Source organism: Oncorhynchus gorbuscha, linkage group LG07 (assembly GCF_021184085.1).
Source record: "Oncorhynchus gorbuscha isolate QuinsamMale2020 ecotype Even-year linkage group LG07, OgorEven_v1.0, whole genome shotgun sequence".
Lineage (NCBI taxonomy): Eukaryota > Metazoa > Chordata > Actinopteri > Salmoniformes > Salmonidae > Oncorhynchus > Oncorhynchus gorbuscha.
Window position 1 is genome coordinate 58,283,426 of NC_060179.1, and position 143,533 is coordinate 58,426,958.

At 43.4% G+C, this 143,533-nt stretch overlaps 7 protein-coding genes across 15 annotated transcripts; 5 read left to right on the forward strand and 2 right to left on the reverse strand.

Moving 5' to 3' along the window:
* The first annotated feature begins 23,364 nt into the window (after positions 1–23,364).
* Positions 23,365–24,536, forward strand: LOC124039283 (urotensin-2 receptor). The gene has a single exon (XM_046355218.1). The coding sequence runs from the start codon at positions 23,409–23,411 to the stop codon at positions 24,501–24,503; it is 1,095 nt and encodes a 364-aa protein (XP_046211174.1). The 5' UTR covers positions 23,365–23,408; the 3' UTR covers positions 24,504–24,536.
* Positions 24,537–29,108: 4,572 nt separating this feature from the next.
* On the reverse strand, positions 29,109–69,210 carry uts2r2 (urotensin-2 receptor 2). The gene is made up of 9 exons (XM_046356907.1): positions 68,650–69,210; positions 67,994–68,217; positions 67,457–67,532; positions 67,316–67,358; positions 64,473–64,537; positions 62,879–62,935; positions 59,059–59,212; positions 54,562–54,685; positions 29,109–30,246 (listed from the first exon to the last, which is right to left on the reverse strand). The coding sequence occupies exons 1-9, from the start codon at positions 68,715–68,717 to the stop codon at positions 30,098–30,100; spliced, it is 960 nt and encodes a 319-aa protein (XP_046212863.1). The 5' UTR covers positions 68,718–69,210; the 3' UTR covers positions 29,109–30,097.
* Positions 68,955–77,929, forward strand: hexdc (hexosaminidase (glycosyl hydrolase family 20, catalytic domain) containing). 5 transcript variants are annotated; one of them, XM_046356904.1, is made up of 14 exons: positions 68,955–69,097; positions 69,199–69,319; positions 74,394–74,495; positions 74,580–74,695; positions 74,847–74,934; positions 75,096–75,299; positions 75,474–75,657; positions 75,795–75,866; positions 75,967–76,165; positions 76,343–76,425; positions 76,520–76,598; positions 76,685–76,801; positions 76,982–77,071; positions 77,237–77,929. In XM_046356904.1, exons 3-14 carry the CDS (start codon positions 74,406–74,408, stop codon positions 77,436–77,438), a joined length of 1,524 nt encoding a protein of 507 aa, XP_046212860.1. In that variant the 5' UTR covers positions 68,955–69,097; positions 69,199–69,319; positions 74,394–74,405; the 3' UTR covers positions 77,439–77,929. The 5 variants fall into 5 exon arrangements, with proteins under 5 accessions (XP_046212860.1, XP_046212859.1, XP_046212861.1 ...); XM_046356903.1 differs by having other exon boundaries at positions 68,961–69,319; XM_046356905.1 differs by lacking the exons at positions 68,955–69,097; positions 69,199–69,319 and adding an exon at positions 72,281–72,382.
* On the reverse strand, positions 77,514–81,078 carry LOC124040094 (cytochrome b-245 chaperone 1 homolog). 3 transcript variants are annotated; one of them, XM_046356909.1, is made up of 5 exons: positions 80,780–80,846; positions 80,615–80,648; positions 79,792–79,879; positions 78,949–79,689; positions 77,514–78,712 (listed from the first exon to the last, which is right to left on the reverse strand). In XM_046356909.1, the coding sequence occupies exons 4-5, from the start codon at positions 79,263–79,265 to the stop codon at positions 78,562–78,564; spliced, it is 468 nt and encodes a 155-aa protein (XP_046212865.1). In that variant the 5' UTR covers positions 79,266–79,689; positions 79,792–79,879; positions 80,615–80,648; positions 80,780–80,846; the 3' UTR covers positions 77,514–78,561. The 3 variants fall into 3 exon arrangements, with proteins under 3 accessions (XP_046212865.1, XP_046212864.1, XP_046212867.1); XM_046356908.1 differs by having other exon boundaries at positions 79,792–81,078; XM_046356911.1 differs by having other exon boundaries at positions 78,949–79,093; positions 79,345–81,078.
* Positions 81,079–81,218: 140 nt separating this feature from the next.
* Positions 81,219–94,205, forward strand: LOC124040095 (nuclear prelamin A recognition factor-like). Of its 2 annotated transcripts, XM_046356912.1 has the most exons (11): positions 81,219–81,660; positions 83,091–83,174; positions 83,374–83,583; positions 84,172–84,304; positions 84,469–84,603; positions 85,107–85,225; positions 85,385–85,514; positions 89,717–89,789; positions 91,688–91,825; positions 92,005–92,162; positions 92,497–94,205. In XM_046356912.1, exons 2-11 carry the CDS (start codon positions 83,118–83,120, stop codon positions 92,754–92,756), a joined length of 1,413 nt encoding a protein of 470 aa, XP_046212868.1. In that variant the 5' UTR covers positions 81,219–81,660; positions 83,091–83,117; the 3' UTR covers positions 92,757–94,205. The 2 variants fall into 2 exon arrangements, with proteins under 2 accessions (XP_046212868.1, XP_046212869.1); XM_046356913.1 differs by lacking the exon at positions 81,219–81,660 and having other exon boundaries at positions 81,685–83,174.
* A 10,469-nt stretch (positions 94,206–104,674) lies between these two features.
* LOC124039284 lies at positions 104,675–107,476 on the forward strand. Its single transcript, XM_046355219.1, has 4 exons — positions 104,675–104,860; positions 105,001–105,372; positions 105,844–105,974; positions 106,476–107,476. The coding sequence occupies exons 1-4, from the start codon at positions 104,794–104,796 to the stop codon at positions 106,626–106,628; spliced, it is 723 nt and encodes a 240-aa protein (XP_046211175.1). The 5' UTR covers positions 104,675–104,793; the 3' UTR covers positions 106,629–107,476.
* A 2,094-nt stretch (positions 107,477–109,570) lies between these two features.
* Positions 109,571–134,305, forward strand: fdxr (ferredoxin reductase). 2 transcript variants are annotated; one of them, XM_046356915.1, is made up of 13 exons: positions 109,571–109,675; positions 110,146–110,355; positions 110,587–110,687; positions 119,333–119,428; positions 119,557–119,679; positions 119,785–119,898; positions 121,551–121,652; positions 124,135–124,242; positions 125,005–125,089; positions 125,684–125,883; positions 126,079–126,250; positions 126,685–126,858; positions 132,357–134,305. In XM_046356915.1, the coding sequence occupies exons 2-13, from the start codon at positions 110,265–110,267 to the stop codon at positions 132,485–132,487; spliced, it is 1,497 nt and encodes a 498-aa protein (XP_046212871.1). In that variant the 5' UTR covers positions 109,571–109,675; positions 110,146–110,264; the 3' UTR covers positions 132,488–134,305. The 2 variants fall into 2 exon arrangements, with proteins under 2 accessions (XP_046212871.1, XP_046212872.1); XM_046356916.1 differs by having other exon boundaries at positions 109,620–109,675; positions 110,183–110,355.
* The last annotated feature ends 9,228 nt before the right edge of the window (positions 134,306–143,533 follow it).

Consider the following 143,533-nt stretch of genomic DNA (forward strand, 5'->3'; position numbering starts at 1 on the left):
CTGTATCTTTGTAGTGAATGGGTGTATTGATACACCATCCAAAGTGTAATTAATAATGTCACCATACTCAAAGAGAAATTCAATGTCTGCTTTTACATTTTTACCCATCTACCAATAGGTGCCCTTCGTTGCAAGACATTGAAAAACCCTGCTGATCTTTGTGGTTGAATCTATGTTTGCAATTCACTGCTTGACTGATAGACCTTACAGATAATTGTATTTGTGGGCTACAGAGATGAGGTAGTCATTCAAAATCATGTTACTGTAGCATAAAGTAATGAAAATGCTATTGTGTATTTGAAAGAATACATTTTAGGGATTCTAATTATACCCTCCGCTCTCTCCACTGGCTTCCAGTTGAAGCTCGCATCCGCTACAAGACCATGGTGCTTGCCTACGGAGCTGTGAGGGGAACGGCACCTCAGTACCTCCAGGCTCTGATCAGGCCCTACACCCAAACAAGGGCACTGCGTTCATCCACCTCTGGCCTGCTCGCCTTCCTACCACTGAGTAAGTACAGTTCCCGCTCAGCCCAGTCAAAACTGTTCGCTGCTCTGGCCCCCCAATGGTGGAACAAACTCCCTCACGACGCCAGGACAGCGGAGTCAATCACCACCTTCCGGAGACACCTGAAACCCCACCTCTTTAAGGAATACCTAGGATAGGATAAAGTAATCCTTCTCACCCCCCCCCCTTAAAAGATTTAGTTGCACTATTGTAAAGTGGCTGTTCCACTGGATGTCATAAGGTGAATGCACCAATTTGTAAGTCGCTCTGGATAAGAGCGTCTGCTAAATGACTTAAATGTAAATGTAAACCCTAGACCTTCATAAACATAAAGGATAATTTTTTCAATAATATGTATTATATATATATATATATATATTAGACTGTTAAAATGTTGGAGTCAAATGTTTGGGTCCAACGCGGCCAGGCCATCCTAGTGTTAAGGGGGTAAATGCAAAACTAACCATAGATCAGTCCATAGGGGCAGCTCCATCCTAAAGTATGATGCAAATAGCTGTGCAAACTGCCTCCAGCCTCCCTGTGAGGAGAATATAATTAGCAGTGGTGTTAATGTGATTGATGTATCCCTGCGAACAGACTGTTCCCCCGGTGTGGACTGTTAAAGTGATTACCTAATACACCTGCTGACCAGGAAGAACATCACCAAGGAGACAGGACCCCACATGACTCGGGATATAGGGATGGAGAGAGGGAGGGAGGGCTGAGAAGAGAGAGGAGAGAGAGAGTTGACAAGGAGGAATATGAGGTAGATGGTAAGAGAAAGAACTAAAGTAGATGAAGAAGAGGAGGAAGTGATAGTGGGAAACAGATTAAGAAAGAGGAACACGTTATTTGTATGATGAACTTCACAAAGTACAAAAGGAATATTTCCAACCCACTGCAGAGCAAATTCATACACACAGAGTACAGTAGAGAAGGATGAAGGCATTTAAACCAACAGCTCATCCACTGTTCAGCAACCACTGCTCGCCGCTATTAAAAGAATCGCCTTCATTCCATCTCCAATTGCATTCATTCCATCTCCATATGTAAGCATTTGAAAAATATAAAATATACATGCCGTACTTGTACTGCTTCACAATGTGGAGCACTTTGAAGCCGGACCTTGTTTGAAGCCGGACCTTGTTTGAAGCCTGACCTTGTTTGAAGCCTGACCTTGTTTGAAGCCGGACCTTGTTTGAAGCCGGACCTTGTTTGAAGCCTGACCTTGTTTGAAGCCTGACCTTGTTTGAAGCCTGACCTTGTTTGAAGTCTGACCTTGTTTGAAGCCTGACCTTGTTTGAAGCCTGACCTTGTTTGAAGCCTGACCTTGTTTGAAGCCTGACCTTGTTTGAAGTCTGACCTTGTTTAGTGTAGTGTTAGCTAGCTACATAGCTGTCTTTGCTGTCTTCGTATCTTCGTTCCAAGATAATTGTGTTGTTTAGGTTTAGAGTGTGTAGTCTTAGAGTGATTATCTTAATTTACCGAGGTTAGCTAGCCAGCTATTTGTCGTCCTTAACGTAGGAGACTCTGCTAGCTAGCCAACAGCTAGCCAACGCTAGCCAACGTCTTCTGAATAGAACTCAACAACCCGGTCGCATTCACAGGTAGTATCACATTTTCATTTCATTTCATTACAGTACAACGGTTTGATTTGTTTGATCGTAGCTAGCTACATAGCTAGCTACATAGCCGTCTTTGTATCAAAGATAATTGTGTAGTCTAGAGCGATTTTCTAGGTTAGCTAGCCAGCTATTGTCGTTCTTTTAACGCAACGTAACGTAAACAACACTACTAGCTAGCCAGCTAGCCCCCGAATAGCAGCACTGTAGAAACTATTACACTCAACGGAACGACTTGATTAGTGTAGTGTCAACAACGCACCCACTGCCAGCTAGCCTACTTCAGCAGTACTGTATCATTTTAATAATTTTAGTCAATAAGATTCTTGCTACGTAGCTTAACTTTCTGAACATCCGAGACGTGTAGTCCACTTGTCATTCCAATCTCCTTTGCATTAGCGTAGCCTCTTCTGTAGCCTGTCAACTATGTGTCTGTTTATCCCTGTTCTCTCCTCTCTGCACAGACCATACAAACGCTCCACACCGCGTGGCCGCGGCCACCCTAATCTGGTGGTCCCAGCGCGCACGACCCACGTGGAGTTCCAGGTCTCCGGTAGCCTCTGGAACTGCCGATCTGCGGCCAACAAGGCAGAGTTCATCTCAGCCTATGCCTCCCTCCAGTCCCTCGACTTCTTGGCACTAACGGAAACATGGATCCAGACAACACTGCTACTCCTACTGCTCTCTCTTCGTCCGCCCACGTGTTCTCGCACACCCCGAGAGCTTCTGGTCAGCGGGGTGGTGGCACCTGGATCCTCATCTCTCCCAAGTGGTCATTCTCTCTTTCTCCCCTTACCCATCTGTCTATCGCCTCCTTTGAATTCCATGCTGTCACAGTTACCAGCCCTTTCAAGCTTAACATCCTTATCATTTATCGCCCTCCAGGTTCCTCGGAGAGTTCATCAATGAGCTTGATGCCTTGATAAGCTCCTTTCCTGAGGACGGCTCACCTCTCACAGTTCTGGGCGACTTTAACCTCCCCACGTCTACCTTTGACTCATTCCTCTCTGCCTCCTTCTTTCTACTCCTCTCCTCTTTTGACCTCACCCTCTCACCTTACCCCCCTACTCACAAGGCAGGCAATACGCTCGACCTCATCTTTACTAGATGCTGTTCTTCCACTAACCTCATTGCAACTCCCCTCCAAGTCTCCGACCACTACCTTGTATCCTTTTCCCTCTCGCTCTCATCCAACACCTCCCACACTGCCCCTACTCGGATGGTATCGCGCCGTCCCAACCTTCGCTCTCTCTCCCCCGCTACTCTCTCCTCTTCCATCCTATCATCTCTTCCCTCCGCTCAAACCTTCTCCAACCTATCTCCTGACTCTGCCTCCTCAACCCTCCTCTCCTCCCTCTCTGCATCCTTTGACTCTCTATGTCCCCTATCCTCCAGGCCGGCTCGGTCCTCCCCTCCCGCTCCGTGGCTCGATGACTCATTGCGAGCTCACAGAACAGGGCTCCGGGCAGCCGAGCGGAAATGGAGGAAAACTCGCCTCCCTGCGGACCTGGCATCCTTTCACTCCCTCCTCTCTACATTTTCCTCCTCTGTCTCTGCTGCTAAAGCCACTTTCTACCACGCTAAATTCCAAGCATCTGCCTCTAACCCTAGGAAGCTCTTTGTCACCTTCTCCTCCCTCCTGAATCCTCCTCCCCCTCCCCCCCTCCTCCCTCTCTGCAGACGACTTCGTCAACCATTTTGAAAAGAAGGTCGATGACATCCGATCCTCGTTTGCTAAGTCAAACGACACCGCTGGTTCTGCTCACACTGCCCTACCCTGTGCTCTGACCTCTTTCTCCCCTCTCTCTCCAGATGAAATCTCGCGTCTTCTGACGGCCGGCCGCCCAACAACCTGCCCGCTTGACCCTATCCCCTCCCTCTTCTCCAGACCATTTCCGGAGACCTTCTCCCTTACCTCACCTCACTCATCAACTCATCACTGACCGCTGGCTACGTCCCTTCCGTCTTCAAGAGAGCGAGAGTTGCACCCCTTCTGAAAAAACCTACACTCGATCCCTCCGATGTCAACAATTACAGACCAGTATCCCTTCTTTCTTTTCTCTCCAAAACTCTTGAACGTGCCGTCCTTGGCCAGCTCTCCCGCTATCTCTCTCTGAATGACCTTCTTGATCCAAATCAGTCAGGTTTCAAGACTAGTCATTCAACTGAGACTGCTCTCCTCTGTATCACGGAGGCGCTCCGCACTGCTAAAGCTAACTCTCTCTCCTCTGCTCTCATCCTTCTAGATCTATCGGCTGCCTTCGATACTGTGAACCATCAGATCCTCCTCTCCACCCTCTCCGAGTTGGGCATCTCCGGCGCGGCCCACGCTTGGATTGCGTCCTACCTGACAGGTCGCTCCTACCAGGTGGCGTGGCGAGAATCTGTCTCCTCACCACGCGCTCTCACCACTGGTGTCCCCCAGGGCTCTGTTCTAGGCCCTCTCCTATTCTCGCTATACACCAAGTCACTTGGCTCTGTCATAACCTCACATGGTCTCTCCTATCATTGCTATGCAGACGACACACAACTAATCTTCTCCTTTCCCCCTTCTGATGACCAGGTGGTGAATAGCATCTCTGCATGTCTGGCAGACATATCAGTGTGGATGACGGATCACCACCTCAAGCTGAACCTCGGCAAGACGGAGCTGCTCTTCCTCCCGGGGAAGGACTGCCCGTTCCATGATCTCGCCATCACGGTTGACAACTCTATTGTGTCCTCCTCCCAGAGCGCTAAGAACCTTGGTGTGATCCTGGACAACACCCTGTCGTTCTCAACCAACATCAAGGCGGTGGCCCGTTCCTGTAGGTTCATGCTCTACAACATCCGCAGAGTACGACCCTGCCTCACACAGGAAGCGGCGCAGGTCCTAATCCAGGCACTTGTCATCTCCCGTCTGAATTACTGCAACTCGCTGTTGGCTGGGCTCCCTGCCTGTGCCATTAAACCCCTTCAACTCATCCAGAACGCCGCAGCCCGTCTGGTGTTCAACCTTCCCAAGTTCTCTCACGTCACCCCGCTCCTCCGTTCTCTCCACTGGCTTCTCGCATCCACCATGGTGCTTGCCACGGAGCTGTGAGGGGAAGCACCTCAGTACCTCCAGGCTCTGATCAGGCCCTACACCCAAACAAGGGCACTGCGTTCATCCACCTCTGGCCTGCTCGCCTCCCTACCACTGAGGAAGTACAGTTCCCGCTCAGCCCAGTCAAAACTGTTCGCTGCTCTGGCCCCCAATGGTGGTCACGACGCCAGGACAGCGGAGTCAAACCCCGGAGACACCTGCCTACTCTTTGAATACCTATGGGACCCACAAGATCAGGCCCTACACCCAAACAAGGGCACTGCGTTCATCCACCTCTGGCCTGCTCGCCTCCCTACCACTGAGGAAGTACAGTTCCCGCTCAGCCCAGTCAAAACTGTTCGCTGCTCTGGCCCCCAATGGTGGAACAAACTCCCTCACGACGCCAGGACAGCGGAGTCAATCACCACCTTCCGGAGACACCTGAAACCCCACCTCTTTAAGGAATACCTAGGATAGGATAAGTATTCCCCCCTTTAAGATTTAGATGCACTATTGTAAAGTGACTGTTCCACTGGATGTCATAAGGTGAATGCACCAATTTGTAAGTCGCTCTGGATAAGAGCGTCTGCTAAATGACTTAAATGTAATGTAAATGTAAATGTTTGAAGCCTGACCTTGTTTGAAGCCTGACCTTTTTTGAAGCCTGACCTTGCTCAGTCCTTATCCTCCTCTCCTCCTTCCCAAGCTAAAAGTTTAGTCATTAAATGTCAGTTGGTTATTTCAACGCATGGCAGAAACTACTCATTACCCATTGAGACAAGTCTCATGTGGAGCGATTATGCAAAAAATAATCTCACAACTTCCGTTTGTAGAGCTCCCATTATAGGCCCCGACTTGTTTTCGGACTCACAATAGTTTTCTTATGTTTAAACTTTTCAAAGCCAGCAGCAGCAAATAATACATACTGAGTTTCTAAAAAAAGAGGCAAAAAAGTCACTACCTCCCATTGATTTGCTGCCCGAAGCAAAGTGTTCACACGATGTGAAAGGTTGAGTCCTTGTTCTAATCGTCCACTGGAAAGAGATGAATGGTCACCTTAATCATCCAGGCGAATATAACACTTTGTGTGACAGTGATAGTGCCATTGAAAGTTGACAGGCATAATGATTAGATCTAGTCAATTTCACATTAGTTCCAACAGACTCCTAAACAGCTTCTATCCGCTGGCCATAAGACAGTTAAATGGCTAACAACTACAGCTTTCCCTCTCCCACAGTCTATTCACACTGACATACCCATCCACAGGTCTCTACCCACTCTGACACACACACACACACACACAAACCTCCACTGTCACTCTTACTCACAGACACACACATACTCACATACACACTCATTACTGATGCTACACACTTACACCCACAAACACACACCCTAATGATTATTGATTAGATGTATTACTACCATTATGCTGCTGTTCACTGACTATTGATTACCATCACCATTACTGTCTATTTATCCTGCTACTGGTCACCATTACTCCTGTTCACATGAATATATTACATTAGTATATTACCATAAGTATTTATATATTCCTGCTACCAGTCATTATCAGCCCTGTTTACATGTATATCCTACTACCTGCACATTGAATAAGGTAATGGCACTGACCTGTATTGTAGCGTATACGCTTGGAGTCAGAAAGCAGGTGCAGAAGGTACTTTTAATGATAAGAAAAGGCAGATAAACAAAACAGGAGAAGTGTACTGAACGTGAACAAAATCAATGCTGCCTGATGACCGACGCCACTGAGGGCTAAATAAGGAGAGAGTAATCAAGGTGATAATGAGGTCCAGGTGTGCGTAATGAAGATTGCCAGGACCGGTGGTTAGTAAACTGGCGACATGGAACGCAGAGCGGGGGAGGTTGATGAGCGGGCTGGTCCGGACGGCTGGGATGGAAATCCTGGAAGATGTTGGGGTCCAGGATGTCGGCCGCCGGGACTCAACAGCGCTCCTCTGGGCACATACGGAGCAGGAATTGACATAGCAGGCAACGTCCTGCTCCAAGGTGGGCCACCAGAACTTTGCGGTTATTGATTGAATGGTGCGGGTGATACCTGGGTGTCCAGTGGCAAGGGATGTGTGCGCCCAGGTCAACAACCGATCCCTCACGTCTGTGGGGATGTAGGTGCGCTCCGGAGGGTAGGTAGCAGGTGTGGGTATCCTCCAGAGCCTGGCCGGTGTCTACGTCCCAAAGCACGGGGGCAATGATTCGGGAGGGCGGAATAATGGTGCACTCAGGACAGGATCCTCTCCCGAATTGTGAAGCGGGACAGGGCATCGGCTGTGATATCCTTTGAAACTGGGCGATTTGATTCGGTGAAGTTGAATCTGGTGAAGAAATGGGCCCTGTCCGTATGTACTCCAGTTTCCGATCGTCAGTGAAGATGAGAAAGGGATCCTTGGCACCCTCCAGCCAGTGTCTCCACTCCTCTAATGCCAAATTCACCACCAGGAGCTCCCAGTCACCAACGTCATAGTTCCTCTCTGCAGGATACAGTTTCTTAGAGTAGTATGCACATGGATATCATTTATGTGGGTTACCTTGGTGTTGGGACAGGACGGCCCCCATGCCCACTTCTGAGGCGTCCACCTCCACCATGAAGTGCAGCGGAGGATCTTGGTGTTTCAGCATCAAGGCGGAGGTGAAATGTCCCTTCAGTAGGCGGAAGGAGCAAAGTACAGAGAGATCCTTGATGAAAACCTGCTCCAGAACACTCGGGACCTCAGATTGGGACAAAGTTAATCTTCCAACAGGACAACGACCCTGAGCACACCGCCAAGACAACACAGGAGTGGCTTCGGGAACAGGTCTCTGAATGTCCTTGAGTAGCCCAGCCAAAACCCAGACTTGAACCCCATCTAATATCTCTGGAGAGACCTGAAAATAGCTGTGCAGTGACGCTCCCCATCCAAACTGACAGAGCTTCAGAGGATCGGCAGAGAAATGGGATAAACTCTCCTAAATAAAGATGTGCCAAGCTTGTAGCGTCATACCCAAGAAGACTTGATGCTGTAATCGTTGCAAAAGGTGCTTCAACAAAGTACTGAGGGAAGGGTCTGAATAAACTCAGCAAAAAATAAACATTCTCTCACTGTCAACTGCATTTACTTTCAGAAAATGTAACGTGTGAATATTTATATGAACAACACAAGACTCAACCACTGAGATGTAAACTGAACAAGTTCCACAGACATGTGACGAACAGAAATGGAACAATGTGTCCCTGAACAAAGGGGAGGTGTCAAAATCAAAAGTAACAGTGTGGCCACCAGCTGCATTAAGTACTGCAGTGCATCTCCTCCTTATGGACTGCACCAGATTTGCCAGTTCTTGCTGTAAGATGTTACCTCACTCATCCACCAAGGTACCTGCAAGTTCCTGGACTTTTCTGGGGGGAATGGCCCTAGCCCTCACCCTCCAATCCAACCGGTTCCAGACGTGATCAATGGGATTGAGATCCGGGCTCTTCGCTGGCAATGGCAGAACACTGACATTCCTGTCTTGCAGGAAATCACCCACAGAACAAACAGTATGGCTGGTGGCATGGTCATGCTGGAGGGTCATGTCAGGATGAGTCTGCAGGAAGGGTACCACATGAGGGAGGGGGATGTCTTCCCTGTAACACACAGCGTTGAGATTGCCTGTAATGACAAAAAGCTTAGTCCTATGATGCTGTGACACACTGCCCCAGAACATGACGGACCCTCCACCTCCAAATTGAACCCACTCTAGAGTACAGGCCTCGGTGTGATGCTCATTACTTCGACGAGAAACGCAAATCCGACCATCCCCCCTGGTGAGACAAAACTGCGACTCGTCAGTGAAGAGCACTTTTTGCCAGTCCTGTCTGGTCCAGCGAGAGTTGGTTTGTGCACATAGGTGACGTTGTTGTCGGTGATGTCTGGTGAGGACCTGCCTTACAACAGGCCTACAAGCCCTCAGTCCAGCCTCTCAGCCTATTGCGGACAGTCTGAGCACTGATGGAGGGATTGTGCGTTCCTGGTATAACTCGGGCAGCTGTTGTTGCCATCCTGTACCTGTCCCGCAGGTGTGATGTTCGGATGTACCGATCCTGTTCAGGTGTTGTTACACGTGGTCTGCCACTGCGAGGATGATCAGCTGTCCGTTCTGTCTCCCTGTAGCGCTGTCTTAGGCATCTCACAGTACGGACATTGCAATTTATTTCCCTGGCCACATCTGCAGTCCTCATGCCTCCTTGCAGCATGCCTAAGGCACATTCACGCAGGTGAGCAGGGACCCTGGGCATCTTTGTTTTGGTGTTTTTCAGAGTCAGTAGAAAGGCCTCTTTAGTGTCCTAAATTTTCATAACTGTGACCTTAATTGCCTACCATCTGTAAGCTATTAGTGTCTTAACGACCGTTCCACAGGTGCATGTTCATTAATTGTTTATGGTTCATTGAACAAGCATGGGAAACAGTGTTTAAACCCTTTACAATGAAGATCTGTGAAGTTATTTGGATTTTTACGAATTATCTTTGAAAGACAAAAGGAACATTTATTTTTTTGCTGAGTTTACTTATGTAAATGTGATATTGTAATGCATTTGCAAAAATTTCTAAAAATCAGTTTTTGCTTTGTCATTATGCGGTATTGTGTGCAGATTGATGACGGAAAAAAACGATTGAACCTATTTTAGAATAAGGCTGTAATGTAACAAAATGTGGAAAAAGTGAAGGGGTCTGAATACTTTCTGAATATTTTCTGAATGCTCTGATTAGTTGATAGGACAGGGATCAATGTCACAGACATCTATTACGCTCTACTGAATCTGCACAAAACAGAGGAGAAAAAAGAAAGGGGTTAAAAGGTGAGTTAGCGTGTGAACGTGGGTCAAAGAGATGGAACGGAACAAGACTAGAGAGAGGGAGTGTGGGTGTGGATTAGAGAGAGGGAGTGTGGGTGTGGATTAGAGAGAGGGAGTGTGGGTGTGGATTAGAGAGAGGGAGTGTGGGTGTGGATTAGAGGGAGGGAGTGTGGGTGTGGATTAGAGAGAGGGAGTGTGGGTGTGGATTAGAGAGAGGGAGTGTGGGTGTGGATTAGAGAGAGGGAGTGTGGGTGTGGATTAGAGAGAGGGAGAAAAAGTGTGTGATTAATCCGGTCCACAAGACTGTAAATCAACAGTTTCAAATACCACCTCATGGTCCGATCTCATATACCTTTTCAAAGTGTATCATATAATCATATAAAACATCTCAGTCTTAATTCTTAATCCCCTCCCCCCCCCAACTTCCTTATTGTGTAAACATTTACTTACCACGACTGTGATATGTGGTTGTCTCACCTAGCTGCTGTATCTTAAGAGGAATTAACTGACTGTAAGTCGCTCTTGGATAAGAGTGTCTGCTAAATGACACATTTGTAAATGTGTAGCTGATTGATGTCCAATTTCAAATAATCCGCTCCTTTCCCAATTTGGCTCTGAAAACTGAACCATGGCAAATCAATACACTCAATATTGGATTGGAGAGAAACCCATTTCTTTGAGATATACTGTATGGAATATTAATGACACATGCATAACATTCACAATCCAGTATGCCGTGCTATTTTGCTGGTTGGATAAGGGGTCTCCCAAGGCTGGGTTCCCAGTGTAGCTGTTCTCCATGGTATAAGAACGGAGAAGGAAACCCAGAAATAAATATTAGTGGAGGAATGAGAAAGAGGAAGATGGAGAGAGAGAAAGAGTTTTATCTTGTCTTCCATCACACCTGGTTCCAATTCCATCAATTACATGTTGTGTATTTAACCCTCTGTTCTCCCCCCATGTCCTTGTCTGTAATTGTTTTCTTGTAGTGCTTGTGCAACGGTATGCTGGTATTTACCGGGTTTTGTTTGACCCATTTATTGTATTGTTCTGTAGACGGTGGTTTATGGATATTAAACGACACCGTTGTAAATCAGTTTCCGCTCTCCTGCGCCTGACTGCTCTGCCACCAGTACGCACCTCACTACAAAGACATTACAAATGTCATATTATGTATATATACAGTGTTGTAGTGATGTGCAAATGGTTCAAGTACAAAAGAGAAAATAAATCAACATAAATATGGGTTGTGTTTACAATGGTGTTTGTTCTTCACTGGTTGCCCTTTTCTTGAGGCAACAGGTCACAAATCTTGCTGCTGTGATGGCACACAGCGGTATCTCTCTCTCTCTCTCTCTCTCACTCTCTCTCTAACACCAAAATGTAATTCCTTCATGCGGACAGGATAGAAGAGAGAAGGTCTTCAGGTCCTCTTCAGCTAAGCCCACTGGGCTACAGTGTATTGTATGAATCAGAAGAGAGAAGGTATTCAGGTCCTCTTCAGCTAAGCCCACTGGGCTACAGTGTATTGTATGAATCAGAAGAGGTCCTCTTCAGAGCCCACTGGGTCTTCAGGTCCTCTTCAGCTAAGCCCACTGGGCTACAGTGTATTGTATGAATCAGAAGAGAGGTCTTCAGGTCCTCTTCAGCTAAGCCCACTGGGCTACAGTGTATTGTATGAATCAGAAGAGAGGTCTTCAGGTCCTCTTCAGCTAAGCCCACTGGGCTACAGTGTATTGTCAGGTCCTCTTCAGCTAAGCCCACTGGGCTACAGTATATTGTAAGAATCAGAAGAGAGGAGGTCCTCTTCAGCTAAGCCCAGAAGAGAGGTCTTCAGGTCCTCTTCAGCTAAGCCCACTGGGCTACAGTGTATTGTATGAATCAGAAGAGAGAAGGTCTTCAGGTCCTCTTCAGCTAAGCCCACTGGGCTACAGTGTATTGTATGAATCAGAAGAGAGAAGGTCTTCAGGTCCTCTTCAGCTAAGCCCACTGGGCTACAGTATATTGTATGAATCAGAAGGGAGAAGAACGCACTTCATGCACTTGCATTTTTTTTCTTCGAAATGTCGCCTTGAAGAATAATGAAATAAATCTATAAATTGTCAGGAACAGGAGATCTTGCATGTGTATGTGTGTACAAAAACAGTGTGTTTGAAAACTATGTGGAGTATGATAAAACGTACAGCAAGCACCTCTACTCTCCTCCTTCTCGCCTGATTTCCCAAAACAGCCCTAAGCTATGTCATTGTGCTGTCCTTACATCACCCCTACTATCGGCCCTTCATGTATATCAGGGCTACTCAATTGCAGTACTGCGGTTGTCAGTCTCTGGGTTTGTACAACTCTGATTTTTCTACACCCCTAAGTAGTGGTTCCCAAAATGTTTATAGTCCCGTACACCTTCAATCAACCTCCAGCTGGGTACCCCCTCTAGCCCCAGGGTCTGTCAGGACCCGGTTACGAACCCGGGTCTCCGGAGTGAGAAACAGTCACTTAACCAACTGAGCCACGAATAGTCGGCAGAACCCAGAAGATGAGGCAGACAGCAGTACTTGAGACGGTGTATTTAATGAAGTAAAAAGTGAAGTTCTTCAGGAAAACATGTAACTCCACAACCTCAAAAGGAATTCCACAAGAACAAAGGTAATCCTCCAATACAAAAAAAGGTAAATCCACAAGGTGGAAGGTATAGCACAAAAGCCTCAAAAGATACTCAAAAACAAACAAACAAGAACAAAAAACAGAATTCCACAAGAGAGTCCACCGGGATCAACAAGAGTTCACAGAGTACTAGGGCTGGGTGCTAACATACACACACAGAGCAAAGAACTGAGGAAAACAAAGGGTTTAAATACAATCAGGGGAAACGAGGCACAGGTGCAAATAATAATGGGGATCAAGGGAAAACAAAAGGTCAAAAGGCACAATGGGGGCATCTAGTGACCAAAAACCGGAACAACCCTGGCCAAATCCTGACAGGGTCAGCTCACTCTCAAATGTTTTTTGTTTTTGCCATTGTAAGCCTGCCACACACACTATACGATACATTTATTAAACATAAGAATGAGTGTGAGATTTTGTCACAACCCGGTTCATGAGAAGTGACAAAGAGCTCTTATAGGACCAGGGCACAAATAATAACATAATAATAATCAATCATTTTGCTCTTTATTTAACCATCTCACATATAAGACCTTGTTTGTTCATCGAAGATGGTGAATAACTCACCATAGTTTAATGAGAAAGGTGTGCTTGAAAGGATGCACATAACTCTGCAACACATCTTGACCACCAAAGCCTATTTGATGTCACAAAGCTGTCCAGCACTTATCCTCTCCTGTTGTCCTGGTTTGCAGAAGAGGATGTCTTCCTTAATTGACCCCCATAAACGTAACGTACATATACCAGGAACTGTGCCAGGCCCTGCCACGTCTGTTGACTCATCCAGCTGTAAAGCATAGAATTCACTAGCTTGTAGGCGAAGCAGTAATTGTTTCAAAACATCTCCTGCCATGTCACTGATACGTCGTGAAACAGTGTTGTTTAATGAAGGAATTGTATGTATAGTTTTTCCCCCAGCATTATCCCAGCCATATCCACGGCAGCAGGAAGTCCTCCACAATAGTATGGGGCTTGCCTGTCTTAGCCATTCGGTAGCTCACCATATAAGATGCTTCTAGACCCTTCTTATTAATCGTATCTGTTGCTTTTATACATGTCTTACTACTCGAAAGTCGTCTTAATTCTCGCTCAAAAAACTCCCGTGGCTTATTTTTGAAATTGGCTTGTTTTGTTTTCTAAATGTCTCCACAAGGTTTCATTGAGTTATGAGACAGTACTTTTTCACATACATGTATAACACACTGTGGCTGAGGAAAGACACTACTCACAATATAGGTGAACCCCAAATCAATGTAGTTCTCATCATATTGGTGCCTCTCCGATGGTCCAACGTCCCTGTCTGTTGTTCGGTGCTTTCCCGGGTAAGGGGGCAGTAGCTCTTCGGCTGCATCAGATTCACAACTGTCAGTGTCCATGCTAGCTGGGCTAACAACACATGTAGAGTTACTGATGCTTGCATTGGATGTGATCGTGGAAGCAGAACAACTTGTGTAGTTGACAGGTGCAGGTGTAGTACTGCTGGTAGTTCCACTAATGGTCCATGTGTAGCCAAACGTAGCTGCTGCTCATTCCAATGATTCGAAAATGGATAAATTGTTTTAAAAAAGTAAGGCCCGCATCCATAGAAACACATACCAACTATACTGGTAGTAATGCTACCAAAAAAAGTAAGGCCCGCATCCATAGAAACACATACCAACTATACTGGTAGTAATGCTACCAGTATAGTTGGTATGTGTTTCTATGGATGCGGGCCTTACTTTTTTAAAACAATTTATCCATTTTCAAATCATTGGAATGAGCAGCAGCTACGTTTGGCTACACATGGACCATTAGTGGAATTTCCGTGATAGAGTAACAGTTAATGTGATTGGATGATAATTATTTGACCAGGCTACCTGTATTTGACTTCGCTGAAACCAAATGTATTTCGCTGAACCCAAAAGTATAGCCCTGTTGGAAAATATAAATGGACTGTTTGAAAATGTGAAGATTTGTTAAATTATTTTTAAACATGACTCACATTTTTGTCTACCTGCTGTAGAATAAAAACATTCTGAATGTTCTTTTCAATCTCTGCAACAAGCTCCCTAGGTTGAAGAGCTGTTATTTCAAAGGTCATGACTTTCAGTAAGAAGTTTAGACTTTTAAAGGCAGGTGAGAAACTTCCTGGAAAGCCTCAGGTGAGAGAACATGACATGTCCTCCAGCACAGTACAACTAACAGAGTTAAGAATGTACCATAAGCTCTCTCCACCGCTAGTTTGTAATATCGCAGTTGGAGCTTTCCAACTGGTACCTACTTGTACAACTCAATCGGTTTGCACGTTGTCAAAGAGGGCGGTCACGTGTGTTGTGAAGCAGAGGATCACGGGTTTGAGCCAGGTATGGGGACAGGGACAGTGGAGGAAGCTAAACTGTTAGCAGCACACTAACATCGGTTGCACAAGCGCCTGACATTCAGATTGTAAAAGGCAGGAAGACAGCCATGCCAGGCCTCTGCCTGTCTGGGTGTTGTGCTCCTGTAACTGGCTAAGCCTGCCTGCTCTCTGGTTTACTGATAATGATCTTCACAAAGGGTTTCCAACAGGTCGATGGAGATGCTCTCAGCCCACCTAAGAGTAGCTTGCCAAACAGCATGTATTTGTCACGTGTTCCACCACAAACTGACATAAACCAATCTCGCGGGTATCAGACAACTCAAGGTCCCGTCTACTATCCATTCAAATCCACATTGACATTATCCCACCACTAGTTGGGCACAATTGGCTTCAAACGCCAAACGTACCACAATACCTGCCATTTCATTTCCAGCAAAATTGGCACTGTATCTCTGTGTGGTAACGGCGTTTGTCTATCATTCACTTTGTGTAGCCAGTTAGCTACACACATTTGTATTTACATTTCAAAATGTTAACTTCAAAGTAGGCTTTGCTGGCAGAATTATATCATGATTATTTATCAATTAAGGTAGGCTTTGTTTAGCAAACTCTGTCATGACGGCAGCAAAAACATTGCGAGCACAAAGGAGATATTACACAAAAGAATATAAATGTTATAGATATTTTTCTTCCAGCCCTCAAAAATTGTCTTCTGATGTCATTTAAGCATTGACACAGATTCAGAACATCCAAATTCATTGTTTCTCTATGAATAATTGTAATTTAGTAAATACATTCCACAAATAAATCTGGGAAAATAAAACTGAGAACCAGATTTCGGGAAAATACAAAGAGTGCCTATTTGAAAGCTAGGGGGGGGGGGGGAGTATGAGAATTTAAAAGTAGCTCTCATGCTAGAAAAGGTTGGAGACCTCTGATCTACACCATGGCTACCTGGTGATACTGAAAAGGCATTTGCACTTAATAAAATTAGAAGGTTAGATATGAGACATTTCAGTGAATTTTAAAACTCACGCACAGTTACGCATTCCCACACATGCACACGCACACACTCTCACATTCTAGGGCTCCCGAGTGGCGCAGCGGTCTAAGGCACTGCATCTCCGTGCTATAGGCATCCCTACTACTACCCTGGTTTGATCCTGGGCTGTATCCCAACCGGCCGTGATTGGGAGTCACATAGGGCGGCGCGCACAATTGGCCCAGCGTCGTTAGGATTTGGCGGGGGTAGGCTGTCATAAATAAGAATTTGTTCTTAACTGACTTGCCTAGTTAAATAAAGGTAAAATAAAAAACACAGAACATTTATTCTGAGACTGTTATCATTAAGCTGATTTCATCTTCATATCCCCTCTCTCCCTCCCTGTCCTTTTTTCTTACCACTTTAGTAGCGAGAAACCGTGAGGACTGTGCAAATTTAAATGTAATTATCTCTATTACGAAGATCAGTAAGGTCGCTTAGTCATTTTCCATATTGCATATTAATGGAGGCAGATGTAACAGTGCATTTTGGAAAAAAATGGCATACAACCATAGAAAAAGCATCGCGTTAAAATGTAAAAACAAATCAATTAGGTAAATGTTCATTCCAGTCTGACCGCTGCATGTGGTTGATATCAGATCTCCATAACATCCACAGGCTTCATATACTGTCGGTATCACGTACCTGATATACAAAAGTATGTGGACACCCCTTCAAATTATTGGAGGCTGTTACAGCAGCAAAGGGAGACCAACTCCATAATAATGCCCATGACTTTGGAATGAGATGTTTGATGAGTGGGTATTCACGTCATATAGTAAGCCTTTTAGCTACGTCAAAAACTTCAAAGAACACAACAAAAAAACAACACTCAGGTAACCTTGACTCTCTGTCTGACTCATCTCATTTCAACATCAGGATGAATAAATACAAAACAATGCCCACAAACCATGTGTAAGCGAAATACATCTGACAACTCTAGGGGCATAGGAAGATGAAAAGAAAATGCTCGATATGCACCAATAACAACACGTGCAGACACGTGAGTAAACTAGATGAGAACACAGAGGGGGAGTGCAAAGCATGCTCTGTGCAAGTCACTGCTCCTCAATATTCCTGAACAGCCAGCTACATGCAGAACTGATAGAGAATCAGAAAATGACAGATCATATACACTGAGTGTAAAAAAAAAAAACGTTAGGAGCACCTTCCTAATATTGAGTTGTACCCCCTTTTGCCCTCAGTACCGCCTCAATTCGTCGGGGCACGGGAAACTGTTGAGCCTGAAAAACCTAGCAACATTGGAGTTCTTGACACACTCAAACCTTACCCAATTGAAGGGCACTCAAATATGTTGTCTTAATATAATATAATAATATATGCCATTTAGCAGACGCTTTTATCCAAAGCGACTTACAGTCATGTGTGCATACATTCTACGTATGGGTGGTCCCGGGGATCGAACCCACTACCCTGGCGTTACAAGCGCCATGCTCTACCAACTGAGCTACAGAAGGTCTTGCCCATTCACTCTCTGAAAGGCACACATACACAATCCATGTCTCTCTCGAATGTCTCAAGGCTTAAACGTTGTTCGTTAACTGTCCTCTTCCCCTTCATCTACACTGATTGAAGTGGATTTAACCAGTGACATCAAGAAAGGATCATAGACTTACCAGGTGAGAGCTATGTCATGGAAAGTTTTGTACACTCAGTGTATAATATGACCCAGTCAGACACAAGAGGCGGATAGTATGATTCTCAGAATATTTATTATAACAAAGGGGCCGGCAAAGGGCAGGTCGAGGGCAGGCAGAGGTTCGTAATCCAAGGGAGAGTCAATCAGGGACAGAACGGAAGGCGAGCTCAGGGTCAGGACAGGCAGAAAGAGCAAAACTGGGAAGACTAGAAAATAAAACTTGAGAACATGGAAACACACTGGTAAGACCTGACATTACTAGACGAACTGTCAACAGACAAACAGAAAACACAGGTATAAATACACAGGGGATAATGGGGAAAAATAGGAGACACCTGTTGGGGGGTGGAGACAAGCACAAGACATGTGAAACAGATCAGGGTGAGACACATAGAACTTTAATGTAATTTAACTGTTTTACAGAACACTTAATTGCTTTTTGCTTTTAACCTGATGTGTTAGTATTATGTTCTGTTTCTATTAATTTAAACTCAATAATTGATCTTGGGGTGATTTGTTTTCATGAATATGGTTTTCATATTTTCAAGGCAAACTTCCTCCCAGAGGGGAGAGGCTTTTTCAATTCAACTTTCTGTCTTTCTCAAAGAGTGTAACTTTAATAATGCATTTCATTGCCTTTTATTCCATTTTATATCCATCGGATTCATACTTGGTAAACATTGAGGATACCATTGATCAGACCAGCCAATCTGACCAACAAAAGTCAAACAGTGACTAGTAACTCTTGACTATAATAATGTTTCATCAAGTGTTGAGAACTGATCTTCCTGCCGTTAACAAATAATAATGTTTTGTTGAGCTTGGTTGAAGGAATGTGTACCTAGCGACATTTGCATGTCAAAAGCACATTGTCATCGCTCCCCGGAAGACACTCCTGATGTCATGGGACCAAGAACTAGAAGTTGGGTTCCATTAGTTGGACTGAAGACTCAAGAAGGAACTCTCTTATGGTATGGGCTGTTTCTTCCTATATTGGACACAGGCTGTCCATGTACAGCTTCTGTCCAGGGGTGGATTTGTAGGCTCAGCCCTAATTTAGGACTGACTATTGTGGAATAATGCCTTGTGAACTGGCATTGTGGTGTCGTGACAACAATCGCTCCCTCAACGTGAGCAAGAGGGCACAATAGTGTCTCTACTTCCTACGGCGGCTGATGAAATGTGTCATGCCGCCCTGAGTCCTCTCCAAATACTACCGCTGCATCATCAAGAACATCCTGACCGTTTCATTCACAGCCTGGCACGGGAAATTGCTCCGTAAACAAACGCAAGGCCCTCCAGCGGGTGGTGAAAATGTACTGGGACCGTGCACCCACCCATCTGGGACATCGCTTCGAAACGGTGCCTGAGGAAGGCACACAGCATCATCCCCACACACCCCAGCCTCTAGCGGTTCTCTCCCTTACTGTCGGGCAGACGGTATCGGAGCATGAGGTCTGATAGCAACAGGGTCAGAGAATGTTTCTATCTACAAGCTATCAGACTGCTGAAGACTTGAACTGGACTGACCACCTGCTCTGATTCTCCACAACTTAGCACACATGCACTCACTCATGCACACCCCCACAGAGACACACACACATACATATACACTCATGCTACACGCACATCACTGCTGCTACCAAACTCGTATTATACTGCTCAGTTTATACACTGCCCCCCTTCCCCAATACATGTGTAAATATTGGACTATAAATTGTGCTTTCCTGTATTATACATACGGTACATTCGGAAAATATTCAGACCCTTTGGCTTTTTCCACATTTTGTTACGTTACAGCCTTATTCTAAAATGGATTGAATAGTTTTTTCCCCTCATCAAACTACACACAATTCCCATAATGACAAAGCAAAAACAGGTTTTTAGTCATTTTTGCAAATGTATTAAAAAAATATGGAAATATTATATTTACAAATGTATTCAGACTCTTTACTTAGTACTTTGTTGAAGTACCTTTGGCAGCAATCACAGCCTCAAGTCTTCTTGGGTATGACACTACAAGCTTGACACGCCTGTATTTGGGGAGTTTCTCCTATTCTTCTCTGCAGATCCTCTCAAGCTCTGTCAGGTTGGATGAGGAGCGTTGCAGCACAGCTATTTTCAGGTCCTCTTCAGAGATGTTAGATCGAGTTCAAGTCCGGCCTCTGGCTGGGCCACTCAAGGACATTTAGAAACTTCCGAAGTCACTCCTGCGTTGTCTTGTCTGTGTGCTTAGGGTCGTTGTCCTGTTGGAAAATGAACCTTCGCCCCAGTCTGTGGTCCTGAGCGCTCTGGAGCAGGTTTTCATAAAGGATCTCTCTATACATTGCTTTGTTCATCTTTGCCTTGATCCTGACTAGTCTCCCAATCCTTGCCATTGAAAAACATCCCCACAGCATGATGCTGCCCCCTCCATGCTTCACCGTAATGATGGTGCCAGGTTTCCTCCAGACATGAAGCTTAGCATTCGGGCCAAAGAGTTCAAACTTGGTTTCATCAGACCACAGAATCCTGTTTCTCATGGTCTGAGAGTCCTTTAGGTTTCTTTTGGCAAACTCCAAGCGGGCTGTCATGTGCCTTTTACTGAGAAGTGGCTTCCGTCTGGCCACTACCATAAAGGCCTGATTAGTGGAGTGCATCAGAGATGTTTGTCCTTAATGGAAGGTTCTCGAATCTCCACAGAACTCTAGAGCTCTGTCAGAGTGGCATTCAGGTTCTTGGTCACCTCCCTGACAAAGGTCCTAATCCCTCGATTGTTCAAGACTAGGAAGAGTCTTGGTGGTTCCAAACTTATTTTGGTACCCTTTCCCAGATTTGTGCCTTGACACAGCTCTACAGACAATTCCTATGAACTCATGGCTTGGTATATGATCCGACATACACTGTCATGTCAGAGAATTGGATGTGGAACTGGAGACAAGTGGGAGTGGAGTTGCTAGGCGGGGGATAAATGACGGTCAAAGATAAAAGTACAAAATAAATTCAAAATAAACACAAAATGTTAGTTTGAATGACACTGTTGTTTCAGCTAATGCCTGCTTGCCTGAGGCTGATGCCGTGGAGGTGTTCACATGCATATACACATGTACACATGCATATACACACACTCTCAATCAAATGCAGACACGTGCTCATACACGGACACACACACACACATACACACATGTAAATAGTGCCATACTGTACATGCACTCCAACATATTCAGTTGGCCTTGCTGTTGTGATTTTTGTTGTCCTTGATGTTTTTTGTTTTGTTGTTTTCTGTTCTCCTTTGTCTTTTTTCTCTTTTGTTCATTTTGCTGGTTGTTGGTGCATTAGGGGATAGGTGCTGGGGGGGGGTCTTGGGGGTTGGGAATGGAATTATTTAATTTTATTAGGATTTGTTATTGCAAGCCTAAATATGTTCAGGAGTAAAAATGTGCTACAAGTCACAATAAATTGCTTGGACTCAATATTTGTGCAATAATAGTGTTTAGCATGATTGTTGAATGACTCTCTGTATCCTATACATACAATTATCTGTAAGGTCCCTCAGTCGAGCAGTGAATTTCAAACACAGATTCAACCACAAAGACCACGGGGGATTTCCAGTGCCTCTCAAACAAGGGCACCTACTGGCTAAAAATTATATACAGTAGACAGGTGTGTGCCTTTCCAAATCATATCCAATCGATTGAATTTACCACAGGTGGACTCCAATCAAGTTGTAGAAACATCTCAAGGATGATCAATGGAAACAGGATGCACCTGAACTCAATTTCGAGTCTCATAGCAAAGAGTCTGAATACTTATGTAAATAAGCTATTTCTGTTTTATAAAAAAATGTTTTTGCTTTGTCATTATGGGGTATTGTGTGTAGATTAATGAGAAATGTTTTTATTTAATCAATTTTAGAATAGGGCTGTAATGTAACAAAATGTAGAAAATGTTAAGGGGTCTGAATACTTTCTGAATGCACTGTATACTGTATTCTAGTCAAGGCTCATCCTATATAACTACTGCTGTACACAACTTTCCTATTCATATACTGTCCCTACTGTCTATACACATCATTATATATATGTGTGTGTATATACTGTACCAGTCAAAAGTTTGGACACACCTATTCATTCAAGGGTTTTTCTTTATTTTTACTATTGTCTATATTGTAGAATAATAGTGAAGACATCAAAACTATGAAATAACACATATGGAATCATGTAGTAACCAAAAAAAAAAGTGTTCAACAAAACCAAATATGTTTTATATTTGAAATTCTTCAAAGTAGCCACCTTTTGCCTTGATGACAGCTTTGCACACTCTGCAGACTGGCATTCTCTCAACCAGCTTCATGAGGTAGCCACCAGTTTAAACCGAATGACCATGCTTTACGAGAGAGAGAGAGAGAGAGAGAGAGAGAGAGAGAGAGAGAGAGAGAGAGAGAGAGAGAGAGAGAGAGAGAGAGAGAGAGAGAGACGGGGAAAGAGATAGAGTTCCCCAGTCCCTGCCTTGAAGTGAATTCCTCTGAAAGGGTGATGTCCTCCTCACTGTCTCTCTACTCTCTGTGACTGGGACAGACCTCATGACACTCACTACTTTTAAAAAACTCAGTCATTTTCTTTCATTTCACTTCACCAATTTAGACTATTTTGTGTATGTGCATTACATGAAATCCAATGAAAAATCTATTTAAATTACAGGTTGTAATGCAACAAAAAAGGAAAAACGCCAAGGGGATGAATAGTTTTGCAAGGCACTGTATGCTTCCTCTATTCTGTTCCCCTCCCATCTTGCAGACATCTTTTATCTCACATAACACAGTCTCTATTGGGACTGGAATAAAGATGTTACACCTGTGCTTCTTCAACGGGGCTGTATCTGCACACACCTTTTCCGTAAATTGCTCACTTAATATATTTCTCAAACCTCAACAACTTCTTTATGCACAAAATCGAGTGAATGGTATATTATTATATGGCCTGTGTAGCGTCATTAGTCCAAACGTTTTTGAGGAAATGGAAAATATATTTTCACCTCTTAGATTATACAAGGGAATTAAATCGAACGTTTTTTTTGTGCCAGAAGCAGGGACGTTTGATTTTTCCTAATACCTACGCTTGTGTAGGTCCAGGTGAGAAAGATGAATATCACAATACCCTTTTTATGCGTAAAAGTGTCCCGCTCTCTTTCCTTGAAATAATGGGAATTCTACCATTTTTAAATTAACATATTAATTTGTCGGAAATCCATACTCAATCTTTGTTCATTTTTTTGCAGGCAAAGTTTATGTAAGAAACGCACCTCCTTATTTCTCTCAGTCCCTCTTATTTGGCATGTAACTTATTTTGTCACAGCTCAAAATGAATGAGTTCATGAATAAATTCAGAATTAATTAAATATAGTGTACTATATATAGTGTTATGTTTGTATATGTTATGCAATATCCATGAGAGTGTGACTGGGGAAGAGTTCAGTGACTGACGTCAGGAGACGCGGAGAGGAGCAGCGGCAGCGCGCGCAGACAGATATCACTAAAGTCAACACACAACCTGCACTGGTGCGCTTCACTGACCAGTGACCAACTAAACCTAGCTGCATCTTTTAGAACTTCTTCACCATAAACAATACATCGGAACAAAAACGGAACGACAGCAGAGAGGCTCCACACACAGACAGTGCGATGAACCACAACAAGACTGTTAACCATAATGTCAGTCCGCCAGCTCCAAACAGCGGCTCCGGGAGCAGCGTGGACGAGCTGGTTATCACCTCCACTTTCGGGACCTTGTTGTCGGTCGTCTACATAGTCGGCGTGTCGGGGAATGTGTACACTCTAGTAGTGATGTGTCATTCTATCCGCTTCGCCACCTCCATGTACATCTCCATCATTAACCTAGCGCTAGCGGACCTCTTGTACCTCTCCACAATCCCGTTCGTGGTGTGCACCTACTTCCTCAAGGACTGGTACTTCGGAGATGTGGGCTGCCGCATCCTCCTCAGCCTGGACCTGCTCACCATGCACGCCAGTATATTTACCCTCACTGTGATGTGCACGGAGCGCTACCTGGCCGTCACCAAGCCCCTTGACACGGTACGGCGCTCCAAGAGCTACCGAAAAGCCCTGGCCTGGGGGGTATGGCTGCTCTCTCTGGTCCTCACCTTACCCATGATGGTCATGGTCACAGAGACCACTAAGAGCGCGCCCAACGGGGGGGTGAAGAGGATGTGCGCGCCCACCTGGGCGCCCCGGGCGTATAAGATCTACCTGACCGTTTTGTTTGGCACGAGCATCATGGCACCTGGGTTGATTATCGGCTATTTGTATACGAAGTTAGCCCGGACTTATTTAGAGTCCCAGAAGAACTCGGTCATCAACAAAAGGAACAAGCGCTCCCCGAAGCAGAAAGTCTTGGTAATGATTTTCACTATAGTTCTGGTGTTCTGGGCGTGTTTCCTTCCGTTCTGGATATGGCAACTGTTCCCGTTGTACCACAACAAACCGTTAAGCCTGGCATCTCACACACACACCTGTATTAACTACCTGGTGGCCTGTCTCACCTACAGCAACAGCTGCATTAACCCCTTCCTCTACACCCTCCTCACCAAGAACTACAGGGAATACCTGAAGAACAGACACAAGAGTTTCTACCGCTACACCTCGTCTTTTAAGCAGCGCGCTCCCAGCTTGTATTCCTGCGGGAAGTCGGGCTCCTCCTCGAATCAGTTTGAGTTTAACTCGGAGACGCTGGTGATGGGGACTCTGCAGGGACAGTGAGCCCGTGCAAAGAGAGAGTGAATTTGGAACTGCAACAGGTAACAGGTAATCATTATCCCTTTTACGCATCTGTCAAATGCACAAAAGTAGTTTGCTAAGATATGCATTTGTCATATGGCTGGGTATATTATACTTGTATTATCCTTCCTTCCTTCTTCCTATCCCTCAAATTAGATATGACTTGACAGTGTACAGGTCAATCAGGGCTAGTTTCAATTCATGGCAGAGCAATGAAGTGTGTGGAGGAGAAACTGGTTTTACTTCTGTTTGACTCCGAGTCTCCTGTGCTATATTCTACTACACTTGTATAATCTATCTGACTCCCACCTGCTGTCTTTCAGTGTTTAGGCATCCGTGGCTACAGTGAATGGCAGGTAGACTCTAATAACGACGTCCACTGAATACCACAGCAGGTGGGAGGAAGATTCGCCATGGAGTTGGAAAATATGGCAGACAGATGTGAAAGTTACACAGTAAAAGCATCTCTTCCCTCTGCCCTGGTTTGTCACCGTCTGGATGAGAAGAATGGGTTATCTCAATAGTCAAAAATATACTTTCCTCTCCTTCATTTGCACTGCGGTGAGGAAACTGTGTAGGCCTTCCTGTCTGTATCCTCCGAGTGCAGAGTTACTTCATTCATGGTAAGCACCTGAGTGGTCGTTATCTACTGTCATGTGGTGCTGACCGTCGGAACTTTGGAACACTAGTATGACCGCTGGCCATGGTGCTGAAATCTCTGCTATTAGCTTGGCTTGTTTACATCAGGCCTTCTACAAGTGACAGTCACCACAATTCTCATTAATCCTGATCATATATCAGTGTTTCATTGATCATTTACATTACATTTAAGTCATTTAGCAGACGCTCTTATCCAGAGCGACTTATCATTAATGGAAACCTATCGGTGCGTGATCCATAATTGATCAGACTGGATCAATATCATAGTTTGATACAGATAAAATGATCTATTTGTTATTTTGGACAGGAATGTCTGTTCCGGTTGTGCTGTCCTCTTGGCGGCTAATGAACAATCGCTAAATCAGCCCTCATGTTTTATGTAGAGTCTATAACGGTGATTAAGATGGCCTCCTGTGCTGGGCAGAAGCTTGTTTAGTCTAATCTGCTCCAACGGGAACCGTATCAGTGTCACGTCAGACCACCATCTGCCTTCACATCTCCACCTCCTCAAACTCACCTCTCACCCACGCAGATAAAACACAGCCAAATGGCAGGAAATTGGTTTTATACACTTCCTTTCACACACACGCACCCGGGCACACACCAAGTCCCAGGTGGCCTGCGCATATCCGTAACATTTACATTTGCCGGTGAAAAAGCTTAAACAGTGTACCTCGCTCTCTCTCCTAATTAGTCCCAGATAATAATAAATGACTCCAGCAGATAACACCGGAGCCTAGTTGAATATTTCACATTCTCTCTGATGTTCATCATACTCTCAGATTGCATTCTGGGTTTAAAAATGGCACACTTCTCCCGATATAATGTACTACTTTTGACCAGGGCCTGTAGGATGCCATTTGGAATGCACAGCTTGTGTGGAGCTGAGCAGAGCCGAGCGGATTCCTATCCCAATCTGGGTTTTTTTTCAAGGCGGAGGATGGTAAATCGGCAGTTTAAGGAAATTATAACGCAACGCAGCCTCTTCAAGTGTAAACACTAGGCTGCGGTTTATCAGCCAATGAAGGCTTGTATTACTCAGAGCACTCCAACAGGCGTTGGGCTATGCCCGTTACGTACGTGGAGCAGGAATGAGAGACAATTGGAGGTTTAACCGTTTGAAGCGTGTTTTAACGAGGGAGGACATGTTAGGAAAATTAGGTGAATGGCACTGGACCTTGACTTTCCATTTGCATCAAGTAACAGCAAGAAAGTCTTCATGTGCCGTTTTTAACTACGGAACTTATTTTATAGTGAGGAAGCGGAAGACAGTGTTCAGCTAAATCTACCAATTCATTTGATATTTCACAATGGGAAAATGATGTGATCAGAAGAGATCAGCAATGTGGACAACTGATATAGAAGGGTGATCGTGCTAGTAGGTGAGTGTCACTTTGGAGTTGAGACTTGGTCCTACAAGGTCCTCTTTGAATGGTCAGAACTTGTTCAAGGCACTCTTATCTAAAGGAGGTGAGAAAACAAGTTTGTTTATCAAGCCTGTATTTTCTTGGTATTGATCGGAGTCCCTGTGACACATTGAACTATTTCTGAAGAAATCTCAAATTATTTTCAATACACACAAACAAGAGTGCCTCGAATCCCACAGGTTTCCTGCGTTTCAACGGTTCTTGTTACCCAAAAGATCGGTCCAACAGCTTTGAATTAAACACTTCCCCTAGTGTGAACCAGAACTCTTATGCGCAGCACTCCACCAACACGTGTAACAGACTTTCCACCGTTTCTTGCACAGTTTATTTTACATGTGTGCTCCATCGTGTGTGTTCCATTCTGTTGTTTCTACTTCCCCTCTCCTAATTTCACACTCTTCCATCCTCCCACCCACTCCTCGTCTCATCCCTTTCTTCTCCTCCTCCTCCTCCTCCTCCTCCTCCTCATCCTTCTCTCCTCAAAGATGAAAGCTGTGCCTGAGGAGGAGATCTAGGTTAACACACTTGTACTCACATGCACTTCTGAAAAGTTCATTTCTATCCTCACTAAAGATAAGCTATTGGGCTCACTCACAACTAATATCCCCCCTCCAGACAGAACTGAAGGGAGGGATTTAGTTGTGTGTGTAACCGATACTGAAGCTAAAACAAATGAACGGAACATACACAGACTCTAACAAGACTTGTCATGCATTACAATAGCTCAAGGCATGCTGTTCTTGTCAATCATCACTTTGATGTTTTCAACATGGCTTCCTGACAACAGACTCGGTTATTAATATGCATCCGATGTCCAAAAAAAGACTGATCTGATTGAGGGTGAAATAAACTGACCGACATGGAGCTGACTGAGGCTTTAAAGATCAGGTAAAGACATAATAGGATTTCAACTCTGCCAACTCACTGGCATGGATTACAGGGCACACTGGTCCTGTGTGCCAGCCGTCTGATACCCAACCCAACAGATAAGTCCCTAGGGCTACCTCTCCTCGTGTCCTTTCCTTCGCCAGCACTGGAAAAAAATAGCACAGGTGAAAGCAATATGGCGATGCCTTATTTTGAATTGGTGTGTACAAAGGAGAAGAAGCCACTTTTGACTATTGTGATGCAACCCCTGCTCCAATATGTCATGTGGTTCCCTCCCACAACCACAGAATCTAACCAACTCAATTGTCATTCTGTGGCAAAAGTCAGTTGATAATCAATGCATTGGCAATTGAAATATACACTGAGTGTACAAAACATTATGAACACCTCTTTCCATGAGACTGACCAGGTGAAAGCTATGGTCCCTTATTGATGTCACCTGTTAAATCCACCATCAGTGTAGATGAAGGGGAGGAGACCGGTAAAAGAAGGATTCTGAAGCCTTGAGACAATTGAGACATGGATTGTGTATGTGTGACATTCAGAGGGTGAATGGGCAAGACAAAATATTGCAGTGCCTTTGAACAGGGTATGGGTAGTAGGTGACAGGTGCACCGGTTTGTGTCAAGATGTGCAACACTGCTGGGTTTTTCACACGCAACAGTTTCCTGTGTGTCAAGTTGGCTGGATGTCCTTTGGGTGGTGGACCATTCTTGATACAATGGGAAACTGTTGAACGTGAAAAACCCAGCAGCGCTGCAGTTCTTTACACACTCAAAACCGGTGACCCTGGCTCATACTACCATACCCCGTTCAAAGGCACATACTGTAAATCTTTTGTCCTGCCCCTTCACCCTCTAAATGGCACACATACACAATCCATGTCTCAATTGTCTCGGGGTTTAAAAATCCTTCTTTAACCTGTCTCCTCCCCTTCATCTAAACTTTTGTCTCGCCCATCCACCCTTTAAATGTGGTAAGCATTGGAGTTAACATGGGCCAGCATCCCTGTGAAACATTTTCAACACCTTGTAGAGTCTATGCCCCGATAAATTGAGGCTGCGCTGAGGGCAACAGGGTGCAACTCATTATGGTCCTTCTGTAGCTCAGTTGGTGCAGGCTGCGGGCTAGAATGTATGCAACATGACTGGGTGGATAAAACTAAATGGCATATATTATTATTAGGAAGGTGTTCTTAATGTTTTGCATAAAATAAACACTGTAATTGCTGCATGGGGGAACATGCTCATTCATTTTCTACCAATAATATGTTATTTAAAATTGTTTGGGAGTAAGTGGGTAGAGAGGTTAAGAATAAAAATGCATTTGTCACGGTACGGATGCCATGAGCATCCTCCGGATTTGTTTAGGGAAGCAGGCTTCATAAGCAGACGCATGGACCATGTCCTTAGCTAGAAATTGCAAACACCATGCCTTATCCTGAGTATCAGGGCGTAAAATGGCTGAAGGCTCGTACAATGACTTCCTGAGAGGCTTAGTGTGTTTCAGACAGCCAGAGGTGGTGAGGTGATGGCACAACTTTCTAAGTCATAAGCCCAATTCTGCACTCCCCCCCTTCCCCCTTCAATGATTTTTGTTGTCCAAAACTAGGTTACTTCAGGTTCTTTTATTTCTTCCAAATCCCACAGACAATCTTCAAATAATATCCCATTTGATCAAATGATAAAGCTTGACACATAAAAATACTAATTACTTTTCAACTGTGGGGTTTCTTCTCAGAAGAAAACACATTGTCACATTCCCTATGTAAGTGAGAGTGAATGGCATGGAAGTGCCCTTTGGTGCTTCGACAGGTTGATACTTTCACACGAGGGATTAGGAAAGTTGTCAAGAGGTGTACAAATACCACTACTCCACCTCTCCAAAGCCCATTTCTCTGAGACCCGTTTGTGCTTTGAGCCATTCAGTTTCTAGTGGGGCAGAAACCGTTGGCGCACAAATATTGAAAGAGAAACAAACAGAGGAATAAACAAGGCAAAGTTGAAATTAGATAGAAATAGAGGGCACAGGCATTTGACCTAGCCTAAGTACCGGTCTCTTTCGCTAACATTCCACACCTTGACACTCTGTCATTGCCAAGGAGGAGTGGCGAGGAGTGGAATGGTAGCAGAAGAGACTGGTACCCGGACTACATTTGACCCCTTCTGCAACACAATCAGTATAGAAACAACCATGGAATGGAAATGTGACAAAGAAAAGAAAAAAGGCAAAACATTGTATCAAAACAATTTACTTTTAAATCACTTAATTTATATTGTGAAGAACACACTGTGTAGTAAGTGGAATCCTATTGTCAGAAAGCAGTACACCCTGTTTACTTTGGCACTGATAAAACTGATCTTAGACCAGTGTATTATCCTTTGTCCTTCTCCTTGCCTCTACCATCAGTGATGTGATCAGCACCACATAGAAAAGTAAAAAGCATTCATTTCTGTTTAAGTATAAGATGCTGATATAGAAAATATTATTTCAGGTGTTGCTGAATTATCAGGGAAAATCACATATCTGCCCCCTCTTTTCTCTCCTCACCACCCTTTTCTCTCCCGTCTCTGGGTTGCAGGAGTCCTCCGGGCGACACTGTCACACAGAGGTCATGGGCATGGCGGGGTCTGAAATGGCGTGGGCGGGGTCACAGGTGAAGGAGACTGTGATGGCGTAGCGCGTTCCCCACGAGACCTGCTCTACGCGGTGAAGGTTTTCCGACCCTGAGGAAAAGAACGACACTCGCCCTGGAAGAGAAGAGAAAGAGGGGTCAGAAGATGGGTTGACGTCTCTCTGACCCTGGAGGGGAAGAGAGGTTAGGAATGAGGGGATCGATATGGGGTGGTGATCATCAGACCTTGGAGGGACCTTTGAGGGAGAGAAGGAAGATTGGGGGTTAAAAAGAGGGAGAGCACAGAGAATGTACAAGTGTTCAAAACCCGGTGTTGAGGTAAAAAGTGTTGATTCTAGTGGGGTTAACACCAGTGGGATTGAAATGGAAGCTATCTGCAGTGTTATTTGAATCACAGTGGAATCAACACGGCATGGTGTTGTTACTCAACTGTGTGGAGTTAATTTCCGTTAACTCCGAATGCTTTGTTTGTTGCTGGTGGATTTTCAGAATAGATTGTTTTAACATCTATGTTTCTGCATGAACATTGATTGATGAATTGATCTTATACTATACAAAGATAAATTGTTCTAAACTTATCCAATATGTAAGTGGTTGGACTCATTGCACCTATTACTGAGATGGTTTAGGTAGTCTTATTTATCAAGTTCTTTACCATAGCAGTCATTTTGAACGCAGGTTGTAGGTGATACAATGGTGATACAATTGTTGAATATCCTCCCTTTGGCTGGATTCCAATAGGAATCACAAATCACTTTGGGGCGGCAGGTAGCCTAGTGGTTGGAGCGTTGGGCCAGTAACCAGAAAGGTTGCTAGCTAGATCGAATCCCTGAGCCGACAAGTTTAAAAATAAAAAAAACGGTCGTTCTGCCCCTGAACAAGGCATTTAACCCACTGTTCCTAGGCCGTCATTGTAAATAAGAATTTGTTCTTAACTGACTTGCCTAGTTAAATAAAATAAAAATTTGAAAGCCAGCATATTGTGACTTGCAGGTCTGATGTGGCCCATGAGCCTGGACTTTAAGACCATATCATTAAGGAATACTAGGCCATTACTATTAATTCAAACACATTCACTTAGGCAGTCACTTGGTGAAGGTGTCAGCACTACAAGTTAATTAATGCACAACCATGTCACTGTCACTAACAAACACAGTCATGGGTGGATAACTAACATCCAGTCAAAAGGCACTCTGGGAAATATGCAAATATGGCTTTACACCCTATAGTGTTAAAACACCCAAACAAATTACTGTGACACTACATGGTTATTCACTGAGAAAGTGTAACAAAGTCTAATAAAAAGTGTTACTTTAAGTCAGAATTTGAAACAACCACTGTTTTAGGGACCCAACACTCTGGGGGGTGTTAGTTTAACACTTTTTTTCCCGGTGGGTCACAGACACACTAAGAAAGTGTTACATTTAACACTGTGGTTGTTAAAAATCTGATTTCAAAATTGCTGTGAGGAAAGAAGAATGGAAGAAGTAGTGAGTTATAAGGGAAGGGAGAGAAATCGAGATAAGGGTTGAGAGGACGAGGAGACATGGGCCAGGTAAAAGATGGTATAGGAAGAGAGTTAGAGAAAAACGCAGAGGCGCCAGATACATACAAAATAACCGACAAGGTGAGAGCAAGAGAGAGAATGAGAGATAGAGAAGTGAGGGGAAGAGACGAGGTGACACGGAGTAACAGAGAGGAGAGAAAACAATCAAGGGACAATAACACAGTGGCAGTATGGAGACAGAAGAGCTGGTGCAGAAGTGAGCTCCAAAGCCAACAGACAGAGATGTTATTGAGATATCGGAACAAAACAAATATTACTAGGCAGTCACACAAACTGGTTTAAACCAATGAAGTATACAAACCCTGGATTTCTGATGCTATGCATTGGCCAATAAGAGGCTTTGAAGCCACCGGGCAGCCATGTTGGCACTCCCCAGAAGGTGCAGTCCTCCATAGGAATGAATGGAGTGCAGTGGGGACAGTAACAATAGAACTTTAAATGATACTTTAAGGCTAATCTTATATATATATATATATATACAAAGATTAATGTTTAGCGCACATAATATAATTACAAAATATAATGGTGTCTGTAATCAAATAAATGTGGCAAAAACAAAATGTTGACATTAATAAATGCATTTCTATAGCTACCAAAATATTTGTTACAACAGTGGGGGTGCCAATATGGAGGTGTGGTGGCTTCAAAGCACCGCCACATAGTGTATATATGAATCATTGTTCTTTGCCTGATGACTCACCCCGAATGAAATTCCGTCGCTGCTATCGAGCGCTACATCCATTCGGTCTGAAACTGCCATCCTAGAATTCGTTTGTGTGACTTCAAAATGAGGGGCGTTGTGCAAAACAAAACTCATCAGCGATTCGATCGATAAGGATGGGTAGCCAGGCAACCAGGTTCTAGCGTCTAAGGCCAACTTTTTTACTTAGACATGACTGTTGAGATTGGCTAGGTCAGCTAAGAAAATGTCTCTGCAGGATAAAGTAAAAGGATTCAAAAGCTCCTTAAAAAAAAGTATATCCACTTCTACACCATTTCTGCTACACACTGCTGTTCCAATAAGCCTTCAGTATTATGCTCAACTGCAATAGCAACGTGTCTTTCTAGGGCAGACCCCCCCCCCCCTTATTTTTGTGAGTGTTTTGTCATACCATTTAAATATAAAGCTGGAGTTGTCTGGTTTTTTTATAGAGCATTATCTGGGAGGAAAGTTGTGTGATTTATATAAGTCCCCCTAGCTGTCTGCTAGCAGAGGATGGCAGGGGAAATCAGCGTGAGGCGGTAATAGAATTTACACTTTGAAAAACTAGACAATGGGGGGGGAGAGAGAAACAGTAAGAAGACAGCTAAACAAAAGACAGAGAGAGCGCTAGTGGAAATGACAAGAGCTATAATAGACAAAACGATTGCTTTTCCCTTCACTGAAAAGGAGGGTATTTCAGGTATTAATAAATTAATGGCATTAGTCATAGGTAACGGTAAAGAACACTTCATTGGAGAATAATTCTTCTCGAGCCTGGGAAATGTAAAATATTTGAAACGTTTGTGAAAAGGCACTATTGTTGATCGTGTGAATGTCAGCTACTACAGTGCCCGTGTTTTCAAAACCTCACAAGTATAAAGACACAGCATTTTTCTCAAATGTTTTATGAGACTGAAGAACACTTTGGGAGGGATCTTAGGCCATTCCTCCAAAAATAATCTTTCCAGATTCTTGGTTTCCTTTGTCTGAGCTTAAGGACTTCCCTCTTCAATTTAAACCATGTATTCAATGGGGTTCAAGTTCAGAGAGATGGCCATTGCAAAATAATAATTTTGTGTTTAACTAAACATTTTTTTGTGGATTTTGGGCCTCAGGACCAGCGTAAGCAAAATAACCACATAAAGACCCACCACCATATTTTACAGTAGATATGGGGTTCTCTTCCACCATCTTTCTCACCACTGGTGTGCATGGCCAAAGAGCTCTATTTTCATGTCATCTGACCATTGGTTCAAATCCAAGCACCGGTTTGAATCCAAGTGCCAATTAGGACTGTTAATGGTGACCGTATTACCACCACAGCGATGGTTACGAGTCATGACTGCATTCATATTCTACGTGACCGTTCAGTAATTAGGCTTCTCCAAAGCTCTGATGCTGTTGATGGTAACTAGGCTTCGCCAAGCTCTGATGCTGTTGATGGTAACTATGCTTCTCCAAGCTCTGATGCTGTTGATGGTAACTAGGCTTCTCCAAGCTCTGATGCTGTTGATGGTAACTAGGCTTCTCCAAGCTCTGATGCTGTTGATGGTAACTAGGCTTCTCCAAGCTCTGATGCTGTTGATGGTAACTAGGCTTCTCCAAGCTAAATAATAATAATAATAATAATAATAATAGTTGCGCAGTTGATGGTAATCAGGCTTCTCCAAGCTCTGATGCTGTTGATGGTAATCAGGCTTCTCCAAGCTCTGATGCTGTTGATGGTAACTAGGCTTCTCCAAGCTCTGATGCTGTTGATGGTAACTAGGCTTCTCCAAGCTCTGATGCTGTTGATGGTAACTAGGCTTCTCCAAGCTCTGATGCTGTTGATGGTAATCAGGCTTCTCCAAGCTCTGATTCTGTTGATGGTAATTAGTAGCCTACCAAACTTGCTAACTGCCTGGTACTCCGCTCTCTATTGTCCCTCTAATCACTCAGACATTAATGCAAATATAATCAAAAATCAAATCAAACACTGAGTGCCCATGAGCTCATGTTGCGCAACATTTCAATAGGCTATGTAATTGCGTGAGAAAGTTGAGATTGCCTGTATTACAAAGAGGATCCCATCCACTTTCTATAGGCTAGGTCTACTATATTTATTTCTCACCTTTTCTAATCGACCATTCCTTCGCTTCACACATTGCTTTACACATTGCTTCGCTTTACAACAGGAGTATAGCGTACCTGGCTAGAATGAAAATGAACCTTGGCAAAAGCATCCTCCATTCGCTATTTAACGTGAACTCACCCCATTCCGTACAAATGTGCGCAACCGCAACATTCAAACGAGGCTGTAAAGAAAACTAATGGGACTGTAGCGACTGTGTTGACATTAAAATCTGGGGTGTGAACTGCATTTCTATTCAAGCGTTGATCGACATGGTAATGGCTCTATAGTATTGGAGAAAAGTTTCAATAACGGACCCTCCGTTACATCGTGACGTGTCATGCCGTAAAATACAGCATGCATAAAGCAACTATTTCTGTCTTACAATCGCTCGCCACCAGGTGTAGCACTTCTCTCATCGTTTAAAAACAAGAAAGGGACAGGTGTAAGGGGGGGATGCAGAGTCATTTTTTGCGTCATCACTGCAAGCGATCATGACTCTCAAAGCCGCTGTTTACTTCTGAAGATCACTTTAGCCCCGCCCTAAAAACCTGATTCAAATTCAACACAAACCTTCAAATAGGTATGTAATGACACATTATATAAAACTCTTTATAGTGTTTTATTTACATTTACGAGGCGATAAGTTGGACAGATCGAATGAAAAAAAGCAGTTTCCCCACACATTTCCTCTCCTTCTCACGATCACGCATTAGTTTCACTTCCCCACCCGCCATTTATAAAAAGACCCAGCATGGATTTTGGTGGAAAGTGGAGAAAATGTGCTTTACATTGGTAATGACATTACAGTTGATCTGGAAGTATTACGTTTTTGGTGCGCTAAAATAAGGTCAATTGTACAGACCAAGGTGATGTGCAAAAGTGAGTGAGTTTACGTTAAGTGCATAGATGACATGTATTTTTCCCCTGCCCCTGTTCCGAGACAGATGCATGATAATGGTCCATTCTAAATCAAACCAATTTCACACATACAGTGCCTTGCGAAAGTATTCGGCCCCCTTGAACTTTGCGACCTTTTGCGACATTTCAGGCTTCAAAAAAAGATATAAAACTGTATTTTTTTGTGAAGAATCAACAAGTGGGACACAATCATGAAGGGGAACGACATTTATTGGATATTTCAAACTTTTCAACAAATCAAAAACTGAAAAATTGGGCGTGCAAAATTATTCAGCCCCCTTAAGTTAATACTTTGTAGCACCACCTTTTGCTGCGATTACAGCTGTAAGTCGCTTGGGGTATGTCTATCAGTTTTGCACATCGAGAGACTGAATTTTTTTCCCATTCCTCCTTGCAAAACAGCTCGAGCTCAGTGAGGTTGGATGGAGAGCATTTGTGAACATCAGTTTTCAGTTCTTTCCACAGATTCTCGATTGGATTCAGGTCTGGACTTTGACTTGGCCATTCTAACACCTGGATATGTTTATTTTTGAACCATTCCATTGTAGATTCTGCTTTATGTTTTGGATCATTGTCTTGTTGGAAGACAAATCTCCGTCCCAGTCTCAGGTCTTTTGCAGACTCCATCAGGTTTTCTTCCAGAATGGTCCTGTATTTGGCTCCATCCATCTTCCCATCAATTTTAACCATCTTCCCTGTCCCTGCTGAAGAAAAGCAGAGCCAAACCATGATGCTGCCACCACCATGTTTGACAGTGGGGATGGTGTGTTCAGTGTGATGAGCTGTGTTGCTTTTACGCCAAACATAACGTTTTGTATTGTTGCCAAAAAGTTCAATTTTGGTTTCATCTGACCAGAGCACCTTCTTCCACATGTTTGGTGTGACTCCCAGGTGGCTTGTGACAAACTTTAAACGACACTTTTTATGGATATCTTTAAGAAATGGCTTTCTTCTTGCCACTCTTCCATAAAGGCCAGATTTGTGCAATTTACGACTGATTGTTGTCCTATGGACAGAGTCTCCCACCTCAGCTGTAGATCTCTGCAGTTCATCCAGAGTGATCATGGGCCTCTTGGCTGCATCTCTGATCAGTCTTCTCCTTGTATGAGCTGAAAGTTTAGAGGGACGGCCAGGTCTTGGTAGATTTGCAGTGGTCTGATACTCCTTCCATTTCAATATTATCGCTTGCACAGTGCTCTTTAAAGCTTGGGAAATCTTTTTGTATCCAAATCCGGCTTTAAACTTCTTCACAACAGTATCTCGGACCTGCCTGGTGTTCCTTGTTCTTCATAATGCTCTCTGCGCTTTTAACGGACCTCTGAGACTATCACAGTGCAGGTGCATTTATACGGAGACTTGATTACACACAGGTGGATTGTATTTATCATCATTAGTCATTTAGGTCAACATTGGATCATTCAGAGATCCTCACTGAACTTCTGGAGAGAGTTTGCTGCACTGAAAGTAAAGGGGCTGCATAATTTTGCACGCCTACACGCCTAATTTTTCAGTTTTTGATTTGTTAAAAAGTTTGAAATATCCAATAAATGTCGTTCCACTTCCCACTTGTTGTTGATTCTTCACAAGAAAATACAGTTTTATATCTTTGTTTGAAGCCTGAAATGTGGCAAAAGGTCGCAATGTTCAAGGGGGCCGAATACTTTCGCAAGGCACTGTATAATATTTAGTACATGTACAGACAACATTAAATTAAGAATAGTCTGATGGGTGGCAATATTAGCCTATTACTTGTGAATGATGCCCGAAATGTGCAGTAAGGCAAGAAACAGCACATGCCTTTTCATTGCGCCTTTTTTAAATCATAGTCGCACACCTCACATAGACCTATATATTTTGATACGGCTTGTATCACAACTAAATTGGCCAAATCTACTCCTGTTGACCAGAAGGGGGGTTTGAGGAGGCCCAAGCGAACAGGGATGCAAGTCTACCATTTTAAGCACAGTTACTCCGGCCTGCCATCTCTGACATTCAATGCAAGTGTATTGGTGCTTGCAAAGGAGTCCTTGTCCTCAAAGTATCCGATGCTACAAAATCTCTACTGAGCCAACAACAGCTCTCCCTGACCCAGCACAATCCCAAACACTGCAGGATCTGATCACCGCCACCAACCAGACCCCAGATGGGGGGGCTTCCATACCCACCTCCCTCACTGCAGAGACACTCCTCCTGTAGTATGCCCAAGCAGTCAGCTTCCCTGAGGAGCTAAAACCTCTGAAAGCCGGTAAGGAAGTGGCTAAGGATAGCAGTCTTCTCTCACTTGCCCCAAAGTACGACCAAATACCCGGAATGATCCGAGTTGGAGGGAGGCTGCGCCAAGCATTAAGTCTTGGATCCTGATGCTATCCATCCAATTATCCGAGACTCCAGACACCCTCACACCAGCCTCCTCATAAAGAGTTACGAGAAGCTTCTCCACCGGGCCAGAGAAAGTATATGGGGAGATGAGGTGAAAGTACTAGATACTTGGAGGATGAGGAGCCCTCGCAAGCACCAATACGCCTGCACGGAATGTCAGCCGGATCAACTGTGCCCAAAATTGGGGACTTGGCCCGTGCTCGCTTGGCCTCTTACCTGACCATTTCTGGGCCCAATTCATTTGGGATTACTTACCAATCCTACAGCACAGAGGGAAATGGAGGAGGGAAATGGCCAGCCTGGACACTGGCTAAGTAGTAAAGATAATGGACCCTCTACTCCCTTGAGCCTCCTGGGTGGTGGGCCATATCACCAAGACCATGCCTGAGACCGATGGTCGTGTTCGATCAGGGGAGATCCAGGTAAAGAACCTGACGTATATCTGGCCATTTGCCCAGATAATTCCTCTCCCTGAGATGACAGAGGACATGGAGGGGTGAGCTTTATGAGGAGTGTGGAATTCAACAAGATCCCGAGGTGGCTGTGGAAAAGGCCAATGGAGTTGGTGGAATCGCCCTTTAATTCATGGCCGCTTGCGCAGCTGGGCAAGAGTTCTTTAATTAGGTCGGGTGGAAATGTCAGACAGATCTCAACTCATTAAAAGGAGGAAACGGCCACCGCCCCGACCTCGCTGCTTTCTCTCCCCCAACTCCTTCTAATCCAGACATTATGTGTGTTGACAAATCAACATAACAGATTTGGTGAATTTATCTTTCATCTGAACTATCTGTTGCGCTCGGGAGAGAGGGCCATCAGATATTTTTTATAGTTATTGCGGAGCGCAGATTGCCGAGCACGCTTCAAACCTATTGTGTTATACCAATGGACAATGATCATGGCCGTACAGATCATCACGGCACAATTAAACCATTGATATATGATCAAATGTAACGAATTGATATGTACATAAGACACATCTGGAAGTATGAAATATGAAATGAAATTATTATTTGCAAAATTGATCAGCCTGAGATCAAATTGATTAAGATTATAGATTGAGTAATTGATAGATTTATTTGCATTATGATTATGATGAACGGTTACGATCCTAAATGACTCAATCATGCTTCATATTGAACTGAATTGCTGAACTAATTCATTATGTAAATAATGAGAATGATTGTTATTATGATTTGACTTTGGGCTTATGAATTTGATACATGCTGTTCTGTTTCCTTTGTTTATGCAGCAAACAAAAAACTAACCATTAAATATACCACTTTGTGGTTAACGTAATTTCTGCTTCAGTCTCCTCAATTCCTCTCAGTCATCTGACCCGTGACCACCTGTACACCTTCACTATTGTCAGCCATCCTACCTGTCGGCTACACACACAGATTCCAATAATCTTTCAAACTTCTTCAATTTAAGCACATTAATCCACTTTACAACCGGTGTATAGCCTAACTGGCAAACATACAGTGCTGTGAAAAAGTATTTTCCCCCTTCCTCATTTCTTATTTTTCTGCACATTTGTCACACTTAAATGTTTCAGATCATCAAACAAATTGAAATATTACACAAACATAACCCAAGTAAACAAAATAATGCAGTTAAGTGATGATTTTATTTATTAAAAGGGAGAAAAAAAATCTATCCGAACCATCATGGCCCTAAAAAATAAGATATTTATATGCATTATATGCATAACATTCACGTGAAGAAATATCCTAATAATTTATCAACATTTTAAGATAAACATTCTGATCGGTTGCATCAGCCTAATTGCTTTTAAATGTTGGTTGTTTTTATGCAAGTGGTTGTATTAATTTGGGATCTATCGCATCCCACAACTGTCCCAGAGTATGTTTGGAATATTTATTTATTGCACAGAAGGACAAGTTGACCAATAAAATGTCAACTTTTGTACTATGGGGGATAGTAGATTGACAGAGGCTAGTGCTTTTGCTGTTCGTTAGTCCTATTCATCTTGTTGGCTGACAAAAAGTAGGCTAAATGTGGAGAGTTCTTCTAACAGCTTCAATATGAAACTCGGAATTCGATGAGGGACGCACGCAGCTGCTTCCCGGATGCATTTGTCTTCACTTGTAGCCTACTGCGGAACTGAGATTCCTGTGAGAGGGACCCGATCACCTGACAGGCATTTGCTAATAACAATTGAGATATCTGAGAGAACCATGTGAGTGAGAGGCGCTTCAGAACACAGCAGCCGGGAGAAGTGAATTCTGATTATTATATTCAGCCCAAGGGCCCAGCGGCCACTTTGGTCGCAAAAGGCTCCGAATTCTAAGCAAATCTTGTCTGCTAAATGAACTAGTGTAGCCCACAGCCATATGGCATAGCCATATCAGGGCCTAACATAAGAGAATGCTATTCTGTCCTTCTGAAAAATACTACATTTTCTTCATATCATGTTTATATAGACCAGTCATAAATAAATAATGAGTTTATTGTGATAGTGTAGGCTATAGTAAATGGATTTATTACACTTTTTAAATGGAATTTCAAAAGGTCTGCATCAATGGCTTGTAGGCTGTGCGTGGAAGCCAGGAGAACCCAAATGTGTTTTTATTAAATAGCAGTTATACTTGACAATCACTGGCTGACAAAAAAAAAAGACATGAAAATAGTGATTTGGCCACGCAGGCCAGTGGTGGGTTTGGCTTAGAAATCAAGGATCTGAAAATATTCTGTATGAAGAAATGGTCAAAGATCTCTCCCAATGTGTTCTCCAATCTCATAAAATATTTTTGAAAAAGGCTCGGTGGTATTGAAAACAAGGTATTGGTATTGAAAACAGGGGAGCCAATCATTTTGTCCCCTATCTTTCTGAGAGAAAATAATTTTATAAGTACACATTTTTATTAAAATCTTACTCTGAGCAATTGTATTAGTATAAAATACACTTTCCAAAAAAAAACATGTAAAATACAATATAGCTCAGTATTCGTATTATCGATTGTGTAGTTTTCTTTGCTCATCTTTATCAATGGTGCCAATAATTTTGGACCTGACTACATATCAAGCCAATGGATTAGTGATACAATAAGAGACGGTAGAAATATTATCTAATCTGAGACGGCTTTAATCAAATCAATTATAACATGGATAGTTCCAGTCTTGCCTCACAATTGGTCAATGAGTATTCTAACCATTCATGTTCTTCATGACACAGTCTCAGTTGAATGAATAGAATTCACATGCCCCTGCTCCTCCTCTAGCTTAGCGGCTTACAGATTTATGGAGCAGTGCCAACATCCAGGAGGATATACAGCAAGTTATCTTTGCATGCATAATCACGTCAGTGAAGCTCAAGCGTGGCCATGCACATTTCTCCATGAGACCAGATACAAAGCTAAGACGCTGCTAGTGAGCAAATCCAATCAGACTCCTATCAGCCAGACTCCAAACCAACCCACTGATATTGCTGTGCCCATGGCCCCACAGGCTATTGTATTTTAGAGGCTATTTAAACCTCGGCTGAGTTTCAGTTGGTAGAGGGGAAGGGAGGGAGAGAGTTAGGGTTAGTAGCTTTTGCTAGTCTGCCCTGGCTACAAAGGCAGGCCAATTGTGATCTTTTGCCAAATATTTGTCAAAGATCTGATCTGATTTGTCAAAAGACCAATAACTGGGCAAAATATTAGAATTGGGCTGCCTGTGAAAATTCAGCTATTGAACATGGAGACAAAGAACACTTATCTCTAAGTTAAAGTACATCTCAATAATGTTTGCAGCTCAATAGTGGCTGTAGTGGCATCCACTCCTTAGTCCCCTCTCCTTTATCTACACTCATATGAAAAAAACAGGATAGGAGAAAGCAGTGTGGTAGAAAAATAATGGATGAAGCTTAATCAATTCTTTGAAACAGACGTGCAGGGCTAGAACAAAAGCCTGCACACACAGTAGCTCTCCAGGATGTGAGTTGGAGACCATTGATGTAGAGAGAGACGAGGCAAGAAGGGAAGGAGGAAAGGAGGCTACCTCAGACTATTAATAGATGCAGGTGTCTGACTCATCCAACCCTGTAGACAGTAGAAGCTGCTTAGCCTACAAACTTTACACCACCCACACTCTCATCAGCAGAAAAGCATCCCTATCCTCCAGACAATTAATCTACTCCTCCCACACCACCATAATTAATGATCCACATTGTCACTTTCTTTCTCCCCAAACTGCCAGGTGTGTTATGCATGAATTAGTAATCTGATTTTAAACTGTATATCTCGGAGTCTCATAAATATATTAAAGTGCCCGGGTTGATTTATGTGCAAACCCCTAGTGTTAAAGTAACGAACTCCTGCGTTGTGGATGTAAAGAACCCTTTGTGTCTGTAAATATTCCGTTTGTACATATTGATATATCCTTGTATGATCTGCTAATAGGAGAACAATGGGGATCGTCTACAGCAGGGGTAGGCTGAATCACATCCGATAGGGCGGCGCATAATTGGCCCAGCATCGTCCGGGTTTGGCCGGGGTAGGCCGCCATTGTAAATAATAATTTGTTCTTAACCTCTTCAACCTATGGGGGCGCTATGTCATTATTGGATAAAAAGACGTGCCCGTTTTAAGCGCAATATTTTGTCACGAAAACTATGCATGGAATTGACAGCCTTGGAAAGACAAAACTCTGACGTTTCCAAAACTGCAAATATATTATCTGTGAGTGCCCCAGAACTAATGCTACAGGCAAAACCAAGATGAAGTTTCATACAGGAAATGCCCAAGATTCTGAAGGCGCTGTGTTCCAATGTCTCCTTATATGGCTGTGAATGCGCCAGGAATGAGCCTGCCCTTTCTGTCGTTTCCCCAAGGTGTCTGCAGCATTGTGACGTGTTTGTAGGCATATCATTGGAAGATTGACCATAAGAGACTACATTTACCTGGTGTCCCGCCCGGTGTCCTGTGTTGAAATTATTGCGTAATCTGTAAATCCATGCGCGTTCCATTTCTTCAAAAGAGAAAGTCAACTGCCACGATGGATTTTATCATCGATAGATATGTGAAAAACACCTTGAGGATTGATTCTAAACATCGGTTTGCCATGTTTCTGTCGATATTATGGAGTTAATTTGGAAAAAAGTTCACGTTTTAATGACTTAATATTTTATTTATTTTTTTCCCTTACCCAAACATTATGAACAAAATGGAGCGATTAGTCGACATAATATTTTTTGTAAAAACGGAACATTTGCTATCTAACTGAGAGTCTCCTCATTGAAAACATCTGAAGTTCTTCAAAGGTAAAAGATTATATTTGAATTATTTTCTGTTTTTTGTGAAAATGTTGCATGCTGAAAGAGAGGCATAATCCTATGCTAGGCTATCAATACTGTTAAACAAATGCTTGTTTAGCTATGGTTCAAAAGCATATTTTGAAAATCTGAGATGACAGTGTTAAAAGGCTAAGCTTGAGAGCAAATAGAGTAATTTCATTTCATTTGCAATTTTCATGAATAGTTAACGTTGTGTTATGCTAATGAGCTTGCGGATAGATTTACACAATCCTGGATATAGGTTTTTTTTCGTAGCTAAACGTGACGCAGAAAACGGAGCGATTTGTCCTAAACAAATCTTTCAGGAAAAACTGAACATTTGCTATCTGAGAGTCTCCTCATTGAAAACATACGAAGTTCTTCAAAGGTAAATGATTTTATTTGAATTGCTTTTCTGTTTTTTTGTGAAAATGTTGCCTGCTGAATGCTAACGCTAAATGCTACATTAGCTATCAATACTGTTACACAAATGCATGTTTTGCAATGGTTGAGAAGCATATTTTGAAAATCTGAGATGACAGTGTTGTTAACAAAAGGCTAAGCTTGAGAGCAAATAGATTCATTTAATTTCATTTGCGATTTTCATGAATAGTTAACGTTGCGTTATGGTAATGAGCTTGAGGCTGTAGTCACGATACCGGATCCGGGATGGCTCGACGCAAGAAGTTAACTGACTTGCCTAGTTAAATAAAAGGCTTAAAAAATGTTAAGATATTCACCTGGTCACCTGGGGGTCCGCAGCCCGCTTAGGGGTCCACATAGGTACTGCAGGGAGGTCCAAAAATATTTAACACAAAATTATTTAAAAGAAAAAGTTATGTTTTTAAGAATATCGCTAGAAACAACAAAATATTTTTGGATTTCATAAACTACCTACTGTAGAAAATATGAGAATATCTTCCGGCAAGTGCCGCTTGTAACCTGTCTTGACTTTGACATAGATTTTTGCCAACACATGGCTAACCTTTGTTAAACCAGCATAACAGCTGCTCTGAGCACAAATGTGTTTGGAGTTACATTCTAGCCAACAGGCTGTTAAAAATTACACTTCCTCTTCCAACTATAATGTAGAGAGGTCAAAATAATGAAAAACTATCTACCAAATCTATTAATTAATAAAAGTACAAAAAAAGATTACTTCTCCTTGCCATTATCATTCACACGAGGTTGGCTAATATATGATGGTGGTCCCTGGGTCACGGTTTGCCTGGGAGGGGGTCCCTGGGCAAGAAACAGTTGAAGACCCCCAGTTGAAGAGCCACAGAGGGATGACTGGGATTTGTGGTCTTAAAAGCATCAGTCAGACGAGCCACCTGTATAGAATCCCCCTGGTCCTACAGGCCCATTAATTCCTGACATGCCCTTTTCACCACTTCCTCCGATCCCTAGATCTGCATCTCTCCTCCTATGCCTCTGCCTCAATCTCTCCTTTCCTTCCTGATCGGTTTCTCCCCTTTCAATCTCTCTCTCCCTCCCTCCCTCCCTCTTCCTTCAAAATATTTGTCTCTCTCCCTCTCCCCACTGCTATCTCAAACAGCCCTAATTATCTCAGTGTGGGGTTCACTGCATCATTAGACCACAGAAGGGGGGTGATCTTCATTCAATGATACAGTGCACACATCTCTCCCAGTCTCCCACTTGGCTGCAACCTGGAAATAACTTCTCCTGAATAATATCATGAATTATGCCGGAGTTTCTTTCACTCAATCTTCATACTCCAAACCCCAGCGGATCAGTTTTAAGCTCTGCTCCGTCTGCTCTCTCATATAATAATGTAATGTGGCTCAGCAGAGGACTCCGAGGGCTCTGAAAATGGACATGTTATTCCCCGTTTTAAACCATTCAGGCTCACCCTCTCCTTTCTTTTTTCATCACCTGCCTCCCTGTCATATATATACAGTACCAGTCAAATGTTAGGACACACCTACTCATTCAAGGGTCATTCTTTATTTTTACTATTTTCTACATAGAAGAAATAACACATATGGAATCATGTAGTAACCAAAAAAAGCACTAAACAAATCAAAATATATTTTAAATTCTTCAAAGTAGCTACCCTTTGCCTCGATGAGAGCTTTGCACACTCTTGACATTCTCTCAACCAGCTTCATGAGGTAGTCACCTGGAATGCATTTTAATTAACAGGTGTGCCTTGTTAATTTGTGGAATTTCTTTCCTCCTCCCAGTTGCCAACTGCGCTGAGGCTAGGAAACACTGTCACCACCGATAAATCTACAATTATCGAGAATTTCAATAGGCATTTTTTCTACGGATGGCCTTGCTTTCCACCTGGTTACCCCTACCCCGGTCAACAGCTCTGCACCCCCCACAGCAGCTTGCTCAAGCCTCCCCATTTCTCCTTCACCCAAATCCAGATAGCTGATGTTATGAAAGAGCTGCAAAATCTGGACCCCTACAAAGATCAGCTGGGCTAGACAATCTGGACCCTGTCTTTCGAAATTATTCCACCAAAATTGTTGCAACCCGGATTACTAGCCTGTTCAACCTATTTCGTATTCTCTGAGATCCCTAAAGATTGGAAAGCTGCCGCGGTCATCCCCCTCTTCAAAGGGGGAGACACTCTAGACCCAAACTGTTACAGAATTATATCCATCCTACCCTGCCTTTCTAAGGTCTTAGAAAGCCAATTTAACAAACATTTCGAATCCCAACGTACCTTCTCCGCTATGCAATCTGGTTTCCGAGCTGGTCATGGGTGCACCTCAGCCATGCTCAATGCCCTTTTTATTTTTCATATTTTTTATTTCACCTTTATTTAACCAGGTAGGCTAGTTGAGAACAGGTTCTCATTTGCAACTGCGACCTGGCCAAGATAAAGCATAGCAGTGTGAACAGACAACACAGAGTTACACATGGACTAAACAATTAACAAGTCAATAACACAGTAGAGAAAAAAAAGGGGAGTCTATATACAATGTGTGCAAAAGGCATGAGGAGGTAGGCGAATAATTACAATATTGCAGATTAACACTGGAGTGATAAATGATCAGATGATCATGTACAGGTAGAGATATTGGTGTGCAAAAGAGCAGAAAAGTAAATAAATAAAAACTGTGGGGATGAGGTGGGTGAAAATGGGTGGGCTATTTACCAATAGATTATGTACAGCTGCAGCGATCGATTAGCTGCTCAGATAGCTGATGTTTGAAGTTGAGGGAGATAAAAGTCTCCAACTTCAGCGATTTTTGCAATTCGTTCCAGTCACAGGCAGCAGAGTACTGGAACGAAAGGCGGCCGAATGAGGTGTTGGCTTTAGGGATGATCAATGAGATACACCTGCTGGAGCGCGTGCTACAGATGGGTGTTGCCATCGTGACCAGTGAGCTGAGATAAGGCGGAGCTTTGCCTAGCATGGCCTTGTAGATGACCTGGAGCCAGTGGGTCTGGCGACGAATATGTAGCAAGGGCCAGCCGACTAGAGCATACAAGTCACAGTGGTGGGTAGTATAAGGTGCTTTAGTGACAAAACGGATGGCACTGTGATAAACTGCATCCAGTTTGCTGAGAAGAATGTTGGAAGCAAATTTGTAGATGACATCGCCGAAGTCGAGGATCGGTAGGATAGTCAGTTTTACTAGGGTAAGCTTGGCAGCGTGAGTGAAGGAGGCTTTGTTGCGGAATAGAAAGCCGACTCTTGATTTGATTTTCGATTGGAGATGTTTGATATGGGTCTGGAAGGAGAGTTTGCAGTCTAGCCAGACACCTAGGTACTTATAGGTGTCCACATATTCAAGGTCGGAACCATCCAGTGTGGTGATGCTAGTCGGGCAAGCGGGTGCAGGCAGCGATCGGTTGAAAAGCATGCATTTGGTTTTACTAGCGTTTAAGAGCAGTTGGAGGCCACGGAAGGAGTGTTGTATGGCATTGAAGCTCGATTGGAGGTTAGATAGCATAGTGTCCAATGACGGGCCGAAAGTGTACAGAATGGTGTCGTCTGCGTAGAGGTGGATCAGGGAATCGCCCGCAGCAAGAGCAACATCATTGATATACACAGAGAAAAGAGTCGGCCCGAGAATTGTACCCTGTGGCACCCCCATAGAGACTGCCAGAGGACCGGACAACATGCCCTCCGATTTGACACACTGAACTCTGTCTGCAAAGTAATTGGTGAACCAGACAAGGCAGTCATCCGAAAAACCGAGGCTACTGAGTCTGCCGATAAGAATATGGTGATTGACAGAGTCGAAAGCCTTGGCAAGGTCGATGAAGACGGCTGCACAGTACTGTCTTTTATCGATGGCGGTTATGATGTCGTTTAGTACCTTGAGTGTGGCTGAGGTGCACCCGTGCCCGGCTCGGAAACCAGATTGCATAGCGGAGAAGGTACGGTGGGATTCGAGATGGTCAGTGACCTGTTTGTTGACTTGGCTTTCGAAGACCTTAGATAGGCAGGGCAGAATGGATATAGGTCTGTAACAGTTTGGGTCCAGGGTGTCTCCCCCTTTGAAGAGGGGGATGACTGCGGCAGCTTTCCAATCCTTGGGGATCTCAGACGATATGAAAGAGAGGTTGAACAGGCTGGTAATAGGGGTTGCGACAATGGCGGCGGATAGTTTCAGAAATAGAGGGTCCAGATTGGCAAGCCCAGCTGATTTATACAGGTCCAGGTTTTGCAGCTCTTTCAGAACATCTGCTATCTGGATTTGGGTAAAGGAGAACCTGGAGAGGCTTGGGTGAGGAGCTGCGGGGGGGCCGGAGCTTTTGGCCGAGGTAGGAGTAGCCAGGCGGAAGGCATGGCCAGCCGTTGAGAAATGCTTGTTGAAGTTTTCGATAATCATGGATTTGTCGGTGGTGACCGTGTTCCCTAGCCTCAGTGCAGTGGACAGCTGGGAGGTGGTGCTCTTGTTCTCTATGGACTTCACAGTGTCCCAGAACTTTTTGGAGTTGGAGCTACAGGATGCAAACTTCTGCCTGAAGAAGCTGGCCTTAGCTTTCCTGACTGACTGCGTGTATTGGTTCCTGACTTCCCTGAACAGTTGCATATCGCGGGAACTGTTCGATGCTATTGCAGTCCGCCACAGGATGTTTTTGTGCTGGTCGAGGGCAGTCACGTCTGGAGTGAACCAAGGGCTGTATCTGTTCTTAGTTCTGCATTTTTTTTGAACGGAGCATGCTTATCTAATATGGTGAGGAAGTTACTCTTAAAGAATAACCAGGCATCCTCAACTGACGGGATGAGGTCAATGTCCTTCCAGGATACCCGGGCCAGGTCGATTAGAAAGGCCTGCTCACAGAAGTGTTTTAGGGAGCATTTGACAGTGATGAGGGGTGGTTGTTTGACTGCGGCACCGTAGTGGATACAGGCAATGAGGCAGTGGTCGCTGAGATCCTGGTTGAAGACAGCGGAGGTGTATTTGGAGGGCCAGTTGGTCAGGATGACGTCTTATGAGGGTGCCCTTGCTTACAGAGTTAGGGTTGTACCTGGTGGGTTCCTTGATGATTTGTGTGAGATTGAGGGCATCTAGCTTAGATTGTAGGACTGCCGGGGTGTTAAGCATATCCCAGTTTAGGTCACCTAACAGAACAAACTCAGAAGCTAGATGGGGGGCAATCAATTCACAAATGGTGTCCAGGGCACAGCTGGGAGCTGAGGGGGGTCGGTAGCAGGCGGCAACAGTGAGAGACTTATTTCTGGAGAGAGTAATTTTCAGAATTAGTAGTTCGAACTGTTTGGGTATGGACCTGGAAAGTATGACATTACTTTGCAGGCTATCTCTGCAGTAGACTGCGACTCCTCCCCCTTTGGCAGTTCTATCTTGACGGAAGATTTTATAGTTGGGTATGGAAATCTCTGAATTTTTGGTGGCCTTCCTGAGCCAGGATTCAGACGGCAAGGACATCAGGGTTAGCAGAGTGTGCTAAAGCAGTGAGTAAAACAAACTTAGGGAGGAGGCTTCTAATGTTGACATGCATGAAACCAAGGCTTTTTCGATCGCAGAAGTCAACAAATGAGGGTGCCTGGGGACATGCAGGGCCTGGGTTTACCTCCACATCACCCGCGGAACAGAGAAGGAGTAGTATGAGGGTGCGGCTAAGGGCTATCAAAACTGGTCGACTAGAGCGTTGGGAACAGAGAATAAGAGGAGCAGATTTCTGGGCATGGTAGAATATATTCAGGGCATAATGCACAGACAGGGGTATGGTGGGGTGCGGGTACGGCGGAGGTAAGCCCAGGCACTGGGTGATGATGAGAGAGGTTTTATCTCTGGACATGCTGGTTGTAAATGGGTGAGGTCACCGCATATGTGGGAGGTGGGACAAAGGAGGTATCAGGGGTATGAGGAATAGGACTAGGGGCTCCATTGTGAACTAAAACAATGATAACTAACCTGAGCAACAGTATACAAGGCATATTGACATTTGAGAGAGACATACAGCGAGGCATACAGTAAACACAGGTGTTGAATTGGGAAAGCTAGCTAAAACAGTGGGTGATACAACAGCTAATCAGCTAGCATAACAACAGCAGGTGAGATGGCATTGACTAGGCAACTCGGCCGACAGATAAAACAAACAAGCAGAATGGAGTACCGTGATTAATGGACAGTCCAGCGTGCATCAGCTATGTGGCCAAGTGATCAGAGTCCAGGGGCAGCGGTGGATGGGGCAGGGGGGCTGGGCTGGCGAGTGTTATCCAGGTTAAGAAAATTAACAATGACTAAATAGCTTGTAGCTAGCTAGCTGGTTAGCTTCTGATGGTTCTTGAGTGTGTTCTAAAAATAAAGATAATAGCGATTCCGTATCACATTGGGTGAGGCAGGTTTCCGGAAGGTATAAACCAATTTTCTTTTAAATCGGGAAGAGATAGAGTACATATGTGGCACTGCGTTTTTGGGACGCGGCGATGCAGACGGTTAGCAGGCCTGTGCTAACAAGCTAACATATTAGCAGGCCGGGGTAAACAAGGTAGTAGTTAGCGGACCTGGGCTAAACAAGCTAGCAGTTAGCATGCCGAACTAACAAGCAAGGAGATAGCGAGTTAGCCTTTGGAGGACTTTGAGATGGGGTGAGTCTGTTTATTCCTCTTCATGCAGTGACATCGATAGACCGGTCGTAGTCAAGATATTGTAGCCCAGGAGTATGCTAGGAGCTCTGGCCGGGCTAGCTTCAAGCTACGTGGGTGGAAACGCTAGCCAGGAGTAATCAACCAGGGTTGCTGTTTAGCTCGATAGCTAGTTAAGAAGATCCAGCAGAAGAATGTTCCGTTTGTGGTGGGAATCCGGGGGTAAGTTTTTTTTTTTTTTTTTTTTTTTAAATAGGTCCGTTATGCTCTGGTTAGCGTCGCGTTGTTCGAACTGGCGAGAGCTTTCCGAGCTAAAGGTTAGTTGATGACCGGTTAGCTGAAGACCGCTAGCATAGCTGGTAGTTGGCTGGCTAGCTTCAGTTGATGGGGTCCGGTTCCGAAGTAAATATAACTACTTTAGGAAAAGTAGCTACATTGGCGGGTTGCAGAAGAGTATTTGGAAGCTTAGGTTTAGCAAAATGTTTTTAAAGATATGCGAAGAAAAAAATATCTAAAACGAAAAAGAGACGATATTTACAGAGAGACGATACGAGAGGACAACTTACTGCTACGCCATCTTGGAACATGTAAACGATATCATAATCGCAATCGACCTGGCCAAGGCTTTCGACTCTGTCAATCACTGCATTCTTATCGGCAGACTCAACATCCTTGGTTTCTCAAATGACTGCCTCGCCTGGTTCACCAACTACTTCTCAGATAGAGTTCAGTGTGTCAAATCGAAGGGCCTGTTGTCCAGACCTCTGGCAGTCTTTATGGGGGTGCCACAGTGTTCAATTCTCAGGCCAACTCTTTTCTCTGTCTACATCAATGATGTCGCTCTTGCGGCTGGTGATTCTCTGATCCACCTCTACGCAGACGACACCATTCTGTATACTTCTGGCCCTTCTTTTAACATTGTGTTAACTAACCTCCAGATGAGCTTCAATGCCATACAATTCTTCCTTGGCCTCGAACTGCTCTTAAATGCAAGTAAAACTAAATGCATGCTCTTCAACCGATCGCTGCCCGCCCGCCTAGCAACACTACTCTGGACAGTTCTGACTTAGAATATGTGGACAACTACAAATGCCTAGATGTCTGGTTAGACTGTAAACTCTCCTGTAGGTGATCAGGCTGCTGTGTCGTGCCTGGCCGTGCAGTCCTGAGTGAACAGGGAGTACAGGAGGGGGCTGAGCACGCACCCCTGAGGGGCCCATGTGTTGAGGATCAGCGTCGAGGATGTGTTGTTACCTATTCTTTCCACCTGGGGGAGGAGCGTCAGGAAGTCCAGGATCCAGTCTGGTTAGACTGTAAACTCTCCTTCCAGACTCACATTAAGCATATCTAGAATCGGCTTCCTATTTCACAACAAAGCATCCTTCACTCATGCTGCCAAACATACCCTCGTAAAACTGACTATCCTACCGATCCGTGACTTCGGCGATGTCATTTACAAAATAGCATCCAAAACTCTACTCAGCAAATTGGATGCAGTCTATCACAGTGCCATCCATTTCGTCACCAAAGCCCCATATACTACCCACCACTGCGACCTGTATGCTCTCGTTGGCTGGCCCTCGCTTCATATTCGTCGACAAACCCACTGACTCCAGGTCATCTATAAGTCCTTGCTAGGTAAAGCCCCGCCTTAGCTCACTGGTCACCATAGCAGCACCCACCCGTAGCATGCGCTCCAGAAGGTAAAGTATATTTCACTGGTCATCCCCATAGCCAATTTCCCCTTTGGCCGCCTTTCCTTCCAGTTCTCTGCTGCCAATGACTGGAATGAATTGGTAGAAAAAATAATAATAATAAAAATGTTAAAAATCACTGAAGCTGGAGACTCATATCTCCCCCTTAAGCATCAGCTATCAGAGCCACCTACAAATCATTGTACCTGTACATAGCCCATCTGTAAATAGCCCATCCAACTACCGCATCCCCATATTGTTATTTATTTATTGATATATATATTTTTTTTATATACACAAACACATAATTTATTTGTATTTGTTTCGCTCTTTTGCCCCCCAGTATCTCTACTTGCACATCATCTTCTGCACATCTATCACTCCAGTGTTAATTTGTGAAATTGTAATTATTTTGCCACTACAGCCCAATTATTGCCTTACCTCCCTAATCTTACCTCATTTGCACACACTGTATATAGTCTTTTCTATTGTGTTATTGACTGTATGTTTGTTTATTTCTTGTGATTGTTTATTCCATGTGTAACTGTGTTGTTGTTTGTGTCACACTGCTTTGCTTTATCTTGGCCTGGTGGCAGTTGTAAATGAGAACTTGTTCTCAACTGGCTTACCTGGTTAAATAAAGGTGAAATAAAATTAAAACGTATTAATTAATGCATTTGAGACAATCAGTTGTGTGACAAGGTAGGGGTGGTATACAGAAGATGGTATTTTACCAAATAGGGCTGTGTCCATATTATGGCAAAACAGCTTAAATGGCAAAGAGAAATGACAGTCCATCATTACTTTGAGACATGAAGGTCAGTCAATCCGGAACATTTCAAGAACTTTGAAAGTTTCAAGTGCAGTCGCAAAAAACATCAAGCGTTATGATGACACTGGCTCTCAGGAGGACCGTCACAGGAAAGGAAGACCCAGACTTACCTCTGCTGCAGAGGATAAGTTCATTAGAGTTACTGACCTCAGAAATTGCAGCCCAAATAAAAGTAACATACACATCAACATCAACTGCTCAGAGGTGACTGTGTGAAATCAGACCTTCATGGTTGAATTGCTTCCAATGAACCACTACTAAAGGACACCAACTATATAGACTTTCTTGGGTCAAGACACATGAGCAACGGACATTAGACCGTTGGAAATCTGTCCTTTGGTCTGATAAGTCCATGTCTTCGAGAGACCCCGAGTAGGTGAAAGGATGATCTACGAATGTGTGGTTCCCACCGTGAAGCATGGAGGAGGAGGTGTGATGGTGCTTTGCTGGTGACACCGTCAGTGATGTATTTAGAATTCAAGGTACACTTAACCAGCATGGCTAGCACAGCATTCTGCAATGATACGCCATCCCATCTGGTTTGCACTTAGTGGGACTATCATTTTTCAACAGGACAACACACCTCCAGGCTGTGTAAGGGCTATTTGAACAAAAGGAGAGTGATGGAGTGCTACATCAGATGACCTGGCCTCCACAATCACCCGACATCAACTCAATTGAGATGGTTTGGGAAGAGTTGGACTGCAGAGTGAAGGAAAAGCAGCCAACAAGTGCTCAGCAAGTGGGAACTCCTTCAAGAGTGTTGAAGAAGCTGGTTGAGAGAATGCCAACAGTGTGCAAAGCGGTCGTCAAGGCTACTTTGAAGAATCTAAAATATATTTAAATTTGTTTAACACTTTTTTGGTTACTATGTGATTCCATGTGTTATTTCATAGTTTTGATGTCTTCACTATTATTCTATAATGTAAAAATTGTAAAAATAAAGAAAAAACATTGAATGAGTAGGCATGTCCAAACATTTGACAGGTACTGTATATTCCCTATTTTAAAAATAAAGGGCTTCGGTCGTGTGCCGAGAAGATTCACAGCAGTCCCTCTTCAAAAGCCTTCACGGTCTTTCCTTATTTTTTTCTTCCCCATTCTTTCTCTCAGCAGTCACATACAGTCATACGTGTCATTTGCATATCTTCGGTCATGTGTATTCTGAAGGTCTGTCAGATGAAACACTGAACTCACTGTCATGAGACCACAGAACTCAATTCCATGAGACGAGAAAGAAAAATACATAGTAGGAAGAAAGAGAGAAGGCCACAAAATAGATAGTTTCAGAAACTACAAGAGGCGGATAAATCCATAGCCAGAGAGCCAGAACAGAGAAAAAGTGAGAAAGGGTGAGAGGCCAGAGTCTCATGTGGAGAGGACTGAATATGGACGTCATACACGTCCACTCAACCAGTGGTGTCAAACACAAGGCACAGAGAGATAATATGTAATCCCACCACGTTTCTCTTGAAACTAAACAGTTTACACATAATCACCATACTTTACAATCATCTATAAATAAATGCAGACTATTAATTACCAAGAGGATAAGAGTGAGAGTTAACATGATCAACAGTGTTACCTAATACAGCGACTGACAACAGCATTAGCCGAGGCCCCCCAAGGACGATCACGGCTAATCCTGCAGCATTTACGGCCTTACTTCCACACAGTCACCCATTTACAGGGGATTAGAGCTCATTTAGACTACACATAAACACTACTTTAACCAGAAAGAGAGTGGACACTTAAAAAGCACTGCTAAACGCAGATTACAATGTACAGCCAAAAGCGATAGTGATAATGTTATAAATAATAATAAAGGGATAGTTGAAATGAATAGCATTTACAAAGAGTTTTCCACTAGATTTGGAACCGTTTTACATTGGATGGAGACGTACCTGCTCGTGGTTCCACAGTGCGGTTGCCATTGGAGTCCATGAAGATGAACCTGCCTCCGGTGAAGTCTGTTCCGTAGTCAGAAAGGTAGAGCAGAGAGGTGTAGTCAAAGGATCCGTAGGTTACCTGTTATGTTGGTAAACACACAACAGGTTTTTAAATCTCTGCAGACAAAGTATACACTCACTTGTTGGCAGTAATACCGAGTGGGATTCTTTTTTTGGTTCATACCTATATGCCTTACATTTTCTCAGCACCAGATGACAATTTGGGAAGTTTTGTCTTATTCAAGTATTTTCATCAAACAACATGTCCCGAAAAGGAATAATGCCAGCAAGGGAGATTTAAGGAGCTAAAAATCAATACAATCTAATTGGGTGATGTTTGATTAGATTATATGAAAGATTAACTGTTGCTAGTTGTCAAGTCTAAAATAGTGCTTGTTTAGCCAAGGGGTTTGATGAATAAATAAAAAAAATCATAATCAATAATAAATATATATATATATCCTTTATGTATTAACTAGGTAAGTCAGTTAAGAACAAATTCTTATTTACAATGACGGCCTACCAGGGAACAGTGGGTTAACTGCCTTGTTCAGGGGCAGAATGACTGATTTTTACCTTGCCAGCTCGGGGATTCGATGCAGCAATCTTTTGGTTACTGTCCCAACGCTCTAACCACTAGGCTAACTGCTGCCCCGAAACACAAATAAAACATCTAAAAACCATCTAAATCAAACCAAATTACATCAGGGACATAACTCAAATGTTCTTCTTCAATTTGGGAACATACTCCCACAATAGTGTTTCAGTCCTCACTGGGTGAGCATGGCCATGGCAAGGTTATTTTGCACTGTTTTACATAGCAGTTTTTCCCCTTATATGCATTTAACAGTGGCACACTAGTGCTGCAAAACAATATATAAAAAATATAAAACTTTATTTGGATAGTTCATCTGTAGATGGTCATACTATCAACAAACCAGCTGTTGATAAGCAACTGCTTGCTAAGGTTACGGTTAGGTTTAGAATATGGGTTAGGCTAAGGGTTAGGGTTAAGTTAAGGGTTAGGATAAGGGATAAGGGGCTAGCAGAAATGTTACTGGTAGTCTGTAGAGCATCTACAGATGGACTACCCAAATAAAGTTACCAAAGAATCCTAGGGGAAACTGTATTAGTTTCCCACGTCTTGATGCCAGACATTGTGCCGATTCGTCCTGGGCGGTACAGAGAACAGACACGTTGCAGCTGTGTATGAAACCATCTTAGCAGTATGATTGATGGGGTGGAAACCAACCCCAGACACTTAAAACAATTTACATTTAAATGAGGGCCTGGTTGGGCCAATTAATCCTGGTGGAGGGGGAAGGGGCAGGGTGGAGAGGACAGATGGGGGAGAGAGCTAGTGTTTTTGGATGACATTTTCCCAGCTGTCGAGGAACCGAGAGACAGAGGATAAGGTGACATTAATTTATATTGCGGAAGACTCAGAGGAGATATGATGAGCTTTTGGGGCACTGTAAAATAAATCATGATCAGAGATACCCAGAATATCTCATACACGCACAGGAACAGGGCGAACACACACACACACACACACACACACACACACACACACACACACACGATGGAGCATCAGCAAATGAGCAATGCTCAAAGATACGAGAACACACACATCTTAGCGAACAGATAAGATTCCGACATATCCTTTGGGACCTTTGTCTGTAGTGTTCAATGTGTACAAACATCTCTTACAGTCCTATCAATTGAATAACCCAATGAATTCCAAAAAGTCTGCTTTGCCGAGGTCCACAGTCGAGGCATTACAGGAAGACGGAATGGGAGGAATCATACTCTGGTATGAAATAATCACTTCATTCTATTGCCCTGCTGGCTAAACAATAATGAGATATATTCATGTGTGATCAAAGCTGCATTCAATCTCACAGAAAATACGCAACTTTCAATTAACCATTAACTTTCCCTCAAGACTATTTCAAATCACTTTTATGGAGAGAAAAAAATAAAGTTTTACTTGCCCCAAAGTACATACAATAGGTTTTCCTGTTCCATACTGTACTTTTTATGGAGTCATTGATGTATAACTACTGTACAAAAGTTTCATACTTGAATATGAAATCTGCTTCATAAATATTAAAGGGGATATTTAAACACAGATGGGAGGAAGTGTTTACAAGAAGCTTTACACAATTCTGACTACAGTCAGAGGGTCTGCTGTACTGTGAAACAGGAGAAGGGTATATTCATTGCATTTGGTAAGCTAGGAGGCTTCAAAACATCTTGACTACACCACTAAAGTGAGGTAAGACCTTTAAAAACAGGTCAACATTCACAAGGCCGCAGGGCCAGACGGATTACCAGGACGTGTACTCCGAGCGTGCGCTGACCAACTGGCAAGTGTCTTCACTGACATTTTCAACCTCTCCCTGTCTGAGTCTAACCAACATGTTTCATGCAGACCACCATAGTCCCTATGCCCAAGAACACTAAGGTAACCTGTCTAAATGACTACCATGAAATGCTTTGAAAGGATGGTCATGGTTCACATCAACACCATTATCCCAGAAACCCTAGACCCACTCCAACTTGCATACCGCCCTAACAGATCCACCAATGATGCACTCTATTGCACTCCACACTGACCTTTCCCACCCGGACAAAAGGAACACCTATGTGAGAATGATATTATTTGACTACAGCTCAGCATTCAACACCATAGTACCCTCAAAGCTCATCACTAAGCTAAGGACCCTGGGACTAAACACCTCCCTCTTCAACTGGATCCTGGACTTCCTGACGGGCAGCCCCCAGGTGGAAAGGGTAGGTAACAACAAATCCGCCACGCTGATCCTCAACACAGGGGCCCCTCAGGGGTGCGTGCTCAGCCCCCTCCTGTACTCCCTGTTCACTCATGACTGCACGGCCAGGCACGACACCATCATTAAGTTTGCCGATGACAACAGTGGTAGGCCTGATCACCGACAATGACAGCCGATAGGGAGGTCAGAAACCTGGCCGTGTGATGCAAGGACAAGGGTAGTGAGAGGGTAGTACGTATGGCCCAGTAAATCACTGGGGCTAAGCTTCCTTCCATCCAGGACCTCTATACCAGGCGGTGTAAGAGGAAGGCCCTAAAAATTGTCAAAGACTCCAGCCACCCTAGTCATAGACTTTTCTCTCTGCTACCCCATGACAAGCGGTATCGGAGTCAGTCTAGGTCCAAGAGGCTTCTAAACAGCTTCTAACCCCAAGCCATAAGACTCCTGAAGATCTAATCAAATGGCTACCCAGACTATTTGCATTTGCCACCCCCCTCCTAACCGGTGCCCCAGCACATTGATTCTGTCCCTGTACCCCCTGTATATAGTCTCGCTATTGTTATTTTACTGTTACTCTTTAATTACTTGTTACTTATTTCTTAAATGCATTATTGGTAAAGGGCTTGTAAGTAAGCATTTCACTGTAAGGTCTACACCTGTTGTACCTGTTGTATTTGGCGCATGTGACATAACATTTGATTTAATTTAAAGGTCAGGTCTCAGTGCCCCTGTAAAATGTATCACACAGGATAATGCAGAAAGAGGCAAAGTTTAAACGTTTGTGTGTGTATACTCTGTGTATATGTGTATATTTAAGGGATAATCAACGAGAGGCTATGCGTTCTATAGAAAAAAGTTAACGAGGTGAAAGGTATGTTCCGCGACGCGCTAGTGCAGTGGAACTGACCTTCCACCTAGTTGCATTATTTTCCAGCGAACGAATTGAGCCCCGAGTTGATTATCCCTTTTATGTTATGGCTATAATTTAACAGATTTGCCACTAGAAATGTGTTCATTTGCTGGTAGAAATGTGGTCAACATCCACTGAAGTAGCTAGGAAGTTTACTAGATAGATACAGTAGTTGCCGTGGTAACCACACAAACAGACTTGCTAGTTTAGCTAACCAAACCATCAGTCCTAGCTTGCTATTATGACAATTGAATTCAACAATACCAATACTGTTTTCAATTTGACTGTTGCTTTCAAAAGCAGCTGAAAACACAACATGTAAAAATGAACTATAGCCATTGAATTCAACCGTGCAAATATACCATGCGTTATAGGGAAATAATGCACGCTCTAGAATGCCCTTCAAGCCAATCAGAAAGCAGTATTCAACACCATAGCATAAAACATATGACACCTTTCTTGATGTAATATTAGAAACTGGGTGGTTCGAGCCCTGAATGCTGACTGGCTGAAAGCCGTGGTATTTCAGACAGTATACCACGGGCATGACAAAACATGTATTTTTACTGCTCTAATTACGTTGGTAACCAGTTTATAATAGCAATAAGGCAGCTTGGGGGGGTTGTGGTATATTGCTAATATACCACGGGTAAGGACTGTTTCCAGGCACTCCACGTTGTGTCGTACGTCAGGGGCCTTATTGCTTAATTATATTATGACACCTTATCTTTTATAAAATAATCTTACCTTGTCTATGTGAGGGTGCCAGTACTCATCATGCTGTGTCTTGGCCAGTGTGCTGTTGATGCGTGAGAAGAAGGTGGGCTTGGTGAGGTACAGAAGAGATGGGTCCAGGTCAAATGTCTCCGCGATCACTGCCTGAATACGAGCACGCACTTCCCTGGAGGGTGGAAGTAATCAATCAACCAATTAAACAATTCATCAATCACTCCATTATTCATGAATGAAAATTGAGTCACAGAGGGCATCTTACAAATGTGCTCAACAGTAACTTGGGCCTGTAAATATGATTCACACAGAGAGAGAGAGACGCCAAGTGAAAATCTTTTTCAACATTATCATATATATATATATAACAAGTGATAGGATTATTACACCAACATATTAACAAGATCTTCAAAATATAGTGTGCTATAAACGCAACACCAATTAATTAACAACATTATTAGATCATATTTCCTATGTTACCATTATGAGTTGTTAAATAGCCTAAGTTAATTATGTATTCAGGCAGCCATGGACTGCAAATGGAATCGGAAGCTTAGGATTGTGCAATTATGTATAGGTAGGTTCAACCCTTATTATAATTGAAATTAAAGTCAAAGTGCCTTAAAAACACAACATCTAGCCTACCGATTGCAAGGTGCAAACTGTTTCCAAAACATTGGAATCTGGTCCAGTCAATCAACGCGATGACCTTTACCACGTTTGCACCATTATCATTATGCACACTTGCTGCTCCTCATTCAGGATTTGCACTAGTTACCAGTCACAATTGAACATATCGTAAACAATTAATGGTCGTCATTTAAAGTAAGGGTTAGGTATAAAGTAAGGAGTTAAGTTTAGGGTTAAGTTTAAAAATCACATTTTAAAGAAGATAAATTGTAGAAATATGTGGGGTTTATGACTTCGTGTCTGTGGTAACTAGTGATGACCCTAGTTTCATCAGACCAGAGAATCCGGTGGCGCCGTTATGATGGTTATGTGCATAATGGTAGTACCGGCAGTACGGTACCGGTAGTACCGTCTCCTGATAACAGAGGCAGGCTCCGTCTGTGGCCTTGTACGTGGGCCAAAGCTCATCCCTGCTGCCTGCTCCAAAGTGGGCTGGTAGTGGGTCGGAGCCCTTTTTGTCTTCTCTGATGAGCACTGGACACGTGAGCCAGAGATATGCGAGTCTGACATTATGCGCCTGAAAAGGGCCGATACACCTCTGGACAGAGAGCAACCTGAGAGATCATATGTTTGTCATGGAAAAGGGTCTCCTTTGTGGAATAGGGTCTCCTCCAACAGGAGCGTGGGGAATAGAGGTAAAACTGCACAGAGTCTGTTCCCCTATCCGCTCCCCCGCGTTGTGTCAAACACGGCGTCGCAACTGGGTCAGCTGGCGGCGCAGGGGTAGCTGGGACAGCAGGAGTGTTGGTTGGAGCCTGGCGCCGGGCTCGGTAATGGACTGTAGACCCTGGTCTCTGAGATGAGGATGACAAGATGGCCGTCAATGCTGTAAGGCTGACGTCGCCAAGGGCAGATGTTTGGCCAGTTGCTTCCTCCCCTCCACCGATTTCCCAATGCGCTCCATCGCCTCCACCACAGCAGCTCCGAAAAGAGCCTTCTTGGAGATTGGTGCGGTGAGCAACTCGTTCCGCTCTAGCTCCTTCATGGCAGTGAGAGAGAGCCACAGGTGCCGGTGAGCCACAGGTGCCGCCCAGCACATATTGCAGAGACTTGAGTCAAATGAAGGACAGCGCCAGAAATCCAAGCCACTTAATCCACCTTCCCCGTGAGAGCATCCGTCCCCGTCAATGACTTAGACAGCAACGCTGCAAGGAGTGCCACATTGCTGGTCCTTTGGACTCGGTAGTGTGGGTTTTTATTATAGGGTCAGGAGCCCAGAACAAGATTAACATGGTGTCATTGAGCTTAGGAATCTCCATTGAGAGTGTCTGTTGGAGAGCGGACACTCTTGTGAATGGCAGGAACAATTACAAAAGGGCGTGTGGCGAAGCTATGACGTGTCCATCTCCATAAAAGATATACCTCCTCTCTTCAGAATGCGCTCAGCCATCTCCCGTCAATTCTTGCCCATTCCTTTTTACATTGTGTTAATCGTTTGCCCTTTGGTGGTTTCTTTTGTATGAATTCCACATTACATAGATCCCCAGTAGGCCTAGTAAATGTACCGTTAATCCCTTGTCATTTGGTTACGTAGCTTTCTGTTAATACATGTATTAATTACAGTCATTTTACCATTCTCGGAGTGGAAGAGTTGTTTGCGGAGTTCACTACCTGCTGAAATTGTGAGAAACAAGTTTTGTTTTGTTTCGTAACCATTACGAGTTGTCGATCTCTTCATTGTATTTTCTTTGGAGTGCTCCGCGAGCAATGAGCATGTGTCTGGTTTCTCGGTCTTGAAAACGTTGAGGGAACGCGTAGGCCTGAGCATGCATGGAAGTAGGCCTACCTACTGTGGCCCAAGTCCACAACTAATACACTGAGCTTCTGAGTCATCATTTCTTCCACTCGCACATTGTAAACGAAGTCTGTTTTTTTAACATCCACCGCAAACGATAGTTCCTCAGTATTTGAAAAATCTTTCCAACACTCCCGGCCTCGATAATCACCAAGCCTCTGTGTGAAATAACAAAATATCATGATCTGATGGTCCCATATATCCGGTGGAACGGTCATAAAAATAAAAAAAACAGCCGTCTGTCCCGAGCTCACTGACACGGAACACTGAGGGCCCGAACTCCCATCGTACTCATGACGAACTCCCATCGTACTCATGAAGAACTCCCATCGTACTCATGACGAACTCCCATCGTACTCATGACGGCGTAGGGTGACTTGACATACTAAGACGGTTTCATCAACTTCTTTTCTTCTATGGCTCTACAGCATCAGGTCGCACTAAAAATAACTGAGAGGCTGACTGAAGTGAAGTAGCCTCAATATACACAGAGTATATAAAACATTAAGAACACCTGCTCTTTCATGACAGACTGACCAGGTGAATCCAGGGGAATGCTAGGATCCCTTATTGGCGTCACTTGTTAAATTCACTTCAAAATCAGTGTAGATGAGAGGTTAAAGAAGGATTTTTAAGCCTCGAGACAATTGAGGCATGGATTGTGTGTACGTGCCATTCAGAGAGTGAATGGGCAAGACAAAAGATGTTATTGTCTTTGAATGGGGTCTGGTAGTAGGTGCCAGGCTCACTGGTTTGTGTCAAGAACTGCAACGCTGCTGGGCTGTTCACACAACAATTTCCTGTGTGTATCAAGAATGGTACACCACCCAAAGGACATCCAACTAGCTTGAAAACTGTGGGAAGAATTGGAGTCAACATGGGCCAGCATCCCTGTGGAACGCTTTCGACACCTTTCAGAATCCATTGGGAATGCAACTCAGTATTAGGAAGGTGTTCCTAATGTTTGCCCTACTCAGTGTATAGGGGCACAGGTACTCTCATAGTCTGAAGGTGTGTGCATAATTACATTTTCTCAGGTGATGCTGCCTTGGCAGCACGGTAAACCAATAGGGGCGGAACTCTACAATATAGAACTGTGCGCTCTAAGCAGGGACGGTTGTGATTGGCCAGTATATGCATGCCATGCAGAGTGTGATTGGTCAGCTTCCTCTGTGCATGTAGAGAATGACTGAACGGCGTCTAGCGCATCTCATTGGAAGCGGTACCATAGTGTAGTTTGTTGTATTAATGGAGTGTTAATGAAAGGAGAATATAGATATTGCACATGTCAATTTAGATCCGAAATTGACGAATCATGCAGCCCTAAAAACACGCACACAAGCACACAACTACCTGTAGAGTCGGAAGTCCTCTTCAGAGAATACATCTGTTATCTGCTCCCCAAAGTACCTGTCAGCCACACAGGCATAGAGAGCAGAACAGAACCGGGCCATTAGCATACATTACGGTCCAGCAACACACAGACAGCACAGTACACTGCACAATTACCCAAGAGGCCATGACAGAGCAGCTTTCCAAAGAGGGCAGGATAAAGAAGCAGGCGGATTGCAGGAGATGCCACAGTTTCAGAAGACTGATGGAGCGAGTGAGTGAGATTAATGGTTCAGTTAGTAGTGAATGGGCTCTCTCTGTTCGGTTGGTTTTACACTCAACCAAACTAGGACAAAACTGACACTGAAGTAATTACATTGGTAGACCTTCACATTTATTTAGCATTGTATCAAAATACCTTTATAGATGGTACATGGATCTGGTAAAGAGCTCAATGGAACTCAACCCAAAAATGTAAATGCCATGGAAACAGGTGGGAGAAAGACACCGTGGGGGAATGATACCGAATCTCCTCATTGCCCCCCAGCAAAACATTTGGGCTACTGTTTATGTGTATTTCACACTATGTTGAGGTAAAACAAGGTACAAGGCTTGTATGGATGTCAACCCCAACACATGTTCATGTCATCGTCACCAATCAGCTGCATTGCAGTTAAAAAAACACTTTGACAACCTCCACTCATTTCTGTACTCTAGCTATGCTACCAGCTTATAAGAAACGGGAGTTAGCATTTATCAGTCACTTCTTCGAAACCTGAAAAGTAACCACTTCTAAATGTTATGGAGCGAAAATAGCCAAATACTGTATATCCAAATTGGACTTTAGTGATCACATTGTGGGCCTGTTATAATACATCAATCACTACAGATTTTTACAAAGATCTACTTTGTTCAATTAGATGATTTGATTTGAATTGATTTGATTTGATCACATTGTGGGCCTGTTATTCATCAATATCAGATTTTTACATTGATCTACTTTGTTTTAGATGTGTTGAACATATATACCAGTATGTGGATCCATACCGGTATACCCAGGGGTTCTGTGGTTGCCATGGCGCCATGAGGTCGCCTGGGCAGAGAGCTCTGTAAATATTTCTGGAAAGATATGGACTGCGGTTTGAAGGAATGGCAGAGGCTCGCCACATACGGGACTGTTCCAGACTACTGTCGAGGTGTGGTGGTCTTGTCTGGCACTTTTACAGCCACCAAAGTATCAGCCAGGTGGGTGATGCACTTTGATAGTGGATAATACAGCGTGTCTGCGGAGGAGGAGACGGCATGCCTGATGAAGAGCTCTGGGCTTGTCTGTCTGACTGAGATTTCTCCCTGCCTGTCTGTATCATCGATACTCCCTCCGCTCAAGCTGCTGACTGCCTTTCCGAACTGCCTCAAGACATCTGAAGCTGTGGAAGACGACCAACCGTGAACTGCCAGATCTATACGTTTGTTTCTGTTTTCAAAGTGACTTTGAAATTCTTGTTTGTAATGAAAAGTGCTATTTAATTAGGATCATTAGTATGAATTTAAAAGGGGAAAAGACACTGGATCAGAGAGATAGCGAGAGGAGAGGGAGAACTTCACTCCTCCTCACCTGTAGATGTTGACAAACTGCTTCCCCATCGACAGAGCCCCAGAGTGCAGGTCCAGGATGGAAGCCTGGAGAGGCCAAAAAAAATGAGAATAAGCTAATTATTAGAACTTATTTCAGTCTACTTCTCTGCCCTTCATTTGTTATTGTTGTTTATTGGTTTATTTGGATCCCCATTAGCTTTTGCAGAATCAGCAGCTATTCTTCCTGTGGACCCCAACCAGCTAGATCACTTCCCCCAGTTCTCTTACTCCGCCAGCATACGAGAGTGAGTCTCCACCATACACACACTGGAGAGACACATACCGCATCAGCTCACACTCGCGTTCACACTTGTAAAAAAAAACACAAAACATGACAAGTAACAACACACTGATAGACAAGGACAGTCAGACAAGGACAGTCACACTACATTAAAATACAATGAGAGATATACGCATATGCATCTAAAAAACAACAATATATATAGGCATGGGTATGTGTGTCTCCCCTCACAGTTCCTGCCATGAAATTGTGTTTGATTGTTGTTGTTTTTTAAAGTAATTTGGAGATTTGCTTCCATGGGATCATGCCTCTGTATAATACTGTGCGTTGCAGTAAATTCGTTTTGGACTTAGGGAGTGTGAAGAGACCCCTGGTGGCATGTCTTGAGGGGTATGTCTGGGTGTCTGAGCTGAATGTTATTTGATTATGCACACAATCTGGAACTTTCATTACAGTAATTTTCATCATAAAAACTAGGAGAAGAAGTTCATTTCTCATCAACCTTCAACCAGGAAAGACTGGCATGCATGTTGCTGATGTTAGTTATGCATGTGCAGTTAAAGGCAAGGTGTGCTACTCTGTTTTGAGCCAGCTGCAGCTTTGCTAGGTCTTTCTCTGCTGCACTTGACCATGTTACTGGACAGTAATAAAGATGGAACAAGACCAGATCCTGAACAACTAGTACAGTAGATGTGTCAAAAAAAGCAGAACATATTTTTATAATATACATACCCCTCCCCATCCTCACAACAGCTTTGTCAATATGACTTGCCCATGATAATTGACCATCCACTGTTATACATAGGAGTTTAGCTTCCTGAACTTGCTCAATTTTCACACCCTTTATGTACAACTCCAGTTGATGTTTAGGTCTTTAGAGAAAGTTTGTACCAAATACAATGCAATTAGTAGATGTGTTTAAGACCAGTTTATTATTAATCAACCATTCTGATTGAACTGTAACTCCTTATTTAGAATTTCAGTGAGCTCACTGACTTTGGGTGGTGACATGTAGTGTGGAATTATCTGCATACGTAGTCGTTCTAATTTTGTGTAAGACCAGTGGCAAAGCATTTGTAAAAATAGAGAAGAGTAACGGCCCAAGGAAACTGCCCTGGGGGACACTGCACTGTACACATCGGATGTTAAAGAAGCTTCCACTGAATAACACTCTCTGGGTTCTATTGGATAAATAACTCTCCAACCATGTGATGACAGTTGATGTAAAGCAATAGCATTTACAGCAACAACCTGGGGAATAGTTACCGGGGAGAGGAGGGGGATGAATGAGCCAATTGTAAGCTGGGGATGATTAGGTGGCCATGATAGTTTGAGGGCCAGATTGGGAATTTAACACCCCTACTCTTACGATAAGTGCCATGGGATCTTTAATGACCTCAGAGAGTCAGGACACTTGTTTAACGTCCCACCCGAAAGACGGAAACCTACACAGAGTAGTGTCCCCAATCACTGCCCTGGGGAATTGGAATATTATTTGTTTTAGACCAGAGGAAAGAGTGCCTCCTACTGGCCCTCCAACACCACTTCCAACAGCATCTGGTCTCCCATCCAGGGACCAGTCCTGCTTAGCTTCAGAAGCAGGCCAGCAGCGGGATACAGCAGCATACCATCCTGGCATTGTATTTGGCCAAACACAATTCTCCCAGCAAACTGATTGGGTGGCTGTTAGATACAGCAAAGGGTGCTTTACTATTTTTAGGCAGTGGAATGACTTTAGCTTCCTTCCACACCTGTGGACACACACATTCCTTTAGGCTTTGGTTAAAGATTTAGCAAATAAGGGTGGCAATAGTCTGCTACCATTCTTAATACTTTCCCATCAAGGCTGTCTATACCTGCTGGCCTATCATTATTGATGGATAACAATAGTTCACCTCTCCCGCACAAACTTGACCAGATTGAAAATGGCAATCCTTTTCTTTCATATTAGATCTTACATACAAAAATATGATGTTTCACTGTTGTCATTTCACTTCTGAGTTTCCACTTTACTAGTGAAAGTGATTGAACTGCTTGGCAATATCAAGAGGTTTTGTTAGGCTAGACTTTTAGGGTATGGCAGTATCCCAGGACAGATAGTAGCGGTCCCAGCAACTGAGGCTAACCACGTCACGGGATACAAATTAAACAGTTGTGTCAGCTACCCAGGGATACTCTGCTCTCTCTTAGCCAGTAAATAAACCATGTTAAATTTTTCAGATGTCCCCTGTTTCTTCCACTACCGTCACTACAGTATCTTAACAGGCCATTAACAATAATTTATTATGGCTGTGGACCCGATCTACAGGAGGTGGAGGGAAGACTCAATGGTGAGGGGTCAACTAAACAGCCTGGTACGATAGCATTACACACTAATAACTGTATCAGCCTGTCTGAACTTAACTTTGTATGTTGTACCCATAGAATTCGGAATTAGAATTTAATAAGATATCTATGGTTGTACCACACTGACCTCTAGTGGAGACAGAGGGAAGCTACAACTGAAATCTGAGCAACAGTCTTCATGGTAGCTTTAGGTCCTGTTTAAGTTCAAATATGCATTACTAAAAGTAGATACTCACCCCTCCATCTGAACCAGCTAGGGCCAGACCCCTCTCTGCCAACCTGCAGGAGTAGAGAAATAAGTTACAGAGAAATGGAAAGAGAGAGGGAGGGGGGTGGGAGCTATGGACAGAGACGAAAGATGGTATAGAATCCCTCACCGCCTGAGGGCCATGGCCTCCTCCCTGGTCACCGAGTTGTCTGTGACGGCTCGGCCACATGTTTTGGGAGTGCATCCTGGGAAAAAGAGTCTCTCACATCATCTGCAACATCACAGTAGAAACTTCAGCCTACCTCCTGCCTACTTCCTGGATCATGTCCTATACTGATTTTAATGGGATTCAAGATTAAAATGTACTTTGACCCAATGGCTTTTTGAAAGGTTTCCAATTACAAAAAAGCAATCTAAAACATTAATGAAAGGCATCAGGTAAAAGTAAACTAATCCACGAATACAAATATAATATTAAAATGATCATGTTCTAATAAATTTCATTATATAATCTTAAAAACAGTATGGGACATGATCAAGGAAGTAGGCGGGAGTTTTATAGGGTATTCCCCAACTAGGGAAAGAAAGTGTGCAGGCTTTTATTCTAACCGTGCACTAACGCATCTAATTCAACTAAACTCTTCATATGGCATGCATCATTTTTAGATTGTGGCTTTAATACAAATATGTGTTGTTTTAAACCCACCTGGGTAGCGTTTGTAGTTCTCATAGTCCTCAGAACAATCCACAGTGTAGACCCTGGTCTGAGCAACCACCTCAGCCTGTCTGACCAGGGTCTCTGTGGTGTAAGGGTCCCCTGAGGCCAGGTAGAGCCAGGTGAGGGTTCCTACCACAGCCAGGGCCACCACCACTACGAGCAGAGAGCCACGGGACACCCGCCATGCAGACGCCTGCCTCAGAGCATTACCCCTGGGAGAGGACAGGAGAGAGGAAGTTTGGTTTGATTGTCCTGCAGTGAAAGGAGAACAGAAAGAAATACTTCCCTCTTCCACCCATTTTATTATCACACACAAATATATATATATGTCTGCCGAACGAATAGCCAATACAACTAATTTTACCTCGGTGCCGAACGGAACCAAAACCTACTGGCTCTCTAGGAAGTTGGGTAAAAAAATATAGTACTTTCCTGGGGATATTTTGTTTCAAATTTAGAACAAACCGCACAGACAACCGGTAGAGTAAATTCAAATGTAATTTTATTCAATATTCTGGTGTGTAAGGAACATTTACACGATTTTGCACTCCAATGTTTCAGGATGTGTATATATATCAATTCATTGTGTATTACATTGCCTGTTTAATCAGACTAGCACTGGCCATGCATGTCGTTGACGTTACCTTTTGATCTTTTTCTCAATCCCGTTGGCGTCTGGGACTTTTGGATTTCCTCGCCGTTGTATCGTCATTGTATAATGCAAAACCTTTTTCAGTGGACATTCATAAAGCTATATAGCTAGCTACTTCTTTTCATGCAGAAATAGTAGTGGATTTCAGATTACCACTACTCGGCATTGCTTCCTGGTCAATGCGTAACAGTCCATCTGGTTGGCTCCTGAAGAATGAAACCCGCGTTTTAATTGGACCACATCACGAAAGTCTATTGCTCTGCAGGCCAAGTCAAAGTCAATCAACTGACTATCAGCACCTCAATCTGTTTACATTGATGGGTGTGTAGTCGCTGGTGCGATGTCGCCTGGGTGCGTTCATCGTTTGCTATGTTGCGCGACGGTTTGTACTGAACAACACGTTTCCCCAAAACGGTGCACACTCTTCAACAACTTTTGAGGTACGTTTGCTCCCGTTTCGTGGGTGTGGTCAAATACGAACTATTATATTGACAAGAAAGCCGAGTGACCGCTCTAACAATGCAAATACATGTCCTCGAAGATGGAAGGCAGGCGGGAGGAGAAAAGATCAGGTGGGACCATTCTAGCCAATGAGAGGGCAGATGCCACGGACGCAAGACTACCCTCTCGCATTCAGGATTTTAATTTGATGGCAGATCAAGGTACTGTAAGCATTACTTCAAGAACACGATCCCCCATGATAGAGAATTAAACCCAGTCATGGTACCAGTAGTTTCATATTTTCCACCAGATGTATATCATTGAACTGATTGCTTTAAAATAACACACATACTAAGTTAAAAGCATAATTAAGTTGCTAATGGAAGCCTGTAGTACCTCGGTCGGCCTTCAATTTGAGATACTCAATGAGAGGGAGTGGCACCGCTATGTTCTGACTGGGTCAGAGATATGGTGATGGAGAAGAAATTGTGTGTGGAGCATAGCGGTAAAAAAATATATAGTGGGGAGTAGGAAAAGGAAAGGGAGTAGGGGTTTGAAGGGGAGCGAGAATTCTATGGAGGCAGAGATGAAGAAAAAAGGAAGTTTGAGGAGAGCAATATAGTTGAAGTAGAGACTGCCAAAGAAGGAAAATATAAATCGCGAGAGGAGCATGGGGTGATTCTGAACTTTAGGGAGAACGGGAGAGTTTGGGTGATGAGGCTGATAAGGTTAACGGCTGTGATAAAATATTTGATTGGGGGAGTTGTCAATGCTAAAGTGTTAAGAGATGGAAGCTTGTTGGTGTTCTGTAAGCAGGGTTGGGTAGGTTAATTTCTAAATGTTAGTTACCTGTCAAATTGTAGTCAGTAATGTAACTTTTACCCAAACTCAGTAATGTAATCTGATTACATTCTGTTACTTTTAGATCACTTTCCCCTTAAGATGCATTAGAAGAAGACACAAATGTATGTTCCCAATTGAATGACATCTATTGCAGGATAAATCAATGTTAAAGTTTACATAGCTGGTGGGACTATAATTTGTTTTTCAACAGGACAATGTCCCAACACAACTCTAGGCTGTGTAAGGGCTATTTTAACAAGAAGGAGAGTGATGGAGTGCTGCATTAGATGACCTGGGCTCCACAATCACCTGATCTCAACTCAATTGAGATGGTTTGGGAGGAGTTGGACCACAGAGTGAAGGAAAGCAGCCCACAAGTGCTCAGCATATGTTGGAACTCCTTCAAGACTGTTGGATAAGCATTCCAGGTGAAGCTGGTTGAGAGAATGCCGAGAGTATGCAAAGCTGTCATCAAGGCAAAGGGTGGCTACTTTGAAGAATCTAAAATCTATTATGATTCTTTTAACAATGTGTTTGGTTACTACATGATTCCATGTGTTATTTCATAGTTTTGATGTCTTCACTATTATTATACAATGTAAAAATATATATATATATATATAAATAAATGGATGTAGCAACTACGTATTGCCCCTTTTTAAGTCTATGAAAAGTGTGTGAGTTTGAGCATGTGCCCATTAGGCCTATGGCTTTTTTTATCAGCATGAATTAGATTGAGCAATAAAGGGCCCACTTTTATTCCATAGGCTGTCCACTGGTTTCAAAAACAAAGATTGGTTGCCGACAGCAGTCGCACCATTGGAAGACATAGCTTGGTCTGTAGCCTACGAAACCTATTTGTGATCGTTTTCCCGCGATCAATCAAACACATTTGGTGTGTCATCATTGTGATCTCTGACTTGTGGTCAGACTCTCTCAGGTGGAACAAACTTAAACTTGTGCCTTTTTTAATGCTGATTTGAATGCCATTGAGAAAAGAGTGTAACATTTTTTTTTTACTCGCTAAAAAGTCATTTACAATTTAAAAGTAATCCTCAAAGTAATCTAGTTTTTCAGAAGTATCTGTAAACTGATTACAAGATTTCTGCTGGTAACGTAACGGATTACATGTCTAAGGACACGGCGCAGAGGAAAAAAGCTCTCCAGATTAAAGCAAATAGGGAAGTGTAAGGTGGTGTCGAGCAGCTGGACTGATCAAGCAGGGAAGACGTGGATGAAAGGGGTGGAAACAGGAGTGCCTCTGAGTGTTAGCATTAAAGAGGTAAGCGACATCTTGAGTGGAGGCGTTCTAGTGAATGTTCAAAGGTCGCAAGCAACAAGGGGTGGAGTTAGGGTAGATAGTCCATCTATTCTGTTACATTTCAAGGACAGGGTACTGCCAAATAACATTGCCATAGGATATATAAGTTATGTGAGGATTTACATACCAAAGCCTTTAAGATTATATAACTGCCAGATGTTAGGGCATGTTGCAACAGCCTGTAAAGAGAAAAAAAGTGTGGAGGGGAGCATGGGAATGGGCAGTGTGGGGATGGTGTACAACCAATGTGCTACAGCTGAGTTTATCATACAGGAATATTTAGTGGTTTGTAGGGACATATATGGGGGGGGGGCACCCTCATAAAGCAAGGACTTCCTTACAGGATGTTAGGCAAAGGTATTGAACAGGAATATGTGGTGTTGAGAGGAGGGGTGCTAGTGGTAGTGAACTACTATAATCCAGGTCAGATATTGGACCTGGATGTGCTGGAGAGGGTGGAGGGCCAGGATAGAAGTAGGGTAATGTGGTGTGGGGAGTAGGCAGGTAGGTGTTTGGAAGGGCAAAGTGGGATCCGTTTCAGGTGCGGAGTGAGCAGGTGATGGCTCGTGTGTATATGAAAGGGGATGTGGATAGTATGAATAACTGGGTGAGTTAGAGGGGGCTACTGAGGCTATACCTAAGAGTTCAGGGAGGAGAAGGAGGAAAGCAGTCCCATGGTGGACGGAGGAGTGTGGGGCTATGGTGAGGAGTAGTAACAGGGCATTTAGAGTACTGCAAAGCACACACAACTTCCAACACCTGATTCAGTATAAGCAGGCCCTGGTGAGGAGAACTATCCGTCAGGCAAAGAGGCCATGTTGGCATCGGTTCTGTGACGCCATTGGGAGGGCGTCAATTGTGGGAGAAGTGTGGGGGATGAGTGGGGTCAGAAGGGAGTGGGATTATCCAGTGTTGACGAGTGGGGAGGAGGTGGCAGTAACAGATAAGGCAGAGATGATGGCGAAGGCATTTGTCCAAGTGCATACTGTAGCTCTGCAAATTTGTCAGAGGGGCAGAGAGAAAACGAGAGAGGAACACCATGGAGTGCTGGATAGGAGGGAGGATGTAAATGATGTGTTGAATGCACCATTTACCATGGCAGAGATGAAAAGGGCAATAGGTAAGTCTCGGTTAACTTCACTTGGGAAAGAAGAGGTGTGCTATGTTATGTTGGCCCATCTTTGTGATGAGGCACTGGGTAAAGTATTGGTGTTGTACAACAGAGTGTGGGAGGAGGGGAAACCCACAGGCAGCTGGAAGGAGGCAGTAGTGGTACCAATCTGGAAGCCAGGGAAGGACCCAACGAGGCCAACTAGCTAACGGCCAATAGATTTAACATCACATGTACAGTACATTTGGAAAGTATTCAGAGACCTTGACTTTTTATACATTTTTTTAAACGTTACAGCCTTATTCTAAAATTAATTTAATTGTTAACAAAAGCAAAAACAGACAAAGCAAAAACAGGTTTTTAGAAATAAAAAAATTGAAATATCTCATTTCCATAAGTATTCAGACACTTTATTCAGTACTTTGTTGAAGCACTTTTGGCAGCGATTACAGCCTCGAGTCTTCTTGAGTATGACTCTATCAGCTTGGCACACCTGTATTTGGGGGAGTTTCTCCCATTCTTCTCTGCAGATCCTCTCAAGTTATGTCAGGTAGGATGGGGAGCGTTGTGCACCTCTATATTTTAGGTCTCTCCAGAGATGTTTAATCGGGTTCAAGTCCTGGCTCCGGCTGGGCCACTCAAGGACATTCAGAGACTTGTCCCGAAGCCACTCCTGCATTGTCTTGGCTGTGTGCTTAAGGTTGTTGTCCTGTTGGAAGGTGAACCTTCGCCCCAGTCAGAGGACCTGAGTGCTCTGGAGCAGGTTTTCATCAAGGATCTCTCTGTACTTTGCTCCATTAATCTTTCCCTCAATCCTGACTAGTCTCCCAGTCCCTGCAGCTAAAAAACATCCTTACAGCATGATGCTGCCACCACCATGCTTCACCGTAGGGATGGTGCCAGGTTTCCTCCAGACGTAATGCTTGGCATTCAGGCCAAAGACTTCAATCTTGGTTTCATTAGACCAGATAATCTTGTTTCTTGTGGTCTGAGAGTCTTTAGGTGCCTTTTGGCAAACTCCAAGCGGGCTGTAATGTGTATTTTACTGAGGAGTGGCTTCTGTCTGGCCACTCTACCATAAAGGCCTGATTGGTGGAATGCTGCAGAGATAGTTGTCCTTCTGGTATGTTCTCCCATCTCCACAGTGGAACTCTAGAGCTCTGTCAGATATTGAGCTGCAGATACCCAGACTTGGAAGATGGTAGCATGCTGAAATGGCACTTCCTGATCTTCAAGTGCGCTACTAAGTATTCTGATAGGAGACGCAATCGTATGGGGTGACGTCATCGTTCATATTTTCTACAGTCTATGGCAGATAAGCTTGTGAACAACAGGTGCCTGGTTTGTACTTGCAAAACAGGTCTACCAGTAAATAAAAATGTACAGGCAACCGACAAAAATTAGAAAGTCTGGAAAGAATATGTATTATTTTTGACCAAGTCCACCTCTTCGGCATCTCCATCAATAAAATCAGTCGTTACTGCCGCGCACAGAGTAGTTTACAGAGTTTCCTTTTTTACCCCGGTAGAGTTGGTGGCGGTAATGCACGATAAATATTGGATGCCAACCGCCGTTAAATTTAATCGAAGAAGAAAACTTCCCTAGATTTGGCGCATGAGCACTTGGTCAAAAACAATAACGATTCTTTCCTGACAAGGCATATTTTCGGTTGCTTGTACATTTGTAGTTAGATACAGGGCGGGACTGCAGTAAATAAAGATAGTTGCTCAGCGAAACTCCATATTTTGTGAGTAACAAACGTATTTTGACATTATACTGCTTTCAGAGCTGTCTAATGGAAACAAACATGGTAGCTTTCTGGGCTAGAAAGGCGACTAGTCAAATTCATCGTCTTCTCTGACCAGACCTGACCTGGTTCAGCCTAAATGCAAATTGTATGAATGTAAAGGCAACGTTTGTATAGTAGGCTACTCCTTTCATTATCAAAAGTCGAGCATTGTATTGTAATGGTAATTTATGCATGATCATTGTACATAGTAATTTACTTGCTGCTCTCCAGATTTCAGCTACAATGGATGCTTTACCAGCATGGCCCAAGGGGAAGAAGCTGGTTCACCTGGATCTGAAAGGAGCACCTCCTAGAATTGATTACCTGCACAAGGTAATAGCACTGCTCACCTATCTCTTCCTTATTTGTGTGTTGAATGCAAGAGGTCTGTCTGACATTACCGTTCCCTCTCTCCAGCTGATTGGTCTTTTTTCTGGTCTGGGTGCTAACGGTATATTGGTGGAGTATGAAGACATGTTCCCCTATGAAGGCGAGCTGAAGGTGCTGCAATCCACTCAGCATTCACCATACAGGTTGGGCTATACACATCCACCATACAGGTTGGCCTAAAGCCAATCACTGATATCAACTGTTATCCTCGAACATCACTATCTTGGCCTCGCTAGAAAATGAGAAAAAAATGGTTCTTCCTGACAGGTAATGATTCTCCTCTTTCTGCTGCAGTCGTGAGGAGGTCCTGTCCATTCAGGAAGTGGCCAAGTCCCAAGGGTTAGAGGTCATTCCTCTGGTGCAGACGTTTGGACACATGGAGGTGAGAGAGGGGGAACACATGTCTGCCTCCCACCTGTTCATATCATACCCCACTTAAGAATCAGAGAGATTGAGGCCAATTTATGTTGTTGCATGTGGTTGTATTGTCTTAGTATCTTTGATATTCTTGTCTTTCTTTGCCTCTATCACTCTCTCTCACAGAACTTCTCACCCCCACCCCACCCCCCCCCTCTCTCTCAGTTTGTGTTGAAGCACAAGTCGTTGTGGGGGTTGAGGGAGGTGGGCCACTGCCTGGGCACTCTGAACCCCCACAGAGAGGAGGGTGTGAGGCTGGTAGAGGAGATGCTTCGCCAGGTGGTGGAGCTCCACCCAGGCAGCACCAGCCTGCACATTGGAGCTGACGAGGTGAGGCCTGGTATTTGGATCCTTTTCGAATAAAAAAAAAAAAGTGCAGACGAAGGGGAGGAGGTGAGGAAAGGAAGCCATAATGAGATGCATACAAGATTGAAATAACTTTCTAATGATGAACAATGCATGACACCACTTTAATTGTAAGCCCCCCCCCCAATGCATCCTCAGGTGTACCTCCTAGGTGAGGGAGAGGAGTCTAGACGCTGGCTGAGCACACCTGGCCGTACAGTACAGCAGCTGTTCCTCAGTCATGTGACCAGGGTAGCAAAGGGCGTCAGGGAGGCGTGGCCAAACCTCAACATGATCATGTGGGACGACATGTTGAGAGGGATGGACCACGACACACTGAAAGGTAAGGGTACAGGCTCTTAAAGTGATAGTTCTGCAAAGTTACACAAACAATAATTTCAATGTTTTAGCCTGAAAGTAGTCTATGGGCCAGAAAAGTTTGCAATCCACTAACATTTGCTGCTTTTACCTGTTTGCCAGGCAGTGGTTTAGTAGGATTGGTCCAGTTGATGCTGTGGGACTACAACCCCACCCTAGATGTGAAAAACACGGGTAAGAACTAGTGGTTTTACTAGAACAGTTTCACTATGCACATAGACAAACACTATTTGTGCTTAATGTCAATGTTTCCCATCTCCTTTCCCCTCTCCAGTATATCTATTGGAGAGGTACAGTGGTGCAGGGCTGTCAGAACTGTGGGCAGCCAGTGCCTTCAAAGGCTCTACTAATGTCCACACCTGTGTGACCAGCACACAGAGACATGTGGACAACCATCTACAGTGGCTACAGGTGGCAGCAGCCCTGCCTGAAGGCATACACATGCTGGGCATCGCCCTCACTGGCTGGCAGAGGTGAAATGGAGAGAATTCACTTGTTTTCATCGAAATTATTGTGTCATGGGGCAAAATCAGACTTGTCTGACGCATTGTATGATTTAGACTTTTGTGTAAATCATGGGATGTTTGTGCCGAAATGTATGATGTTATGATTTAGCCATAATCTATTTAATAATCTTATTTCAACAATAGATATGACCACCTGTCTGTGCTGTGTGAGTTGCTGCCCCTAGCTCTGCCCTCCCTGGCCTCCAGTCTACAGACACTCACACATGGTCAATACTTTTCTCCATATACACTTTGATGTGATCCTTGAGGTATTGTAATGGCACCTGACCCGTGTTGATGGTGGTTCTGTGTGTGCTACAGGCCAGTTCAGCCCGGAGGCTCAGAGCAGGGTGACAAAGACTTTGGGCATCTCTTCTGTAGAGGTAGAAACCATGGAAAGGTGAGACCCTTCATAACAGAAAATGCTCCTCTGTTATAAGGGGATTGTGTTTTTAATCCTAAAAGTGTCTGTCTCTCTGTGCCCAGCCCTAGCTCCACTACAGGTGACTCTGTGCTGTTTCCAGGGAGGAGGTTGGCAGAGCTGGTTGTGGAACTAACAGCAATACTGCAGTCAGAAGAACTCCGCCATTTTGAAGACAACATGTGAGTGAAGCCAGCAGCCACATGGGCTGGAACTAAAGCCTGCACACCCTGTAGCACTCTAGAAAGAGACTTTATGACCACTGCAATAAAGGCACACTTAATGATTTCTTGATTACTTCTATAAAATCTTTGAATTAAAGAGCTCTCTAACCTTGACACATATTGCTCTGTGGTTCTCAGGTTTGTGAGAGGCTGGTTCACTCCTTACCACAGACAGAGAAAGATAGTCAGCCCACTTATTGCTCAGCAGTTACAGTGTCAAGCCATGACGTAAGCATCTGAATGTTTGTTTTCCACCACCGTTTACCCGCTAAGAAAGGTTTTTCACTCCCTCATATAGTTTTTTTTTTTTTAAATGAACCCGAACAACCCTCCCCCTAAACAAAAAGAAATGTGCTCACCCGTGTTTCTTTCAACCACCCTCCTCTCCCCCAGATTGTTGGCTCTTGTGGAGCAGAGAGTGGCGATGGTGAAGAAGGAGATGGTGCGTCTGTACCCAGCCTCCACAGCTCAGGAGTGGGTAGAGCAGCATGTCAGCCCCGTGGTGGCTCCCCTCCAGAGGGTCCTGGAGGACATCAGAGCCAGCCTACTAGAGATGGTACCCCAGATCGTCTCAGCTTCTATGGTTGGGCAGTAAAGTTTAGCCTGGGTCCGGAAAGCGATCTATCCGTGCAGACTTCATACAGTGAGGTCCAAGAGGTAGTGAGAAAATTATTCCATGATTTTCAAAAAGCAACTTTTATTTAATTCTGTTTGTTAACAAAAAAAGCAAAAATAAATGTATAAAAGTTTTTTTGTTTTTTTTTAAGTAAAAAAAAAAAAAAGACTAGGCAAACCAGTACCTGAAGTCATCCAGCAACACACACTAACTGGACACAAAATATCTCATGCATTCTTTCTTTCAAGCAACAGAAGGCATCTACACTCACCTTCCTCTTGCCAACAGATGCAGTAACTTAATACAGTCCAGATACAATGTAATACAGTTTATTTGTCAAACATACATATTGTTATTAACACATTTGTCTATGGACAGGAATGTTACCTGAGACTGGTCTTTCGTTTTGTGTATATAAGGCCAGATGAAATCTGTAGTTTACCCTATGAATAATAAATCAATCAAATGTAGTTATTACACCCTTTTTTACATCAGCAGATGTCACAAAGTGCTATACATAACCCAGCCCAAAACCCCAAACAGCGGGCAATGCAGATGTAGAAGCTGTTAGATTAAGTTCATTCTAGAGGTTTTGCCTCCCCAGATTCTGTCTGACCCTAGTGATGGGACCCATCAATGCTGAAAGACATGCAAGTATTTACTTTAACATAACAGGCAAACATTCTTAACTGATCCCTGGAAATCCATGCTTGATTATAGTTTACAGTCACATGCATTCAGATGGATGGATGGATGGTTGCAGTGAGTAGAGACAATCCTACTAGACCAAGATTATCACTTGGGAGGTCTCAAACACACTGTGTTCCCTAAACTGTGGGAATGTTTTGAATGAGTATTTCACACATACTGATTACATTTAAATAGAAAGGCACTGTAATTATAGGGTTGAGTCTAATACAGTAATGATTGTTTTTGAAGAACAGGCAACACAAACTATGAATTTGTTTAAATATTCTGTGGAAAACTCTACCATTGAAGTGTATTTAAGGCAATTTATAGTATTAGGGATACTACAAAATGCTGTAAAATATATTTGGGTGCATTTCAAGTCTGCTGTGGCTTCCCCTCATCTCTTTTCCTTCTACTGCACTGAGTCCCCCTCTTCTCCGGAGTCAGTGCTGCGGTTCAGTTCATCTTCCTCCCTGACTGCCTCTTCCTCCTGCTCCCAGTGACGCTGCAGCTCCTCCAGACCCAGGAAACGCTTGAGCAACGAAGCCACTGCCTCCACATCACTGATGGAGAGGGGGAAAGAACAGGATCAAACAACTAGTTGTGATCAAAAATAGACAGCAAGAATATTTTGACAATCAAAACACTAAATACATTTGTCTAATTTTACTTCTGTTCCATGCCATTCTTGAACTGTTATAGTAAATATTCTACAATGTGTTCAGATCCTGGGAAACCTGTGTTCTGATCCTTTAACACACATCTTCCATGTTAGGGTCTTATAATAGACCTATCTCACCTGTGTCCCCCCATGGTGGTGCTCTGTGTGAGGGGGTAGGAGAAACCTGTAGCCAGTCGCAGCACCAGCAGGTAGCCCTTCCCTAGGTAGCGCACCTTCTCCTCCTGAACACATACGTCACGCAGGTGCCTCATGTCCATCACCACTGAAAGACCGAGACCGGAGGAGAGGAAGGGTATGGGGCAGGTGACGGAAGGGCGACAACAGGAGAGGGAGGGTATGTGAGGGAGATGGAAGGGAGCAATAGAAGGATGGAGACAGGGAGAGACCCCGTTGGAAGACCCCTGCGCTAACTGGATTCCAATCGTAAAACTCATCCCATCTGATCTACCCTTATTGGTAAAGGAGGTTCCATGTGAAAGTACTGTACAGGACACATTAGGTGATGTTTCTCACCTTTCTCCTGGCCTCTGCTACACATGGTGAGAATCAGAGCATACAGACTGAAGGTCTACAGCTCTATCACTTTCTTGGTTTTATCAAACACTGCCTCCTCCCACTCCTCCATATTCTGCATGGCCACGACAGACAGCCCGTCACGTAGAAAAGCTTCCACAGGATACAGTCTGGAAAGACCAGAAAATGGGGACGAGAGACAGGCAGACATTTTTTTCCCCCATTCTGTCTTAATGATGTAATTGATGACGGATTCAAGACGGGACAGGCTGACGCTGGTGATGCCTGTAAATAAGGTTGTACCAGAGCTGTAGTATGCAGCAGCCAGGCCAATGGACGCAATACCTGAAATCAGAAAAAGGACCAAATGCTGGGGCAATTTATTTTCTGACATTGCATTCAAAGAAATAAACTCAGTAAATATACACACACACATCATGATCCTACCTATGAGCAGCGACCAGGAGCGGATGCCAGGCGACCTCTTCAGGTATAACATGTTTGTGGTGTGCTCCTCTTCCTGCATATACCCCATCTTACAGACCGACAGGCAGACATGACCAAATTGTATACAATATGGATAGGCAAAAGCTATATAATATAAAGAACCATTGCTTACTCTTGTAATTCTGTGCTTACTTCAAGGAAAGAGGGAGGATGTATGTCAGAAGTAGAACATGGCCATGTTGGTTCAATATTGAAGTTATGAATAATGATCACAGATGAATGGAAGTCAGGATGTTTAAACAGGGAAATTGTCCGTGTTGAGGAAATGGGGAAACAGATCTGAAATACAAAATGCTATGTTTTACTTCTGACAGATATCCCCCTTCTCTCTAAGAGCAGTGTTGCCAGGTCAAGCAAAATTTCCAGACCAATGACAACTCAAAAAGTGCCCAAAAGGCCTGAAAACAAGCTCCTTTTTTCACAGCAAGAGGAGTTGCCATTTATATTGTAAACCCCTTTTCCATAATGTTACCGAGACAATTAAATATTATCGTAGTAACTTGTAACGACGTTGGAAGCTAAATTCAGTTTTCATAATCATTATTGCAAGCTGTGCTTTAGACCGCTGCGCCACTCGGGAGTCCAACAGTTCATCTACTCCAGTAGCTCTCCAGACAACCTCTACATTAGATGAAAACTGTAACATTAAAGGGAATGGAATAAGTTATTCTGCAATGTATGTCACTACTTGCGCGCGTGCCAGTAGCTGTAGTGCTCTCTCAACTCACACACACACACCCCTCCGGTCCCCCCAACCACTCACAGTAACAACCTGCCTCACAGTCAGCAGCAGGTCCCTGTGAAATATATATTTTAAGATATATGTATAATTATATTCGTTATGAAGGTATTCAATTACAAACAATGAAAACGTTAATGAAAGGCATCAGATATAAGTAAATTAATCCACGAATATAATTTTACATACATCTTCAATGACTGCGTTTTCATGAATTTGATTAATATAACTTTGAATGCCATTCAAAAACAGTGGGCATGATCCAGGAAGTAGGCGGGGCATTCATAGTGTTGCCGATCACTCATTCATCATCTCGCCTATAATCCATTTCTCTCCTACCTTACACTTTCAACTGGAATCCTAAAATGATACACGCTGAATAATGTGTCAAATCGGCTTAATGATAGCGACAGTTACATGTCTAACATTTTAGAGAAGTCCCAATTAATTTCATTTTACAGTAACAACGCACAGTGGGAATGTGTTGATTTCTTCCGGGTTACGTCTATGCTGATTAGATGATGACAGGAGCCACCCCTCATGATAAAAAATGTAGAGGAAACAATATTTCAATATTTCTAACAACTTTTCTCGGATATTCTAATAACACAAACCCATAGAAGAAGAAAAAACGCATCTCAATCATATTTGATTTGAAGTGTCTTGCAGTACTAGAATATAGTCATTGATTTACACCAAAAGTGTGGCGCGTGACGCAGCCAAAGGAACCGGGTTTTACGCATGCGCCTTTGATTGACCGGGGCTCAATGGATTCACTCATGTTCTTTTATAGTTCAATGTTCACGAATTCTAATGTCAAGCTGTCTGGAAAACCGGTCTGGAACCCCCGACTCATTTCTACATCAGACGGTCTTGTGACAGAAACCGTCGCGGAGTCGCATATTGTCCATTATAGCCTTTCAGTGGTATCGTAATCGCTTCAGATATTGCTGAGTAAACATCGCTACATATTACCCTGGCTCAAACTCCCCATTTCTCCTTTACGAAACAGCTTGAAAGGTGTCTGAAGTCATTTGTATAAAGTCAGACTAGTAGAAAACGTCCAACGGGTGAGTGAGTGCGTGCAGTGATGTAATAAATACGGGAAAATCGGATGTCATTGAGTAAAAGAATTGCCAAGAACGTGAAAGACAAAACATAACAATATAATTCGTTAAAATAATGAACTTTAGATAATCTTTTCTTATTATTTAGTATTTTAAGACTCAATTAAAACAAATTATATCAAAAACACGTTAAAGCAGGGGGTTGATTTTTTTATTATTTTTAATATGGTTTTGTGGATATAACGTTGACCAAAATCATGACGTTAGTTCTACATTTCAAAGAGTTCAAAGTATCAATAAAGTGACCAGTTTTACTCGGTATGTACTCCTCCATATCTCTCCGAAATCTAATGGTGTACGAACATCTGTAAAACAAATGTGTCAGTGTTTCAGGTGCATCATCGGAGAATGCACACTTCTCATCCATTTCTGTTAACATTGACACCATTGTTTTGGAGGGGTACACATTGTGCAAAAATATTTAGGCGCACCTCTCATCTTATTAGAAATACCACATTTTGAAGGGACAAAGCCAAGACTTTCGACATTGAATGTTTGTTTTTCCACACAGTAGGTCAATTAATTGTTCATCTCCTTACATGTGGATTCATGTACAAGAAGAGAGTGAGCTGGATAAACAAATCGAGATACACCCTCAGCCTTTGTTAATAGAACCATTCTTAACTAATACATGGCTGATGATGGAGCCTGGTATAGGCGTCATAGGTTATCTGAGCCATGCCAGACATTGCACATTAGTTGCCAAGCAAGGAATGTTTTTCTCCCTCCAATTACTGTTTAGAGATTTAAAGCATAATCATAGATAATTAACCCTTACCAGGATATAAATAGCTAAATAAATTGCTGTTTATATTGGGTCCTGATAATAGGCCTATATGTTCTAACAGAAGCTTCAGCCTTTATTTAGCATTTATTATATCAATTATGATGATGAATGATGTATAACAATAATTTATGATTATTTTTACTGTATACTATGTAAGCCCATTTTGAATACAGTAGTCTTCTCGGAGGACACACACATGGTTTGGGTCCATTCTTTGGCTCTCCCTCAACATAATAGTTATCATGGCATAGCCTATACAAATAAAGCTTTATTGCCTGCCTATTGAAACACTTGGTGCAATTATGTATGCTTTGTTGTGATATGGAAGCTGTTTTGTCTGCAGTTTACCATCTTTATTATATGCTGCTGTTGAGATAAGAAGAATGATCCTGATTGGTTAGGACAGGGCTAATGATGTAGAAGATGGGTGGAGTTGAGTCACACACCCACACACAAATGCCAGCATTTTAGTTTGGATCGTAGAATAGTTGGCACCACAGTTGTCCAAGGTAAATGTGTAGAAGTGTTGTGAAGATTCCAGGTCTATTCCAGAGCTGGATGGCTTACTGATCCTGTGTTTGTGAAGTCCAACCCACAGCCATTTCACAGAAAAATGTCTGAAGAGAACGTCAGAAGACGCAAGGAGAAGTGTGAGAATTGCACTAAACAGGTAAAGCCCATGGAATGTTTGTGGTTTCACTGTGCAGTGTGTAAGTGTCTCTGCAACTGAAATTGTCCATCCAGTCGTATCTGACCGAGTTGTTTTGAGGTCATTACGTTTTACCCGTTACAGTCAAACATCATATATTGTGTCCAATTCTAACATTGATTCATTTATAGATTTGTTTTGGTTGATTGGTCATTTCCAGTGCAACAAGAAGCCGAGTGATGAAGACCGTAGTTCCCTTCCGGAGGAAGATGTAGCCAACGGAGAGGTCCCTGCCTCCTCCCATCTCCTCAAGCAGCAGGTGTTGCTGAGTGCCTGTCTGTCCTGTGAGGGCTGTGTGTCCGAGGAGGAGAGCCTAAAGATCTCCCAACAGAACCTGGAGGAGGTGGCCCGCGTCCTGGGTCTCAACAAGGTACTACTGGACCACTGACCAGGCTACCTTGGTCTTAACATTTTTTAACATTTAACATTTAAGTCATTTAGCAGACGCTCTTATCCAGAGCGACTTACAAATTGGTCTTCTTCAATAGGCACCAAATGAAAGAAAACGGACTGGAACAGGGAGGGACTATTTGAACTTATCTAATAAGAGCTGATCTTTTCCCTTTTTCGTTTCAAAAGGTTTTTGCTGAGGTGGTCACTAATGAGTACAAACCTGGATACCTCACATGATTAGCCTCCCTAAGCACTTGTGGAGATCTGAGAGGCTTTATGATGTCAAGGCTTCAATAGTAGCTAAAGAGACAAGGGTATATACTGTCTGAGAGGAAAGGGGAACAATTGTGTTATCTTTGCTGTACTTAGTTTCCAGATGACCTCATGCCAGATCTGTTTTAATGTGGGTTGTTATTGCTGGTCTCTTTGCCTGGCATGCAGACTGATTGTTTTATTTCACTTCACTGAAATGTATGGGGCATTCAGTGTTGATGCCAGGTAAATGGTCTCTCTCTTCTCGGCCGACGTTTGACAAGTCCCTCTCTCCCTCTTTTTGTAATTGCAGAAGTGTGATGTGTCCAAACACCAGGTCCTGGTGGTGTCAGTGTGTCCCCAGTCTCTGCCTTTCTTCGCTGTCAAGTACGGTCTGGACATTCCTGAGGCCACACGCAAGCTCTGTGGCTTCCTCAAGAGCCTGGGTAAGTGAGCATATACAGTATCTATGTCTCTGTGTTGACTGGGAATTCCAGACAAGCCCTGTAGTTTCCTCAAAGATATGAGAGAGAGAGAGGTACATTCATTGGTATCTACCATAACAGATGAAACATTCTCTTCCCTTCTTCTCTCTTCTCTCTGTCTGTAGGAGTGCAGTATGTTTTCGATACCACTCTAGCAGCAGGCTTCAGTATTCTGGAGAGCCAGAGAGACTTTGTCCAGAGGTACAGCAGGAGGCACCATGATAGCCAGGCCCTACCCATGTTCACCTCCTCCTGTCCAGGTAATATTTACACAGTCTCCTTGTTCCTCCCCCTCTTTACCTCTGCGCGCACACACACACACCACAACCTGAGTATAAAATATTAAGCATCTTTGTTGTGTTTCAGTTTAACATTTGTGTGTGCTGTTTGAGGGATGTGTGGCATTATTAAGGTACGGGTATTAAGGGTTGGACCTAGCTCCTATTTGAAAGTAGAGATAGCGGAGCCGGGCTGGGAGGGAGAGATACAGACACAGCCTCACACCACTCCCTTCCCTGGAGATAGGCCTTTCAGGAGGGGAGTCGCCCTCCTTCTCCTGCTCTCTCATTCAAATCAAATTGTTTTTGTCACATGCACCGAATACAACGGGTGTAGATGCTTACTTACGCTCTCTCGTGTACTCGTTCTCTTTTTTTCAGTTTCAGTCTTGCTCGCTCTACACCTTTCTCTGACCCCATCCCTTTAGATAATAAAACCATAAGCTTAGGACTCAAGTCAATTTCATTATTCTATTTCTGTTCAGGGTGGATCCGGTACGCTGAGCGTGTTCTGGGCAGTCTGGTCACTCCTCACATCTGTACGGCCAGGTCTCCTCAACAGATCATGGGCTGTCTGGTCAAAGACTATTTCACCAAACAACAGGTCAGCGCTATTTGTGTGTCGTAACAACCCATCCCATACAATTACATGAAACTCATGAGAACATGTGAATAATGATTGATGCCACACTATTCATATGTTTTAACCATGTTACTCATCTCACACAGCAGGTGAATAGTGGTGTCTGCTTTGTGTTTGTAGAAGCTGAGCCCAGACAAGCTTTACCATATTATGGTGGCTCCATGCTTTGATAAGAAACTGGAGGCAGTGCGAGAGGAGTTCTACAACAGTCTCCTGGAGAGCAGAGACGTGGACTGTGTTCTCACATCCGGTACTATGCTCTCATTACCTCTACCTCTACACCCCTTGACTTTTTCCACATTTTCTGGGATTAAAATGGATTTGTCTTTTTTTTGTGTCAGTCTACACAAAATACTCTGTCAAAGTTGAAGAATAATTACAACTTTTTTTGTAAAAATAATTATGACAAATAAAACACTAATGTGCATTCGGAAAGTATTCAGACCCCTTGACTTTTTCCACATTTTATTACGTTACAGCCTTATTCCAAAATTGATAAAATAACACACAATACCCCAAAATGGCAATTTGAAAACAGTTTTTTATTTTTATGTTTGCAAATGTAGCAAAAACTAAAAACATAAATACATTATTTACATAAGTATTCAGACCCTTTGCTATGAGACTCGAAAATGAGCTGAGGTACAACCTCTTTCCATTTATCATCCTTGATTTGTTTCTAAAATTTTATTGGAGTCCACCTGTGATGAATTCAATTGATGGACATGATTTGGAAAGGCACACACCTGTCTAATAAGGTCCCACAGTTGACAGTGCTGCAAGCCATGAGATCTAAGGAATTGCCTGTAGAGCTCAGAGACAGGATTGTGTCGAGGCTCATATCTGGGGAGGGGTACCAAAACATTTCTGCAGCATTGAAGGTCCCCAAGAACACAATAGCCTCCATCATTCTTAAATGGAAAAAGTTTGGAACCACCAAGACTCTTCCTAGAGCTGGCCACCTGGCCAAACTGAGCAATTAGGGAGAAGGGCCTTGGTCAGGGAGGTGACCAAAAACCCAATGGTCACTCTGACAGCGCTCCAGAGTTCCTCTGTGGAGATGGGAGAACCTTCCAGAAAGACAACCATCTCTGCAGCACTCCACCAATCAGGCCTTTATGGTAGAGTGGCCAGAAGCCACTTCTCAGTAAAAGGCACATGACAGCCCGCTTGGAGTTTGCCAAAAGGCACCTAAAGACTCGCAGACCATGAGAAATGAGATTCTCTGGTCTGATGAAACCAAGATTGAACTATTTGTCTTGAATGCCAAGTGGAAACCTGGAGGAAACCTGGCACCATCCCTATGGTGAAGCATGGTGGTGGCAGCATCATGCTGTGGGGATATTTTTCAGCAACAGGGACTGGGAGACTGGTCCGGATCGAGGGAAAGATGAATGGAGCAAAGTACAGAGAGATCCTTGATGAAAACCTGCTGCAGAGTGCTCAGGACCTCAGACTGGGGTGAAGGTTCACCTTCCAACAGGACAACAGAGTGGCTCCGGGACAAGTCTCTGTATGTCTTTGAGTGGCCCAGCCAGAGCCCGGACTTGAACCCGATCGAACATCTCTGGAGAGACCTGAAAATGGATGTGCAGGGACGCTCCCCATCCAAACTGACATAGCTTGAGAGGATCTGTAGAGAAGAATGGGAGAAACTCCCCAAATACAGATGTACTGAGTAAAGGGTCTGAATCCTATTTTATTTTGACAAGCAGACCCATAACATGATGCAGCCACAACCATGCTTAAAAATATAAGGAGTGCTACTCGGTGACGTGTTGTGTGGATTTGCTCCAGACATAACGTTTTGTATTCAGGACATAAAGTTAATAAATTCTTTGACACATTTTTTTGAAGTTTTACTTTAGTGCCTTATTGCAAACAGGATGCATGTTTTGGAATATATTTTATTCTGTACAGGCTTTCTTCTTTTCATCCTGTTTTTTTCCCCATCACAGCCATTAAACTGGCCTCGTGGCCCCATTGGCCTCACAGTGAAGTCCCTGAGCGGTTCCTTGCTCCCCGGCAACCGAGTTAGGAAATACACAGTCACTACAATGTATCTTTGTAGTGACTGTTTATTAATACACCATCCAAAGTGTAATTAATAACTTCACCATGATCAAAGGGATATTCAATGTCTGCTTTTTTGTATTTTTACCCATCTACCAATAGGTGCCTTTCTTTACGACCCATTGGAAAAACCTCCCTGTTCTTTGTGGTTGAATGTCTCAAATTCATTGCTCGACTGAGTGACCTTACAAATAACGTGGTGTACAGAGATGAGGTTGTCATTCAACAATGATGTTAACCACTATTATTGCACACGGAGTCCATGCAACATATTATGTGACTTTCTAAGTACGCTTTTACTCCTGAACTTATTTAGGCTTGCCATAACAAAGGGCTTACTCATTGACTCAAGACATTTCAGTTTTCATGTGTAATTAATGTGTAATCCCCCCCCCCCCCCCCCAAAAAAATCAACGTCATTCCACTTTGACATTATGAGGTTTGTGTGTAGGCCAGTGACTCAAATTCTCAATTTTAATACATTTTAAATTCAGGTTGTAACACAACAAAATGTGGAAAAAGTCAAATGTTTTGAATACTTTCTGAAGGCACTGTATAAATAAAATGTTACCTGTCACATGCCGAATACAACGGGTGTAGACCTTACCGTGAAATGCTTACTTACAAGCCCTTAACCAAAAATGCAGTTTTAAGAAAATACCTACAACTTGTTGAAGAGATAAGAATAACAAATTATTAAAGAGCAGCCGTAAATAACAATAGCTGCGTTATATACAGGGGGTACCGGTACAGAGTCAATGTGGGGGGCGCCGGTGTCGAGGTAATATGTAGATAGAGTTATTAAAGTGACTATGCATAGATAATAACAGAGAGTAGCAGCAGCAGTGTAGAAGAGCGGGTGGGGGCAATGCAAATAGTCTGGGTTGCTATTTGATGTTCAGGAGTCTTTTGGCTTGGGGGTAGAAGCTGTTTCGAAGCCTCTTGGACCTAGACTGACACTCTGGAACCGCTTGCCGTGTGGTAGCAGAGAAAACAGTCTATGACTAGGGTGGCTGGAGACTTTGACCATTTTTAGGGCCTTCCTCTGACACTGCCTGGTATAGAGGTCCTGGATGGCAGGAAGTTTGGCCCCGGTGATGTACTGGGCCATAGACACCCTGTGGTCAGAGGCCAAGCAATTGCCATACCAGGCAGTGATGCAACCCGTCAAGATGCTCTCGATGGTGCAGCTTTAAAACCTTTTGAGGATCTGAGGACCCATGCCAAATATTTTCAGTCTTCTAAGGGGATATAGATTTTGTCGTACCCTCTTCACGACTGTCTTGGTGTGCTTGGACTATGTTAGTTTGTTGATGATGTGAATGCCAAGGATCTTGAAGCTCTCAACCTGCTCCACTGCAGCCCTGTCAATGAGAATGGGGGCATGATTGGTACTCCTTTTCCTGTAGTCCAAAATCATCCTATTTGTCTTGATCAGGTTGAGGGAGAGGTTGTTGTCCTTGCAACACACGGTCAGGTCTTTGATCTCCTCTCTATAGGCTCTCTCATCGTTGTTGGTGATCAGACCTACCACTGTTGTCATCAGCAAACTTAATGGTGGTGTTTGAGATATGCTTGGCCGTGCAGTCATGAGTGAACAGGGAGTACAGGAGGGGACTGAGCACGCACCCCTGAGGGGCCCCCGTGTTGAGGATCAGCATGGAGGATGTGTTGCTACCTACCCTTACCACCTGGGGGGCGGGCCGTCAGGAAGTCCAGGATCCAGTTACAAGGGAGGTGTTTAGTCCCAGGTTCCTTAGCTTAGTGATGAGCTTTGAGAGCACTATGGTGTTGAACGCTGAGCTGTAGTCGATGAATAGCATTCTCACGTAGGTGTTCCTTTTTTCCAGGTGTGAAAGGGCAGTGTGGAGTACAATAGAGATTGCATCATCTGTTGGTGCGGTATGCGAGTTGGAGTGGGTATAGGGTTTCTGGGATAATGGTGTTGATGTGAGCCATGACCAGCCTTTCAATTAATTTCATGGCTACAGTGGTGAGTGCTACAGGTCGGTAGTCATTTAGGCAGGTTACCTTAGTCCCTGTGCCCAAGAACACTATGGTGGTCTGCTTGAAACATGTTACTATTACAGACTCAGACAGGGAGAGGTATGTCTATCTGCTTTACCTCTTTCTCTCTCTTTCATCAACTATTTTCTTCCTTTCCGCATTTCCAGCCACCTCCTCTCACACAAGATGCCTCAATGCCAGCTATTCTTTCAATTCCCTGTCTCCTATACCTAGACCCACTTCATTACCCCTTCTCTATCCCCAGAATTTGAGAAACATCAGACAGTGAGGGATGTCATTCGTGTTTATACTGTAAACCTGTAGGTTTTATCATTTGTAATGTAAGACTGTAAATCCGTGTGTGTGTTCCAGGGGAGGTGTTCCACATGATGGAGCAGATGAAGGTGTCACTAGCAGACCTAGACTCTGTCCCTCTAGACCACGTGTGAGTGTTTCACTTTTCACTGGCCTCTTATCAGGAAGTTTGTGTCATTGCTCAATGTGGGACTCATTACTCAGTGACGAGGTGGTGTGTGTGTGTGTGTGTGTGTGTGTGTGTGTGTGTGTGTGTCCTTCCTCCTAATCAATTAAATCAAATCGAGCTTTATTTATACAGCACATTTCAGACATGGAATGCAACGCAATGTGCTTTATGGAATCAACAAATAAAATAATAAATTAATAAAAGCTGAAATGTTTTACTACACAACAAACATTAAACAAAAGAAAGACAAACTGAACAACTAAAAAGCACCCTAAGGAAAGGCAAAGCTAAAAAGATGTGTTTTAAGATATCTTTTATATATGTCCACAGTTTCAGCCCCCCTCAGGCTATTCCAGAGGCTAGGGACATAATAACTAAAGGCTGCCTCTCCACGCCTCTTGGTCCCAGGCTTTGTGATAGTTAAAAGGCCAGTGCCAGAGGAACTGAGGGACCTACAGGGTACATAACTTAAAAGCATGTCTGACATGTATTTGGGTGCACAATCGTGGATTGATTTAAAAACCAATAGAAGAATCTTAAAATTAATTCTAAAACTCACAGGCAGCCAGTGCAGAGACCTTTAAAACCGGTGTAATGTGTGTTCTCCGTCTGGTCAGTACGCGTGCTGCAGAATTCTGTATGTTTTCAGAGGACCAATGGCTTTCTTGGGTAGACCAGACAGGAGAGCATTACAGTAGTCATGCCTGCTTGTAATAAAAGCATTGATGAGTCTCTCTGTATCAGCCTGAGAGAGAAATGGCTGCACAATGGCACTGTGGTAAAAGCTCTTTTGGTCACATTCCTAATGTGGGATTCAAAATTGAGTTCAGAATCTAAAATAACACCTAGGTTTTTTACCTGGTGTTTTATCTTTATTGCCCATTAATTAAAATATGCGTTTAGAGTGCGGGCTCCCGAGTGGTGCAGAGGTCTAAGGCACGGCATTTTGGTGCAAGAGGCGTCACTACAGTCCCTGATTCGATTCCAGGCTGTATTCCGTCCGGCCGTGATTGGGAGTCCCATAGGCCTGCGCACAATTGGCCCAGCGTCATGTGGGTTTGGCCGGGGTAGGCCGCTGTGGTAAATAAGAATTTGTTCTTAACTGACTTGCTTAGTGAATTAAAAAATAATTATCTCTCTGTGCTTTGGCTCCAACAATAATTACCTCTGTCTTGATTTAGCTGGAGGAAGTATTTAAATCACTAATACAGTCTAATCGTTTATCCACGGAGCTAAATTCCTCTGGTGACACAGAAATGTAAAGCTGTGTATTGTGTGCGAAGCAGTGAAAATCAATTCTTTCTGATAATGCTGCCAAGGGGTAACATATATAAACTGAACAGTACCGGACTCTAAATCTAACCTTGGTACGCCACATGTGATATGTATTCTCTGACTTATGTTCACCAAGGGTGACACTCTCAACCGGTTAAATAGGTCCTACGCCAATTTAGAAGTGGACCGGAGAGGCCAACTCACCTCTCCAGTCTGTCCAGAAGGACATCATGGTCACCAGTGTCTAATGCAGTACTTAAATCTAAGAGTACAAGGACCAAGAGAAAAATACTGTTGGTACTTAACTCTTTTAGCTATTTGACAACCAATTTCTCCAGAATTTTGCTCAAGAATGGAAGTTTGAAGATTGGCTGAAAATTGCTAACAACTGAATAATCTATATTTTGTTTCTTTGTTAGCACTTCTGTTTTGTTATTTTATGATATGAAGTACGTATTTAATTGTATTGAAAGCCCTAAACAAATAGTTTATTATTATTATGTGTGTGTCTGTGAGTGTATTTCTGTGTGTTCGGTTCAGTGACTCGGTTCAGTGTGTCACGTTCTTCTTCGTCTCCATGTTAGCCTGGGTGAGGCGGGGGATCCAGCCTTGGTGAGACACCAGGGCAGAGGATCGGAGGGCTTCCTGGAACACATCTTCAAATATGCTGCTTCTGAACTGTTTAGTCTGGATGTAGAGGAGATCACATACAAGACTCTCAGGTAAGTTGCGAGAGGGATGACTGGGACAGAGAGAGAAGTTGAAGTGCTTGAACTGAGAAAGATGGAGAGGGAAGGATGAGAGCAGAGAGGGATAGGAAAGGGGGTAGAGGAAGCAAGCTGTAAAAGAGGACGTGAGTTTAAATATCCCTCTCATTCTGTCTCCCCCTTCTTCCCTCTAGGAACCGTGACTTTCAGGAGGTGTGTCTGGAGCGGGATGGAGAGGTGCTGCTGCAGTTTGCATCCGTCTACGGCTTCAGGAACATCCAGACCCTGGTCCACCGCATGAGGAAAGGACACGTCCCCTACCAATTGGTGGAAGTGCTCTCCTGCCCCGGAGGTAACCCATTGGCCCAGCCACCTGTCAGTCACATCTACTTCCTAGTTCTGATTTGGTTTTGGGTAAATGCGACGAGGCAATTGTGAAAACCTGTGTTAGAAATTCTTGCACAAAATATATTTTTTTTTACAATTGAGTAACCCCAGACTAGGCTGCCATTGAACTTAAATCCACCGTTGCAAGTGTAAAAAATTGTAACTGAGGAAGCTGAATTCATGTAGTAATTTAGTGTGATCTTTATTGTCCCAATGAATGTTGACCCTTCATTCTCCCATCTTCTCTCTCTCTCCTCTCTGCCTCCCCCTCTTCTATTCTCTTCCCTCTCTCTCCCCAGGTTGTGTGAGTGGTCGTGGGCAGGCGCAGGGAGAGACAGGAGGCCGGGTGGACAAAGCCTTGGTTCAGCAGATGGAGGAGGCCTACAGCAGTCTACCAGTCAGGCTGCCTGACACCAACCCTGGCCTACACTTTCTCTACCAGGACTGGCTGGAGGGACAGGACTCAACGCACGCCAACACACTCCTACACACACAGTACACACAGCAGAGCCCCAGCCAGACACTGACACACACAAAGCCCCCGCACATACAGTGGTGAAAGACACACACACACCTCTCGTACACACACGTGCACACACACAGAAAACTCCAACACACCTCAACATCCAAAAGTGGTAATCAGGACACTGACCCTTTCTTTTCTAAGGACCATTACAATGCTTCCCATAGGTACCATTGTATAGGTGGGGATGGCCAGAGGACCAGGATGGTGCTTTTGTGGTCTTTTGCACCCTGCCTAAAGAATAATCTACGGAAAAGACTGGACCAGTATATCCCAGAAAGACTTAATTCTGGACTTCAATATGCCACAAGGTGGTGCTGTTGTTCCATCTGTTTCACTGCTGTGGAGGCTGGTCCACTGTGCTCTCACACCATGGAGGGGGAAACAAAGATGTGAGAAAAGGACGCTAGTGCCAAATATGTGGGCTAGATTCCAGCGCGAATCAATTATGTGACGGACCACAACATTTAATCCAGAGGGACACATTTGCAGGATGGACAACATTTAATCTGCCAGCCAAAGGAGCAGTAACCCCTGGGAGGAATAATATTCTATCCAAGGGGATGAAGCTGAAAAACTCACACAAATGTGTCCTGTTAACATGTACTGAATGTTAAGCCTGTAAGAATATCTAGATGCCTTAGTAGTATTGCATTTCAGAGGGGTAAAAATACCCAAAATGTTCAACCTAAAACCAGGTGTACTTGTTTCAACTGTGAAATGTACATGGTGTTTTGTCTCCTGTGATTCCAAAATGATCAATCAATTGATTGAAAATGCTAGATCTTCTCACTAATAATGCTGATAGTGCTGTTGTGACTACCATTTGCATTGCGTGTGTTCATCCATGTAATAATCACTGCAATCAATTTGGTAAATGGCTGTGGGATGGAGAAATATAACCACTCTCAAATTCATAGACGAAGCTATTGAGACTTTTTCATTTATTTGTATTTTGTTTAGCCTTTATTAATACAGGTTTTTTTCTCATTGTGATAACATCTCTTTTTCAAGAGGGACCTGGAGAGACTGACTGATTTAAAAATTATAGTTTTAACCATAACAAATCATGTTATTAGCCAAATGCTTTGTGAACAACTGGTGTAGACAAACAGTGAAATGCTTACTTACATGTCCTTTTCCAACAATGCAGAGTTAAAGATATAAAACATAGAATTAGTGACACGAGGAATGAATACACAGTGAACAACACGTTTTGTCTTCTTCATATTCACATTGTTTACAAACAAATGAATAAAACAAGCTCATATTTAGGGTTCTGATGGGGTACAACAGTTGATCTAAGCATGAGGCATTTCTAAGTTCTATTTTTCAATAGTTATTGGGTACACATCAATCCATTTACAAGTCCAAAAGTGAATGTACCAATCACAGATTGGCCCTTTTAAGGTTATTGTTTTATTTGACCGTATAGTGTCTGTGTCATATTGATTGATGAGCATTAAAACAATTCTAACCTGGAAATCAGTCTGATTTTAATACATTCTGAAATGGGCCTGAGAATATATCCCTTAGCCCCTCTCTCTCTCTCTCTCTCTCTCTCTCTAGAATGCTATAGACTCTAGATCCGAGAATATATCCCTTAGCCCCTCTCTCTCTCTCTAGAATGCTATAGACTCTAGATCTGAGAATATATCCCTTAGCCCCTCTCTCTCTCTCTCTCTCTAGAATGCTATAGACTCTAGATCCGAGAATATATCCCTTAGCCCCTCTCTCTCTCTCTCTCTCTCTCTAGAATGCTATAGACTCTAGATCTGAGAATATATCCCTTAGCCCCCTCTCTCTCTCTCTCTCTCTCTCTCTCTAGAATGCTATAGACTCTAGATCTGAGAATATATCCCTTAGCCCCTCTCTCTCTCTCTCTCTCTAGAATGCTATAGACTCTAGATCGGGAATATATCCCTTAGAATATAGACTCTCTATAGAATATATATATCCCTTAGCCCCCTCTCTCTCTCTCTCTCTAGAATGCTATAGACTCTAGATCCGAGAATATATATCTCTAGAATGCTATAGACTCCGAGAATATATCCCTTAGCCCCTCTCTCTCTCTCTCTCTCTCTCTAGAATGCTATAGACTCTAGATCCGAGAATATATCCCTTAGCCCCTCTCTCTCTCCCTCTCTCTCTCTAGAATGCTATAGACTCTAGATCTGAGAATATATCCCTTAGCCCCTCTCTCTCTCTCTCTCTAGAATGCTATAGACTCTAGATCCGAGAATATATCCCTTAGCCCCTCTCTCTCTCTCTCTCTCTCTAGAATGCTATAGACTCTAGATCCGAGAATATATCCCTTAGCCCCTCTCTCTCTCTCTCTCTCTCTCTCTAGAATGCTATAGACTCTAGATCTGAGAATATATCCCTTAGCCCCTCTCTCTCTCTCTCTCTCTCTCTAGAATGCTATAGACTCTAGATCTGAGAATATATCTAGACTCTAGATCTGAGAATATATCCCTTAGCCCCTCTCTCTCTCTCTCTCTCTCTCTCTCTAGAATGCTATAGACTCTAGATCCGAGAATATATCCCTTAGCCCTCTCTCTCTCTCTCTCTCTAGAATGCTATAGACTCTAGATCTGAGAATATATCCCTTCTCTCTCTCTCTCTCTCTCTCTAGAATGCTATAGACTCTAGATCTGAGAATATATCCCTTAGCCCTCTCTCTCTCTCTCTCTCTAGAATGCTATAGACTCTAGATCTGAGAATATATCCCTTAGCCCTCTCTCTCTCTCTCTCTCTCTCTCTCTCTCTCTAGAATGCTATAGACTCTAGATCTGAGAATATATCCCTCTCTCTAGAATGCTATAGACTCTAGATCTGAGAATATATCCCTAGCTCTCTCTCTCTCTCTCTCTCTCTCTCTAGAATGCTATAGACTCTAGATCTGAGAATATATCCCTTAGCCCTCTCTCTCTCTCTCTCTCTCTCTCTAGAATGCTCTAGCCCCTCTCTCTCTCTCTCTCTCTCTCTAGAATGCTATAGACTCTAGATCTGAGAATATATCCCTTAGCCCCTCTCTCTCTCTCTCTCTCTCTCTCTCTCTCTCTCTCTCTAGAATGCTATAGACTCTAGATCTGAGAATATATCCCTTAGCCCTCTCTCTCTCTCTCTCTAGAATGCTATAGACTCTAGATCTGAGAATATATCCCTTAGCCCCCTCTCTCTCTCTCTCTCTCTCTCTCTCTCTCTCTCTCTCTCTAGAATGCTATAGACTCTAGATCTGAGAATATATCCCTTAGCCTCTCTCTCTCTCTCTCTCTCTCTAGAATGCTATAGACTCTAGATCTGAGAATATATCCCTTAGCCCCTCTCTCTCCCTTAGCCCTCCCCTCTCTCTCTCTCTCTCTCTCTAGAATGCTATAGACTCTAGATCTGAGAATATATCCCTTAGCCCCCTCTCTCTCTCTCTCTCTCTAGAATCTAGACTCTAGATGAGAATATATCCCTAGCCCCCCTCCTCTCTCTCTCTCTCTCTCTAGAATGCTATAGACTCTAGATCTGAGAATATATCCCTTAGCCCCTCTCTCTCTCCTCTCTCTCTCTCTCTCTCTCTAGAATGCTATAGACTCTAGATCTGAGAATATATCCCTAGCTCTCTCTCTCTCTCTCTCTCTCTCTCTCTCTCTCTCTCTAGAATGCTATAGACTCTAGATCTGAGAATATATATAGCCCCTTCTCTCTCTCTCCCTCTCTCTCTCTCTCTCTCTAGAATGCTATAGACTCTAGATCTGAGAATATATCCCTTAGCCCTCTCTCTCTCTCTCCTCTAGAATCTATAGACTCTAGATCTGAGAATATATCCCTTCTCTCTCTCTCTCTAGAATGCTATAGACTCTAGATCTGAGAATATATCCCTTAGCCCCTCTCTCTCTCTCTCTCTCTAGAATGCTATAGACTCTAGATCTGAGAATATATCCCTTAGCCCCCTCTCTCTCTCTCTCTCTCTCTAGAATGCTATAGACTCTAGATCTGAGAATATATCCCTTAGCCCCTCTCTCTCCTCTCTCTCTCTCTCTCTAGAATGCTATAGACTCTAGATCTGAGAATATATCCCTTAGCTCTCTCTCTCTCTCTCTCTCTAGAATGCTATAGACTCTAGATCTGAGAATATATCTCTCTCTCTCTCTCTCTCTAGAATGCTATAGACTCTAGATCTGAGAATATATCCCTGCCCTCTCTCTCTCTCTCTCTCTCTCTCTCTCTCTCTCTCTCTAGAATGCTATAGACTCTAGATCTGAGAATATATCCCTTAGCCCCTCTCTCTCTCTCTCTCTCTCTAGAATGCTCTCTAGATCTGAGAATATATCTCTCTCTCTCTCTCTCTCTCTCTCTCTAGAATGCTATAGACTCTAGATCTGAGAATATATCCCTTAGCCCCTCTCTCTCTCTCTCTCTCTAGAATGCTATAGACTCTAGATCTGAGAATATATCCCTTAGCCCCTCTCTCTCTCTCTCTCTCTCTCTCTCTCTCTCTCTAGAATGCTATAGACTCTAGATCTGAGAATATATCCCTTAGCCCCTCTCTCTCTCTCTCTTGCTATAGACTCTCTCTCTAGAATGCTATAGACTCTAGATCTGAGAATATATCCCTTAGCCCCTCTCTCTCTCTCTCTCTCTCTCTCTCTCTCTCTCTCTCTCTCTCTCCCTCTCTCTCTCTCTCTCTCTAGAATGCTATAGACTCTAGATCTGAGAATATATCCCTTAGCCCCCCTCTCTCTCTCTCTCTCTCTCTCTAGAATGCTATAGACTCTAGATCTGAGAATATATCCCTTAGCCCCCCCTCTCTCTCTCTCTCTCTCTAGAATGCTATAGACTCTAGATCTGAGAATATATCCCTTAGCCCTCTCTCTCTCCTCTCTCTCTCTCTCTCTAGAATGCTATAGACTCTAGATCTGAGAATATATCCCTTAGCCCCTCTCTCTCTCTCTCTCTCTCTAGAATGCTATAGACTCTAGATCTGAGAATATATCCTTAGACTCTAGATCTGAGAATATATCCCTCTCTCTCTCTCTCTCTCTTTCTCTCTAGAATGCTATAGACTCTAGATCTGAGAATATATCCCTTAGCCCCTCTCTCTCTCTCTCTCTCTCTCTCTCTAGAATGCTATAGACTCTAGATCTGAGAATATATCCCTTAGCCCCTCTCTCTCTCTCTCTCTCTCTCTCTCTCTCTAGAATGCTATAGACTCTAGATCTGAGAATATATCCCTTAGCCCCTCTCTCTCTCTCTCTCTCTCTCTCTCTCTCTCTCTAGAATGCTATAGACTCTAGATCTGAGAATATATCCCTTAGCCCCTCTCTCTCTCTCTCTCTCTCTCTCTAGAATGCTATAGACTCTAGATCCGAGAATTTTGAAAATGTGTGGAAAACCCAACAAATCCTCCACCTCTGTTCTGACAAACATAAAGTGATGCAAAGGTTGCATTATAGGAGTGCAGGCTAGGGCTCTTTCACCTCTGTAAACTATAGTTGCACGTTTTAATGTCACAAGTACAATTGAATGCCTTTCTTGCAAACTCAAAACCCAACAATGCAATAATGAATCATGTATTACTAGGAGAAGAAAAAACAGGAGAAATATGAAACGCACTAAGTAAGCATATAATATACAGGAAATATTTTAAAAAAATCAGATCCAATAGCATATTTGCATGTGCAGGGATGCTGGTGTGATGGAGGTAGATATATATAGGGGTAAGGGGAATAGGCAACAGAATATAAGATGAACAGTGTAGCTGCAGCTTGCAGGTGAGTGGGTGTGTAGAGTCAGTATAAAATGTATGTGCATATTATGTGTGAGTGAGCAAATGATGGAGTGAGTGTTTGTGTTGGAGTGATGATGTCTGTGAGTGTGTATATATTGAAATAAAAATGCAACCAGAGGATGGCAGTAAACCTGTAAATAGTATGCTGCTGTGGCTGGATATTGGAGCAGGGCCCAGATAAACCCTCTTTCTTCCCTCTTTCTTGTACAGTGTGTATTCTATTTTGGGAATCAGGAAAGTCTGGTTTCGTTTATTTTCCTTTCAAACTGTAAACAGATTTGACCATATATAAGTCCATGTTTGCTTTTACTGTTTGTTGCTTTGTCTCAGCAGTGCATACTACATATTGTTTCCGATGAGTTTGTCATGAGCTTTTGTTTACATTGACTACACTAAAGCTGATTGTGTTTTCTTTTTTATTGATGCAGTAGTAGTTCAGATGGGGAGAAGTCTGTCCCTAGTAAAGTGATGCTCTGCCTTCTTAACAACACTATCAACAGGGCAGGTCCTACAGGCCCTAGTTTTGTCGACCTTGACTCTTCATGGATTTAGTACTGTAGATATGTGGTCGTGTTGGAGTAGGTGCCTGAGGGCACACCGTGTGTTGTGAAATCTGTGAGTATTGTAATGTTTTTAAAATGGTATAAACTGCTGGACCACAGGCAGAGTAGCTGCTGCTTTGGCAGGATTCAATACAAATACAGCCCCTACAAACATGTGATTGGGAATGTTGATTGAGCCCATTAAAAAGTCTAGTGCAAACAGGAAAAAACTATTCAGGCTTTGTCCACCCTCAGTGCTCATCTTAAAACCTGTCGAGACCTGTCAGAGAGAGACATCGTGACAGTGTAATACTGCATCCTGTTGGCATTTGATTTGTTTAAGGTACCTCCTCCAATGAGATCCATATCATTTGCAGATTGCCTCAGTAAAGATAGTGAAAGTTAAAAGTGGAATATCCACTCTCTTCACCCACTCACTTCTCCCACAGTTATAACCTGGGACACTGCATTGTATGGATTTATTGGACAGAAGAACCTCCAGAGGCTGTGAGCTGATTCGGTGTGCGAGTTCATTAGAACGTGCGTCGAAGATGTCGTTCCCATGGCAACGATAAAAACATTCCCTAACCAGAAACCGTGGATTGATGGCAGCATTCGTGTGAAACTGAAAGCGCGAACCACTGCTTTTAATCAGGGCAAGGTGTCTGGCAACATGACTGAATACAAACAGTGCAGCTATTCCCTCCGTAAGGCTATTAAGCAAGCTAAGCGTCAGTACAGAGACAAAGTGGAATCTCAATTCAACGGCTCAGACACAAGAGGCATGTGGCAGGGTCTACAGTCAATCACGGACTACAAGATGAAATCCAGCCCAGTCACGGACCAGGATGTCTTGCTCCCAGGCAGACTAAATAACTTTTTTGCCCGCTTTGAGGACAATACAGTGCCACTGACACGGCCTGCAACGGAAACATGCGGTCTCTCCTTCACTGCAGCCGAGGTGAGTAAGACATTTAAACGTGTTAACCCTCGCAAGGCTGCAGGCCCAGACGGCATCCCCAGCCGCGCCCTCAGAGCATGCGCAGACCAGCTGGCCGGTGTGTTTACGGACATATTCAATCAATCCCTATACCAGTCTGCTGTTCCCACATGCTTCAAGAGGGCCACCATTGTTCCTGTTCCCAAGAAAGCTAAGGTAACTGAGCTAAACGACTACCGCCCCCGTAGCACTCACTTCCGTCATCATGAAGTGCTTTGAGAGACTAGTCAAGGACCATATCACCTCCACCCTACCTGACACCCTAGACCCACTCCAATTTGCTTACCGCCCAAATAGGTCCACAGACGATGCAATCTCAACCACACTGCACACTGCCCTAACCCACCTGGACAAGAGGAATACCTATGTGAGAATGCTGTTCATCGACTACAGCTCGGCATTCAACACCATAGTACCCTCCAAGCTCGTCATCAAGCTCGAGACCCTGGGTCTCGACCCCGCCCTGTGCAACTGGGTACTGGACTTCCTGACGGGCCGCCCCCAGGTGGTGAGGGTAGGCAACAACATCTCCTCCCCGCTGATCCTCAACACGGGGGCCCCACAAGGGTGCGTTCTGAGCCCTCTCCTGTACTCCCTGTTCACCCACGACTGCGTGGCCACGCACGCCTCCAACTCAATCATCAAGTTTGCGGACGACACAACAGTGGTAGGCTTGATTACCAACAACGACGAGACGGCCTACAGGGAGGAGGTGAGGGCCCTCGGAGTGTGGTGTCAGGAAAATAACCTCACACTCAACGTCAACAAAACTAAGGAGATGATTGTGGACTTCAGGAAACAGCAGAGGGAACACCCCCCTATCCACATCGATGGAACAGTAGTGGAGAGGGTAGCTAGTTTTAAGTTCCTCGGCATACACATCACAGACAAACTGAATTGGTCCACTCACACTGACAGCGTCGTGAAGAAGGCGCAGCAGCGCCTATTCAACCTCAGGAGGCTGAAGAAATTCGGCTTGTCACCAAAAGCACTCACAAACTTCTACAGATGCACAATCGAGAGCATCCTGGCGGGCTGTATCACCGCCCGGTACGGCAACTGCTCCGCCCTCAACCGTAAGGCTCTCCAGAGGGTAGTGAGGACTGCACAACGCATCACCGGGGGCAAACTACCTGCCCTCCAGGACACCTACACCACCCGTTGTTACAGGAAGGCCATAAAGGTCATCAAGGACATCAACCACCCAAACCACTGCCTGTTCACCCCGCTATCATCCAGAAGGTGAGGTCAGTACAGGTGCATCAAAGCTGGGACCGAGAGACTGAAAAACAGCTTCTATCTCAAGGCCATCAGACTGTTAAACAGCCACCACTAACACTGAGTGGCTGCTGCCAACACACTGTCATTGACACTGACCCAACTCCAGCCATTTTAATAATGGGAATTGATGGGAAATGATGTAAATATATCACTAGCCACTTTAAACAATGCTACCTTATATAATGTTACTTACCCTACATTATTCATCTCATATGCATATGTATATACTGTACTCTACATCATCGACTGCATCCTTATGTAACACATGTATCACTAGCCACTTTAACTATGCCACTTTGTTTACTTTGTCTACACACTCATCTCATATGTATATACTGTACTCGATACCATCTACTGTATGCTGCTCTGTACCATCACTCATTCATATATCCTTATGTACATGTTCCTTATCCCCTTACACTGTGTATAAAGACAGTAGTTTTGGAATTGTTAGTTAGATTACTTGTTGGTTATCACTGCATTGTCGGAACTAGAAGCACAAGCATTTCGCTACACTCGCATTAACATCTGCTAACCATGTGTATGTGACAAATAAAATTTGATTTGATTTGATTTAGCTTGTAAGTGCATTATTATATGTACTATTTAGATCATTGTGTGTGTGTGTGTGTGTGAGTGTGTGTGTGTCAGGATTTATTAGTCACCTGACTTCGAGGTGACATCTCATGGTAACGCTCAGGGTCTCTTTCTCAGAATGACCTTTAGAGTCTGTGTTTGATGGTGAATTCAGCTGAACTGTGGGTGTTTCTTTGGCACTGAGGCTGTGGAGAGAGGAAACTGCATAAACTTGAAAATATTTTGGTGTACTCTGGGACTAGGGCTGACACAATTAGAAATCCCTGATCACACTTGTAGGTGATGTCATGGCAACATTGGCTAGCTAAACTCATGCGCAGAAACACATCATCGGGTCTAACGTCATCACCTGTCGAACTGTGGGACACATGAAAATGTGTCAGTTTGTCACTTTCATGACCTGGCCTCCACAATCACCCGACCTCAACTCAATTGAGATGGTTTGGGATGAGTTGGACCGTAGAGTGAAGTAAAAGCAGTCAACAAGTGCTCAACATATGTGGGAACTCCTTCAAAACTTTTGGAAAAGCATTCCAGGTGAAGCTGGTTGAGAGAATGCCCATTGTGCAAAGCTGTCATCAAGGCAAAGGGTGGCTACTAAAATCTATAATATATTTTGATTTGTTTAACACCTTTTTGGTTACTACATGATTTCATGTGTTATTTCATAGTTTTGATGTCTTTACTATTATTCTACAATGTAGAAAATTGTACAAATAAATAAAAACCCTTGAATGAGTAGGTATGTCCAAACTTTTGACTGGTACTGTATATATATTCCACTTTGACATGACAGAGTATTTAGTTGTACAATTAAATCAATTTTAATCCCACTTTGTTACACAATAAAATGTGAAGAAATCCAAGGGGTATGAATACTTTTGCAAGGCACTGTACATATACTCTTTAAGTTAGTCATGTGTTGTGGTCTTTTTTCTTTGTGCTTTAAGACAGATAACTCACTGGCAAAATGCTTCTGTTGTTTCTGTCTCTGGTTCTGGGAACTCCACAAGGACAAGGTAAATTTCAAACTGCAAACTTAGGTGAAATTATGTTTGTTTTGGTACAATATAATACAATATAATACAGCATTGTTATATATGATAATGAACATGTGAATGTCCACTTTTATCATTGTATATATATGAGCATATTTATCATACTGATGTCATCCATTGATATCCTTTTATTCATTGATATCCTTTTTGTTTTCCAGGGGTTACAGTAACGTGTGACAATATATCGGTTTCAAAAGACCAGCAACTGACACTGTGCTGTACAGTGGATTACACTGCCATACAAACTATCAAACATGGGATGAAGGGGACCACAAATGACATAACATGTTTTACTGAGTGGTTTGCATGGAAGTATTCAGATAATGTACTACTGAGTTGTAGTAAAGACTGTCACATGAAAGAAACAGAAGCACCACACTGCTATTATAAGAAAGAAAATGTTACAGAAGCTGATGAGGGTAATTACACTTTTTCCATTGGCACAAACTGTGGGATTGGTTCAGGGACAACAAGCTTGTTCACTGTTGCAGATACTGGTGAGTACAATGCTAAAGCACAAAGCACTACATCAACTACTCCTGTGTCAATTCACTGTCCGGTAAGAATTTGTAAGTCGCTCTGGATAAGAGCGTCTGCTAAATGACTTAAATGTAAATGTAAATGTCTTTACCGGACAGTGACCAGTCTATATTGACTAGGGTTAAATGGGCCCTGAGTTTTTCCCGATCATGTGATATGACCAGGAAAAGCTTTAGTAATTATTAAATGTGATAATACAATATTCCTATATAAATTCAATATAGTGCTTTGTACTGTGACGTTTGTGATTATTCCGTGTGTTCACAGCAAACTTATCTTTATTTTCTCAGCGAAACGTGCTAACCAGAGCTGACCGCGAAACGTGCTATCATCAGCAGCGTTGTCGCTGTTCTGGGCGTTCTATTGTTTCTAAAAACGTCTCGTTCTGGCAGAAGATTGATGGAACGACTCAAGAGTTCTCTGACCCAGAGCAACAACAACACTGATGAGAGCCCTGAAGGTTCAAGAGAGGAGCGTTACCTTGGTGCCTGCATAACATTCAGCGTGAGCCAGTTGTCTTGTTGGTTCTTTCGAAATGAACTCCACGTTGACCTCTGCTATGTTGCTGTATGTCAGATGCATTCCATACCAATAAAACACTACTCACTTTAGCACCTAAATTAGTTTTGCACCAACATTTGTGGAATCACTTAGTGAAATCACTAATTATCGTCTTTCACAGAAAAAAGGGTGCTAAAAAGGGTGCTATCCAGAACCATCCCCATAGGAGAACCCTTTGAATAACTCTGGTTCCAGGTAGAACCCTTTTCATAACCCTAAAGATTGTTTACAAAGGGAGTTGGTTTTGGTCTATATATACATTGATGTTGTTATATTCTGTAATATTCTCACAAGCATTGTTTTCATAACTACTAAGCTAAACTTGTTTTTAGTTTTAGCCTAAACTCTGACGTAATTTTGTCGGACTCATGTTTTTTTAATGAATATAAAATGTTAATGATTTGTGTACAAATAAACGTTTGGAAATATGTTATTTCTCTCATATAGAACTTGTTGTCTTGTGCCGAATTATTATCTCCAACAATAATGTACATTTCAGTTATCACAGCACATAGAGTACCCGTCAGCAGAAAATAACCACAACACTTCCTGTGAACAAGTCAACAGAGGAAACTCTTCTGTATCCATTTATTCAGTTGTTCACCATTTTACCCTGCCAAAAGACAGTTCACCAGTCAGTTGTGAGTGTTTTGCGCGTGTGGAAGAGTGTGTGGAGCTCTCTGATAAATGCAGCTGGTACCTAGTCGGCAGGATGGATGTTCTGTTGTGGAGATGTGTGCTGGGACTCCTCTGCAGCCCTGCAGTGCTCACCTGGACAGGTAAGTGAGTTTTTAGTTGACCCTAAATGTACAATTAACCGTCAGACAAAAAAAAGGAGGACCAAGGTGGCATTCTTGTCTTCATAATAACAATATGTCTAAATCCTGGGCCCCTGTCTATCTATCTCTCTCCCTGCAAGTTTCCCAGAGCCCCAGTGCCGTAGCTCTGATGAAGGTCAACTCCTCGGCCGAGATCCTCTGCTCCACATCGCTACCGGACCCCACAGGCCTCTACCTCAGGGGTCGATTCCACAACAACAGAGATGTGCTGTACTTGTCGATAGCTGACAGAGCAGTCGGTAGGACCACAATCCACAATGGGTTCAGAGGTCGGGTCACAGTGGTATCAGACCAGGACCAGGAGGTCAAGCGGTGCTGTGAGTTCACACTGAGACTGTCCCAGCTTGGGGTGGAGGACACAGACAGTTACTACTGCAGCTGGAGGTACTACGATACCAAAGGGAAAGTGCTGGTACAGCGGCACAGTAATGGCACCATCATCATTGTCAGAGGTACAAATATTATTATTTTTATTAAAGAAGAAGAAGAAGAAATGTTATTCATCAGGGTTAGGATGAATTCCATTTTTCATTCAGATTGTCTTTCTCTTCCTGGATTAACAAAGACTTGGTATCCAATCATTATTCTAGAACTGTCTGTTCCACACTTTTTTATGATGCGGTGTGAAAATATCAATCTCTACTATTTCAACGACATACCACAACTGATGTAAGTGGTTTTAATGTGCTAGTACAAGCTATGATCATGATTAGTGCACAATATGTCAGGTATTGTGTTCCAATATGTGCAATATAGACTCATCATATTCCTTTGAATTTCTTTTGAATGAGTTTTCCCTGAGCAGTTAACCAGGCCAGGAAAAACTCTGGGTCAGAGTCAAAGGGCTATAATGAGGGCCCAGAGTTTTTCAAGAAGACATGAAGCTGAACCACTTCTTATAATTCCCTCTCCCCTCCATACAGAGAGAGATCCAGAGAAGGGCTGTGGTGGCGGTCAGACCATCATGGAACTCATCTTGATTGTGCTGAGTTGGACGGCCTTCATCGTCATCTTCTTCCTCTTCATTGGAGCTCTGATGTGGCGATGCACACGGGTAAGCCAATGTTTCCCTTATATTTGCCACTGCAAAAACATTCAAGTAGTAATTATAATCATTTTTGGGATGGTAAAAACGTTTTCAGTGTAATATTAAACATATTGGAGCAATACATTTTTCAATAAATAAGATTATCTTTGAGAACTAACAATCACCATTCTCAGGGAGAATCTGAAATTCCAAAAATGTCATGGGCTGGGTCCCCCGAATTATTTCTTTGTCATGTTTGAGTCATTCCAGATAGCATAAGAACATAGGTCAAGGCTAAATTTATATAATTGCAGGAAATTATCTTTAAAACTGAAAATTATCTCAGTCCCATGACAAAATGTGTAGAATTGCAGGAAATTAGCTTTAAAACAGCAACATTTTGTCTCTGCGGCCAAAAGGAGGGCCTATAAAACCGTGCATTTGCCCATGCCCACTAACCCCACCATTTTGGATGAAGTCTAAGATGAGTGTGAATATGAATTTAAACATCTCTATGTTTTCCTACAGACCAAAAAGCACTACACACCAGCCAGGGACAATAGAAGGCACCACCATCACCACCACCAGCATGTGTGTCCACAGCACAGGCCTACTGCTGACCCACAGTTCATCTACTCGAGCAGCTCTCCAGGCCATGTCGACTTTAAAGGGATACTGTAACATTGAAGGGAATGGAAGAAGTGATTCTGCAATTGTGGTAATGATTTACCTTTAGAGTGTCTACGCAGTTAGGCCTACTGTCTGTTCTCACTAATGGAATGGTCTTTACTTACTGTTTTTGGCTAGATTTCAGATATATTTTCAGACGTCTGTCTGAGCAATCCATTATTTGCGTTTATTTGCCAAGTTGGTAGTTGTGCATTTCTGTTCATTGCATCTGACAGAAACATCAGTGCAATTAAATAGTGTGCAATTATGTGCATTTTGTAGGCTACTGTTCTCATGAGCTCTTTCTCACCAAATGTCTGTTTTTATCTTCTTTTGTGTCTCCACTTCCGATTGTTATGGGAATTGTCTATGTTAACAGAAAGACTCTTTCTATGTGACTCACTGATACTAACAGCAACGTAGCATACCACATCCTGCAGTTTGATGTCTGACATGCTTTCAGATCATATATCGGCTGCCTAATGTGTGAACGGGTCAATTGTTTTGTTTTTTGCACATCCTGTAGATTTAAGTGTTTCGACAATGTTGTGCTAATCTGTTAGATTATCCTGCTCTTCATCTGACATGTCCTAATGTGACCAAGCTGAATATACATTCACCGCAAGTGAGAGATATAAAATAGGCATGTGTCAGTCAAGTCAACACATACCCATTTAAAGAGATATTGCTGCATTACTTTGTATTTATGGATTCCCTGGTCTCACTGACAGAGAGCGGCGAGCCCCAGCTGTTTAGTTGATTTATATATATATTTTGGGGGGGTTGCGTGTTATTTTGGCATTAATACGTGTCACAAATCAGTTTGCAAACATTGTGAAAAAAATAAAGCTGCATACAGACATGGTCTCTTTCTGCTTTCTTGAGGCAGCTTCAAAATGCAGGTGTTTCAGCCTAGCTCAGTGATTTCTGTGGTGGTGGAGCAGCCAGTGGAAAATGTGGAGTGTTGAGGTTGGTAATGTTCTTTAGTTGCACCGTGATTGGCTCAGTGTTCTGTCACTCATGGGGACACTACATCACTGCAAAATCTACAGGGAGAGCTCGAAAATTCAAGCCCTTGGGTGCTGCCATAGATTTACATTAGAAGTGCGCAACCAAGCAGGCTCAAGGTCATTGGCACAGATAGAATGATGTCAAATCACATTATATCTACCATAGCTTTGATTGTCGTCAATCTACTGGCAAATCCTTTTCAATCCTTGTCATATGAAGAGAAATGAAAGATAAAACGTATCGGTGCTCATCGGCAATAAACATTACACAACAAGTTGGAAATTGCAAATTCAATAATGACTGGTTGAGAAAGAATCAGTGGCTAAGTGAAAGCTTCGCAAAGCAATCACTAGCCTGCTATTTAGTGTAGAGGGTGTGTGGTCCAGGTCTGGGTTTAAGGGTCTCTTTTTCCAAGCTTAAAAGGATAAACCTTCACAATAACACAACATGGGCCAGAAAAGGTTGAATACATTGACCATGCTGTCAATCCAGCATGACTTCTGACGCGTTCAAAACAACTGGGAACTCTGAAAAAAAATCTCAGACTGGGAAAATACTTTTTGAACGGTCTTCCAACTCAGAATTCCAAGTCGGAAACTCAGGCCTCTTTCTAGACCTCTGACCTGAAGATCACTAATGTCGTGAATGAACATTGTTTTCTTGGAGTTCCCAGTTGTCTTGAAAGCACCATAAATCCTGAGAATTCCAGACTTTGATGACAAAATATTCCCACAAGAAGAACCGTCATGCCACCTTCCTGTTCAAATGAGCACAGCACAACGAGGTGAGTCCAAAAATGTGTTGTATGCTGCTGCATAAATGATGTAATATGTCAGGGAGATATGTATACTGTAGCTAAGAAATTAATACTAAGTGTATGTTGGTAGTAAGCTCTTAGTAGCCCATGTGCGTCACCCTAATAATCTGGTCCCTTTCCCCCTCATAACTTAGCCTACTTTTCTGACTTGGTGGTGCACATGTAGCCTATAGCCTGTTTTAGAGAAATGTCATCATTGAATATTGTAAGTGCTTTCCTTGTCTGCTTATATGCCCCCTTATTTATCCTACGGTTCTGACTTGGTGTACAGGGACAATACTGTAAGAATGGACCATGTTCTGAATTCTATTGCTGAACATTTGAAAAATGCTGGACAAATTCATATTGACTTTGTCCATCTTAGCTCGCTCACTAATATCTTAATCAGAATTACGGATTGCCTTTTATCTACTCATCGTTCCCTTATGCCATGGTTTGTACATTTCAATTGTCAGTAGAAACCACATTTGTTTAAGCAAGTCAGCCATATCAGCTATGTTTTTTTTTAGAAAGGCAGTAAATTATGCTGAATGAACTGTTTCGCTTCCAGACAGGGCTCCGCTGATAGCCAGGTGGAACGGTGGTAAGGATTCACTCCATGGTGCTGAAAAGAAAGCTCTGATATTGGGACATCTTTATGTAGGCCCTAAGAGTTTGTGGGCACAGTTTGTCATCCTTACAGTGCAGTTGATGTATTGTTTAGTGTTGGGTTGTGTAGTGGTTTTGCTGGCATGCATCTAAAAAATATATGTTTTGTTTGCCCCACCAAGATGTATATGCTAACATTGCCACTGCTAACAGATATTGTAGTTTATGAGAATTTGGCACTCTACGGGGGAATTTCATGAGGCAATTATCTAGGGCTCGTCAATGTCTAATCTAAGAATACATTATGGTGTCTGAAAGAGAGGACATAGTAATTCATTTAAACTTCAAAATAAAACATGGTGCAGAAGCTATTGAATTTATTTGATGTAGAAACCCAACAAAAAACACAGTGATGTTCATTCAAGGGCGCCAGAAATTCAAAAGCAAGGTCTTGTTATGTAACTGTGCGTGTGTGTACCCTGGGGTCCTGATAAATCCAAGACATTGACCCACTATTACCTTGGGTTTAGAGATTATTATCTCTATAATGCCATTTGTCAAGGTGCAGTTAGCTTTAACCCGGAACTATGTATGCAGCTGTATTTTCAGGACGAGACACTTTGGACGGAACACATGATAGACGGTTCGTTTTTGACATATGATTTACATTTGTTTCAAGTCTTCCACTATTGTTTTAAAATGTAATCTTCCTTCATGCATGGCAAGTGCCACATTTTTCAGAATAGCTAGCTAACTTAGTTTGTCTAATAATTAACTCTAAATCGCATAAACCTAACCAGTTGAGCGAGGTAGCTAGCTAATCCTGTTGAATTAATTTTTCAACAAACGCACCCACGGTCATCTGCAGCACTGTGGCTAGCACACTCACATAGCTACTACACTGGATGGTTAACTATCTAGTAGGGGAACAATTGTACTTTTAATGAATGACTGTGCCTTTATTTAGTTACTAACGCTAGCTAGCTACCTATTTGCAATGTACCAGCTATCTGATTAATTGTGTTTTCATTATTGTGTGACAACTGGAGAGCACACGCCGCCGGAAGAGATGAAGTGATTGATAATCTCGCCCGTAATCCATTCCTGTCCTAGTGCCTTGTCTCTTCTGCATTTAACGTTATGACCAAAGATCAGTCTGGACCAAACTACAAGCTAGTCTCGCTAGCCGCCTACCAAAGAGACATTTCCTGGACGATTGATGAGTTGTGAAGATGAACACTCATAAAGCTGCGTTGTGCAAGGTCCATATTTTAAAGTTATTTCTGACTTCGGCAAGGTGCGGGAGGATCACACGATTCCATGGTAAGAAGGGGGGCAAACAATGGACACTGCTCTCCAAGTGCATGCAGTAATTCACCCTGCTTAGAGTAAAACGACACGTCTACAGGTCTGGACAGAATAGGGATTTAGTAACAGATATTTATATGTCTGACACTAGCCTATATTGACAGATAAAATTACCATTTAGTGACATAGAATGAGTTAGCTACATACATGGGTCGTCATTGCTCATTCTGGCTTGTGTCTATACAGGTGTGTGTGGACTTTCCACCTCCACACCTGCCTCCAGTACCAAGGTGTGCATAGTTGGAGGTGGCCCAGCTGGCTTCTACACTGCACAACACCTAGTCAAGGTGAGTGATGTCTCAGTGCTACCGTCCCCAAGATTTGAACCATCGGGTAGATGCTTCCCTTAGGCACAACTCTTGGATCAGAGCTTTCTTTCCCAAAATCCTGTTCCAATTTATTGCCCTTTTCCCCGAAGTGTAAACTAGGGAGTCCATTCCATGAGGGGAAGTTAACAAGTGCAGACTTCAGGAAGGATAGAGATTAGATAAAAGGGACAGCAGCCAATGTGTACTTTACACCCAGAGTTGACATAATTCCCCACCTACAGTAATCCACCAGACCCAGGTCTTTGTTGTGCTACAGCTCTGTATTGTTTACATAGCTGAGAATTTGATCCTTTGGCCAAAAAAACACATTTATAAACAAAAGTACAGTCAATAGAAATCTATACCGTGTGTGCAAATGGAGTAAGGAGGTAAAGGCAATAAATAGGCCATAGTAATCAAATCTATTTATTTATTTACTTTTTTCTCCCCAATTTCATGGTATCCAATTGTTAGTAGCTACTATCTTGTCTCATCGCTACAACTCCCGTACGGGCTCGGGAGAGACGAAGGTTGAAAGTCATGCGTCCTCCGATACACAACCCAACTGCTTCTTAACATATCCAACCCGGAAGCCAGCCGCACCAATGTGTTCGGAGGAAACACTGTGCACCTGGCAACCTTGGTTAGCGCGCACTGCGCCCGGCCCTGCAGTACAGCGCCCTTAACCACTGCGCCACCCGGGAGGCCCTTATCAAATCAAATTTATTTGTCACATACACATGGTTAGCAGATGTTAATGCGATTGTAGCGAAATGCTTGTGCTTCTAGTTCCGACAATGCAGTAATAACCAACAAGTAATCTAACCTAACAATTAAGAAACTACTACCTTACACTTGTGTGTCTAAAGGGATAAAGAGTATGTACATAAAGATATATGAATGAGTGATGGTACAGAACAGCATAGGCAAGATGCAGTAGATGGTATTGAGTACAGTATATACAAATGAGACAAGTAATGTAGGGTAAACAAAGTGGAATAGTTGAAATTGGCTAGTGATACATCTATTACATAAAGATGCAGTAGATGATATAGAGTACAGTATATACATATGAGATGAATAATGTAGGGTATGTGAACATTATATTAAGTAGCATTGTTTAAAGTGGCTAGTGATTATATTATTACATCGATTTTCATCAATTTTCATTATTAAAGTGGCTGGAGTTGAGGCAGTGTGTTTGCAGCAGCCACTCAATGTTAGTGGTGGCTGTTTAACAGTCTGGCCTTGAGATAGAAGCTGTTTTTCAGTCTCTCGGTCCCTGCTTTGATGCACCTGTACTGACCTCACCTTCTGGATGATAGCGGGGTGAACAGGCAGTGGCTCGGGTGGTTGTTGTCCTTGATGATCTTTATGTCCTTCCTGTGACATCGGGTGGTGTAGGTGTCCTAGAGGGCAGGTAGTTTGCCCCCGGTGATCCGTTGTGCAGACTTCACTACCCTCTGGAGAGCCTTACGGTTGTGGGCGGAGCAGTTGCCGTACCAGGCGGTGATACAGCCCGACAGGATGCTCTCAATTGTGCATCTGTAGAAGTTTGTGAGTGCTTTTGGTGACAAGCCAAATTTCTTAATCTCCTGAGGTTGAAGAGGCGCTGCTGCGCCTTCTTCACAACGCTGTTTGTGTGGGTGGACCAATTCAGTTTGTCCGTGATGTGTACGCCGAGGAACTTGAAACTTTACTACCCTCTCCATTACTGTCCCGTCGATAGGGGGGTGCTCCCTCTGTTGTTTCCTGAAGTCCACAATCATCTCCTTTGTTTTGTTGAGTATGCAGTTATTTTCCTGACACCACACTCCGAGGGCCCTCACCTCCTCCCTGTAGGCAGTCTCGTCGTTGTTGGTAATCAAGCCTACCAGTGTTGTGTCGTCCGCAAACTTGATGATTGAGTTGGAGGCGTGCATGGCCACGCAGTCGTGGGTGAACAGGGAGTACAGGAGAGGGCTCAGAACGCACCCTTGTGGGGCCCCAGTGTAGAGAATCAGCGAGGTGGAGATGTTACCTACCCTCACCACCTGGGGGCGGCCCGTCAGGAAGTCCAGTACCCAGTTGCACAGGGCGGGGTTGAGACCCAGGGTCTCGAGCTTGATGACGAATTTGGGGGGTACTATGGTGTTAAATGCTGAGCTGCAGTCGATGAACAGCATTCTCACATAGGTATTCCTCTTGTCCAAGGTATTCCTCTTGTCCAGATGGGTTAGGGGTTCTGAAACTAAAACAGGAAACACCCGTGCTCTGGTCTGTTCACCGCTGGTCCGACCAATCTGATTCCATGCTTCAAGATTGCTTCGATCACATGGACTGGGATATTTCCCGGATAGCATTGAACAAAAACATTGATGTATATGCTGATTCGGTGAGGGAGTTTATTAGCAAGTGCATCGGTGATGTTGTACCCACGGCGACCTTTAAAACCTTCCCCAACCAGAAACAGTGGATTGATGGCAGCATTCGCGCAAAACTGAAAGCGCAAACCACCACTTTTAATCAGGGCAAGGCGACCGGAAACATGACCTAATACAAACAATGTAGCTATTCCCTCTGCAAGGCAATCTAACAAGCTAAGTGTCAGTATAGAGACAAAGTAGAGTCGCAATTCAACGGCTCAGACACAAGAGGTATGTGGCAGGGTCTACAGTCAATCACGGACTACATAAAGAAAATCAGCCCCGTTGCGGACCCCGATTTCTTGCTCCCAGACAAACAAAACCTCTTTTTTGCTCGCTTTGAGGACATTACAGTGCCACCGACACGGCCCGCTACCAAAACATGCGGGCTCTCCTTCATCGCAGCCAATGTGAGTAAAACATTTAAACGTGTTAACCCTCGCAAGGCTGCCGGCCCAGACAGCATACATAGCCGAGTCCTCAGAGCATGCGCAGACCAGCTGGCTGGTGTGTTTACGGACATATTCAATCAATCCCTATCACAGTCTGCTGTCCCCACATGCTTCAAGAGGGCCACCATTGTTCCTGTTTCCAAGAAAGCTAAGGTAAATGAGCTAAATGACTATCGCCCCATAGAACTCACTTCTGTCATCATGAAGTGCTTTGAGAGACTAGTCAAGGACCATATAACCTCCACCCTACCTGACACCCTAGACCCACTTCAATTTGCTTACTGCCCCAATAGGTCCACAGACGACGCAATCACACTGCCCTAACCCATCTGGACAAGAGGAATACCTATGTAAGAATGCTGTTCATCGCCTACAGCTCAGCATTTAATGCCATACTACCCTCCAAATTCGTCATTAAGCTCGAGACCCTGGGTCTCGACTAGAGGTTGACCGATAATCGGCCATTCCGATTAAAACTCCCCCATACAGAAGACGCCTTCGTCCAATTACTTTTATGTGTAATGTATTGGGCTAACCTTAACCACACTGCTAACCTTATGCCTAACTTTAAATTAAGATCAAAAAGCAAATGTTTTTATGTTATGATATTGCCCATTTAAACGTTGTGGCTGTGGTAACTAGTGACAACTCTTTTTACTAGAATAAATGTAAAATATGGGTTTGAATTTGAATTCAATCACTTATTTTTTTTGTCAACTTTTTAAAAACTTTTTTAACATCAGTTATCTAAAAAATATTGCATACGTTGTAGCTTACTTAGACCCTACTTTACATCATTTTAGGTTTTTGTGTTGTGCCCACTATCAGTTGAGACACTACATGCTCTTGAATACCGGGTGGGTGTCATTTCAATCATAGAAATAGAATGGACCAATCCCGTCAGACCATTGCAATTTACCTGGTACATCATTGACATAAACATTTAATTGAAATGTTAAGTTCTAATTTACTACCCCAAAGATGGCTGCCGGCCCACCTATTGTCGAATGTCAACTTAAATGGTCATGTCTATTCTATTATCCATATTCCTATGATTTCATTAGGTTTGCTATGGTATAATTTAACCCTCAGTCCTGATACCCCATCAAAAATGGTCTTTTCATTTATCTGCCTGTCCAGCCCTTATATTTAGCATCACAATGCAGTGATTTACCATTTTCTTTTCAGGACAACCAGGGGCTACAAGTAGAACACAAACCAATTTGACATAAACAGTTGCATTCATGAGTTTTTGTGGCAAAAATCAATAATAAAAAAGAAAGTCAGCCAAAGCAAAAACCTGATTAAAATTGAATTTATGAATGCTGTAAGTACAAAAAACTACATAAATGGTTTGCTCACTGGGAAATTAATATCCAACTAGTCTGTGACAACCGTGTAGCGTTTGTGACAGCAGCTGTGAGCTTATTACAGTATTCTAGGCACTGTCACGAGATTGTCTACCTTACCTTTCAATAACTTTTGTATAAGCTTGTGAGCACCGCTCTAATCACACAGTTGGTATCTATGGCTGCAGAAGAAATAGACATATCCAATGGTATAATGCAGAAGTCTGTAGACACACATTACATTATATTTACATTTAAGTCATTTAGCAGACGCTCTTATCCAGAGCGACTTACAAATTGGTGCATTCACCTTATGACATCCAGTGGAACAGTCACTTTACAATAGTGCATCTAAATCTTAAAGGGGGGGGGTGAGAAGGATTACTTATCCTATCATATGGTATTCCTTAAAGAGGTGGGGTTTCAGGTGTCTCCGGAAGGTGGTGATTGACTCCGCTGTCCTGGCGTCGTGAGGGAGTTTGTTCCACCATTGGGGGGCCAGAGCAGCGAACAGTTTTGACTGGGCTGAGCGGGAACTGTACTTCCTCAGTGGTAGGGAGGCGAGCAGGCCAGAGGTGGATGAACGCAGTGCCCTTGTTTGGGTGTAGGGCCTGATCAGAGCCTGGAGGTACTGAGGTGCCGTTCCCCTCACAGCTCCGTAGGCAAGCACCATGGTCTTGTAGCGGATGCGAGCTTCAACTGGAAGCCAGTGGAGAGAGCGGAGGAGCGGGGTGACGTGAGAGAACTTGGGAAGGTTGAACACCAGACGGGCTGCGGCGTTCTGGATGAGTTGTAGGGGTTTAATGGCACAGGCAGGGAGCCCAGCCAACAGCGAGTTGCAGTAATCCAGACGGGAGATGACAAGTGCCTGGATTAGGACCTGCGTTGTTGTAGAGCATGAACCTACAGGAACGGGCCACCGCCTTGATGTTAGTTGAGAACGACAGGGTGTTGTCCAGGATCACGCCAAGGTTCTTAGCGCTCTGGGAGGAGGACACAATGGAGTTGTCAACCGTGATGGCGAGATCATGGAACGGGCAGTCCTTCCCCGGGAGGAAGAGCAGCTCCGTCTTGCCGAGGTTCAGCTTGACGTGGTGATCCGTCATCCACACTGATATGTCTGCCAGACATGCAGAGATGCGATTCGCCACCTGGTCATCAGAAGGGGGAAAGGAGAAGATTAATTGTGTGTCGTCTGCATAGCAATGATAGGAGAGACCATGTGAGGTTATGACAGAGCCAAGTGACTTGGTGTATAGCGAGAATAGGAGAGGGCCTAGAACAGAGCCCTGGGGGACACCAGTGGTGAGAGCGCGTGGTGAGGAGACAGATTCTCGCCACGCCACCTGGTAGGAGCGACCTGTCAGGTAGGACGCAATCCAAGCGTGGGCCACGCCGGAGATGCCCAACTCGGAGAGGGTGGAGAGGAGGATCTGATGGTTCACAGTATCGAAGGCAGCCGATAGGTCTAGAAGGATGAGAGCAGAGGAGAGAGAGTTAGCTTTAGCGGTGCGGAGCGCCTCCGTGATACAGAGAAGAGCAGTCTCAGTTGAATGACTAGTCTTGAAACCTGACTGATTTGGATCAAGAAGGTCATTCTGAGAGAGATAGCGGGAGAGCTGGCCAAGGACGGCACGTTCAAGAGTTTTGGAGAGAAAAGAAAGAAGGGATACTGGTCTGTAGTTGTTGACATCGGAGGGATCGAGTGTAGGTTTTTTCAGAAGGGGTGCAACTCTCATTCTCTTGAAGACGGAAGGGACGTAGCCAGCGGTCAGGGATGAGTTGATGAGCGAGGTGAGGTAAGGGAGAAGGTCTCCGGAAATGGTCTGGAGAAGAGAGGAGGGGATAGGGTCAAGCGGGCAGGTTGTTGGGCGGCCGGCCGTCACAAGACGCAAGATTTCATCTGGAGAGAGAGGGGAGAAAGAGGTCAGAGCACAGGGTAGGGCAGTGTGAGCAGAACCAGCGGTGTCGTTTGACTTAGCAAACGAGGATCGGATGTCGTCGACCTTCTTTTCAAAATTGTTGACAAAGTCATCTGCAGAGAGGGAGGAGGGGGGGGGGATTCAGGAGGGAGGAGAAGGTGGCAAAGAGCTTCCTAGGGTTAGAGGCAGAAGCTTGGAATTTAGAGTGGTAGAAAGTGGCTTTAGCAGCAGAGACAGAGGAGGAAAATGTAGAGAGGAGGGAGCGAAAGGATGCCAGGTCCGCAGGGAGGCGAGTTTTCCTCCATTTCCGCTCGGCTGCCCGGAGCCCTGTTCTGTGAGCTCGCAATAAGTCGTCGAGCCACGGAGCGGGAGGGGAGGACCGAGCCGGCCTGGAGGATAGGGGGCATAGAGAGTCAAAGGATGCAGAAAGGGAGGAGAGGAGGGTTGAGGAGGCAGAATCAGGAGATAGGTTGGAGAAGGTTTGAGCAGAGGGAAGAGATGATAGGATGGAAGAGGAGAGAGTAGCGGGGGAGAGAGAGCGAAGGTTGGGACGGCGCGATACCATCCGAGTAGGGGCAGTGTGGGAAGTGTTGGATGAGAGCGAGAGGGAAAAGGATACAAGGTAGTGGTCGGAGACTTGGAGGGGAGTTGCAATGAGGTTAGTGGAAGAACAGCATCTAGTAAAGATGAGGTCGAGCGTATTGATCGCTCTAGACTACACAATTATCTTTGATACAAAGACTGCTATGTAGCTAGCTATGTAGCTAGCTACGATCAAACAAATCAAACCGTTGTACTGTAATGAAATGAAATGAAAATGTGATACTACCTGTGGAGCGAAGCGGAATGCGACCGGGTTGTTGAGTTCTATTCGGTATACGTTGGCTAGCTGTTGGCTAGCTAGCAGTGTCTCCTACGTTAAGGACGACAAATAGCTGGCTAGCTAACCTCGGTAAATTAAGATAATCACTCTAAGACTACACACTCTAAACTACACAATTATCTTGGATACGAAGACGGCAAAGACAGCTATGTAGCTAGCTAACACTACACTAATCAAGTCGTTCAGTTGAGTGTAGTAGTTTCTACAGTGCTGCTAATCGGTGGACGTTTGCTAGCTGGCTAGCTGCTGGGCAGAGCAGTGAAGACTACGTTAGGACGACGAAATACGATAATTACGCAATTATCTTTGATACAAAGACGGCTATGTAGCTAGCTAAGAAGAAATTGCTAAGATTAGGCAAATCAAACCGTTGTACTATAATGAAATGCAATGAAAAAGTTATACTACCTGCGGAGCGAAATGCGGATGCGACCGCTAGAAAAATTGGGGGAAACAAATGTGTTTTCCAAGAGGTTTGAAGTCCAAAACGTGCTGGCGTTATGGTGGGACTCATTGGGTTAAAACCACAGACGAAACAGACGGAAAAAAATCTTGAGTTGAGGCGTTTTTAGATAATTGACGTTTAAGGTAAAACAAAACAAAAATACAATTTGACTAAATGTTTTTTTTCACGAAAGTATACAATGGTTTGACAGCCCTGTTTGTAAGCTTTTAAATGATAGCAATCTCAACTGTTTATCTTTTCCAGTGATGAAGACATGGATGTCTCATGGTATGGTAGGGTAAGCAATATAGGTCAACTTTGAGCACCTTCTATCTCTTGAATGTCCTGGCATTCAAGTTTTAAAAGTAGCTTTCTGACAAAAAAGTAACTTCGACAATGGGAAAATATATATATGGAAGGTTTTGTTCATATCAATGTGATGCTGTCAAAAAGTGATTGAATTCAAATGGATTTACCCATACTTGGTGATATTAAGAGATCATCTGAGAAATTGTATGTGCACAATTGCCTAATTTGCTTGAAATATATTTTTACAGGCACCTACCGAGCCTGCTCGTAAACCAGGAAATTACGTCATCAATTGCTGATTACTCTATCAATAGCTCTCATTTGTATTGTGGTACATACAGTATATAGCGACTGGCTGCTACTTGTATATTTCCCATGTGTAAAAATAGCATTATTTGTGGTCCACGGTTGTTAAATGGCATGAATACATTTCCTGCACTTGCACACAAAGCCCTTATTTTAAAATAAAAGCCTACCAAGTCTCACAGTACCGACAGTGTTGCTCTAGCAATACTGTCGGGTCAAATATAGCCCTGCATACGTCAATAGAGTCAAACTAAAGTAGTACGCAGGCCTGGGCAATGCCAATCCTCAGGGGCCTGATTGGTGTCACACTTTTGACCCAGCCAACACATTTGACTCCAATAATCAACTAATCATGATCTTCAGTTAAAAATGCAATTAGTTTAAATCAGGTGTGTTTGCTGGGGATGGGGAAAAAGTGTGACACCTATCAGGCCCCTGAGGACTGAAGTTGCCCAGGCCTGAGTCAGTGTCAACATATGTTTGGTTCATACTGGCATGTTTTTAAGTGTAAGCAAGGCTTTTTTGTGTGTGTGTGTGTGTGTGTCTGTAAAAGACTCGGACAGATGTTCAGGTGGACATCTACGAGCGTCTACCCGTCCCCTTCGGCCTGGTCAGATTTGGGGTGGCCCCCGACCATCCAGAGGTCAAGGTCAGTATTGATTGATTAAATGATAGCCAGACAGAAGCAGACAAAATGTATACAATTTATTGAATCATGGCATCTCTCCTTCTCTCTCCTCCCTCTTCTCCTCTCTTTTTTTCTTGTTGTCTCGTCAGAACGTCATCAACACCTTCACCCAAACGGCCCAGCATGCCAGGTGTAGTTTCCATGGCAATGTGAGAGTGGGGAAGGACGTCACTGTGGAGGAGCTTCAAGAAGCCTACCACGCTGTGGTGCTGGTGAGACTACACCCCAAAGAGATCTACACCCCTAAATCACTGTGTGTGTGTTGGTTTTGTGTCTTTTAAGTGTGAGTATTTATGCGTGTGTGTGTTTATCCGTAGAGCTATGGAGCGGAGGGGAACAGGACAATGGGTGTACCAGGGGAAGACTTGGCTGGGGTGTACTCTGCCAAAGACTTTGTCGGCTGGTACAATGGGCTGCCTAGAAACAGTGAGGTAATGTTGTCCTAACTATTTACAGAGGTGTTAGGAGAAAGTACTGAGCTTTTAAATCACAGGCTTCGACACACATTTCAGTGATACCTTTTCCACATTTTTCCACATTCCACATCCTTATTCTAAAATGTGTTAAATATTTTTTTCCCCCATGTCAATCTACACACAACAACCCATAATGACAAAGCAAAAACAGGTTTAGACATTTTTGCTAATTTATAAAAAATGTAAATATCACATTTACATAAGTATTCAGACCCTTTACTCAGTAACTTATTGAAGCACCTTTGGCAGTGATTACAGCATAGATTCTTCTTGGGTAGAAGCTACAAGCTTGGCCGCCTGCATTTGTGGAGTTTCTCCCAATCTTCTTTGCAGATACTCTCAAGCTTTGTCAGGTTGGATGGGGAGCTTTGTTGCACAGCTATTTTCAGGTCCCTCCAGAGATGTTAGATCGGGTTCGGGCTCTGGCTGTGCCACTCAAGGACATTGAGACTTGTCCCGAAGCCATTCCTGCATTGTATTGGCTGTGTGCTTAGGGTCGTTGTCCTGTTGGAAGGTGAACCCGAGTGCTGAGGTCATGAAGGGGGTGCTGTGGAGCAGGTTTTCATCAAGTAGCTCTCTGTACTTTCCTCCATTTCATCTTTCCCTCGATCCTGACTAGTCTCCCTGCCGCTGACAAATGTACTTACAGCATGATGCTGCCACCACCATGATTCACCGTAGGGATGGTGCCAGGTTTCCTCCGGACGTAATGCTTGGAATTCAGGCCAAAGAGTTCAATCTTGGTTTCATCAGACCAGAAAATCTTGTTTCTCATGGTCTGAGAGGCTTTAGGTGCCTTTTGGCAAACTCCAAGTGGGCTGTCATGTGCATTTTACGGAGAAGTGGCTTCCGTCTGGCCACTCTACCATAAAGGCCTGATTGGTGGCGTGCTGTAGAGATGGTTGTGGAACCTTCTGGAAGGTTCTCCCATCTCCACAGAGGAACTCTGTCAGTGACCATCGGGTTCTTGGTCACCTCCCTAACCAAGGCCCTTCTCCCCGATTGCTCAGTTTGGCCAGGGGGCAGCTCTAGGAAGAGTCTCTGTGTTTTCAATCGTTTTCCATTTAAGAATGATGGAGGCCTCTGTTCTTGGGTACTTTCAATGCTGCAGAATTGTTTTGGGTACCCTTCCCCAGATCTGTGTCTCGCCACAATCCTGTCTCGGAGGTCTACGGACAATTCCTTTGACCTCATGGCTTAGTTTTTGCTCTGACATGCACTGTGAACTGTGGAACCTTATATAGACATCTGTGTGCCTTTCCAAATCATGTCCAATTAATTGAATTTACCATAGGTGTACTCCAAGTTGTAGAAACATCTCAAGGATGATCAATGGAAACAGGATGCACCTGAGCTCAATTTCGAGTCTCATAGCAAAGGGTTTGAATAGTTATGTAAATAAGGTATTTCTGTTTCTAAAAACCTGTTTTTGCTTTGTCATTATGGGGTACTGTGTGTGGATTGCTGAGAATTTTTATTTAGTCAATTTAAAAGTAAGGCTGAAACGTAACAAAATGTGGAAAAGGTCAAGGGGTCTGAATACTTTCTGAATGCGCTGTACATAAATCTGTTTATCTTGGCCCCTCTCCATTTCTCTTTCCTACTAGCTTAGGCCGGATCTGAGCTGTGAGACGGCTGTCATTCTGGGGCAGGGTAACGTGGCACTGGATGTTGCGAGGATACTGCTATCTCCTGTAGATATTCTGAAGGTAAGATATGCTTGTCTAGACGACTCATCCCAAATTTAATTCCGCTGCTCTATCGCTCCAAACATTGTCTAAAACTGCCATCCTAGAAGTTTTTTGTGTTGACCTCAAAATGAGGGCCCTTGTACAAAACGAATTAAACAGCAAATGGGTCATCTCTAACAAATCTAACGAATCACAATATCAAAGTTGATAACATCATCATGTAGGCCAGCTCTGGGCCAACCCATTGGTTTCTGGGACCAATCGGAACGCTCAGAATGTGTTTGCATTCTAGAGAACATAATGGAGGAAAGCAAACCCGGACTCATTGTGGAGAAGAAACGCTAGTTTGGACAGAGCGATGTGGATGGTTAGTCAGGCTAGAGATATGCTGCCACGCATCTACCCAAATACATTCTATATCTGATCTCTCTCTGTCAAAGCCTGAATCCTACCATTGTGTATAAAATGTTAAAAGCACACAGAAAGAGAACAATCCATATCTGCATATCTCTGGATTAGAGGTCGACCGATTGTGATTTTTCAACGCCGATGCCGATAATTGGAGGACCAAAAAAAGCCGATACCGGTTAATCGGCCAATTTTTCATTATTACAATATATATATTTGTAATAATGACAATTGCAACAATACTGAATGAACACTTTTATTTTAACTTAATATAATACATCAAATCAATCAAATCAAATTGTATTTGTCACATACACATGGTTAGCAGATGTTAGTGCGAGTGTAGCGAAATGCTTGTGCTTCTAGTTCCGACAATGCAGTAATAACCAACAAGTAATCTAGCTAACAATTCCAAAACTACTACCTTATAGACACAAGTGTAAGGGGATAAAAAATATGTACATAAGATATATGAATGAGTGATGGTACAGAGCGGCATGGGCAAGATACAGTAGATGGTATTGAGTGCAGTATATACATATGAGATGAATATGTAAACAAAGTGGCATAGTTAAAGTGGCTAGTGATACATGTATTACATAAAGATGCAGTAGATGATATAGAGTACAGTATATACATATACATATGAGATGAATAATGTGGGGTATGTAAACATTATATTAGGTAGCATTGTTTAAAGTGGCTAGTGATATATTTCATCAACATCTATTTAGTCTCAAATAAATAATCAAACATGTTCAATTTGGTTTAAATAATGCAAAAACACACTGTTGGAGAAGAAAGTAAAAGTGCAATATGTGCCATGTAAAAAAGCTAACGTTTAAGTTCCTTGCTCAGAACATGAGAATATATGAAAGCTGGTTCCTTTTAACATGAGTCTTCAATATTCCCAGGTAAGAAGTTTTAGGTTGTAGTTATTATAGGAATTATAGGACTATTTCTCTCTATACCATTTCATATACCTTTGACTATTGGATGTTCTTATGGGCACTATAGTATTGCCAGCCTAATCTCGGGAGTTGATAGGCTTGAAGTCATAAACAGCTCAATGCTTGGAGCACCGCGAAGAGCTGCTGGCAAACGCATGAAAGTACTGTTTGAATTCATGCTTATGAGCCCGCTGCTGCCTACCACCGCTCAGTCAGACTGCTCTATCAAATCATAGACTTAATTATAATAACACACAGAAATACGAGCTTTAGGTCATTAATATGGTCATATCCGGAAACTATCATTTCGAAAACAAGACTTTTATTCTTTCAGTGAAATACGGAACCGTTACGTATTTTATCTAACGAGTGGCATCCCTAAGTCTAAATATTGCTGTTACATTGCACAACATTCAATGTATGTCATAATTATGTACAATTCTGGCAAATGAATTATGGTCTTTGTTAGGAAGAAATGGTCTTCAAGCCGTTCACAACGAGCCAGGCGGCCCAAACTGCTGCATATACCCTGACTCAGCTTTCACAGAACGCAAGAGAAGTGACACAATTTCCCTAGTTAAAATAAATTAATGTTAGCAGGAAATATTAACTAAATATGCAGGTTTAAAAGTATATACTTGTGTATTGATTTTAAAGAAAGGCATTGATGTTTATGGTTAGGTACACATTGGTGCAATGACAGTGCTTTTTTTGCGCTTGTTAAATCATCACCTGTTTGGCGAAATAGGCTGTGATTTGATGAGAAACTAACAGGCACCGCATCGATTATATGCAACACAGGACATGCTAGATAAAATAGTAACATCATCAACCATATGTAGTTAACTAGTGATTATGTCAAGATTGAGTTTTTTATAAGATAAGTTTAATGCTAACTAGCAACTTACCTTGGCTCCTTGCTGCACTCGCATAACAGGTAGTCAGCCTGCCCCGCAGAGTGTAATGTAATCGGCCATAATCAGTGTCCAAAAATGCAGATTACCGATTGTTATGAAAACTTGAAATCGGCCATAATTAATCGGCCATTCTGATTAATCGGTCAACCTCTACTCTGGATATATAATTATTGCTAAGTGTCAGGCGTCTCCATGTAACCCCTTCTCTGTCTCATTCCCGTGTAGAAGACTGATATCACCCAGCATGCACTAGATGCCCTGGCAGAGAGCAGTGTCCGCAGGGTGCTCATTGTGGGGCGCAGAGGACCCCTACAGGTGGCCTGCACTATTAAGGTAAGGCTCTGACCCCTAACACTTAACCCCTGACCACTACAGGTGGGCTGCAGAACACAGGGAGCACACAGGTTGATGTCTCACATTTCATGATTCACATTTGATGATTAACATTGTATGTATTTTTATTGTCCAAACACTAAATTATGAAGTCATATTTATGAGGATTTAAAGTTCCAAGTGCAATTATTTTGTTCTGTAAATCAGGGACTATTTATTACTGCATAGTATTTGTGTTGGTTTTGCATAGTGTGATTCTAGATTGTGGGACAGTTTCCATTCACAACATACAATTGACTGTGACAGTTTGCCATGTGAGTATATGTGCCGAAGGGATAGCCTTTTATCTGCCTAAACATCCCCACATCTTTATAAATGAACTTTCCCTCAGATCAGGTCAGGGGTAATGTGTTGAATCCACCGTGCTTCCAACTTGGCAATCCCCTATCATTGTAACAAATATTTTGGAAGTTATAGAAATGCATTTATTAATGTCTTCATTTTGTTTTTTTCCCACATTTATTCGATGAAAGAAAAATGTATGCATACTGTTAAAATGATATGTGAGCTAAAAATGTAAAAACATGAAACACCTGTCTAACTTTTTCGACTTATAATTTGTTCTACTTCTTTGACGAACACTTAAGACAACTAGATTACAAAGCGTTAAGAGTTGCGTTCATAACCATCACCTGTGCTTGTATGTGGTTAAATCAACATTATTTTTGCAAACACTCGTGGGTGTTTATTTGTTGTGTCTAGGAGCTGAGAGAGATGGTGAACCTGCCTGGCACCAGACCAGAGATGGAGGCGTCTGAGTTTGAGGGCATAGCAGAAACTCTTAAATGTGAGACACGGCTGTTTAGTTCCTCCGCTCTGCTATCACAGTCTTGCGAGGGCGTTTCAGAAGTCTGAATTATTTACTCGATTGTTAGTCACATATTCACAGTATTTTCTTAACCATATTGAGTATAGGACTATGGATTTTCATTTTACATTTACATTATGAGTCATTTAGCAGACTTACAGGAGAGCAACATACAGAGCAACTTACAGGAGCAATTAGGGTTAAGTGCCTTGCACATCGCAGATTATTCACCGACCCAGCAACCTTACGGGCTAAGTGGATGACATAATGGAGATTATCTATTGGAACGGTGCTTCTTCAGACAGCCTGAGGGATTCTTTTTGCACGGAAAAAGAAATTGAAACAAGTTTGACGTGTAGGAGCTAGTTTGGCAACATATGGTGTCTCGGAAAAGTACCTGAAGGTTTCAACCAAGGGTTAGTGTAGATTCCTATGTGTGTGGGCTGTCTTATTTGGGTTTATGCCTGAACTGTAGGTATGTGTTGATACTTGCCCACTAGCTTTTGTTCAACTTTTTTATTTTTGTCAGTATAATTTGACTGTAATTGTGTGTTTGTGTGTGTGTCCTCTCAGCGCTGGCCAGGCCCAGGAAGCGTCTGACCGAGCTGCTGCTGAAGGCTGCAATAGAGACTCCAGGGGAGGAGGAGTTGGAGAGACGGAACAGGGCAGAGCGGGCCTGGGGATTCCGCTTCCTCCGGAAGCCCCTGGAGGTCCTCCCCTCCACTGACCTCATCAGGGCCGCAGGGATACGATTGGCTGTCAATCGGCTGGAGGTGAGCCGGGTGCTTTAGGAATAGATATACTGTGGGATCATCTCTTGAGCTTACCCTCTGTCGTAATTGATTGTCCCTACCTTCCCAGATAAACCCAATAAAACCTTTTTCATTAAACACAAGACAAGGCCATATTGTCTGAAGCGCCTAGCGCCTAGGCTAAGCTGGCCACGACCTCTCTCTGTCTCTCCCCAGGACGACGGTGAGGGGGTGAGGGCAGTGGCCACCGGTGAGGTGGAAGATGTGGAGTGCGGTCTAGTCATCAGCAGCATCGGCTACAAGAGCCTTCTCATCGACCCCGCCGTCCCCTTCGACGCCCGAAAAGCCATCATCCCCAACACTATGGGCCGCGTGCAACAGACTGCAGGTGTGTATGGGTGCGTTCGTCTGCCTGCCTTAAACACAAGCTAATTGGAAAGATGGGCCCCATTTCCCCCAAAAGGTGTATAAATGTAAGTATTTTTATTTGTTTTTAATTCAGATATGGCTAACATGAAATGAGAGTGGTGACCCAGAGAGAGAGGGAGATACAGAATAGCAGTGGGGTCGGGATTCTTACCCACGCTAGGGTGGTGGATATATGCCGCAGGCGGTGGGGTTTCGATGATCGACCTCAGACCACTATTGAGGTCTGAGAAGAACGTCTATCCCTTTTGGATTGAACTGTCCCCTTTAACGTGTGTGTGTGTGTGTGTGTGTGTGTGTGTGTGTGTGTGTGTGTGTGTGTGTGTGTGTGTGTGTGTGTGTGTGTGTGTGTGTGTGTGTGTGTGTGTGTGTGTGTGTGTGTGTGTGTGTCGGCAGGTCTGTACTGCAGTGGCTGGGTGAAGAGGGGTCCCACGGGGGTGATAGCCACCACCATGAACGACAGCTTTGACACAGCCAGGACTCTGCTACAGGACATTGGTAAAGGAACACTGGATGTATCCACCGTCAAGCCTGGCTCACAGGGGGTCTCCGCCCTCCTGGAGAAAAGAGGTACTGCAACTCTTTAACACTGTGTTGATTATTAAAATGATTCAATTCACTTCAAATAACAACATTTTTCCCGTGAGGAAACTTCTTGTGTGCAATAGTACGTACAGTAAATGCAATACAGCAGTGTACCGGGGTTACGCCTGCAGTGCTGTATGTGTGTTTTAACTTCTTGCATGTACTATTTACATCAGGGATAGGCAACTTTGATGGGAGTGGGGGCCACAAAAAAATCTGAATTCATCATGAGGGACCACAGATCCTCTCGGGTCGGCGTACCCACATGTGCATTTCTGTTTTACAGCTAATTACCTGCAATTATACACGTAGATAATGTGAGCAAGACCTCTAAACAGGTCAACGTTCACAAGGCCGCGGGGCCAGACGGATTACCAAGATGTGTACTCCAAGCATACGCGGACCAACTGGCAAGTGTCTTCACTGACATGTTCAAACTCTCCCTACATACATGTTTCAAGCAGACCACCATAGTCCCTGTGAAGAAAGCGAAGGTAACCTGCCTAAATGATTACCGTTGGTAGCCATGAAGTGCTTTGAAAGGCTGGTCATGGCTCACATCAACAACAACATCCCAGATACCCTAGACACACTCCAATTAGCGTAATGCCCCAACAGATCCACAGATGAAGCTCAATCACATGCCACTCTGCCCTTTCCCACCTGGACAAAAGGAACACCTATGTGAGAATGCTGTTCATTAACCTCTTGAAACTAGAGGGCACTATTTTCATTTTTGGAAAAATAACGTTCCCAAAGTAAACAGGCAGAAAATGCATATAATTGACAGCTTAGGATAGAAAACATTAAAGTTACCAAAACTGTAAAAATATTGTCTGTGAGTATAACAAAACTGATTATGCAGGCGAAAGCCTGAGTAAAATCCAATCAGGAAGTGACTCTTATTTAGAAACCTCTGCGTTCCTATGTGTCCCTATTGAGCAGTGAAAGGGATATCAACCAGATTTCTTTTCTATGGCTTCCCTAATGTGTCTAGTGTCACAAGACGTAGTTTCAGGCTTTTATTTTGAAAAATGAGCGTTAGCGACAACATTGCGTCAGTGGTCAGTTGGTGGCTCAGTCTCGCTCCTACTAAGAAGCCAACTGACCCGGTTGATATATTATCGAATAGATATTTGAAAAACACATTGAGGATTGATTATAAAAAAACGTTTGCCATGTTTCTGTCGATATTATGGATCTAATCTGGAATATTTTTCGGTGTTGTCGTGTCCGCAATTTCCGGTCGATTTCTCAACCAAACGTGAAGAACAAACGGAGCTATTTCGCCTACAAAAATCATCTTTATGGGAAAAAAGGAACATTTGCTATCTAACTGGGAGTCTCGTGGGTGAAAACATCCGAAGCTCAAAGGTAAACGATTTCAGTTGATTGCTTTTCTGATTTTCGTGACCAAGCTGCCGAATGCTAGCTAGGCATAATGTTATGCTAGGCTATCGATAAACTTACACAAATGCTTGTCTTGCTTTGGCTGTAAAGCATAATTTCAAAATCTGAGATGACAGGGTGATTACCAAAAGGCTAAGCTATGTTTCAATATATTTCACAAATATGAATATTTTCAAGTAATATTTTGTCCGTTGTGTTATGCTAATTAGTGTCAGTTGATGACAATTCTCCCGGATCCGGGAGCGGTAGTTCCAAGAGGTTTTAACTATACCTCACCATTCAGCACAATAGTGCCCACAAAGCTAAGGACCCTGGGACTAAACACCTCCCTATGCAACTGGATCCTAAACTTCCTGACAGGTTATTCCCAGGTGGTAAGGGTAGGCAACCACACATCTGCCACTGTGATCCTCAACACTGGGGCCCCTCAGGGGTGCGTGCTCAGTCCCCTTCTGTACTCTCTGTTCACCCACGACTGCGTGGCCAAGCACGACTCCAACACCATTATTAAGTTTGCTGACAACAATGGTGCTAGGCCTGATCACCGACAATGATGAGACCGCCTATACGGAGGAGGTCAGAGACCTGGCAGTGTGGTGCCAGGAAAACACCCCTCAACGTGAGTAAGACGAAGGAGATGATCATGGACTACAGGAAAAGGAGGACTGAACACGCCCCCATTCACATCGACGCAGGTGTAGTGGAGCGGGTCGAGAGTTTCAAGTTCCTTGGTGTCCACATCACCAACAAACTATCATGGTCCATACACGTCAAGAAATTCATGAACAGGGCACGACAATGCCTTTTCCCCCTCAGGAGACTGAAAAAATTTGGCATGGGTCCCCAGATCCTCAAAGTTCCACAGCTGCACCATCGAGAGCATCCTGACCATTTGCATCACCACCTGGTATGGCAACTGCTCTGCAGTTGGGGGTAGTGCGTACGGCCCAGTACATCACTGGGGCCAAGCTTCCTGCCATCCAGGAAAAGTTGAAGTTTGAAGTTTACATTCCCCTTAGCTAAATACATTTAAACTCAGTTTTTCACAATTCCTGACATTTAATCATAGTAAAAATTCCCTGTCTCAGGTTAGTTAGGATGACCACTTTATTTTAAGAATGTGAAATGTCAGAATAATAGTAGAGAGAATGATTTCTTTCAGCTTTTATTTCTTTCATCACATTCCCAGTGGGTCAGAAGTTTACATACACTCAATTAGTATTTGGTAGCATTGCCTTTAAATTGTTCAACTTTGGTCAAATGTTTTGGGTAGCCTTCTTCAAGCTTCCCATGATAAGTTGGGTGAATTTTTGGCACATTCCTCCTGACAGAGCTGGTGTAACTGAGTCAGGTTTGTAGGCCTCCTTGCTCGAACACGCTTTTTCAGTTCTGCCCTCAAATTTGCTATATGATTGAGGTCAGGGCTTTGTGATAGCCACTCCAATACCTTGACTTTGTTGTCCTTAAGCCATCTTGCCACAACTTTGGAAGTATGCTTGGGATCATTGTCCATTTGGAAGACCCATTTGCGACCAAGCTTTAAATTCCTGACTGATGTCTTGAGATGTTGCTTCAATATATCCACATAATTTTCCTCCCTCTAGATGTCATCTATTTTGTGAAGTGCACCAGTCCCTCCTGCAGCAAAGCACCCCCACAACATGATGCTGCCACCCCCGTGCTTCACGGTTGGGATGCTGTTCTTCGGTTTGCAAGCCTCCCCCTTTTTCCTTCAAACATAACGATGGTCATTATGGCCAAACAGTTCTATTTTTGTTTCATCAGAGCAGAGGACATTTCTCCAAGAAGTACACTCTTTGTCCCCATGTGCAGTTGCGACCCGTAATCTGGCTTTTTTATGGCGGTTTTGGAGCAGTGGCTTCCTTGTCCGAGCAGCCTTTCAGGTTATGTGGATATAGATATTTTTGTACCTGTTTCCTTCAGCATCTTTTCAAGGTCCTTTGCTGCTGTTCTGGGATTGATTTGCACTTTTCACACCAAAGTACGTTCATCTCTAGGAGACAGAATGCGTCTCCTTCCTTGAGCGGTATGACGGCTGCGTTTCTTTTCTGATGTCTTGGCTGATTTCTTTTGATTTTCCCATGATGTCAAGCAAAGAGGCACTGAGTTTGAAGGTAGGCCTTGAAATACACAGGGTACACCTCCAATTGACTCGAATGATGTCAACTAGCCTATCAGAAGCTTCTAAAGCCATGACATCCTTCTAAAGCCATGGTCCTTCTGTAGCTCAGTTGGTAGAGCATGGCGCTTGTAACGCCAGGGTAGTGGGTTCGATCCCCGGGACCACCCATACGTAGAATGTATGCACACATGACTGTAAGTCGCTTTGGATAAAAGCGTCTGCTAAATGGCATATATTATTATTATTATTACATCCTTTTCTGGAATTCTCTAAGCTGTTTTAAAGGCACAGTCAACTTAGTGTATGTAAAGTTCTGACTCACTGGAATTGTGATACAGTGAATTATAAATTAAATAATCTGTCTGCAAACAATTTTTGGAAAAAATGATTTATGCCATGCACAAAGTAGATGTCCTAACAGACTTGCCAAAACTATAGTTTGTTTACAAGACATTTGTGGTTGAAAAACGAGTTTTAATGGCTCCACCCTAAGTGTATGTTAACTTCCGACTTCAACTGTATAAACTTGGCAGTGTCAGAGGAAGGACTCCAGCCACCGTAGACAGACTGTTCTCTCTTTTACCGCACGGCAAGCGGTACCGGAGCGCCAAGTCCAGGTCCAAAATGCTTCTTAACAGCTTCTACCTCCAAGCCATAGGACTCCTGAATAATTAAACAAATGGGCACTCAGACTATTTGCATTGTCCCCCACCACAACACACACAGTCACTTTAGCCCTACTTACATGTACAAATTACCATGACTAACCTGTACCTCCACTCATTTACTCGATACTGGTACCCCCTGTATATGGCTTTATTATTGTTATTTTTTTGTGTAAAAAAAAAAAAAAGAAATCATAATTAACTTTTTTATTTAGTTAGTTTCTTAACTCTATTTTCTAAACTGCATTGTTGGTTAAGGGCTTGTAAGTAAGCATTTAAGGTAATGTCTACCTACACCTGTTGTACACCTGTTGTATTTGGCATATGTGACCAATACAATTTGATTTGATTTTACCATAGGGTGGAGAGAAATGTTTGCGGTTTTTAATGATATCTGGGTGAGACTGAATAACAAAATCCATGGAGCCCCCCCAGACCGTAATTCGACCATGATAACAAGTTTAAATAGCTGGCCGCTAAACTAACTTAGCAATCTAAAACGCTTAGCTGACATTGGTTAATTGAGTGACTATCAAATTGTATTGGTCACATGCGTTGAATACAACAGGTGTCGACCTTTTGGTGAAATGCTTACTTACGAGACCCTAACCGACAGTGCAGTTTAAAAACATACGGATGAGAATAAGAGATCAAAGTAACAAGTAATTAAAGACTGACAAAAGAGAAACAGGCAATTTTCGAAATTGCAACTATTCTATCTTACAAGAATATATTTATTTGTATGTAAAAAAAAAAGTTTTAAAAAAAAGTTTGATCTGAGGGCTTTCAAAAGTGTCTGCGGGCCGGGCCGCCAGTTGCCCATCCCTGATTTACATGATAACAAAACATGACAGCTGGAAATCCCCTAAGGCAAATGGTAATCTTGCTGACTCCATACAGACCGCTCTCTGTCACTAAGATGCCATAAACGGAGCCTGACTAAAGGGATAATAATAACAATGTATCTCCACTGTAATGTAAACTCAGCAACAACAAAAAAGAAACATTCCTTTTTCAGGACCCTGTCTTTCAAAGATAATTTGTAAAATTCCAAATAACTTCACAGATCTTCATTGTAAAGGGTTTAAACACTGTTTCCCATGCTTGTTCAATGAACCATAAACAATGAACATGTACCTGTGGAACAGTCGTTTCTTTTTTTGCTGAGTTTAGATATGTTGAGGACTAAGTATCAGCTTCCACAAGTGTTAGCGTCCACCTTGATATTTTACAAAAACGACCTACCTCCCTGTGCATGACTGTAGGTGTGAAGCCAGTTTCGTTCTCTGACTGGGAGAAGATCGACAGTGAGGAGACGAGGAGGGGAGAGATCAAGGGAAAGCCCAGGGAAAAGATGCTGGACGTGGGAGAGATGCTGCAGGTAGCCCGGGCATAGGGACAAGGGACCACACACACAGGTCATACGGATCGGAGGACTCGACAACCAAGAAGTGAATAAGAACCACTGACCACACACAACTCTGGTCCAACCCCACTTTTTATGCCACCTACAGGCCACGAACTTGTCTGTCTATGGTACACGCATACGATCAATTTAGTCCCTGACCATCATGCAATGCCAGTCATACAATACCCAAGTTCCAAGTTGACTTGCCCATATGTAATAAATACACTTTACATCTTACTCACCAGAGCTCTCATTGAAACAATGGTGGTGTTTCACTGCAGTACTAGTGATTTTAATGGTTGTGGCTTGGCGCTAATAAAAATAGTCAGGGCCTGGTTTCCCGATAGCGATGGAATTTAGGCATACAAGTCTTTTAATGATGCATCCATATTTCTGAAGATGTAGTATGTGTTCCTCAATACCCCACGGAGAGAACGTTCGCTAAGTGCGTTGTTGAGGCATGTGGCGATACAGATGGGATCGAGACAAAAAAAAGGCAGTGCTGCTCTTGGATCAGCGTTCTCCGTTCAAATAACACCTTAAACATTATAATTATTCCACAATACTGTCGATGGATCAGCTCATGGAGAGATTATCGCCTATGGCTGCAAATCTTAAAACACTGGATTTGGCACGTCATTGTGCACATTAGGCTACACATCATGAAATATATTGAGTAAAAAGAATAGACAGTAGGCTAATAGCAAACTAAAACTAAATTTAATGAACATTGAAGTTCCGTATATAGGCCTATGTAGCTGTAGGTCGACTATTTCTCTTTTAATGCACTCGTCTGGGTTTTCATTTGAAGCATATTTTTATCCGTTGCTTATTTGTAAGAATTTTAAAGACATTGGAAACATTTATTTATAGACAACTTCGTTGTGAAGTTATCGACCGACACAGAGAGACAAATATCTTGATTCTATGTTTAGCGGTGATCTTCTGTGTATAAAGTGACGCGGTAGGGAAAAACGCATCTAATTACGCACTTAGCTGTTCTACGAGTGGTCTGAGGGAGAAGGTAAATAACAAGCGTTTTCAAGGGCAACTTTAGTAACGATGGATTTGGGAAACAACTCTGAGATTTAACGATGCCCCGTGAAGGTTCTAACAATGAATTTAGCTTTAAGATGCCTTATGAAAACTGGGACCTAGTCTCTGTTGCATTTCCATGAAGACTTACCCCCCACATCAGTGTGTCACTACTGTTTTATGTTAATGTAACTGTAGTGTAATTGTGTTTTCATTAAGAGTGTGACACTAAAAACTTGGATAGACCTGAATCAACAACCTCTGCATCATCAAAGCCAGTTAAAGGTGTTAAAGTTCAGTTGGCCATAAACACTGGGTGTATAAAACATTAGGAACACATTCCTAATATTGAGTTGCACCCCCTTTTTGCCCTTGGATCAACCTCAAGTCGTCGGGGCATGGACTACAACGGGGATGCAGGCCCATGTTGACTCCAATGCTTCCCACAGTTGTCAAGTTGGCTCGATGTCCTTTCGGTGGTGGACCATTCTTGATACACAAGGGAAACTTTTGAGTGTGAAAAACCCAGAAGTGTTGTAGTCACCTTGTATGAAAGTTTTTTTTTAATACATATGTTTTACCGTTTTGAAATGAATGCACTTTATGTACAGTGCCTAAAGAAAGTATTTAAACCCCTTTAATTTTTCCACATTTTGTTGTATTACAAGGTGGGATTAAAATATTTTTGTCAAAGATTTACACAAAATGCTTGAATGTCAAAGTGGAAGAAAAATGTTAACATTTGTAAAAATACAGTACCAGTCAAGTTTGGACATTTCTTTATTTGTACTATTTTCTACATTGTAAAATAGTGGAGACATCTAAACTATGAAATAACACATGGAATCATGTAGTAACCAAAAAAAAGTGTTCTTTTGATTTATTTTATATTTGAGATTCTTCAAAGTCGCTACTCTTTGCCTTGATGACAGCTTTACACACACTCGGCATTCTCTCAACCAGCTTCACCTGGAAGGCTTTTCCAACATATACTGAGCACTTGTTGGCTGCTTTTCCTTCACTCTGCGGTCCAACTCATCCCAAACCCTCTCATTTAGGTTGGGGTTGGGTGATTGTGGATGTTCAAATCAAGGCCGGTCTGGCTAGTCCAGACAGGACCAAAAAAATACATTGGCGTCGGTCTGTGCTTACTAGGGTGTTAAAATTCAATTTTATGAATGCCCATCCATGTGTTAGGCCCACATTTGTAAAACAGACTGTTGCATTGGCTTTATTAGTCCTGATTCCTGTGACTAATCTATGTGGCTCTGAATATCAGCTACCCAACTTTATCAGGAGTTATCCTGATCCTATTTGGAATGTGTTTACACAGCGGGAAATGCATGCATTTAACACAAAATCCGGGGAGTGGCCAGCTGAGTACAAGTCTATCATCTTCATATAAATGGATGAGTGTCCTACTGCCTGACCTATGTTGTTGCTGTAAATTTAGAAGAGTGTGGGGCCTAGGATCGAGCCTTGGGGTACCCCCTTGGTGACAGACAGTGGCTGAGACAGCAGATGTTCTGACTTTATACATTGCACTCTTGGGGTGGCAGGTAGCCTAGTGGTTAGAGCATTGGAAAAGTAACCGAAAGGTTGCAAGATCAACTCCCCAAGCTGACAAGGTAAAAATGTTGTTCTGCTCCTGAACAAGGCAGTTAACCTGCTGTTCCTAGGCCATCATTGAAATTAAGAATTTGTTCTTAACCGACTTGCCTAGTTAAATTAAAGATAAAATAAATCAACTCTGAGGTAGTTAGCAAACCAGGCCAAATATCCCTCAGAGACACCAATTCTCCTTAGCTAACCCACAAGAATGGAATGGTCTACCATATCAAAAGCTTTGACCAAGTCAATAAAATAGCAGCAGGTAGCCTAGAGGTTAGAGCATTGTGCCAGTATCCGAAAGGTTGCTGGATCGAATCCCTCCGAGCTGACAAGGTAAAAATCTGTCGTTCTGCCCCTGAACAAGGCAATTAACCCACTGTTCCCCGGTAGGCCGTCATGTTCTTAACTGACTTGCCTAGTTAAATAAAATGTTTAAAAAAGCCAGTCTGTTGATTGTTGACAAGTTTTTCCAACACTTTTGATAAACAGAGCAAGATGTATATTCAAATCAATGTATTAGTCACAACTAACTTTAGCCTTCTGGATAGCACTTATTTCTCAATTTCCTGAATGAGAGCCAGTCAAGCTGAGTATGCATGTATTAGTCACATGCACCGAATACAACACCTTACAGTGAAATGCTTAGTTACGAGCCCCTAACCAACAATGCAGTTTAATACTTTTATTTCTATACATTTTAAAAGAAAATTAACAAGTAATTAAAGCGCAGCAGTAAAATAACAATAGCGAGACTATATACAGGGGAGTACCGGTACAGAGTCAATATGCAGGGGCACCAGTTAGTCAAGGTAATATGTAGGTGGTTATTAAAGTGACTATGCATAGATAAGTAGCAGCGGTGTATATTGGCCTATAACGGTTAGGATCAGTTTGATCTCCCCTTTAAATAAAGGACACACCGTGACTGCCATCTAAGCAATGGGAACCTTCCCAGAGAGGAGAGAGAGGCTCGGCAATGATAGGAGCTGCAATCTTAAAGAAGAAAGGATCTAAACCATTTGACCCAGATGGTTTTTGGGGGTCAAGTTTAAGGAGCTCCTTAAGCACCTAAGACTCCCTGCAGGGAGAAACTTTATAGCGGGGCAGGGGAAAAAGAGGGAAGAGTATCGGGGCTAGACGCATTAGAAGGGCTGGGGGAACTGCGCCTTAAAATAACTGACTTTAGCCTTCTGGATAGCTGAGTGCACTTATTTCTCAATTTCCTGAACGAGAGCCAGTCAAGCTGAGTGCATGTGCTGAGCCTTTCGCCAAATATAACTCTTGAGGTGCTAAACCTGTTTTTAATTCTTATTTTCTTTATGGGGTGTGTTGGTTAACAATGCCACTGAAATCATGTTATAGGTATGCTTGTAATCATTAACGATTGGAAAGTTTTTCAGGATACAAAAGAAATGCAGGCAGACCTGTTTTCCACTGCTTTCCACTATACACTGGGAGATACATTTCTCAACAGCACAATAATCTAAAACGAAGCCAAATCTACACTGGAGTTGTTTACCCTGATGTTGAATGTGGCCGAGTTAGTTTTGACTTAAATCTACTTAAAATATGGCAAAACCTGAAAATGGTTGTCTAGCAATGATCAACAACAAATTTGACAGAGCTTGAAGAATTGTTTTAATAAATGGGCAAATATTACACAATCCAGGTGTGTAAAGACTCCCTGCTGTAATCGCGGCCAATGGTGCTTCTACAAAGCATAGACTCTGGGGTGTGAATACTTACATAAATGAGATCTGTATTTCATAGAATAAATTTGCTCAAATGTTTTCATGTGTAGATCAATTTAATCCATATTAAAATTCAGGCTGTAACAATGTGGAATAGGCCAAGGTGTATAAAGGCTTTCTTTAATTGATCCTTATATTCTGAACCAGTTCTCTCGATGTATTCTAGTGAGTCGGTCAACAATTCTAATAAAGGTACACCATATTTAAAGGGATGGCTTAAGAGTGTTATGTTGTAATTCTCAGAGTAAAAAAACTCAACGGACACTATGAAAGCTTAACCAAGTTTATTCTGCCTAGAGGGTCGATACAGCTGCATTCAGACAAAAAATGTTTCCACCATCACAAGTGTATATATACACCAATGTGGGAACTTCTCCAGTCCTTCCAATCCTTACATATTTTATGGTTCAACAGGAAGACGACGTGATCGTGTAAAACCATTGTTTCTCCCTTGACCTCAACCCCCTTGATGCCTAATCCAAAGATCTCCACCCCTACATCAATCCTGTGACTTCCTACCATCCTGTACAGCATGACTCTCCAACCCTGGAAGAGAGAGAGGCCTGCTGGAGTCATGCGGTCCTGGTGCTTCCTGTAGAAATCTACAGTCTGAAATATCCGCTGTGACAGAGATGCACTCGAGGAGCAGAGAGGGGGGAAGCGTGTTAGTGTGAAATGAACAGATGGATAGATGCTGGTCATGGAGCACAAATGATACTTGTATGTCCTGTTAGTCACCATGGTGATGGTCAGATGTCTTCATGGAAGTTGATGGTTCCTTCCTGTCTGAACATGATGTAGACAAAGCGGTTAAAGCAGCCAAGTAGCCTTGGCAGGGATCGGGGCCAGATATTGACAGGTCCTCTCCTGCCGTCACAGCCCCACCTGGGATGTTCCCACTGGAAACAAGGAGAGGATGTCAATTGCTCGCTTTTTTTGTTGTCATTTTCTGATGGTAATTCAACTAATCATCTTCATCATATTGGTGGTGGAAGGATTTAGTTACGGGCAATTCCACAGTAACAGAGTGATGTTGAGACACTGCAAAGTTAAACAAACCATACAACTATGCACAAGGATTACTTTTAACAATTTTCACCAACATTTTGACATAAACACATGAAGGACAGTGCAGATGCAAAGTTTGATAACAGAATGACAGTTTGTGCTGTTGGTACCACCATACTGTTACCAAACTTTGCATCTGCACTGTTCAAGTAAATGTGTTTTTGTAGCATTTTTTGTGGAAATTAAGTCATACTTGTGCATAGAATTGTATGGTTTGTTTAAATTGCAATCATGGGTTTTTGTTTGGCATACATTTTTTTTGAAAGTGTAAAATCATTCTCCGCATTATTCTGTTACTGTGGAATTGCCCTTACCCCCAGAAAATGTAAATCCCTTACAAGTTTGACAAAAGCACAATACAATAATCATTATTGCAATACTCATACCAGCCAGTGCACACACTCCCCTTCCCTATCCAGCAGATGCTCATCTGAAATGAAGGAACCATTCAGTAAATATTTCTTTAGTCATACATTCGTATGAGGACACAGTGTCACCATGTGGACATGTTAAGAACTGGATTACAAAACTCGTATTCTCAAATTTGTATGAGTGTCTTGCCTGGGCTGGTGCGCAGCAGTGTCCATAGGGAGCCCTACTCTGCCACAAAACTGACCTGAGGTGCTACAGAAGCCTGTCACACACAGAGGAGGGCAGGTGAAATAGAAGAGCCATGCAGGATTCAGAGAGCTAAAAACTGATCTGAACAAAGATACGGCAACAGTTATTGTATCTTTCATAAAAACGACTGTATGCCCTATGATCCATTTATCTTACCTCTTTGGGCATCAAGTGATTCCCATAATGTACTTGTGCTGAGCTGTCTTGGTCGTAGCTGACGCGCAGTGTGACAAAGTAGGCCATGGGGAACAGATCCTTGAAGATCCCATAGTGATCCGCAAGCCTCGACGTGGTACGGACCACTTGTCTCTTCCCAGCCTGCTTGCACCCGATCCAGGTGAACGTTGACTGGAAAAACAACAAAGACCACTCATAAGGTGAATTGCTGACACCTACTGTACAGGGTAGTAAAGAAATCCCCCAAAACAAAATTTTTTGGATTAACAAATTCATACTAATTATCAAAAATCAAAACATCACTAAGCAAATTCACACTACTACCCTGAATTTCAAACAAAAACACAAAAAAACTCCTTCAGTCGGATTTAAAGGTCTATTCAGATCCCAACACAGGCTCGGGAAACTGGGAGAGGGGAACCTCTTCATTCAGTACTCCCTATAACATTTCAGCTGTAAAGTCCTGGAGATCCAGAAATCTATTTGTCGCATTCACAATGTCTAGCTAATTAGATTTGTTTTTATTAGTTTGACAATGTATCACTTGCACTATAAAACGCAAAAGTCCGCCTTCACTGTTAGGGATCCTTCTCCTGCATTGCATTAACTTCAAATTGTGGGGACATCCAATAGCATCTAATCTCTACTCACTCCTTTAGCTATTTTCACTGCCTTCACATAAGAGACCTGCTGGATCGCCCTGATCCTAGCTACTGCAACCTCCATCCTTACAGGGCACTCCGGGAACGTGATTCCAATCACAATTACAGCAGCATGTTTCATCTGACCCTTCAACTACTGCATATTTATTCCTTAGACAAAACACTTGCCAAGTGTCCAAACTTTTTACAATTGTAACAATGCAGCGGCTTCTGCGCATATGGTGTCACCGCATATTCCTCATACATAATGTAAAACTTAAGTCGAGAGAACCACTTCGTCAAATGACAGCAAAACTGATGACAGAAAAAAGCCTATCGTTCGATTAAAGCGACGTGCGTCTACCAACTCCTCGAACGTTATTCTTAAACCACACATCCTCTATGTCAAACGAGAACCAATGTAAAGACAGTTTCAAGTTGGATATTCGCGCTTTCAAACCACTTGAGCCACAGACTCAAATAAGTGTCATGTTAGAAAAATTGCGCTCAAAATAGCACACGATTTGGACATTAATTCACTTTCCAAAGCTAATAAAAATGTGGAAATGTGAACAGCATTTTGTATTCCTAATTGAATTAGTTAGTGTAAACAAAGTACAAACTTCTTTTTACATTTGAATTTCAATAGCTCCTTGGTCATGTGACCTAACTTCAAACAAGATTCAGAATATACCCTCAGTGGGCCTACACATTGCAGACCCTTTTGTTTGTCCATTTTCATAACTCACGTTTTTACATTTATTCTAAATTCAACATTTCAATAACTCCTTGGTCATGTGACCTACTGACTTCAAACAGTTCAGAATGTACACTCAGTGGGCCTACACATTGCACACCCTTTTGTTTGTCCATTTTTGTTTTTGTTTGTCCACACGTTTTTACAAGCTTTCAATGTTTCTAATTTCAATAATTCCTTGGTCATGTGACCTACTGACCTCAAACTACTTTCAGAATGTCCGATTACCCTTCTATATTGCACACCCTTTAGTTTGTCCATTTTCATCTCACACTATTTTACATGAATATTTCAAACTTTCAAATTTAAATATCTCCTTGGTAATGTGACCCACTGACCTCAAACTACTTTCAGAATGTCCACAGTATAAGGGCACAAGGTGAGACCCAAATGCAGACATAGGAGGCAGGTGGTTGAGCGCCAATAATTATTATGGCAAAGGCAGGTCAGGGACAGGCAAGAGTTCATAAACCAGGTCAGAATCCAAACAGTACCAGGCAATAGGCAGTATCGAGGTCAAGTCAGGCAGGGGTCAGAAACAGGCAGAGTGGTCAGGCAGGTGGGTTCGGAGTCAGGACAGGCAAGGGTCGAAACCAGGAGGACTAGAAACAAACGGAGACTGGGAAAAGTAGGAGCAAGGAAAAACGCTGGTTGACTTGGCAAACAAGACGAACTGGCACAGAGAGATAGGAAAAATAGGGATGTATACATTGGGGATAATAAGCGACACCTGGAGGGGGTGGAGACAATCACAAGGATAGGTGAACCAGATCAGGGTGAAACACACAGACTGGCGCCGCGAGGCATCCAGTGTGGTAACGCGACCGATCCCAGAGAATCTGGCGGGAGCCCCTTGGAGAGTTCTCTTTTCTTTGTGAAGGGCAGGGCGTCCTGGAATGGGTTTGCCCCGAGAGAGGGGACCAAGCCCTAGAAAGCGTTGTGGTTTAGGCGGCATCTGGTGAGCTCTCCCTGGCCCTTGAAAATCTGGGGGATAGGGTTTAAATCTAATGCCGGGCAGTACCCATATCCGCAGCAGGTCTCCAAGGTGAATAGCCTCTGGCATATAGCTCTAACTCCAAAAAGTTTTGGGACACTGTAAAGTCCTTGGAGAACAAGAGCACCTCCTCCCAGCTGCCTACTGCACTGAGACTAGGCGACACGGTCACCACGAGATAAATCCATGATAATTGAAAATGTCAGTAAGTATTTCTCTATGGCTGGCCATGCTTTCCTCCTGGCTACCCTAACCCCAACCAACAGCTCCGCACCCCTCGAAGCTACTTGCCTGAGCCTCCCCAGCTTCTCCTTCACCCAAATCCAGATCGCAGATGTTCTGAAAGAGCTGCAAAACGTGGACCCGTACAAATCAGCTGGGCTAGACAATCTGGACCCTCTCTTTCTAAAATTATCCGCCGCCATTGTTGCAACCCCTATTAGCACTCTGTTCAACCTCTCATTTTGTCTGAGATGCCTAAAGATTGGAAAGCTGCCGCGGTCATCCCTCTCTTCCACCATGCCCAGCCTTTCTAAAGTATTTGAAAGCCAAGTTAATAAACAGATCACTGACCATTTCGAATCCCCATGTACCTTCTCCACTGTGCAATCCGGTTTCCGAGCTGGTCACGGGTGCACCGCAGCCACGCTCAAGGTACTAAACGATATCATAACCGCCATCAATAAAAGACAGTACTGTGCAGCCATCTTCATCGACCTGGCCAAGGCTTTCGACTCTGTCAATCACCACATTCTTATTGGAAGACTCAATAGCCTTGGTTTCTCAAATGACTGCCTCGCCTGGTTCACCAACTACTTCACAGATTAAGTTCAGTGTGTAAAATCGGAGGGCCTGTTGTCTGAACCTCTGGCAGTCTCTATGGGGGTACCACAGGGTTCAATTCTCGGGCCGACTCTTTTCTCTGTATATATCAACAATGTTGCTCTTGCTACGGGTGATTCCCTGATCCACCTCTACACAGACAACACCATTCTGTACATCTGTCCCTTCTTTGGACACTGTGTTAACTAACCTCCAAACGAGCTTCAATGCCATACAACACTCCTTCCGTGGCCTCCAACTGCTCTTAAACACTAGCAAAACCAAATGCATGCTTTTCAACCGTTCGCTGCCCGCACTCGCCCGCCCGACTAGCATCACTACTCTGGACGGTTCTGACCTAGAATACATGGTCAATTACAAATACCGAGGTGTCCAGTTGGACTGTAAACTCTCCTTCCAGACTCATATCAAACATCTCCAATCCAAAATCAAATCTAGAGTCGGCTTTCTATTTCGCAACAAAGCCTCCTTCACTCACGCCGCCGAACTTAACCAAGTAAAACTGACTATCCTACCGATCCTCCACTTCGGTGATGTCATCTACAAAATAGCTTCCAATACTCAAGACTGCATCCGTTTTGTTACCAAAGCCCCAAATACCACTCACCACTGCGACCTGTATGCTCTAGTCAGCTGGCCCTCGCTACAGATTCGTCGCCAGACCCACTGGCTCCAGGTCATCTGCAAGTCTATGCTAGGTAAAGCGCCGCCTTATCTCAGCTCACTTGTCACAATAACACCCGCGCTCCAGCAGGTATATCTCACTGGTAATCCCCAAAGCCAACCCCTCGTTTGGCTGCGTTTCCTTCTAGTTCTCTGCTGTCAGTGACTGGAACGAATTGCAAAAATCGCTGAAGCTGGAGACTTACATTTCCCTACCGAACTTTAAACATCAGCTATCTGAGCAGCTAACCAATCGCTGCAGCTGTACATAGTCCATCTGTAAATAGCACACTCAATCTCCCTACCTCATCCCCATATTGTTTTTATTTGAGACCATGGTCGAGAAGGAATGGGGAGCGGTCTGAGACGACCGGCAGGAGGAGAGTTACCCGACTTAGTCTGCGCGCAGTCCGAACAAGCAGCCACGAAACGGCGCGTGTCACGCTCCTGAGTCGGCCACCAAAAGCGCTGGCGAATAGACGCAAGAGTGCCTCGAACACCGGGATGACCAGCTAACTTGGCAGAGTGAGCCCACTGAAGAACAGCCAGACGAGTGGAAACAGGAACGAAAAGGAGGTTACTAGGACAAGCGCGCGGCGACGCAGTGTGCGTGAGTGCTTGCTTAACCTGTCTTTCAATTCCCCAGACTGTTAACCCGACAACACGCCCATAAGGAAGAATCCCCTCGGGATCAGTAGAAGCCACAGAAGAACTAAACAGACGGGATAAGGCATCAGGCTTGGTGTTCTTGCTACCCGGACGGTAAGAAATCACAAACTCGAAACGAGCGAAAAACAACGCCCAACGAGCTTGACGGGCATTAAGTCGTTTGGCAGAACGGATGTACTCAAGGTTCTTATGGTCTGTCCAAAC

What these genes read in the sequence shown, in the direction of transcription:
- LOC124039283 (XM_046355218.1), top strand. Translation starts at nt 23,409, where the DNA reads ATGAACCACAACAAGACTGTTAACCATAATGTCAGTCCGCCAGCTCCA.
- uts2r2 (XM_046356907.1), bottom strand. Translation starts at nt 68,717, where the DNA reads ATGACGATACAACGGCGAGGAAATCCAAAAGTCCCAGACGCCAACGGG. An exon ending in GAACTACAAACGCTACCCAG is followed by an intron (nt 67,533 to 67,993) that starts GTGGGTTTAAAA and finishes TCTTTTTCCCAG; the next exon opens with GATGCACTCCCAAAACATGT. An exon ending in CACTGTGGAACCACGAGCAG is followed by an intron (nt 30,247 to 54,561) that starts GTACGTCTCCAT and finishes CTTCTCTTCCAG; the next exon opens with GGCGAGTGTCGTTCTTTTCC.
- hexdc (XM_046356904.1), top strand. Translation starts at nt 74,406, where the DNA reads ATGGATGCTTTACCAGCATGGCCCAAGGGGAAGAAGCTGGTTCACCTG. An exon ending in GCCCTCACTGGCTGGCAGAG is followed by an intron (nt 76,166 to 76,342) that starts GTGAAATGGAGA and finishes TTTCAACAATAG; the next exon opens with ATATGACCACCTGTCTGTGC. An exon ending in GAGGTAGAAACCATGGAAAG is followed by an intron (nt 76,599 to 76,684) that starts GTGAGACCCTTC and finishes CTCTGTGCCCAG; the next exon opens with CCCTAGCTCCACTACAGGTG.
- LOC124040094 (XM_046356908.1), bottom strand. Translation starts at nt 79,265, where the DNA reads ATGAGTTTTACGATTGGAATCCAGTTAGCGCAGGGGTCTTCCAACGGG. An exon ending in ACCACCATGGGGGGACACAG is followed by an intron (nt 78,713 to 78,948) that starts GTGAGATAGGTC and finishes CCTCTCCATCAG; the next exon opens with TGATGTGGAGGCAGTGGCTT.
- LOC124040095 (XM_046356912.1), top strand. Translation starts at nt 83,118, where the DNA reads ATGTCTGAAGAGAACGTCAGAAGACGCAAGGAGAAGTGTGAGAATTGC. An exon ending in ATCACATACAAGACTCTCAG is followed by an intron (nt 91,826 to 92,004) that starts GTAAGTTGCGAG and finishes TCTTCCCTCTAG; the next exon opens with GAACCGTGACTTTCAGGAGG. An exon ending in AGTGCTCTCCTGCCCCGGAG is followed by an intron (nt 92,163 to 92,496) that starts GTAACCCATTGG and finishes CTCTCTCCCCAG; the next exon opens with GTTGTGTGAGTGGTCGTGGG.
- LOC124039284 (XM_046355219.1), top strand. Translation starts at nt 104,794, where the DNA reads ATGGATGTTCTGTTGTGGAGATGTGTGCTGGGACTCCTCTGCAGCCCT. An exon ending in TGCAGTGCTCACCTGGACAG is followed by an intron (nt 104,861 to 105,000) that starts GTAAGTGAGTTT and finishes TCTCCCTGCAAG; the next exon opens with TTTCCCAGAGCCCCAGTGCC. An exon ending in CACCATCATCATTGTCAGAG is followed by an intron (nt 105,373 to 105,843) that starts GTACAAATATTA and finishes CCCTCCATACAG; the next exon opens with AGAGAGATCCAGAGAAGGGC.
- fdxr (XM_046356915.1), top strand. Translation starts at nt 110,265, where the DNA reads ATGAACACTCATAAAGCTGCGTTGTGCAAGGTCCATATTTTAAAGTTA. An exon ending in CTCCTGTAGATATTCTGAAG is followed by an intron (nt 121,653 to 124,134) that starts GTAAGATATGCT and finishes ATTCCCGTGTAG; the next exon opens with AAGACTGATATCACCCAGCA. An exon ending in AGGTGGCCTGCACTATTAAG is followed by an intron (nt 124,243 to 125,004) that starts GTAAGGCTCTGA and finishes TGTTGTGTCTAG; the next exon opens with GAGCTGAGAGAGATGGTGAA.